Source organism: Adiantum capillus-veneris, chromosome 18 (assembly GCF_014529385.1).
Source record: "Adiantum capillus-veneris isolate H3 chromosome 18, ASM1452938v2, whole genome shotgun sequence".
NCBI classification, from domain to species: Eukaryota; Viridiplantae; Streptophyta; class Polypodiopsida; order Polypodiales; family Pteridaceae; genus Adiantum; species Adiantum capillus-veneris.
In genome coordinates, this window is record NC_140948.1 from 153,281,882 (window position 1) to 153,426,060 (window position 144,179).

Sequence of the window (144,179 nt, forward strand, 5' to 3'; positions counted from 1 at the left end):
TTTTGCGATCAGCCCTGTTATCCCCACCTTCTCTAGAGTTTTCTATAGATCATTCCATACATATGGTCTGATTTTTAACAGCTCTCCCAAAGTAAGACTACATTGGATGGGTGTAGACATGATTGAATGAATGTTGTCTACTTCTAGGGTCTGTTCCACTCTCTTTACTTGAGTGGTCTTACACACTATGGATTCATCTTCGTTATCTCCCAAGTAAGAGGGTAATGTTTTCAAGGTCAATGGTTTAGAAATTCTTGAAGCTTCAAATCCGCAATCCCCATACAAGGATTTTATATCCATGTCCATATCAGGCGGTGGATTGTCTAACCAAACTTCCTCTATAGGAGCTGACTTTAGAGTTAGGCTCCCATCATTGATCTCTCTAAATTTTTTCCATAAGTTTCCTGGCCAGTCTTCTTCTACGAATGGAATTCCGTCTAAGGCATCTTTGTTGTCCGACACTAAAAGTTCTGTCTCTTTTGTTTCAAGGTGGGGGTTCTACCACCACTTCTATTTTTTCTTGATTGTCTCTTACCACAAGCTCCTCAAGTTTTGTCATACTTTCGAGCTTGGGTTTTTGTTTTTCTAGCATTTCTTGCATGATTCTTACCAAATTTTGATAAGCTTCTAGCTTAGCTGCTTCCATGTCTGGAGAAGGATAGTTTTTCCATTTGTTTTCCATGTTTTGGCGTGCTTTAAGTCCTGCTTGGTAGGCTTCCAAGGCTGCATTAATAGGCTCAAAAATTTAATCAACCAAAATTGATCCTCCAGATTTCACTGTGGTTTCATTGATTTCGCTTCCAGTTTCTTTCACCTTTTCTTGGAATAGTTTTTTTTCTTTCTCCTCGATTTCAGCCTGTTGTTTCTATTTTCTCATCTCATACCTCTTGCTTCTGCTTCTTTTGGTCTTTTGAGAGGCAATTTTTGTATTTTCCAAATCATCAGAGGAGTTATGTTTCTTTTTCTTAGCTTGGTCTCTGGTGATTACCTTGATTGGAACAATCGGTTCACTCTCAAATAAGCTACTAGGTATCACTTGGACTACATTGACTACTATTTTACCCTTGTTTAAAGGATTTTTAGGACAATCTTCTTGGAAGTGTCCTCCCTTTTTGCAACATTGTATGCAATAAGCTTCAACTAGCTTGAGGTTCTTGTCAGGCTCTGGGCATTCATTTTCCCAATGATCATCTGCACGACAGTTATGATAGTTTCCCGTTCTTGACTTAATCATGGGTCTTACCATAGGACGTCTAACACCTTGATTAGCCACATAATACATTGGTGCAAGCTCTGGTGGAGCATACGCCACAGGTTCTTCCATTGGTGGTGGATGTGAATTATACCAATCTCCTTCTACCATTATTGTAGATGGACTAGGCTCAACATAGGGTGTAACAGGCACTAGTGCTTGTTCATCTATGACTCCCTCTGGATGCATGTACTTTATAGGCACTACATTATGTCCTAGATACGGAGGTTTTTGACCCAACACAGGTTGAGGTCTTTCCATACCCATCGGTGGTCTTTGAGCTGGTGCCATGTTAGGTTGATATCTGTACATGGGTTGTCCTTGTGGCCTCATGGGCACGTATTGAACATTCCCATCATACTTGGTCGGTAGTAGCACTCATTGGTCTCATGGTTGGTCCATTTACCCTCGATTGCACACCATTTTGGTGGTCTAATTGACTGTCCATGTTGAGGTATCCCTTGACTTGGTCCCCTCATAGGTGCTTTTTGCATGTTATTCATCATGTCATTCATCCTTTTGAGCATGTCCTCTATGGCTAAAAGTGGTGCTGTAGTAGACGTTCTCCCTTGTGATGGTTTAGTGGATGTTGTTTTCTCACTTGGGTTATCCTTAGGGACATCTTCTTTGTTGAAAATATCACAATTGTCTCCTAAGTCAATAGCATCTGACACACACTCTTCTAGGGTTGTATGCTTCTTGCTATATAGTATAGCATGAAGTTCTTGTTTAGAAGTCCCTCTAGAAACAATGATACTAGTCATTCTTCTACAGGTATCTCTAGCCTTGGGCATCTGGCAATGTATTGTTTCTTTTCAGTTGCACAATCCCTAACAGACTCACCTTGTTTCTGCTTAAAGGTGTACATTTGAGCTATCATATTGTGTTTGATTCCTGTTTTGGAACAAGCAGCTACAAATCCTTGAGCTAATGTCTTCACGTCCATGATTGACCTTGGTGAAATGTTTTGGAACCACGTTAATGCTTTTCCTTCTAATGTCATTCCAAACCTCTCGAATTGAGTATGGAAATCGAATATACGTTCATATCTTAGAACTTGCTTAAAGCTTGCTAAGTGGTCATATGGACCCCCTGATCCATCGTATTTTCTGACCCATTTTTGAAAATCAGCTGGTCTGACACATCTAATTGGTTCAACTCCCGGTCTCTTGGCAGTTGGTCCTGTTCCGAGTCCTTCAAACCAGTCTGTTGGAAATAGCGACTCATGTAGCCTTGGACTGGCCTTAGTGTCACCCGGTTTTCTACGTGATGAGGTGGTTTGTGGTTTCTTAACATTACTCTCAGATGATCTCTCACAGTGTTCATCTCTTGGAATTGTTTCCGGTCCTTGTCCCAATATCCAATCCCTTATGGAATACCCTTGGTATTTGGTTTGTTCTACCTCCTCAGGAGTTATCATAACAAAGTTCTTATAACAATCCCTAAACAGGTAGGTTGGTAGGTTTGTTGATTCCTTATCTTTGATCTTAATGATATAGATTATCTTCATGGCCATTAGTTTTCCTGATTTGGCATGCAAAGTCCACAGAAGACCTTTTACATTTCTATCCTTCCAACAATAGACTCCGATCCTAGGATTATCAGTACTAAGCCGTTTCAAAGGTTTCAAACCTACTTGATCGTATCCCTCGAATTCTAAGGTTGGTGGTACTTCATTTGCTGAAATATCTAGGATTATGGTGTTTACTTCTAACCCCCATTTGTCTATCATGTCAAGGTTTTCAGCTTGTAAATACTGAGTTTCGTTTCTGTCCATGTGCATTTTTCCTTGTTTGTTTGCCCTGATTTCTTCTTCGAACTCAATACCATGGTCATCAATGCGAATAGCATACTCTTCGTTAGGATCCACGTAAACCTGAGCTCCATGGTGATTAGTCTTATAAAATGAGAGTGTATGCTTATAGTGCACTGTCGTTCCAATCTCTGAGTGAGTCGAATAGGAAGACATTTAGACGTCGAATCAAAAAAAGTGTCTGAAACTTCTTCAGGGATAGTGTGCAAGGAATTGCTTTGATTCACGCTGGATACTCTACTGAAGGTTTCTCAAATATACCATAATTTCCTAGTACACAACCAAATCTAAGGTTCATAAAACTTGTGAAGCCTTGGATAGAGTACTTACCTTTGGATTGACTTGTTGTCAATTTCTTCCACTTGACTTGACTTGATTGCACCTTCTGTCAAGCTACCAATTCCTTGTCTGCAACCTGATTCTTGTATCACTTTTGATAAGTTAGCTATTCTTTCGCAAAGGTTGTATAGTTTTTGCTAGCTTAATCTCCAACCTTGAAACTAAGTGAACATGTACCAATTTGGATCTGATTGAGCCCAAAATTGCCTGATGGATTTGTATTATGTTGGTCTAACACTGTACAAGTTCAAAAGTAAAAAATGGTATCTCTCTGTAGCAGTAGTAAATAATCACGATTACTTACTTTTATCAGCTTTTTGCACTTTTGGGCTTGGTTTGCCAAATATACACTCTATTAAGGTTCTTGGACAAGTTTGGACAAAATCTGTTCAAGTTTATCAACTGTTTCGTGTCCGCAGACTCTGATTTCAAGAATCTGGCTTAAGTCTCACTTTTGTGATCCAAATTTCATCAAAATTGATTTGTGTGGTCTACTTGATATGCTTGACCTTGTGGTATGCTCAAATATGTAACATTGCCAATTTTTGAAGCAGATGTAAATAATCACGATTATTTACTTCTTGCAAGTTTTTGTCCCAATCTTGACACAGATCTGTTAAGCACCTCAACTTAAGGTCTCTAGCCAAGTTTCATCAAGTTTGGACAATCTTTTGTCAAATGGTCATCAGTTTTTTGTTTGCATAGTGACTTTGCAAATTTGGTCACAATTTTCAATCCAATGATCCAAATCTCACCAACTTTGGTTTGTGAGCTTATTACAGCATGGTTAAACTAGTGGTATGCTAACTCGGTCAAAAAAGTTGAAAAATGGGGCAGATGTAAATAATCATGATTATTTACTTCTAGCAAATTTTTGGATCTTTTTGGTCAATTGAGCATGTGCACATGTCTATCACATCAATATAAGCCTATGAATCAATTTTCATCAAGTTTGGACTATTTTTTTGTTGGAATTAGGGTTGCAGAGAAACACACACAGCTTGGAGAAGACGAGGAAGCTCAAGGGACACAATAGAGAGTGTACTTAATGTGAAATGGAAAGATTGATAGCCATAGAGTGATGGGCGTATATACAATGCTCGGGGGGAAAAACCTCCTAAAGAGGGAAAAAATGCCCCGGCAGTCCTAATGTGTTCACACACATCACTACCACATGTATATGGTAACAAATCCCCCCTGGAGTGATGCAGTGAACGAGAGCTGGCACATGAGTAAAAGGGAAGTGCCATGCCCTGAGGACATGATTACTCCACAAAGGGTAGTAATCCCAAAGCTTTGCGGAAAGCTTCAAGCTTCTCACGAGACAATGCCTTTGTGAAAATATCTGCAGGTTGTCCTGTCTTGGCACATAAGCCAAGCTGGTCTCTCCTGTTGAGAGCCTCTCCCTGACATAGTGGTAATGCACCTCAATGTGCTTTGTGCGAGCATGAAAAACTGGGTTCCTCACAACTGCCAATGTGCTCTGAATGCCAGTGTAGATAGTGTTGGCAGTGTTCTGTCCAACACCCAAATGAGTCATAAGGCGTCTGAGCCATACACACTCAACCATAGCTGTGAAGACTGCCATGTACTCAGTCTCACAACTCAAAGTGGCCACAGTAGGTTGCTTCTTGCTCAACCATGATATACATGAACTTCAAGCATGAAAAAAAAAACCACTTGTGGACACTCGTGTCAAAACAACCAGCCCAATCTGAGTCCGAAAAAGCATGTAAGTCTGGCGGCAATGATCCCCTCTTGGGATAAAACAAGCCAAGATGTAAAGTGCCACTAAGGTAGCGGAAAATCCTCTTGACATCCTGCCAATGCTTAGACCCTGGGCTATGCATAAATGTGCTAACCTGTGAGATTGCAAACTGAATATCCGGCCTCGTGTTGCATACATAAATGTGGCAACCAACAACAGTTTGATAAAGAGTAACTCATCAGGATCGCCAGCATCATGTAAACTCGACTTCAAACTTATTTCCATGGGAGTGGCAATAGGTTTGCAATCCTCAAGTCCAAACTTACAAAGCAATGTCTCTATGTAACTTTCCTGATACAAGGCAATACCACCATCACACTGTTTAAACTGTATACCCAAGTAATGATGCAACAGCCCCAAATCTTTCATCTTGAAAGTAGCATTCAAATCAGCTTTAAATTCAGAAATATGTCTCTCATTTGGTCCAGTTATCAACAAATCATCAACATAAAGAACCACAATGAGAAGTACATCACCTTCACGCTTTACATACAATGTGCTTTCTGTTGGACTATTTACGAAAGCCTCATTTGACCAAATGAGTGTCAGCTTTCTCATACCAAGAACGAGGAGATTGCTTCAACCTATACAAATCCTTCTTACATCTGCACACTTTGTCCTCTTGTCCTTTTATGAAAAAACCGCGAGGCTTCGTTACATAAACTTCCTCAAAAATGTCACCATTCAAGAAAGCATTAACAATGTCTGATTGATGTACATCCCAACAAAAATGAGCTACCAATGCACATAGAAAACTCACAGTAGTCATACGACAAGTGGGAGAAAAAGTCTCTTCATAATCGATGCCTTTTTGTTGTGCATAACCCTTTGCAACAAGTCGAGCCTTATGGCGATCGATCTCACCATTCGGCTTGCATTTCAACTTGTAAACCCACTTCGTACCAATGGCCTTTTTACCAGGAGGCAAATCACATAAAGTCCATGTGTCATTTTCTATAAGTGCATCATGTTCTAATTGCATGGCAGCCATCCAATTTTCTGAATTCTGTGCTTCATCAAAAGACAGAGGCTCCCTCAACATCATGTAAGCTAGACACAGCCAAAGCATAACAATCTGATGCATAAGATGCATGGTGAGAGCCTGGACAAGTACGACTAGACAAAGGTACATCCAGTTTACTGTCACGCAAAGTGTGCACCAGCCATTTTGGCATACCTATAGCCTTCTCACTTTGAGCCCTTTTCTCATCAAGTACATCATGTACATCTGCATCAGTAATAGGCTGATCTCTAACATTTTCAGAAACCCCCATAGGCTGTACATTTTCCTTATTGGAACTTACATTCGTATTTCCACCACCAAAAAGAGGCAACAAAGTGTCATAAATGTCCTGTGAGCTTACATTACTATCTCTAGTACATGACAACAAGGGCTGAACAGAATCTTCCACAAACACTACATCTCGTGAAACCAGAACACGTTTTGTTTGTGGATGATACAACCTGTAACCTTTGCTTTCAACACTATAACAACAAAATTACATTTGACAACTTTATCATCCAATTTTCTGCGCTGTGTTTGTGGCACCAAAGCATATGCCAAACAGTCAAAAACACGCATGTGCTCAATAGAAGGCTTTCTATCATGCCATGCTTCATATGGAGTAATAGACTGCAAAGCTTTCGTAGGACACATTTTTAGTACTTAAGTGGCACACATGATGGCCTCAAGCCAAAAAGAATGCGGCAAAGCTTGACTTTTAACCATACATCATGCCATTTTCGTAAGTGACCTGTTTTTCCTCTCAGCAACACCATTTTACTGAGGTGTAGAAGGCACTGTACGTTGGTGTTTTATCACACGACTATCCAGAAATGCATTGAATTCAAGAGACATATACTCCCCCCCTCGATCGGAACGGAGGGTGCCCATAGTACATTTTGAGACATTTTTAGCCATAGACAGAAATTGTTTGAAGCACATAAAAACTTCGGAACTCGCTTTAAGCGGAAGTACCCATGCATGCCTGGAGTAATCATCAATGAAAGTCACTAAGTACAGGTAATTATCCAAGGACGCAGTTTGCATGGGCCCACAAACATCACTATGCACAAGCTGCAACCTACATGTGGCCCTAACTGAACCATCCTTTGGAAACTTAGAACGCTGCATTTTACCCAGAATACAGCCTTCACAAACATGTTTGACAGGTGCTTCAAGAGGCGGCAAAGAAGCAACCATATCAGATTTTTGCAAACGCAGCAAACTGGTAAAATTCAGATGACCAAAACGTGCATGCCAAAGTTTTGCATCTGACATAGCCCTTGAATCTGCAAAACTGAATTTGCAAAATTTTGTCCATATTTGACATACAAAGTGATTTTATATAGCCCACGACACAAAAGGCCAGATGCAACAATTTCATCACCAAAACTGAGATCATGAACTGTACATCTGTCATCCACAAATTTGACTACAAGTCCAAGTCTAGTAAGTGCGGATACAAACAAAAGATTCTTCTTGATCCCAGGTACATAAAGTGCATCAACAAGTGTGAAAGAACTGTCATTAGCAGCAGTAAGCATAATCTTTCCAACTCCCTGAACCGGATAAGAGGCATTGTTGGCACAAGTGATTGAATTCCCATGAGGGAGAGACTCGAGAGAGGTGAACAATTCACGATGTGAGGTAATGTGCTTTGTAGCACCTTTGTCGAAATACGACACATGTGAATCTGCAGGCAGCTGACAAGCATACATCATGGACAGTAGGATTGTAAGTGCACTCTGCGCTAAAAGACCATTCTGCATCAACATCAGCATTACAGTCTCCTTTTACAGAAGACTCAACAATGGCTGCATTTGTAGTGGAACCAGCATTTGCAGTGAAACCATCCTCTTTCTTCTTAGCCTCTTTGGCCTTCAACTTAGGATCTTTGGCCTTCAACTTAGGACACGACTTGATCAAGTGATCATTAGCTTTACAATAATGGCAACGCATCTTCTTTTTTCCCTTATCACCAGAATTTCCAGACGAATTGCTGCCACCAGCAGAACCATTAGGAACATAAGTTTTACCACTCGCAGCAGAACCATAAGAAGTGGCTGCATTGTTGTTACCAGCAATAAAATCATGTTCAACTGCACACTGCCTAGTCCTGTTTTTTCTGGAAAGTGACTCTTGCAATAGCAATGTGCATAATGCATCAAACTTAACAACTTTAGGATTTCCTTGGGTCATCACTCTCCAAGTACTAGCAAAAGTCTGGTAGGAATCTGGTAAGGCATCAAGAACAGTCTGCACAAGGGAACTGTCTGAAATGACTTTATCTGCAGAAATAAGTTTCTCATTGATATCCTTAACACCAGCAAGGAAAGTGTCCATATTATCTTCCTCATGCATAATCTTCGACTCCAGCTCTTTACACAGCAAAGCAATTTTAGCCTCATTGTGACTTGCATAAAGACCAACCAATATATCCCAAGCCTGTTTTGCAGATTTTGCTGAATGGATGTGAGGAACAATGGTGCGCTTCACAGACAATGCAATCAATGCATGAGCCTTCACATCCTTTACATCCCAACGAGCTTGTTTTGTCGTAGGCAAAACAACTCTAATAGCAGCAATCCTTGCAACAAGACCTGCAACATCCTCAACATCGCCTACATCCTCAGAACCAAGACATACATCAATGCCCTACACAATATTCCAAACGCCTTTTGACACAAGAACGTGTTGCATCATATAGGACCACATAGGGTAATTGTCCCCATCCAACCTGTCCTCAGCAGCAAACATCTTGAAGACATTTGTGTTGTTGTCAGCCCTGGTAAATGCTACACCTGATGTGAAAACTGCTCAAAAATAGGAGAAACGGAGCGGTAACCACATGTGCTATATAGCACAAACCATGAAGACTGTAAGGCACCTGTTATGCGAAAAACGGCACTGACAGAAACTCTACACAAAATGATGAAATACTCTGTGCAGCACTACCTATAGTGGAAACGGAGGCCGAAATGAGCCTGAATCAAAAATCTGAGTAGACCGAGTTCTACGAGCTTACACAAAATATTTGTCGATCTGCGAACGCTCGCCAAACCTCACTGTAATCGGAGAAAGTGAGCAGGCGTGTGCTGGAGCAGCTGGCGACTAAGCCCGGGAGGACGTGACCTGCTTTGATACCAATTGTTGGAATTAGGGTTGTAGAGAAACACACACAGCTTGGAGAAGACGAAGGAAGCTCAAGGCACACAATAGAGAGTGCGTTACTTAGTGTGCAATGGAAAGATTGATAGCCCTAGAGTGATGGGTGTATATACAATGCTCGAGGGAAAAAACCTCCTAAAGAGGGAAAAAATGCCCTGGCAGTCCTAATGTGTTCACACACATCACTACCACATGTATATGGTAACATTTTTCCCCAATTTACGCTCAAGTTCTCGAAAGTCAGTACAAACTTTAGTTTTTTGCCAGTTTGGTGATCCAAATTCAATGTCCCTTTACAAAAGTTGTTTGTACACATGCAATGAGTCACTGGTATCAACCTTGGTCAATTTGAGCTGAAAGCAAATAATCGCGATTATTTACTTTATGCCCAAAATGAACAATTTTTTGCACTTTTTCAATGGATAGTTTTTTCCTGAGTTATTTTAAGCGTACGAATTAAGTCAAAACTTAATTTGGCTTAAAATGTCAAAAAAAGTAAATAATCTGAGTTTTTACAAACTCTTGAAATTTTTACCTCAAAGTGTCCTTGAGCTTACCCACTAGTTTATACAACTTTTAAGCATACTCTCCAGTTGGCTTGAGTGGTTTGAAGTCTTTTTGTGCTATTTCTAGCCATAGACCTGAAATTGTGCAACTTCAAATAACAACTTACAATGATTCTTTCGAAGAGAGAAATGTTCTGAAATCCACCTCGGATCCTACTTACCCTACTCCTAGGTTCTCATGCAATGGGATTGTGGAAAGTGTCCACAAACACTCGTTTTCTTGTTTTTTATGGTTTTTTGAGCATTGATTTTAAATTTGTTTCGTCTATCAATCACTCTCCAAATCCTAATCTAGTTCTACAATCCTAAAGGCACTCGACAAGTACGATTACTTCCAAGCTACCTCCACACAGCAAAAGACGACAATCTTAAGCTATACGATTTCTAAAAAGAAAGTTTTTACTCTAGGAGATCATAGAGGAAGTTAAAAGATAACTTCACAAAACGCTCGTGTTTTTTCCTAGTTTAGGTCTCTTCGATCTCTGGCAACGGTGCCAAATGTGGGACGGGTGTCTAGCCTCACTCCTATCTTATTGCAGATTTAGCGAGAACCATGATTAAATTGTCAATCCATGGGACGAAGCTGACTTCACTAGTGCATAGTGTCAGGACAAGGGTCCTACGGGGCAAGGCCCAACCTAAGGGGTCAGGGACCTAGGCCAAGGGCCTTGACTGGATTAGTGTAGACTGGGGATCCGCTTAGGGCAAGAGCTAGGAGCTAGGCCTATATAAGGGGAGGTAGGGAGGAGGATCCTACGTCTTAGTCTCCTAGGTCTTACATTGGTATCAGAGCAAGGCATGGTCAAGGCAAGGCATGGTCCTTGAAGGGAGGCCGAGGTCGACATGAACGCAGAGAAGTCGTGGGCATGGCCCCTTGAAGGCACAAAGCCGATAAGGTTGAGGCCGCGGGAAGCGCCCCTTAACTGCAGAAGGGAGGAGCTCGACCTTCATGGTTTGAAGCGCAACCAATTCCAAACAGGTTCGCCTCGCCATGCTAACCAAGGTTCGTTTCTACCACGAGGGTCGAAACGCGGTGCAGGGCATGCTGTAAATTTGTCTTCTCTGGCTGCGCTGTCTACAATAAACGCCATTGGTTTGAGTTTTTTTTTCCTCATATGACCCTAGTTTAGGGTAATTTTACACGAATAGTTTAGGGATGGTGTCCATGGGAAACTCTCCAAAGTTCAATTCCATCCTCGGGCTATCAGGTCCACCATCCACCAACAAGCACCCGGCATGGCATTGACATAGGTAGATCATCCTGGCAGGCATTTACAGAATTGAACTCGGGATCTCTTGCACCCTCAACATTAATCCTACCACCTGATAAAATTCCCTACGAAAACGCAAGGACCTAGGCATGGCAAACCTCGCAAGGACAATCAAGGAAAATCATGCAAGGCATGTGTGGCTGTAAGCCAACGTCAAGGACGTGGATTAGGATACAATCAATGCAAAACAAGGCTTTACGACAAGTATAGCATGGATAGCATGCTTTGCATGGCAGCAAAGACTCGGTAAAGCATAGTCAAGACAAGGGTCAGCAGGTGGAGAAAATTGGAGCAAGTTGAGCATGGCTTGAGTTTTGGCAAGCAATCTACTGGCACGGCAATATTCTACGACATGACACGATTGTTGTCAGTCGCAAACTCAAGTTGAAGGTATGTTTTGTTTATTGAATTCAGATGATTAGTGTTTGTTGAAATTTTATGTTTTTCATATGGTTTGCTACTCGACACGGTCGGGGAATGACAATCTCAAACGGACACACCGTAGTGTATGGTGTATCATCCATACCAGGACCATAAGATCGAAGCACGGCTCCATATGTGGCTACTCATGAAGACGACGGAATACGACTCCATATAAAACTATCCACAAGCACGGCTTGTGTTGCTAAAGCGGCTAGAACAAGGTCAAGAATACTTTGATTCCTATATCGGCTAATTTACTCTGGAATTCATTTTGCAGAAGATAGCATGGCTATATCTATAAGCCGTTGCTGACATTTCCATGTTTGAGAATGTACCTTTTGTTTAGTTTGAATACATGCATGGCATGTCCTTATATCTAGCTTAAGGATCAAGGCTCAATATAGGGATACTTGAGAACCTGCATCCTCCTCAATTAGCAAGTACAGGCAAGACTTGTCCCTTGTAAGTAAAGGTATTCGGTAGGGTCCACTAGTGATGCAAATTCCAAAATCTGGCAGACATCTCTATTGAGATTTAAATTTTGGCTAGGACATGGCTCCTCGGTAACATGTTTTTGCACCTAAGTGCTCAAGACAATAGTTCTTGGTGTTGCATAGATTCTACATTTACAAAACATTTGCATCAGCCAAATATACCAAAAGGGATACGAGTCTTCTATCAAGGATGATGGAAATTCACACAAGTTGGCACTTTCGAGTCTATTGCCTAGATGCTTCCCCAGTTTGTTAGTTGCATACGGACTTTGGGAAACTAGGCAACGGGTTTACATGTTTTTTCAGTGGAGATCGGAATATATCTAGCCAAGAGGACATGCAGGGGGACATCTGACAGCTCTATATTTAACAGCATATATGGCTAGGAGCCACATTCACGGATGATCACTCGTCTCAGAGGTGTGATAAGGTTAGTTATGTTTGCTTTTACTGTTTTTAACTTTTTATTTTGTACAAGATTTCTCGGCTGTGCAAAGCAAAGTGCTTTGGCAGAATCTATGAGAAACACACTATGACAAGCAAAGTGCTTTGATAGAATTTATGTGAAGCAAGGCTTCTATTATGTGCAAAGGTACTGTCCATTGACTCAGACTCAAGAAGAATGCTACACAAGTTTGATAATTACAAGATATAAGCGCACAATTGAGTCTAGCAACAATGCATTGTGATGTATCCATACCAATGTAATCGGGCAACGCACATATCACAGTAGCTCACAAGGTTGAGACGGTTATTGAAGCCACGGACTTCCCAATCCATTTTTCTAATATGCATGCATGGCATTCAAATATAATAGCACCACGTCAACTCCATCATTGTATACACTTTCGCAATAACATTAGCTACTCTATCCAAGATGATTTGAGACTGGTGGCTGGGCTTAAGATCGTTGTATATGTATATAGCGGTGAGCATTTTCCATTATTGGCTCTATGCACAAGGTGCGGCCTATCCCACTAATCATTTTTATGGGTAGCAAAGGCATGTCCTCGCTATCCAGCAATTGATTCATGAAAAGACATGAATACATTAAGAGAGCCTCTACACAAGTAGCCTCTTCGGTAAACACATGAGACAATCTAGTCTGATTTTTTTTCTTCGGGGGTATTTTGATATCTTTCTCCTCGGTTCAAAGGAGGAGAAGATTTTGTCACCACTTAGTTTGACTTAGTTGTGAATAAGATTCCAGCTGAAGAAGATTTGCTGCTCAGTTGTAGCATTGATTATGTATCTAGGAGTGCTCTTTTTAGGGTATGACCCAACTAATACACAGACTCTCCATAGGTTTTGAAAGTCATGATCTGACCTCATCACAATTGTACTTTCAAGGAAAAAAGTTTGCAAACTACCAAGGGGTAGTAGAAAAGTTCATGTTTCAAGGTTGATTTTCATTACTATTAGACACAATAGACTAGGTTGGTCATCGTTGGCTACAGTTTGAGCAATTTTTCATGGAGCGTCCAACCAAGGAGTTTGGATTGCGAAGGCAACACCCAAAGTTATACCCAAGGGGTTTGGATTGCAAAGGCAACCCCCATGGTTACATGTGCAATATTATTGCATTTCGCTAATTTTCAATTAGTATTCCTAGGCCTTTGTAGGCGGGAAAGCTAGGCAGGTGCCTTTCACTATGCATACGTGGACAACATCTTCAACCTCCAGGTACGCATTTGCTTTGGTTTTGTTTCTATGTTTTTGTTTCCTTTTCCAAGTAGGATACATAAACGTCTATGTTTTCCTCCATGTTTGCTCTTCAGCGAGATGACAAGGGCATGTAAGAGCCAAGAAATTTGGGTTGTAGTGTCCAAAATAAGTTTTTACATTACACAGTTATGGACCTACTTGTAGGGTTTGATTTGGCACATGTTGTCACATGGGATACACCATGGTCTAGGAACTCAAGGAGTTCGGTTTAGCCAGTGTGGAGCACCAATAATGAGGGTCCCTCTCACTCACGTCGTAGAGTGTTTGTAGTTACCTCCACACACAAGTACATCTTGTACTTGAAGGATGTTCTTTTTTCAGACATCCTTAGTTGAGACATATTCCACATGTGGCGAATATGAGTCTCTGGGACTGACACTGGCGTCCCCTATTTCAAATATGTGTCACAACAAAGTCCCTATGTGCTAGTCAAATCTGTTTTTTAGACCATTTTTAGCACGACGTATCAGGAGCAATTTCAGTGGTTAGAAATTTTCGGGTACTTAGAATGACTTGTTCAGCTACAAGTATTGCTAAACAACATTACAGATATTTGTTTATACATATAGAAAGGCTATAAGTTGTTAATGAAAAAGTTTCATTGTCTGTACCAAGAAGTGATCAATGTTTCACCTTCTATTGTGATTTAGACATTTCAGCAAGGCTTGCAAGAGATTGCAACTGAAAGTATTTACTTTTTAATGTGTGCTAGGCGCATCACATTTGCCATAAGTATTGGCAAGGATCACCATGGATATACAGGTTCGGATCTGTTTTTTGCTAAATGCATGCACACTAGGTGTTATGGGCCCTAGTGTTTAGCAAAGGATGATTTGGAACAGCATGCATATTCCTCACCTTTTTGCTTATGAAGCATTTTGCACTCTATGTGCACTATCTCTATGAGATTCCTTTTGGGTCTACTAATCACCAAAAGAGGTCATGGCTCGGTTTGGGTGATTGTGGATTTTTCAAGTTAACCACGATGGTTATTCTGGACATTGTTGATTCCTCAACAACGTTATACGCTATTGTGATTCCTCGTTTACCAGTCTTCTGGGAAGACTGTCTGTAAACAGTGGGGGAAATACACCTCAGTACTATCAGTTATCCAAGGGGATAGGAGGCAGATTACAAAGTGTGAGGGAACACACCTCAGTACTATCAGTTATCCAAGGGGATAGACAGATTATAAAGTGTAATCTGGTGTTGAAGGATATGCAAAGTGCGTACGTTAGCACCAAGCGATTCAATCAGTAAGCATTTATTGCTCTACTTAGAGTTTGCTTACTATAAGTTAAACCATGTTTGCGACTAGGTGTAGTCTCTTCATGCATAACTCAGGTTCTCAACCTTGCACACTCGTTAGGGTGGGGTTGTTTACTGATGATGAAAATTGGGAACAAGTCAAGGACTTAAACTTAGCTGATGAGTTATGTCAGCAAGTTACTTTCATGGAAAGTGGCAAGAGGTACTCTTTTTGGTACACCTTTGTGGTGATAAACTCATTTACCATACTGATGAGCGTTCTAAATAGAGTCTACACACTATATTTGCATAGGAACCGGTACCATCAGATGGTTACAAATAGACAACAATGTAGAAAATCAAGATGTTACTCTTGATTTCATTGAGCCTCCTACTGAACCGAGTTCCGCTCAAATGAACCGTTGGATCCATGAGGGATGTTTCGATAGAAAAAATTAGTGTTCTTATGAAGATACCATCACTTGTGTTTTCGCAAACGAAAACGCTTCTCCAAGGGGGGAGTAATGTCAAGACAAGGGTCCTATGGGGCAAGGCCCAACCTAGGGGTTCAGGGACCTAGGCCAAGGGCCTGGACTGGACCAGTGTGGACTGGGGCCTATATAAGGGGCGGTAGGAAGGAGGATCCTACATCTTAGTATCCTAGGTCTTACACATAGAGGCTACAAGAGGCTGTCAATCTCTCGGAAAACAACAAACAACTCACATCTAACTCAAGCTACACTCAAGTGACTGAAATCACCAAAAGCGAATTGCTCATCAGCAAACAAATCACATCCGTTATAGCATCAAATGACATCCAAACATAATGAAACTTCTAGGACATGTTTATAAAACCTAAGCACACATGCTTATGGTCTCAAATCCCACTTTAGGTCAAGTGCCAAAGTCACGATTATTAACAGGAGTGGATTTTTTACCTAGTCGTTTTCGACCCAGAATGCACCTAAATGCTTAGCAATGATGCCCCAATACCCTGCCTATGCTTAGTTTTTGATTTTGAAGTGTAAATTTCTACTTATGATGAAATTAGGCCACTGGTCGGTGACACCAAAAGCTAAGAAATTTTGTTAAGTGTTTACGTCAATCTGTAGAGCTCTTACCTGCGGTTGCAATGCACAAACGTGACTGCAATGTGACAACCGGGGATGGAGTAGGAAGCGCGAGAAGAGAGAAGTGAGTGCTGTTAGCTCAGGCTGTGTATTTCATTATCCAAAACTTAATATTAACTTACAAAAATTGGCTTTTATACCTTAGCCAAGGTTTTTGGTGGTCAAAACTAATAATTTGGGAGCTCTAACTAAATATAAGTAATGAAAAGTTGATACAATCTGGAAGCTTGTAGCCCCGGCTCATCAATTACAAGGTTAACCCAAAAATAAGAGTTACAATATTCCCGATTTATCAAAAATATTAAGTGTTTTTACAATGAGAGCTCCGAAAAATGGTATCAGAGTTAGCTTGCTACTAACAATCTACATTTTCCTCTACTAGTTTCAGTGCCCTCTCTAGTTTCAGTATTCTCTGTGAGTTGTCAGGTTTTCAGTGTTTGTCTCATCGGGACAGTGAGTGGTCTTGTGGCGGGAAACTTGTAGCAGGGCTACAGTGTCATGGGTGCAGGATAGACAGTTAGTTTAGTGGTTGTAGTTGGGCTTGAGTTCACACTGGGTAGACTCTCGCATGGGCAGTGACACGTGGCAAGTGTTATGATGGTGGTCATCGTGGCCAGATCACCACCACCTCAGTTGGAGATAGTCTTAGCTGGATTGGGATATTTGACAGCTATTGGTGACTCGTAGGAGATACATATGAGTAGTTGGTTCCAGTCGTCGTCGGGACGGATCATCGGCTACTTTTGTGTGGTCGATTATCTAGAGTCTCTCATTCTCTTATCTATAGTTGTACACAGCACGTATGCACCATCCCTACACAATTGAGCCTCGACACCCCTACTGTACTTATGAGATCTGGGTTGGAGCTAAGTGTGCTGCCATGCCAGAGTCTGTATCAGTTTCTTTAAGTTTGTCGATGTTCATGCTATTCATGTTCAAGTTCTACTGAGTCGTACTGTTATTGCTCTGTTTTTCTTTGTCTTCTATGGAGTGAGATATCACGCACATTGCACTGAGGAGCACCCACTGCAGAGGGCACGACACATTATCTCTGCTACAGGTGCTCTCATTTTTGGCACGCTCGGTGGGACCTCAATTGAAGTTTCAGTCCACAATGCTACAAGTCTAGGAGCTAGCTCGTCTAAGCTCTCGCATGTGTTGGTGTGGACTAGAGTAGTCGAGCTTGGTCTGTACAGCTCGATATTAGACCAATTAGTCAAGTCTCTCGTCCTGGTCTAGTAATCTCTAGGCTGGGTCTGGTCCACGTCTAGCCACAAGTGGGCTAGGTCTAGTCCTCTCTCGTCCAAGTCTAGCCAAGGATCTAGTCACTCACCCTGGTCTAGTGGAGTCTGGACCAGTGCGAGGTAAAGGTCTCGTTTCAATGCTCAAATCTTGGGTGGGTTTCTGGTGACTAAATGACACATACAAGGCAGTCAAAAGAGCGACAAAGCCCACTACTAAGTCCCTTGTAGTACTACCACAGGAAGCGTCAACCCTTCGTGCCAAGCAGAAGTCCGCAAGCCCCTTTACCCATACCTTCTCCCTCAACCAATTCTACACCTCCCCAGTCACCCCCATCAATAAACTTCTCACCCATTGTGTTACAGCAAGCTTCGGTGCAACAAGCTCCTACAGAGACAGCCATGGAAGAGCTCACAAGTGTTCTAGCTAAGGTGAATATTGAGTTTCTGACTTTCAAGGATCTCTCCACAGAGGATGCTGACGACCATGCCCGGAGGTTTTTTCTCTCTGCAGAGGTCGTGGCCTCAACCAAGAAGATGCCTACTTAGTACTATTCCCATCTACCTTGGATGGATTAGCAGACAAGTGGTACAGTCAGTTTGCCGAGAACCACTTTACTACTTGGGCTACATTAAGACAACAATTTTGTGAAGCTTTCAGACCAGGTGATTTCCAAGAAAATTTTCTGGATGAGTTGGCCAATCAGAAGTTGCATGAATGTGATATGCGCCGTTTGAAAGCCGGGAAGAGAGCATACTATGTATTTGAGAACATGTGTAATGCGAGAAACATCAAGTGTTTGTTTCTCAAGAAGTACCTTTTTGACACATTGGTGACACTGGTTCTTTGTTATGGAGTTGAAATGTGGGGCAAGAGCATCTCAAAGTCTACTTGGAAAAGAGTTTGAGAATGTCCAAAAGTGTTTGCTTACAAATTTTCTCCAAGTTAAGACACAAACACCATATATGCTCCTACTCCTTGAGTCGGGATCTCTTCTACATGATAAAGATGCCTCAAAACCCCTCACACTGACTTTGTACAATTGCATGAGAAGTAAGCAAAAACGTTAAAAAGACGCATAAAAGCAAGATCTTGAGCATGAGATGGATGCAAGGTATAAAGAAGTGGTTTGGAAGATGGGATGCATCACAATTGCTACATGATGCCTCAATAGACTCCCAAGTGAATGAAGCTTTTCTACAACGCCAATGTATTACGTCTTGGGAGAATTCCGGTGGGTCATGCTTCCTACATTACACCACCCATGTTGTCCCAACTACAAAACCATGTTATTTACTGAACGAGGAAATCGTACTCACCCTTACATGCTTGAGCTTATCCCCTTGTCAGAGATACGCACTATTGTAGCCATTAGACTTAGCTCCCACTCCTTTTGATGCGAGACAGGGCTTTTGGGCAATGGAGAAAAGTCAAATCGAGTGTGCACATTTGCTCATTGCGAGTCTGAGTACCATACACTACTAGAGTGCTCAACTTTTGGTCACATAAAAACTTGTTTCCCTCACATTTTTAGCCATGACTTAGAACTACACACTTTCCTCTCCTAGCCACAATGTGGGCTCTCCATTGTGACTCTCATTACCACAATTTTGGATCATCGAGAATCACTCATCAGGCACACACATATTACTTGCAATTTTCAATAGCTCAAATGTTCTTATTTATTTAAAAAAATGCTCTTTATAAACACTGAGAGACAGAGAGAGAGAGGAGGGAGAAAAAGAAAAAAAAAAGCTTGCTCCAAGAGCTAGCCATTTTGTTAAATATGAGATTTAAGAAAAAAGAGAAAAAAAACTCTCTCCAAAGCTTGCTCCAAAAGCTCGTTCCGTTCCAATCCCCTAGACTTTAGATAAACCCCTACCCAAATTTCAATAAAATCTTAAGAATGTGTTGGCCTTCATCCCACCAATAGAAGCTTTCCTAGGAACATTATTTCCTTTAGACAACCTCTTGCTGTTTGACTCAATCACCACATTCCCTCCGTGAACTTCAATATCAAACAATACTCTTTTCATGACAGTTTCTCTGGCTAAGAATGTTGTAGTTTCCATGCAAACCCTATGTACATGTGCACAATCTTCTTAATGATTCTACACATTGCATGCAATGTGCAAATGTGGACATTTGAAAGGGGAATATCTTAAACAGCTTGAAAGTTTGGATCTTTAGTGTCTATCTGGGGGCTTCGTTCCAATTAGCAAAATTCACCCCCTTTGTTACATCCATGCAGTAAATACAGGATTTTGGTACTGACACCCTTTGGTACATTATATATACACTTTAGTGTCTTTAGGTCTCTCCCCATGTGCCATTTCACCTTGTACCTACCAAACCCTCAACATCTAGCTCCTCCCCAACCTGTTGAGTTTTGATAGTTGCAGGGATACTAGTGTGGTGGAACACCCAGTTTAACACATTAAAATCCTCACTATCAACCCCAAAAGCACCCAATCACCAAATGTATTTCTTTGACTGCACACTAAAATTTCTAGGGTTTTTTCCCCCTATGTGATATCAAGAGCTCTATTCATGAGAGTTATTGATGCTCTCTCAAGTTTTGTACCCTTCAAAATTTCACTTGCATATAATTTGATCACAAAAAGAGCTTTTCCATTCACCTCAGTATGTTGAAGATCATAGAATTTTATCATTGCACTCTGCAAAGTTCTCAAGTCAAAGAACAAATTGTTGACAGAGTTAAACTTGAGGTCTTTCTTCTTACTAGGATATATGTCAGGAAAGGCTCTCTAAGCATCTCCATAACCCTCTAAAATTAATTCTGATCCTGGCCTGTTGAAAAACTGAAGGCTTTTGGTAGCAAGGAGCCCTTCACTCTTGGTTGCTTCAAGATATTATTGATGATCTTAAAGAGCTTTCAATAACTTGCCCTTATGATTCCATCTCTTTCCATAGTGCCTTGAACTTCATCCTTGTCCAAGGTAGAACTCTGCAAAAATCCATTGATGCATTTTTGCTTAGCAACCCTAAATCTTCTTTCATCCAATATGTTGATAATAACAACAGGTGGAATCACTTCACAGAATGATTGTGATGGACATCTTATGTTTCCTTGTGGATAGTCTAGCTGAACTAAGAACCTGAGGTAAACACAAACAAAGACTATAGCACCCAAAGATACCAACTTGCAAGAGAAACATATCAATTTTAAAAATAAATCATTTTTATCTCACTGCTTTGATTCTTTTTTTGTAGCCTCCACCTCTTCGCTTGAGACTCTCAATATTCTTCAACGTCCTTTGTTTTTGTCTAAGCCCAATTGTGCCCTCTTTCTTCAGACTGTATTCAACAATTAGTGTGGAGGTTCTTTACCTTCTTCTTGCTTTCTTGAAGTTGATGATTAAGAGAATCCTTGAACTGTAGTAGCAAATGGTTTTCTAGCTTAAGAATGTCTCTCTCTATTGCAAAATAGTCTAATAGCCCTTTCATACCATCTCCTACAAATCTCATCAATGAAGAGCTGTTAAAAGATGGTGGGGTGCATTTGGTGATGGGATCTATGGGACACAATCTAGCATCCGTCCATAGGTCAGTGTGCTTCTTTCCCTCTGAACTCAATGCTTGAATGGAAGGAGGAGTAAAAATAGAACCTTTCATTTTAGAATCTACCATATCAAGAACTATACTCATCAAGTTGATCTTCGTAAGATTGTGATTGATGCTTTGAAGAAATCAACTTAAGAAATCAACTTTATAAGCTCAAGAAAATTGAAGCGACCTTGTAGAAAATTTCATGTGACTTTCACAATTGTGCTATAGATAATTGAAAGTTTCATGTGCCAAAAAATTTACTTTATACAAAATAATGGAAAATTCTACGTGTTTGATATGGCCATTTCAAGCATATCGTTGTATACAAAGAAAAATGTTTTTGATGTATTTGTGAGTTTTCAAAAGTGATACATTGCTTACCCTTTCCATTGAGGACTCATGGTGGCAAGTAGAAAGGCTTGTTTTAAATATTCAAAACTACATGGCAGAAAACTTTGATTTTTTCATTCTTGAAACATAAGCATTCAAAACCTCAAATAATATCAAACTTTTCACGTAGATCAACTAAATGTATCAAAAAAAGTATGTGGTGCATACACAATTGGGACACCTAAAACCTTGGTTTCGATGTTATTATAGAGAACTCAAGATTTACGAGAGTTTTTGCACAATAAAAAATTCAAGATGGAGTTCAAGCAACAAGATTAGGCTGAGTTAAGGAGCCAAAAAAATATGTAGTTTCTTGCTTTCAACATATAAATCATTTGTAGTTATCAAACTACACGAGAATAGTCCCAATTCCATGAGGGAACCTTTGGAAGATCAAAATTATTCTCTTATTTAGCACGTGTTCAAGTATGAAATTATGTCTATAACTTGCGTGTGACTTAGAAACTAGTCTTTGAAGGCATTCATTGTTTGTAACACTAAGTACTAACATCTGCTCTATCTCTACAAAAAGATAAAAGAATTTTATGATATTTTTGGTAAAACAACTTGAAATTTTACTTAAATGTATGACTTAGAGCTTACCATAATTCTCTCCATACGGATTGTATTTTGACATGGAGAAAAATTTAGTATTTTCTTTCCCTTATAACCAACCTATGGTAGAAAGAAGGTGTAAAAAACTTCTTTATAGCTTAACAAATAAATTACCAAAACTTGGTAGGAAAACAATACACTTTAGTGTCTCAACACACTTGGTGTCCAATTACAGAACTAGTATTAATATTGTATAATCCATGTTCAATGTTAATAAAGAGCATGCATACTTGAAACTGTATGTGCGAAGCGGTCCTTTTAGTGAAAATTTCAAATGGAGATGTAGGACTTACTACAACCATACAATGCATTAAATATGCTCAAGCTCCCTTTCAAAAAAAAAAAAAAAAGAATCGAAAGTATCTTTGTTTAAGTTGTTGATTGCACTGCCAAGATGGTGCTTTAAGACACAACTACAAAGTGCATATAGATGTGTGCAATGTTGATCATAACACTATCTGAATTGTGAAGCAACTTGAGTTGAGGAGTTCGGCCTCTAGGTGCAAATACTGGCTTCCATGCTCTGCATCCAGTTCTCATCCGTATATTGAATGTGGCATAGGGCATCCATCAATTCTTCCCTCATTCAAAGTTGTCATAGAAGAGAGATTAGAAATGATTCCTTTGTAGACACATGTCAACAAGTATTCTATTTGACTTTGCCTCAACAATTGGTAGTGTGCATTCTCTTTCTTCCACAAATTCATTCCAATGGCAAGCATTAAGCATCCTTATAGTTGTATGCTTTGCCACTGTTCCTCGGCATATATTGCGAGCACAATGCAAAGACCACCTTGCATGGAGTTCACCCATAATAGGATTGGTGGTCTTTCCTTTGGTGTTAAGGGCCTTTGAAAAGAAAGTGTTGTGGCAATGCTTTGCCTGACATGCAAGTATGGTGCCCTTTTGAAAGCAAGAATGCAGTCTTACGAAGCATCCTAGTCTATGTAGTGCCTTGGAATGCAATATTAATAGATAATCCCCACAAGACCTAGGGGAGGAATGTGTGTTTCCAATGGATGCAACCCAGCATCTTTGCAAATGCCCCAAAAAAAAAAAAAAAAAAAAAAGGCATTGCTTTGACCAATGTGTATGCCCGAGTGTGCTCACCTCAACAAATGTCCAAAATGTCATCTCTTGAAGTGCATTGTTTGCAATCTTGATCATATTCCATGTCCCTAAAGGCATTCTTAATCAAAGCATTATTTGCAATGGCGTGCGATATACAAGCTAACTTGCAAGAACAAAACAACAACAAAAAATCAAACTCCCCACAAACTTGTAGGCACAAATACGGATGCTACTCAAGTTCAACACAAGTGCACTTCAGTTGAATTAAAAAAACTTGACCATTGCACAACAAAAAGAGACTGGCCAAAACCCAACACTTTGAAAATGATAACATTTATCTCAACGTCATGTCCATGTTTCTCTAGCTTGCTATTGGTCTTGTGCATGGAGAATTTCAATTGCAGACTGCAGTTGATTATGGCATGAGATGTAAGACATGAACTCTCATTGCACAAGCTCTCTCAATTCTCCATAAATAAGCCAAGAAGAGAATGCACGAACATGTGAAGAAGGGCACTTGGTTTCTTCCTTTGAATGCAATGCCACAGAACAGACATTTTGAAAGACTGCAGTGAGTAAGCAGTGAGCAAAACCATGAAAAAAGCTCATTTCATAAATGGTTTCGAGGAAAATAACTTCCAAGGCTTGATTGCTAATGCTATCACTTTCATTATCTGATGTCGAAATCACAGGGTTCAAGTTTACAAAGTGGCACCAGTAACCATTGCTCAACATCCCGGCATGGGTTCCCCTCCCCTTTCTGTCCGTCAGCCCTCATCTTCACATAAGGTGATCTGAACTGCACCACAAACGAACGCTCCAAGTGGCATTAATCCTCATGTAATTGATTCATTGACACAAGGTGAGTGAGCACATCTATTCTAAGCCCTCCTCTCAGGATCATCCACTCCTCACCCACCTCCAGTTCTTACAACGTTCCGATCACCACTTCCTCTCCATGTTGCATGAATCCTGGTCCAACTCAACTCTTACAACGTTGCATGAATCCTGGTCCAACTCAACTCTTACAACGTTCCGATCACCACTTCCTCTCCATATTCCATGAATCCTGGTCTGATATCCCTTTCAGATAAAAGCTAACTCGCAAGCTAAAGGTAGATGATCACTTCCCCATACCTGATAAAACATGACCAAACTTGATGCTGCCCTCCTGAATTGATTAACACCTTTACATGCATCAAAGTAACAAACCATTATTGGAAGACCTTTATCCCCAGAAAGCGATGTTACTGGCAAGGTATCGAGTACTCTCAAAGTTTTGAGTCCATCATTGCGCCTGCTCCCAAACAAAACAAATAAGCAATCTTACTTTACTAGTCCATAATCTTAATGGAGTCATGCCAGACATATCATCATCATAAAATTGGCACTCTTCGATAGCCACGATAGCACATCCATTCTAACAGCCTAGTCATAACAACAGTCTGTCCTCCATAACAGTAGGTTTTTCTGCCTTTGCTGCTTGATAAAGGTTAGGTCAAACTTCTAAATCTGAACACAAGCACAATGTTTCTTATAATTAGAGCACCTTACCAGATATAGTCCACGGTCCCTAGAAACTTCTTGTGACATGTTGTTAGGAGGGGCTCACCGAGGGCATCCCGAGTACCAGGAAATCCCTGTCAGTGCTGAATTTCTCATAAGGACATCACTGCAGCATTCATTATCCCTACTGCTAGAAGCAATTTATACCTGTATGTCAGAGTAAGTACTGTAGAGAGTCAGGTCATGCCGCACCCGCGTACAATTGTCTTTTCCAGTTGCTAAACGCAACCCCTCCACATCCCAACCATATCTATCCTTGAAAACATTGCTGTTTCCCATGGTAGTTAACCTTGGATCTGAGCTATCAGCAAACACCGCTTCTGTAAATTCCAAATTTGAGACAGGGACACCTGTGGAGTCATTATCACATCTTTCCTCTAATCTTAAAGCCACATGCTGACTAGAAGTATCTAGGTTGTCCAGAATCTCCTGTGCAGAGTTATCATATCATTAAAAACTTCACTAGATGGTTGCCAGCCTCCTCATGAGACAACAGCCCATTATCTTTCACAAAAATAAGATTTCTCACACAAGAATATGTGATACATAAGCAAGCAACTCATGATAGAGTCTACCATTAGAACTAAATATACCTCTTGTAAGGCTCCCTTATCTACTGCATTCCATAATGAGGGATTTCTATGTGCTGACCATTCTTTCCTGCACAAAGACATGACAATCTTGTGAAATTACACACAACAGAACAAGAGCTACATCATGGCACAAATGAAGCTCCCTGATCTCACCCTGATTTGTTTTCATTCCTATCCAACTCCTCAGGAACCAACCCTGAAACGAGTGTTCGATCCAGATTTGAAAGTTCTAACTGCAATGCATGTACAGGCAACTCCTAGTTAAAAGTGAGATTAAAAAAATAAAAAGAGTTTTCATTGATGTGATGTGATATACCTCTGATGTAGCAAGGTATTTGTACACTGCACTCTGCATGAAAAAAGAGAATTATCTTGAATGTTTCTGAAAGTCTCCCCAGAATTTAAAATTCACAAATTGTATTCATGGCTAGGATCAACACTGCTTTTGGAAAGATCCACATGCTTTTCTTAAGCGTCATCTAACTTAAAGGAAAATCTTACTGACGGAGTGCTGTTGAAATCACCACCGATGACTACAGGAGCTCCATGCCAAATCGTGGACATATTATGTACTTGCTCAAGGAAAGCTCGACACTGGACAGAAGTCATTCGTTACTACTGCTAAGCATACATGACAGCATGAATATTGTTTGAGGTCCAATAAAACAAAGGCTAACAATAGACCAGAGTGCACAACCACCTGACCAAGCTTAATATCACCGCGCTTTGGGTTGTAAAGAACATGAATGTTGCCCACTACCAAGCAAAGGCTTTGAATCTGATCATTGCATCTAGCAGTGAAAAAATTCAAGCTACAAAAAATCAGACTTGCAAATCTAACAGGTCGAAACATAGATGCACATCTGCATGTTGATCAACGGCAACCTTGACAAAGTAGGACTTCTTTCTGCATCTGGCACAGTCAGCTGAAAAAAACACAATAAATTGTTACGCCTCTTGTGCAAGGAACAAAACAATTTTGCTGGCCACAATTTTCAAAACCTAGAGCTTACTTGCAGGACACATAGCTGTGCAACATTGTTTCGCATATCAAGCATAGAAAACTCAAAGCTTCGTTCTTGCAACAATCGAAATCTGATAATCAAGAAACGACAGTATTGAATATATTATCATTGCCAACATTTCTACTCACAACTAGTATTCATACATGCCATAGTCATTTTCTAGGTAGCATTCCATTCCTTCTGCACGATATTTCAGAATTCATATTTTCCCCGTACATGTATAGATGCCCAGCTAGGACCACATCATCTTCTGTATTTGGCACTCTTTCAAAAAAAGCATTATTTTCTACTTTGTGCATGGACACCCATTTCATCCTCTTGAAATGAAAGTGGAGCCAAAGTGACAACCAGAAGGAAGAAGGGGGGGGGGGGGGGGGGGGGGGGGGGGGGGGGGGGGGGGGAGGGGAATGAAAATGAAATGAAATGTAATATTAACGTCTTCAAAAGGCCAAAATGACCTATGAGACCAAAAGGTTACATGTAGTGAATCTAACACCAGATGAGTGCTCCGAACTGTGCTCAAGGTTTCCTTTTACTTAAGGAAGGGAGAGCCTTCCGTTCCTTTAGTGAGAGAGTGCAAAAGACACAAACAAAGTGGTGAACATTGTGAATGAAGGTGCTGAGACTGACAGATAGAGAGAGAAGAATACGACACCAGAATGTTGTCAAACCCTCCTCCGAACGCCCCACTCTCAATGGCGAGAGCGGTCTACTTATGATTGCACAAATCTCTACAATGCTTTGGACTTGCTGACGATGTCGACGACGATGAGGACGACGACGAGACGGGCTGAAATCTGAAAATGCTAAGGGCTGAAATCTGCAAATCTTTATCTGCTGAATTCTAACTCTATGTCGGTGACGATGTCGATGACGACGATACGACGACGACACGCTAAAAACGCGGATGCTGAAATCTGTGTTTTCCGGGCTGAAACTACAAACTACGCTGGATCTGACCGTGCGACGAGGATCTGTTGCGGGAAGGTGAGATCTACGAGGTTCGGGACTTGTTCTGCGATGTCTAAGTGCTGAAAACTGAAAACGCTAGTGCTTGTGTTGGTTCCATCGCGGTAGATCTGCAAAACACTGAAATGCCTGGCAGATGCAAAAACGCTAGGGCTGAAAATCTGACTTGCGGTGGAAATATACTTAAGCTAGGGCTGATCTGCTGCTGTCGTCAAGTGGATCTGCTATGTCTGCTAATGCCGAAGCTGCTCTGAAATGCAAAAACGCCAAGGCTGATCTGTCTTGCAAAAAACGCTAGCTTGATGCTATTGCAAAAACGCTAGGCCATGCTGTTCTGGTCCCGCTGAGAAGTTGCCTATTGAGCAAGGTGCTCCTGCTGCCTCTTCTGCCCGAGAGTGCTAGCGCTAGGTTTGCTTATATACAAACTTAGCAAAATTGCCCTACCTACTTTCCAACAAAATTCACTTAAAAATAATAAGTGAAAAATGTCAAAAATAGGGAAAATAGGTCTATGCAATATAAAAATGCTACTGATGGGATCTAACTGGAATCTAATGGTCATGTTGTGTGCAACCAGAGGATATGCATCTAATCTAAGTGTCTAGACATGCACGGTCTGCAAACAGACTCACAAAAGTGCCAGATCACTTCCTATTCTAGACTGACTTGATTGAACTGAACCCTGGTCATGTTGTAGCTTGTCCACAGACACATAGGGTTGGATGTGTCACGTGACACCAGGTCTGGGTACAAAAAGTACAAAGAACTGAAAAGAAAATGGTGGGTAGAGGTGGGGTGAAAGCTGATACAAAGGGAATAGGATATACAAAGGGTGAGCTGATACAATGGAGCTCTCTGACAGTCGAGACAGAGAGAGAGAGAGAGAAATGAAATGATATATTAACGTCTTCAAAAGGCCAGAGTGACCTATGAGACAAAAGAGTTTACAACTCGTAAACTTGATACAATGTCTGTGTAAAAGACTAAAAAACTGAAACTGAATTGAGCTAAAGTGAAATGGAGCGAAATGAAATAGGACGAAAATGAAATGAAATGAGAGGCTGAGATATTGGAAACAAGATTCTATCCTATGATATCCAGCATCGGTCTTTGGCAGAGCTCATCAATGTCCTTTGCAGTGAGTACTTTGATTGGGCATCTCCCATGTCGTGCTAGAATAGTCCGGACCCTCTGATGCAGCTTCCACCAATGTCTTGATGACCCTCGCGATTGTGGGTGTCTGGACTTCCCAAGCTTAGTGGCCCTGTCAGCCAGTGTACCCCAGGTACGAGTGGACTCTGAAGTCTTCAAAAGGCCTAAGTGACCTATGAGAACAGAAAGTAACAATGTGGTGGATCTGATACAAATTCGGAGTAACAAAAATAAAAATACTATAGAGTCCTAAGTTGCTAGATGTGAGCTAAGCAACTAGTTGGGCTTGTGTGAGATATGAGTAGGGGTTAGGGGGTGAAGTGAATGGAGGGGCTAAGACAACACAATTGTTGGGAATTGTGGGCTTTGTCCTTGGTTGGTGTGTATCTCCTCTATCCTACTGGGATGCATGTGTGGCACAGAACCATGTGTTAGCATGTGGAAAAGGTACTCAAGGGGTGTAGGTACCCATGGGGGTCATTACTAGAGGGTGTGGACTCACCTAGACTTAGTTAATGGACTCCTAAAGTGGCTTGAGAGGTCACCCACGTGTTTGCAACTTACATGGGCTGATTTGGACCCTTTGTATGATGTTATCAGTGGTGCCAGATGAGATGCCTTAGCCAGCTCTAAATATTGAGCCCTGTGTACACACTTTCATGTTGAATAAATCTCAACGTAGGAGTGAAGACTAGTACATCTGATGGCACGTCAAAAATAACATCAAAATGTCGAGACTCAACGACATTGAGCTCCTCTATCTTCACACTGCTTTTAGGGGGTGCAGAACTTACGACAATATCTTTACCCTTCTCACTTTGCAATGAACGGAAATCCACTTGAAGAGTGCGCAGTGCGTACGGAGTGAGAGGGAGAAGAAGAGCAAACACAGAGTGTTGGTGGAGCTTAGCCTGAGGGTTAGAATACCTCACTACTCCTTATTGTTCTATATGATCAAAAGAATAGATAAGGTTAGCAAGGTCAGTGTGATGGGTGTCTGGCTGAACCCCAACAATAATCGTTTTGCCAGATCTCGAGAAGTCATTTGTGGTCCAGTGTGACGCCTGTAGCAATAGTATTGGTGCAATATTAATGCAAGATGGTCAGGTAGTAGCTAATGAAACCAGAATCTTGCAAGATCTCAAGAAGTCTGTGGCAATAGTATTGGTGCAATACTAAAGCAAGATGGTCGGGTAGTAGCTAATGAAAACAGAATCTTGCAAGGGCCAGAAAAGACTATGCAATTCTATGAGAAAGAGCTACTAGCTGTGATTCATGCACTTGCAGGCTCAAAACACTGCTTGCTAGGTGCTGATTTTGTTGTCCAAACAAATCAGCAAACCTTGCAATACTTCTTGACACAAACAAAGTTATCTCAAAAGCATATGCAATAGACAAAAATTCCGTCTATGTTCCACTTTCAGATTCTGATGCATTGTCAAGAAATCCACAAATTTCAGTTGTGTAAATTCTTTCTCATCATGAGATTGATGACATGAAGGAACAGTATGCTAATGATGAAGATTTTGCAAGGATCTCTTTTTTTCCAAGAAAAAGATCCTTGAAAACTACCCATAGGGCTATAATCACCTCTACGAGAGAGGGCTACATCTACCATAGGGGACTCTCCCAATGAAGATAACAACATATGTACAATGAGGGTTAAATCAAGAGATGGGAGGAGGGAAGAGCCAGAGAGGTGGACGATAGTGCCATCTGGGCTCACCCCGGACCATGGTGAAGAAAGGCATAGGACGCCATAGTCGTCGGAACGCCTCTCTGCGCTCTCGCATGAGGTCGGAGCTGCCCTGAAGTCTCTCGAACCGTCCCCTGAGAGTATGGATCAACTCCAACCAAAAGTCACTAACAGTCTCCACCGGTGGGACAGGGCGAGCCTCAAAGATGCGGAAGCAACGGGGTGCCAAATGAACCAGAGTGTCAGGCCACAAACGAGCTCCCAACACACCTCTCTCACTGCACCACTCATTTGGGGTAAGCTCTGTAGCAGGCTGGAGTGTAGGTCGACCCCCCTGGATCACTATCATCCTGCCGGTGGAAGATAGCTCAAACTGTAGAGCAAGGCCCGTGAGGGTGGACCAAGCAACTGCCCCCCAAGTGTATTGTCGCGATGTGGAAAGAGTTGGCATCAATTGAAGGACCCAAAGCCAAACCTGTTGTGCCATAGGGCAGTCCCACAAACAGTGACACTTACTCTCCAAAGGATGGTCACAAGCTGCACATGCTGCCGAAAGGACACTATGTACTAGCCAACTCCCCACTGATGTAGTTGTGTGCAACTAGCAACTGCAACAAAGTGACTCGCCACGGTTGTCTAGAGTCCCACCTCGCCCAAAAGTTTGACGAGAACTCAACTCTGAGACCCTCCTCCTATCAATGAAGTGCTGCAGCAAGACGAGCCTCTCTCCGTGCTGCTAGTATGTGACGCCCGAGTCGAACACTGTACTAAAAGAAAGGGACCCCTGGGTGGTCGGCTGGAGAGAAAGGGTCCCTCCAAAACCACTCTCCAGGATCCCACTGGACTCGTGCCAGAGGGCAGCTCTCCCAAGCCCAAAGCCTCCAATGGTCTGTCTCAAGAGCTGCTGGGTTAGGATCTATGACACAAGTCCTTCCACAGATGCCCACTACTCGTATCCTCTGAAAACAACACTTTGCAACTTGTGGAGCCTCTACTGAGACTCTGTGTAGTCGACCCTCGCCCTGAATCTCAAAGAACATGGAGGGTACAGTCTCTGAGCAAGTGCAAACTGGAATGAGGACCTTCAGTCACCTGAAGGCCCCCATCCATCTGGGAGCTCCTGCTCTCTAGAGGAGTGAGCCACCCATTGGGTAAAGCCTCTGTGATGTCCTGGCACATGCTCTGCACCCCTCTCATGCCCTACAGTTGGATGCTCTGTATCTCCTCTGGCAAAACTGACACACACACACATGTTGACATAAACATGTACGTAAATAAACAAACTTGCACATTGAACAACATAAACACACTATATACGATACACACGCACATTTTTTAATTCAAACAAAAGAAAAATTAAAAGAAAATATAGCTTTTTTTATAAATAATATTAATTAAAAATCATCATTAACAAAAAATATAATGGTATTTGATCATTAAAAGAAAGAGTTATTTTTATTTATGTCATGGGTGTGTACTAATGTCGAACCCTAATATAGTAAGCATTGACCAATAAAGACGAGATTATTATCCGATGGTCCTGATCTCCATACACCTCTGGATCGAGGTGTGCAAGGATTGGGTATGGCTAGAGAATGTGAGGTTGTTAGAGCTAACAACGAATGGTAAAAAACCGCAAACGAACTTCACAAACGACTTTTGAAGCCACTCGCCTAGAGTGCATGCTAGACCCTCTGCCATGGGACCCCAAGAAACATGAGGCCTACTACCAACCAAGTGGCCTCTCTGAGTGCTAACCATGGGGTTCCAAACAAGGGGTTGTCTCAAGCGCTCCTCCGTGCAAGTCGGCTAGTGTTGCTCCAGGCCACTCCGCAGTTGTTCCAAGAGCAAAGTAGGCTCACAACAAAACGATCCTCCAGTCTCCTGCTCACACCAACTCTGCGCATCTATGTGAAGATCCATATGATGGAAGGTCTCCAAGGGCCTCTTGCATGAGGCACTCAAGCTCTAAGCCGTTGAAGCAAAAACCATAGTTACAGGGGACGGGGGGGACGGGCCCTAGGGCCGGGGGACGGCCGTTTTTTACCGTGTGCAACGGCTCTGTGCAGCACCAACTGCCATATTTTTTAAGCCTTGGCCCTTGGGAGGCTATAAAAGGCTCCCTTGGGTCTCTTAATACTCATAGTCTCAATGCTCAATGCTCATTCCATTTCCCTCAAGCTCAAGGCTCAAGCTCATTCCATTTCCCTCAAGCTCAAGGCTCAAGTTTGAACTTTGAAGCTCTCCTCTCCCTCTTCTACCCACTTTGAAGCTCTCCTTTACTCTCTCCACACAAGCTCTCCTCTAACCCTTCTAACTTCTAAGCTCTACTCTCTCGAGTCTCTCCACCATCATGTCATCTCAAGCCAACTCCACTTCTCAAGCCGCTTCTTCTCGAAGGAGGCCCGCCGTGCAAACGTGGTCGTGGTGGGATGATGTCGACTTTAGCTCGCTTGGCTGTTCGTGTCCTTAGCCAAGCATGTACCACTAGTTGCTTGGAGCAACTATGGAGTGTGTATAGCCACATTGCCTCTAAGCAGAGGAATCGCCTTGGGGTTCAGAGGGCCAATGATTTGGTGTTTGTGAGCGCTAACTTGCGCATGCTTGCCAAGAGCGTCACACACAAGGCAGATCCTTTCACTGAGTGGGAGATGGCACAAGAGAATCCATCTATGGCCGATACTCTTTTGGAGGAGCTAGAGGAGGATTTCGAGCCTCAATGCGAGCCTCCCGAGCCGGAGCCCTCATACGCCGCTGACGACCTCGACTACGACGACGATGTGGAGATTCAACAAGCGAGCACTTCTTGAGTTTGATGATCATTGATCACTCGACTCTCGAGTCTAGACTCTTGAGTCTACGACTCTACCTACTACATAGCCCTTTGTACTTTTTGTTATCCTTGAGGCCTCAGGCTTGTCCTAAGTCCTTTAGGCTTTTTGACTCTTGAGCCCTTGTGGCATGCACTTCTCATTTTGTATCCATCGATCATCGATGTTTCATTAGCACATTTCAGCCTATATGACTCGTGTTCTTTGGTCTATTTAGTGTAAATTTATGGTCAAAGTGATGCTCTATGTGTGTGGCATGTGTGTAGGTCAAAAAATGCCAAAAAAACTCTCTTTTTTTTTGTCGTTCCGACCTCGTCCCCGTTTCCTGACTTTTGCCGTCCCGTCCCCGTTCCCGACCCCGTTCCCAACCCCGACCCGCCGTCCCATGTAACTATGGCAAAAACTCCTTCCAAGACTCCTGCCCTGGAAGCAATCCTCTAAGAACAAACTTCCCAAGAAGGGCTCTGCTCTGCTATGTTGGGTCTATGATTCCCAACCCCCCTCAGAACATGGTAGAGTGATGACCTATCTGGCTACTTTGGCCCGGGCTAGCTAGGTGTCGCGCCATGTCCAAAGAAAGTTTCTGATCAACCTCTCTAACTAACTGTGTAGGAGCTCGAAAAGATCCAACAAGATGTAATGTACCACATAGTAGCCAACATCACCTAGTTGGTCACTACAACTCTACCTGCCAAAAAGAGTCGTGCCGAACTCCAATGTAGCAACTTCCTCCTAATGGATAGGAGGAGGGGAGAGATCTGTTGCTAGGGAGACAAGTCCAAGCTAACCTGGCAGCCCAAGTAGTGAACTGCAGTCCCTAGGGGATTCCATCTAAAACCCTCACTTGACAACCAAACAGGCGTAGGAGCATTGCCAACCCAGAAAGCCACTGTCCTCCTCCAGTTGATCACTGCGCCAGCAAAACATCTCTAGAGCATGCTCACAACTGTGCAGGTTGGCCTCCTGGCCCTCCAAGTACAGAGCTGAGTCGTTAGCAAACTTAGCATCCGGTAGCTCATTGCCCCGAATACGGAGCGCTACGCCACACAAACCAACCTGCTATGAAACCAAGAATCTGCTCATCGCCTTAGCATAGAACAAAAAGAGGAAGGGGGCTAGAGGGCAACCCTGTCTGACCGAACGCGTGAGCTTGAACCGGTCCCCTCTACCTCCTGCCAAAAAGCACCAGACTGTGTGCACGTCTGTAGAGAGCTTAGACACCAGAAGTCCCAGTCAACTCTGTCGTAAGCCTTCTCAAAATCGAGAAGAAGTATCACCAAATCCTAACCTCGAAGGCGCGCAAGGACAGACGCCTCTCTAAAAGTGAAGATGTTGTCAAGGATATTGCGCTCCTTGACAAAACCTGTCTAGGTCCCATGTATAATGCTCTCTAGAAGTGGCTAAATCCTCAAGCTCAGAGCCTTGGCTAGAATTTGGTAGGCTGAGTTGAGGATGGTAATGGGCCACCATTGTCGAATCTCATCCAAGGAACCTCCCTCCTTGGGAATGAGGTAGATCAAGTTCTCACTCATGCTGTCAGGCATCTCTCCTGTGTGCAAGGTAAACTAAAAAGCGCTGCAAAGATCTGAGCCAAGCAAGTCCCAATACTCCAAGAAAAAACTGGGAGTCAAACCATCCTCACCAGGACAACTACCTCGAGAAAGTGCTCTGAGGGCCTCATGGAGCTCCTCTAGCTGTAGAGGCGGCTCAAGCCTCTAGCGCATCTCCTTAGTCACAAGACAAGGCAGTTGTGCCCAAACCTGCTCTCTGCATGCATCTTAACGCTTTGACTGAGGCTCTGCTGATAGCAGGTCGCAGTAAAAGTCAGTAGCAACTGCACACATATCCTCTGGCTCTGAAGCAACTGACCCGTCAGGTCTCCTCAAATGGCTGACACTGGTGTGCGCATGACGAGGTCCCACTGTCGCAAAGAACGCCCCAGTCACCCACTTTGTAGACTCTTGGAGGGAAAAGCGACTAAGCTTAGCAAGTCCAAGAGCCACTCTGTCAGCAGCAAGGGAGTCCAGCGTGTCCAAGCCCTTCGTCCAAAGAGCCACCACTCGCTCTCTGAGCTCGGAGTCCAACAAGATCCTCTCAGGGATGCGTAGCATCATGCTCTCCCTCCTCTGTTTGTCTCTCACAGTGAGGATCACTGGTGCATGGTCCGAAAAAGATGTCCCAGATAAAATGCAAACAAATCCACCCATGTCACAGATGTGGTCATTGGCGTAGAAGCAATGCCCCCTCAAGGTAGTTTCCTAGGAGAGGATAACTACCTTAGGAGAGAATGGTTTGACTCCCAGCTTTTTCTTGGAGTATTGGGAGGTGCTTAGAGAGGACCTATGTAGTGCATACCAACACATTTTGCGCATTGGGGAGATGCTTGATAGCATGAGCGAGGGTTTGATCTACCTCATCCACAAGAAGGCCAGACCTCCAAATGAGATTCAGCAGTGGCAGCCCATCATCGTTCTCAACTTGGCCTACAAAATTCTTGCAAAGGCTCTGAGTTTGAGAATTCAGCCACTCCTTGAGAGCATCATACATGAGACTCAGACGGGCTTTGTCAAGGAGCGCAATATCCTTGATAACATCTTCACCTTTTGGGAGGCGATTGCCCTCGCCCGCATAGGGGTGGTGCTCCTTGTCAACTTTGAGAAGGCCTACGACAAAGTTCATTGGGATTTCCTTGAGGGCACAATGCGTAGGATGGGTTTTTCACATGCATGGATCAAAGGGGTGTGTACTCTCTATAGGTGTGCTCACAGTCAGGTGTTGCTAGGAGGAGGCCGAGGGAAACATTTCATGCTTACATGCTCATTACGAGAGAGCTGCCCTCTTGACCCCTTCCTATTTCTTTTCTACGCAGAGGCGATGAGCAGATTTCTGGCCTCACAGGAGGTTGGTTTGCGTGGCCTACAATTACCCATTTGGGAAGAAAAGCTTTTGGACGCTGAGTTTGTTGATGACTCAAGCATGTTTTTGGAGGGTTGTGAGACCAATTTGCACAGGTGTGAGCAGGCCTCGGAGGTGTTTTGTTGTGCATCAGGAGCATTGATCAACTGGCGAAAGAAAGTGGCTTTCAAGGTTGGTGATGCTCCCACGCCTGATTGGATGCCTGGTGAGGGTTGTCAATGGATCCCTCCAAGGACACCCGTTCGCTAATGGGGCTGCCAAGTTGGCTTCTACTTGTCACCAGAGAAGCAGACTGCTCCCCTCCTCCTAGCCATCGGGAAGAAGCTGTCGCATTGGAATTCGGCGAGGCTATCTCTTGCTGGCAGGGTTGTTGTGGCCATCCAGGTGCTCTTGGCCACCATGTGGTATATCACCATAGTTACCCGGAACGCGGAACGGGAACGGCGATGGGATCCCCGCGGAACGGGGGAACGGCTAGGGGTCCGGAACGAGAGGTATAAAAAACACCCAAATAGTACATTTTTTAGTTCCTTGTGTTTAAATACAAGGAGTATTAGAGTGTTTTGACTCTAATACTCACAAAAAACTCGTTTTGAAGACCATTCAACCTTGCTATGACTAGATGATGTGTGTGTGAGAGAGAGAGAGAGAGAGAGAGAGAGACTCGAGAGAGTGAGAGGGAGAGGGAGAGATTTGAGAGAGTGGGAGGGAGAGGAAGAGAGCTTGAAGGCTTGAAGCCTTGAGCCTTGAGAGAGTGAGTCTTGAGAGGAAGAGATCTTGAGAGTGAGAGGGAGAGAGCTTGAGCCTTGAGGATTAGCTTGTGGAGAGAAAGGGGGAGGGGGGTGCATTTTATGAGTCCTTGAGGTCTTGCACACTTCAAAAAGAAGCCCAAACATACTTCAATTTTTTCAATTTTTGCCAAATTTGTTTGTAGCCGTTGGCCGTTCCAGGGGCATTTCGGAACGTTCCGGGGGCGTTTCGGAACGTTCCGGAACGGCCGTTCCGGTTTGCACTGGCCACCCGGAACGTCAGACGTTCCGGGACGTTTTGGAACGTTCGGGAAGGGAACTGCCCCCCGGAACGCCGGAACGGGGGCTAGGGGGCGTTCCCCGGTAACTCTGTATAATATCACATCTTGCTAGATTTTCTCGAGTTCTTGCATCAGTCAGCTTAAGAGGCTGATCAGGAACTTTCTATGGATAGGGAGAGACATGCAGTTGGATCGGGCCAAAGTCTCTTCGCAAGTCATCACCCTACCTTGCTCTCAGGGGGGGGACTAGATATCATCGATCCAACATGGCAAAGTGAAGTCCTCCTTGGGAAGCTCATTGTCAAAGGTCTTCTTCCAATGGAGGAGCCTTGGAAGGAGTTCTTGCTACACCGGATTAGAAGCCGAGTTCCACAAGCGGGTGGCCCTCCATATGGAGCCCCTCCACTCCATGGATTTTCATAGAGATACACAAAGTGGGCCTGAGCAAGAAAAGAGACGACCATTTCATGCTGAGCTTACTTCCGTCTTAAGAGCAGTTGAGGGGAGGGACTTGTGCAGCATCAGCCCACCAACAAAGTGGCACACGTCCCTCCAGCCAGCGGCTCCCCCAGCTGCATGGGGCCCTTCACTCACCTTGAGGTTCTCATGTTGTGTGCTTGATCGTGAGACTGGACATTGGAGGTTTTGGGCTTGGGAGAGTCGCCCTTTGGCACGAATGCAGTGGGACCCTGGGGAGTGGTTTTGGTGGGACCCTTATGCTTCAGCTAATCACCAAGGGAACCCTTTCCTTCAATACACAACACGATTGCGGCATCACATTCTGGTTGCTCGGAGAGAGGCTTGCTGTAGCAGGGAAAGTGTATCCTGCTCTCTACAGTGGGTGCTCCTCAGTGCAATATGCATGAAATTTCACTCCAAGAGAAAGAAAACACAGCATAACAATGAGCCAACAAATCAAAAGACATAGCAAATAGACTCACAACACCATGGAACTCGACTAGCTCATAGAACCATACAAAACTCTGGTTGGCAGCACACTCAACTCCAAGCCCCAGACTCACAAGTATAATGGGGGTGTTGACGCTCCAATGTGCCAGGAGGGTGCAGATGTGTGGTGTTGGACTCTTAAGACGTCAAGACTCAAGACGCTAGACCCATAGAAAGTGGATGATGATCCCTCCGACTCAACCAACCACACGTGTACCATCATAAGAGCCACCAACGGCTAGCAAAATATATCTGTCCAGCTAAGTCTATCTCCAAACTGCCACACACATGCTAGCAAGGTGGCCATCGCCATTGATAGTACCAGTAGACAGAAGAAGCTCAGCTTAGCCTTGAACCAAGTGATAAAACAACCAATTGATAAAAGGGAAAGAAGGAGAAAAATCAGTTCAAAATATTTAACTCCAAGCTATGGCTAATTCTGAAGGTGGTCCATGCTAGAGGTGAGGATCTGAGAATTACAAGGTGAGATTACAGCTTCAATTGAGCAAGTGTCACAAATGGACGAAGGTATAAGGAGCCTGGAAATTGAATTGGCTCATGTTCATCAACAAAAGGAGGTGGGAGTGGATAGAGCGGAGGTGGGGTAGGGCGAGGGGAGAGAGGCTGGGGGGAGGGGGTTGGGGCGAGAGGGGCTAGGGTGGTGGTTAGAGGCGAGGGAGGGGTCAGGGGGTGGGTAGGGGCGAGGATAGGGACCGCGCGGGGGGGGGGGGGGGGGGGGGGGGGGGGGGGGGGGGGGGGGGGGGGGTGGGGGGTTAGGGGCGAGAGATGGAGAGGGGGTGGGTAGAGGCGAGGGGGAGAGGATAGGGGCAAGGGATGGAGAGAGGGTGGGTAGGGACCAGAGCTAGGGGGTGGGTAGGGGAGAGGGGGAAAGGATAGGGACGAGCGGAGTGGTGTAGGGAGTGGGTAGGGGCGAGAGGTGGAGAGGGGATGCGAGGGAGGGGTGAGGGGGTGGATAGGGGCGAGAGATGGAGAGGGGGTGGGTAGGGGCGAGGGAGGGGTGGGTAGGGGCGAGGAGGAGAGGGGGTAAGGGGTCAGAGGGAGTGGGTAGGCGGGTCATGTTGGAAATACATGCCCACATCCCTCTGACCCCCTACCCCCTCTCCTCCTTACCCCTAGCCCACACCCTCGTCCCTACCCACCCCTCCCTCGCCCCTACCCACACCCCTCACCCCTCCCTCACATACCCTCTCCACCTCTCGCCCCTATCCACCCCCTCACCCCTCCCTCGCATCCCCTCTCCACCTCTCGCCCCTACCCACCCCCTACACCACTCTCCTCGTCCCTATCCTTTCCCCCTCTCCCCTACCCACCCCCTCTCCATCCCTCTCCATCATCATGTGACATACTGAAGAGACCCAAAAGTTGCACCAATAGAGAACCATCCTGTGGTACTAGTGCAGCTACACCAACAAGAGGACTCAGATTGAGTGACAGAATGCTCTTGTCCATAGCAATAGTCTTCCTCTGACCACATCCAAAGCTCGGCACCAACAACCATTGATCCATAATACAATGAACTTCTTGATTGATGAAAAGTACCTCCAAAGCTCGGTCCACTTTAACAGAAAAAAAGTTATGTGAATACGTGTAAGGTGCAGTGGAAGTGAATGTTGAACTTTGCTCAAGATGAGTGCTTCGAGCTGTGCTCAAGGTTCCTTTTGCTTACGGAAGGGAGAGCCTTCCGTTCCTTTAGTGAGATAGTGCAATGGACACAAACAAAGTGAATAGACACTGTGAATGAAGGTGCATGAGACTGAGAGATAGAGAGAGAAGAGAATACGACACCACGGAGTTGTCAAACCCTCCTCCGAAGGCCCCATTCTCTATGGCAAAAGCCCCATTCTCTATGGCGAAAGCGGTCTACTTATGATTGCACAAATCTCTACAATGCTTGCACTTGCCGGCGATGTCGACGACGAGACGACTGAAATCTGAAAAAGCTAAGGCTGAAATCTGCAGATCTTTATCTGCTGAAGTCGATGGGTCGTTTACTGAATTCTGCTGCTGCTAACACGCTGAGTTCTGCTGCTGCAAATCGCTGCCTTGCTGGTTCAAAAACGCTGACCTTGCTGGTTTTGAAAACGCTATCCTTTCCGGTTATGAAAACGCTGAATGGCTGGTCCCTAAAATGCTAAAAAGCTGGGCTGAAATCGCCACCATGCAGGTTAAAAAGCGCAGGTTCATAGGGGCTGAAAAACGCTGTTATGCTTGCCTGAAAACACTGGCCTGGCCGAGTCTGCAGGTGCTGAAGTGAGGGGCTGAAATCGCTGGCACTCCAATGTTGAAAACGCTAAGGGTCAAGGACTGAAAACTCCAGGTCCTTCGGGGGTTCTTGCTTGAGAAGCGGTCTAGAGGGCCTGCTGCAACCGGTGCCTGTGCTCTCCTTGTTCTACTTCTGCCAGATAAGCTAGCGCTAGGTTTGCTTATATACTTCACTACTCAATTTTCCCTACCCAGTTTCCCAACAAAAGTCACTTAATAAATAAGTGAAAAATGTCAAAAATAGGGAAAATAGGTTTAATGCACTGGAAACTGCTCTTGATGGATTATGATGGTAATGCTGATGATCATGTTGTGTGCAACCAGAGGATATGCATCTAATCTAAGTGTCTGGACATGCACGGTCTGCGAACAGACTCACAAAAGTGCCAGATCACTTCCTATTCTACACTGACTTGACTAAATTGAACCTTGGTCATGCTGTAGCTTGTCCACAGACACATAGGGTTGGATGTGACACGTGACAATTCGGAACTTAGATTTCCCAATTTGATAAATGAACCTGGTATAGCAACACCGAGTGATCCCACAGCCATGTAGCCAAAAGAATGGGTTGGGGTTTGTCAGCTTCTTCGAGGTTGACTTCTTTGGCTAGGTCTGGAGAGGGCACGACTAAAGAAGATGTTTTTGTAGGTGTAGAGGTTGCCGCTTTTCGGGAATATAGACATCCCGAGCTACTTCTTGTGGCCATCTTTGGGGAAGCTCGGTAAATGATAGTGCATTAGACACAGAGTAGGTTGAGGATTGGGCTAATTCCTGTAAAGGAGATTTGTTTCCTCCTCTACGGTTTATAGCCTCACGAAGTCCAAAGGCTTCCACCAAGGGAGAAACTGAGTTATCAGTCTTTGTGACCTCCATACTTGCTGCTAGCAGAGGTGGCGACCTAGGCTTAGCTACTATATAAACATCGGAGATGGGAGTATCCACAGGCAAAGATTGAATAGAGACCCCATAACAATCCAACAGGTCTTTTTCTGACCCGTTAGATGGAGTAGGCTCTTCCTATTCAGGGTTGAATTCCATTAACAAGGAACTATGTTGCACTATTGGATCCATGCCGCCTTCAAGTCAAATGGGTTTCATTGGGGAGCCAGGAGTATGTATCCACATTGCGTCGTTTCCCCAGTCATGTAGTGCTTAGTGTGTCGTAGCCATGGTCTACTGATGAGCAAAGGAAATCCTCCCTCAACCTGGGGAAGACGAAACTCAACAAAATCCAAGCTAAAGGTGAAGTCTTGTACCTGCAGAGGCACCTTGTTCACTATGCCCAATGGGTAGACTGTCCTCTGGTCGGCCAATGTAATTGTAAAGGGAGTAGGTCAGGTAGGCTGCAGACCTAAAGCCAGCATAGTGAACTGAGGCGTCAGGTTGATGCCAGATCCACCATCCACTATCACTCTTGAGAATTCCCACCCCAAGATGGACACAGTGAGACGAGGGCTTCTATTATCGATAAGGGGAGCAGCGGGATAGGATATCATATAAGACTCTGAAGGTTGCACTGGGAGGTATCCGCCATTGGGACCTGTGTCGAGGTAAATTGATTGAATAACGGCAAGGGTGTCACTTTGAAAACTTGCATCTACCCGAAGCATATCATAGAGCGACACTTGTTGGAAGGTGTTCTTCAAGATAATCCTTGTTGTAAGCTTTTCTTTTCTACTAGTGTTTTCTCTGGTACCTTGATCTGTGTAGGTTAGTTATTGCTTCCAAGAAAGCCCCATCAATATTTGAGAGCAGAGATGAAGATACTTTCTTGGAAGTTGGTGTAAAGTGTGAGCTTTGTCCTAGAGTACTAGAGTACGAGTCAAGGAGGGAAAGGTGGAATTATCCCACATGTATTGGTGCAAGGCTGTAGAGCTACTTAAAGCTCATTTCATGAATAAACAAACCCATTCCATTTTGCATTACATCTCTCTTGTTTATGGTGAGCTTGTGATCGCTTAGCAACTACTCAAGATCATGTTTATGAGTCCAAGTTAATCTATCTTGGAACCTAATTTGCTTGAGTGATAATCTAGCCTACACACTCACTTGTGTGCACCATGTTTGTCTTTCATTCACCCTAGCTAGCACGATCCCATTCCCATCAGTTGGCACTAGGAGATGGCTTGTCAAACTCTGGAAAAGGGGTATTCACTCGTGGGATAGTGAGTGGAAGAGTGGAACTTGTTGGAAGGCCAAGACCCAGGGATGACCTCTCGGCCCGAATGACGACACCACTGGGTTCCTCTACCTGCTGGAACTTGTTGTTAGGGGCCACCACATGAGTAGAAGGTTTTAGGTGACAGTTGAGGGATGGTGCTAACTGCTATCAAATTAATTTTGGGAAAGGTGAAGTCAGGTTGGCTTTCACTTGGGCTCGAAGATGTAGATGCGCGTTGTTTTGGACAATCCTTACTATAGTGATCTTGAGCCTCAAGGCAATGTCTGCAAGAAGGACACCCTTCTGGCAGAGGACATTTGCTTTGGTAGTGCCCATATTCACCACATCTATGGCACAAAATGGGCCGATTGAATGGGCAAGGCAGAGGACAAGGCGGTCTTTGCTCATGTTGTTAGGTGCAGCAGAAGTGAATGTTGAACTTTGCTCAAGATGAGTGCTCCGAACTGTGCTCAAGGGTTCCTTTTACTTACGGAAGGGAGAGCCTTCCATTCCATTAGTGAGAGAGTGCAATGGACACAAACAAAGTGGTGAACACTGTGAATGAAAGTGCTGAGGCTGAGAGATAGAGAGAGAAGAATACGACACCAGAATGTTGTCAAACCCTCCTCCGAAGGCCCCACTCTCTATGGCGAGAGCGGTCTACTTATGATTGCAAAAATCTCTACAATGCTTTGGACTTGCTGACGATGTCGACAACAATGAGGACGACAACGAGACGGGCTTAAATCTGAAAACACTAATGGCTGAAATTTGCAAATCTTTGTCTGCTGAATTCTGACTCTATGTCGATGACGACAGCGATGCCGACAATGCAACGATGACACGCTAAAAACACAGATGCTGACATCTGCGTTTTCCGGGCTGAAACTGTAAACCTTGATGAATCTCACCGTGCGGCAAGGATCTGCTGCTACGGGAAGGTGAGATCTGCGAGGTTCGGGGGTTCTACTGCGGATACTGACTGCAGAAAACTGAAAACGCTGAGTCTAGGGCTGATTCCGTCGCGAAGATCTGCAAAAACGCTGAGGCTGATCTACAAACCAAAAATGCTAGGGCTGAAAATGGGTCCTGCTACAAACACGCTGTGGATCTGCTGGTGCAAACCACTAACGCTAGTGCTGATTTGTCCTTTGCTATCGCCAGGCTAATGCATATGCAAAAACGCTGGCTGATCTGGGTTCTTGTCCAAAACGCTTGCTCATCTGCAGTGATACAAAAATGCTAGAGAATCTTGGGGTCCTGTTGAGAAGTTGCCTGTGAGTAAGCGCTCCTGCTGCCTCTTCTGCCAGAAAGTGCTAGCGCTAGGTTTCTATATATATAAACTTAGCAAAATTGCCCTACCTAGTTTCCAACAAAAGTCACTAAAAAATAATAAGTGAAAATTGGCTAAAATGGGGAAAATATACACTGTAAAAATGCTTCTAATGGGTTCTGATGGAAATCGCATGATCATGTTGTATGCAACCAGAGGATATGCATTTAAATTAAGTGTCTGGACATGCACAGTCTGCGAACAGACTCACAAAAGTGCCATATCATTTCCTATTCTAGACTGACTTGATTGAACTGAACCCTGGTCATGTTGTAGCTTGTCCACGGACACATAGGGTTGAATGTGTCACGTGACATTTCCTCCTTTTCAAAGTGAGGTACTGGTACCGAACTGTATGGCGTCGAGGGAGATCGCCAACAACATCGGGAATCCTGGAAAGGACTCTTCGTCGGCCCACTCTGATGTGTGGGTCGTGCGATACTTGAACTTCATAAAGGTCTGTAATGCTTTCTTCTCTGGGCCGCGCCGAAAGCGACACAAAGTCATCTGTAGCTCCTCAATGCGTCAACTTCGTCTATAGTCATGCGTCTACCTTCTTCAAGAATCTCCTTGGATGAAAATTCCCGAAACCACTTCCAACACAAAAACATGAGCATACCCATTCCATATAAAGTGACTAGAAAAGCTCTTGTCTTCTCTAAAGATTGGGCATGCAATGTAGATGAACATAGAGACGGAGTGCCAAACCGTTCATCAAACACACACAAACAATGGGGTCAAATCTTGACTTTCTGATCTAAATCTATCAACTGTGGCAAATCATACGGGAAATGCAGATGCTTGATGCTCAATCTTTCTTGTACTCTTTCTACGACTGTGTCCCGCCAAGGAAGAGACATGGAATGTGAATTCCTTGGGTGCATACTTTTTAGCTTTTCATGAGAAATCCGCATACATCCGTGCTCATTCATGAGTGAATCGTGCGCTCAACGTACAATATGGCATGCCTAGGAAAAGGGATCACATAAAGACGCTGACTAAAATGCAGGAAATGATCACAAATGAAACACTCGAACAATGCGTGCTGACTAAACATGCGAACACATAGTACTTCTTAAGAGGGTTCTTTGGACCTCGACTCGAGAGACAAGATCGGTTCTTCGTGATCGATCGAATCTTCTTGTGGGGGTTCTGTGGACCTCGACTCGAAAGCCAAGATCGGTTCTTCGTGATTCATTGAATCTGCAATGAGGTTAGCTTCACTACAAAAAGTATCAACTAAACCATCATCCTTGTGAACAATCACATCGTGATCCTGCAATTCATCATGCTAGTGAAAAATCACATCTTGATCATGCAAATCATCATGCTTGTCATTGTTGTCATTCAAATCATCATGCTCATCATTATCATTCAAGTCATCATGCTCATAATCATGCAAATCATGTGTGTCATGCTCTGGAGAAGAAGAGACTCAAAGAGTCTCCTTTTCCTCATTCTGTGCAAACTGCACCTACACAATAGAAAAAAGTTGCCACAACTCTTTCATGTGTTGGTCGCCCTTCTCTTGTCTTGCTTTGTTCTCACAATCAAATGCTGCTTGTCTTTCATTGTTCTCGCGATCAAATTTTGCTTCTCTTTTGTCGTGCTCACGCGCTATGGCTACCATTCTGTCTTGGTACTTACGCTCTATGGTTGCCATTATTTCATCGCTTTCTAACTTCCTGTCCATCATCATATTGTCGAAAGCCTCCATAGGAGTTAGTGCAATCCTTGTCGTAGATGGGGAAGAGAGAGGTCAGAAAAACCTCCTTGGTGGTGAGATTCTTCTTCGCTATTGTCATGCCCATCACCTTCATGCGAAGTATCCATTCCGCTTCAAGTGATGACCATCCACTGAAGTCTTGGGTTCTTAAGTTTACGAGGAACTTTGGTTCTTGTGGGTCTCCCTTCTTGAGGTTCTTGAGGTTCTGGAGTCTTGAGGTTCTTGAGGGTCTTGAGTTCTTGAGGTTCTTCTTTAGCTTGAAATCTGTGTTAGAGAAGGATCTTCTCTTCACCCGAGTTCTACTCTTTTCCGCGGGCGGACCCCTTGGCGGCCTTGCGCTCACACCAAGGTTGCTTTTTCCCACCTCACGTCAATTGGCCGGCCGCTAAGTGCACCGTCCGCTCTCAATGAGTGAAAAGAGGCACAGGGGGGGCTAGACAAGCCCTTTTTTCTTGGGTTTCCTGTCACTCTTCAAAAACACAATTAGGAATCGACACGCCCAAGAGGACTTGGGTTACGTGCGACCGCAACAAGCAAAAAAAATTATGTGGTTCTTTCCTTGAGTGATACAGAACACTGTCAAAGCTCTGATACCAATGTTAGGTGCAACGGAAGTGAATGTTGAACTTTGCTCAAGATGAGTGCTCCGAACTGTGCTCAAGGGTTTCTTTTACTTAAGGAAGGGAGAGCCTTCCGTTCCTTTAGTGAGAGAGTGCAATGGACATAAACAAAGTGGTGAACGTTGTGAATGAAGGTGCTGAGGCTGAGAGATAGAGAGAGAAGAATACGACACCAGAATGTTGTCAAACCCTCCTCCGAAGGCCCCACTCTCTATGGCGAGAGCGGTCTACTTATGATTGCACAAATCTCTACAATGCTTTGGACTTGCCAATGATGTCGACGACAATGAGGACGACGACGAGACGGGCTGAAATCTGAAAACGCTAATGGCAGAAATCTGCAAATCCTTATCTGCTGAATTCTGACTCTATGTCGATGACGACAGCGATGACAACGATGCAACGACGACACGCTGAAAACGCAGATGCTGAAATCTGCGTTTTCCGGGCTGAAACTGTAAACCTTGATGAATCTCACCGTGCGGCGAGGAACTGTTGCGGGAAGGTGAGATCTGCGAGGTTCGGGGGTTCTACTCGGAAACTGACTACTGAAAACTGAAAACGCTGAGGCTGATCTACAAACCAAAAACGCTAGGGCTGAAAATGGGTCCTGCTGCAAACACACTGTGCATCTGCTGGTGCAAACCACTAACGCTAATGCTGATTTGTCCTTTGCTGTCGCCAAGCTGATGCAGATGCAAAAACGCTGGCTGATCTGGGTTCTTGTCCAATAATGCTAGAGAATCTTGGGGTCTTGCTGAGAAGTTGCCTGGGAGCAAGCGCTCATCTGCAATGATGCAAAAACACTAGAGAATCTTGGGGTCTTGCTGAGAAGTTGCATGTGACCAAGCGCTCCTGCTGCCTCTTCTACCAGAAAGCGCTAGCGCTAGGTTTTTATATATACAGACTTAGCAAAATTGCCCTACCTAGTTTCCAACAAAAGTCACTAGAAAATAATAAGTGAAAATTGGCTAAATGGGAAAAATAGGTCTATGCACTGTAAAAATGCTCCTGATGCGTTCTTATGGAAATCTGATGATCATGCTGTGTGCAACCAGAGGATATGCATCTAATCTAAGTGTCTGGACATGCACGGTCTGCGAACAGACTCACAAGTTGACAAGATCACTTCCTATTCTAGACTGACTTGACTAAACTGAATTCTGGTCATTTGTCCACTGACACATAGGGTTGGATGTGTCACGTGACACATGTTGCATGCAGGTGGAGATTGAGGTGTAGAAGCTCTAAGGGACCCAGGGAGCATTAGCATGATAAAAGTTCGGAGATGGAAAGTTACTCTACGTACCTTGCATGGAGGGTGTTCAACAAGGGTGGCATGTAGTTTGGATGGCCATAGGGGGAAACCATGTCAGATGCATGTGCTAAACCTTGTTGAAGAGTAGGGGCAAGGCTCTACTATAGTTGCCACAATCCCTTTAGGTAATAACAATCCTTGTCTTCGTGTCGAGCCTTTTCACAGAAGTGGCAATAAGCGCGAAGGGGGCATTCATGTGGAGGATGCCCTAGAGAGCGACATAAGCTACACCAGACCATAGCCTTAAGACTCCTGCTGAGCTTTGAGCTCTTCTAGCTCGCACTTTATTTGGTCCAAAGCCTCTTGATGTGGAGGCTTCTCTTGTGGAAGAGAGAAGGATCATTCCTCTTGAAGAGCTTGTTGTAACTTCAATGCTTCCAGTTCTCTGCATATAGAATTCAAGGGGTCAGATGGACTATCCAAGAGAATTGAGGCAAGCACTAACTGAGAAGAGTCGTTGAATAGCTTCCTTGCCCCTTCTATCCTAGTAGCAGCACAAACAAACTCCTCCGGAGTAGCTTCAGGTCGGAGACTCTCTTGGAGTTTTTGTTGAGAAGTCTTGAGGAGAGCCTTCTCCACCCACTTCTTGACCATGAATTCTCCTCGTTGCTGAGGAAGCTTGGCGACTAGAGACTTAGTTCTTGCCATGAGTTTTGCAAAAGTCTCATTTGGCTAGAGCACTAGGTTTGCCGACTCGTCCAAACCCTTCTCTTGGAAGTCACTTGGTGTGAAAGCTTCACAGAACTGTTGCCTTAGTGGTGCCCGAGTAGTGAAGTGGTTCTGAGTGTACCATTTATTTGCTAAGCCATCCAAGGTTGACGGAAAGAGCACGATGTAGGCGTCTTCTTGGTTGAGGCCACACCCCTATAGAGGGAGATAAATCTCCTAGCATGGTCGTTTGTATCCTCTGTGGAGAGTCCTCTGAAAGTCGGAAACATTATGTTCACCTTAGCCAGAACGGCTATCAGCTCCTCCATGGCTGCTTGCTCCAGCCTCCAGAGCGTGTTGCTCAAGAGCTTGCTAGAACACAGTGGGTCAGAACGGTGCTGGGGGAGGTGACCTTGGAAGTGAAGAATTGATTGAGGGAGTGGAGATAAGACGCTTGGAGGGTAGGGGTAACGGGCTAGTGAACTTCTACTCGGCACGAAAGGTTGACGCTTTCTATGGTAGTTCTTCAGAGGGCTCAGTAGTGGGCTTTGTAAATCTTTAGACTCCCTTGTATGTGTCATGCAGTAACAACAAGCCCACCCAAGCTCTAGGCGCCAAGATCCTTAAACTTGCTAGATGGTCTAGACTCACTAGTCCAATGCCGACACTCCTGCTAGATAGGGGCGAGTGACTGGACCACTAGCTAGACCAGGACGAGTGACTAGACCAGCTGGTCGAGGCAAAGCTGGATTGCGGACCAGACCTAGACCAACAGATTGGCACACGCGAAAGTTTAAACTAGTTAGCTCCTCGACCTCGTGTCACGTGACACATCCAACCCTATGTGTCCGTGGACAAGCTACAACATGACCAGGGTTCAGTTCAGCCAAGTCAGTCTAGAATGGGAAGTGATCTGGCACTTTTGTGAGTCTGTTCGCAGACCGTGCATGTCCAGACACTTAGATTAGATGCATATCCTTTGGTTGCACACAGCATGACCAACAGATTCCGATCAGATTCCATCGGTAGCATTTTTACAGTGCATAGACCTATTTTCCCTATTTTTGACATTTTTCACTTATTATTTTTAAGTGACTTTTGTTGGAAAGTAGGTAGGGCAATTTTGCTAAGTATGTATATAAGCAAACCTAGCGCTAGCACTTTCTGGCAGAAGAGCCAGCAGGAGCACCTTGCTCAACGGGTAACTTCTCAGCAGAACCCCACAGAGGCCTAGCGTTTTGCAAGAGACTGCAACACCTAGCGTTTTTCATCAAGAGCAACCTGGCGACAGCAAGACCAAGCAAGATATCTAGCGTTTTGCATCAGCACAGCAAGACACCTGGAGTTTTTGCAGATTGACCCCAAATCAGCCTAGTTTTGGAAGCAGCATATCCATCTAGCGTTTTGCAATTCCTCCATAGCAGATCAATAAAGAGGACCAGCGTTTTCAGTTTTCGGCAGTCAGAACCCGCAGTACGACCCCCAAACCTCGTAGATCTCACCTTCTTGCAACAGTTCCACGCCGCACGGTCAGATCCCGCAAAGTTTACAGTTTCAGCCCGGAAAACGCAGATTTCAGCATCTGCGTTTTCAGCGCGTCGTCGTTGCATCGCCGCCATCGACATCGTCACCGACATAAAGTCAGAATTCAACAGACAAAGATTTGCAGATTTCAGCCCGTCTCATCGTCGTCGACATCGTCGGCAAGTCCAAGCATTGTAGAGATTTGTGCAATCATAAGTAGACCGCTCTCGCCATAGAGAGTGGGGCCTTCCGAGGAGGGTTTGACAACTTTCTGGTGTCATACTCTCTTCTCTATCTCTCAGTCTCATGCACCTTCACAAACAAAGTCTATTCACTTTGTTTGTGATCACTTGCACTCTCTCATTAAGAACGGAAGGCTCTCCCTTCCCTAAGTAAAAGGAACCTTGAGCACAGTTCGGAGCACTCATCTTGAGCAAAGTTCAACATTCACTTCCGCTGCACCTTACACCTCGTACGCTCAACAGATGAGACTTCAGTTGAGGTCCCACCGGGCATGCCTTAAATGAGAGCACTTGTAGCAGGGAAAGTGTGTCGTGCTCTCTACAGTTGGTGCTCTTCAGTGCAATATGCATGAAATCTCACTACAACAGAAAGAAAACACACGACAGCAATGAACCAGCAACTCAAAAGACATAGCAGATAGACTCGGATCATCATGGAACTCGACTAGCTCATAGAACCATACAAGACTCTAGCTGGCATCACACTCAGCTCCAAGCCCAAGACTCACAGGTACAATGGGGGTGCCGAGGGTCCAATGTGCAGGGAGGGTGCAGATGTGCGGTGCTAGACTCAAGACGTCAAGACTCAAGACGCTAGACAATAGAAAGTGGATGATAATATCCTCCAACTCCAACTAACCACACATGTACCGTCATAAGAGCCACCAACGGTGAGCAAAGTATCCCAGTCCAGCTAAGTCTATCTCCAAACTGTGGTGCTGGTGAGTGATCTGGCCACGGTGTCGACTAAACCACCACCAGTATCCCTGCCACGTTTCATTGAACCGACAAGACACTGTCAAATGTGAACTCCAGCCCAACTGTAACTAACTACTTGTCCTATGCCAGTGACATTGTAGCCCTGCTACACTCGCCCTGTTACAGCAGGTCATTAGCAGGAGAAGGGTCTCCCAGCTGAGTTCCTGACAAACTTTTGGGAGCGCTTGTGGGAAACAGCAAACAGCCGAGAAGAGTCACCATGTTCCAATGGCTAGTTGCCCATCGAGCTACCGCAGTTGGGAGTTGGTTGGTCTACAGTGGCCACCCAGCGGGCTGCGCCGCTTGTCACCACCCACTTGAGTCACAGAGGCACTGTCTATGGGACTGCCCCATGGCGCAGCAGGTTTGGCTTCAGATTTTACAGCTGATGCTAACCCTGTCGTTAGGCAGGCAGTACACTTGAGGTGCCACTACTTGGTCCACCCTCACGGGCCCAGCACTCCGTTTTGAGCTTTCCTCAGCTAACAGGATGATTGTGATAGAGGAGGGCAGGCGTACACTCAAGCCTGCCACAAGAGTGGAGCAGTGATAAGAGAGCTTTGCTGGGAGCTTATCTGCAGCCTGACTCTCTGCTTCATATGGAGAGCTCGTTGCTTTTGCATCTTCGAGGCCTGCCCCATCCCACCTTTGGAGACTATATGAGATATATGGCTAGAGCTGATCCATACACTTCGAGGTCGGTTCAAGAGGCTGCAAGGCAGCGCTGACCGTACGCGACAGCGACGCGAGGCATTCCTACGACTTTGACGTCCAGGTCCTTTCTACACATGGTCCATGGGGTTCCTAGATGGCACTACCATCCACCTGTGTGTTTGTTTCCTCCTCCCATATCCTGATTTAGCCGGCATTGTACATATCTCACTTCTTCATTGGGAGAGTCTCCCTTCCTGTTCATGTAGCCCCCTCTTGTAGGGGCAGTTTCTATTAACTAATAGAAGGATCTTTTCTTGGAAAAAAAGAGGTGTACTTTTCTTGGCTAGGCTGAGCAGTAAGCCATACTAGGGTTGAGCGCAAATATATCTCCCTCTGATTTTTTTAATTGGGAAAAGGAAGGGAGGTTTTTTTTTTCCTTTTTTTTTTTTTTTTGGGGGGGGGGGGGGGGGGGGGGGGGGGGGGGGGGGGGGCGGTTGGGGTGATGTTGAGTGTTGAACATTAAATGAGCACACTACATTGTTCTGGGGACTTCGACACCCCACTCCACTCTGGGTCTTACATGTCACACATGCTGGTTACTCACCCTTCACTCATATACAGTCTCTTAAGCCAGGCTTCTTAGTAGACGTAGAGACATTTGCCCTCACTAGTAGAACTTGCTTGAAAAAGAACATGTGATGATGCATTATGTGATTATGGTGTGCAAAGACATTCTGGTTGTGGTAATCATCACATCGACAATCCAACGGAAATGAAACAAGAATAAATACAAGATTGACAAGATTTAGAAAAAGAGCACACATATTCTATACTTGCTGAAAAGAATTACCCCAACATACAATTCCTGGCTCTGTAAACACATAATGAGCCTTTTTTCGTAGGATTCAAACCAGGCTTAGCCATGAATGATTCCCGCAAGAACAACAAATAAATGGTATGATGCTCTGTTTGTTGGACTAAATTACGTACCTGGTTTTCTTCCAAAAAATTGCACAGCCATCTGGTGTTTCTCCCGTGCGTCTCTTCATCAATCAACGAAAAATTGTAGCAACTTCAGAACATATAGCCTCTTATTATAAGAAAATCGCAGATATAAACAAAACTAAAGTAAACATACCTTCCGCCGGGTAGAAAACTACTCATTTTAATAGGATGGGTTTCACTAATTTCAAGTGTAATACTCAATTTACTGGTAATACAATTGAATTATAAACTATGGCATCCAATCCAATGTTAGCACAGCACTAGTCAATCTAAGCATTCTTGTGCATAGTTCTAAAAACATATTCATATACATCCGATGGTCTATCAGATTCTAGTAAATTAATTATGTAATTAGTTTTGTAGTATACCAGTTTAAGGCAAGGACTAACCTGATTCTTAAGTCTTTAATTGAAACATATGCACAAAGAAACCAAAAGATGGTAGATAATGGATACTGATGGGCCATGGAGAAAGGGCATTGGGCCCACACAATGGCGAATGAAAGAGAGAAAGCAAAAAAGAAAGGATGACTCTCTTCCCTCCTACGCCGACATGATACCTCCATGTTGTTTGTCACCCTAAGGTGGTTTATTTGATTTTTGATTCTACAAAAGAGGTAGTACCGTAGTTGATGCCTGAGCCAAAGATGCCAAAAGTGCTAAATGTATTGAAGAAGGCAGTGGATGCCTGAGCCTTTGATGCATATTGTGAGCTATAGGCCTCTTGTAAAATGGGGTTCAGATAAGTCCTTGAGGCACCAAGAATTAAAAACAATATTTGTGTAATATGGGAATATATGACAAGATGGCTAGCAAAGGCTAGTTAATGAGCTACAAGCAAGTATGTATGCATGGAGTGCAATTGAGCTTGTAAATGATCAAGGGGAAGAGTTTAGAAATGATCCTGTCACAATTTTGTAGACAAATAAGAGATCAAACAAAGTTATGCTTCTCCATACCATCCACAATGCAGTAAATTGGAAGATGCAATTAATGGAATCTTCAAAAATCTTGTTCCAGGTTGTGAAAGAGCATCCAACGGATTGGGGAGTGTACTTGAAAAGAGCATTGTGGCCATGGAGAGTGACTCAAAAATCAGCAATTGGCTTACTGCCTTTCATTTGGTTTATGGAAAAAATGTGTGATGCCTATTAACATGATTTCAAGTGTTCCAAACTTTCATGTGCATGCTCTTGCTCTATCGGACCATCACACTATTGTAATTACATAAGGATTAAGCCTCATTCTATTGACTCTTGCCTTATGCGATTTCCCATCCAAATCTTTAAGCTAATTGCTTCCATTGTCAAATACATCATGACTAACATATAGGCCCTCCCAATTTGCCTTGAACTTTGTTTGTAAGATACTGCCAGAGCACTATTGTACATCAATCCTTATGCAACTCCTTGTTTTTTATCTTCTCATTAAATACATTTGTTGTCACAAACTGCTGACGTGTCAAGCCACTGAAGAACGGAGCCAACCTGCATATCCCGGTCGAGAAGCCTAAATCCTAAAAGCAGCAAAAGCAATTTCGCCAACTTGCAAAGTTTGGCCGAGTGGCCTATTTTTAAAGAAGAGTTGCCACCAACTTATGGGACCCTGTCCGATGGGGCCTAAGAGACCTAAAGCCCTTAAAATAAAACGGACCACACGCGCACACTCAATCTCTTGCGAAAAAGGTGAGATGAACTCTCATCCCCTCATGTTCCACTTCCCCACCACGAATTGCGATGGCAGGTGCTGTACGAAATTCCATGTTTTGTGCCGACAGCTTTTGGGGAAGATGTTTTTGGACCAAATGCTTTTGAGTTTGAAGCTTTTCATGTAACTGCTTTTCATAGGCCAAGGGCCTTTAAATATGTGCCATGTGGCACGCTCCTGCGTGGAGGTGTAGAGTCTGGAGTATCGGCATTGTACTGAGTTCAAGCAATATAAAGAAATACCGAAAGGGGCGCCAAGGTTTGGGGCTAGTGCTTTCTTGGGGTAAAATTATGCCACTCTCCGTCTCGTGTGTCGTGCATCTCTTTCAGTTCAGTTGTTATTGAAGTGCTAAAAGTCTATTCAGTTTGTTCTTCTCCGTTGGCACGTGGTGCCTGTCTCGTGACATTTGCCCTTATTTTGGCGAAGTCTTCATAGTACTTAATAATACTTCCCCTATCGAGCAAGAGGCCACGCACAATGCCAATCTAGCTTTGAATTTTTCCTCCTTGGACCTCAATAAAACAAGGCTTCAAGATAGACTCTAAATGATGGAAACATTGTTCCCTGCTTGCCGGCGGGCTGATGATAATGTGAGCCACCTCAAAAGTGCTTGGTGAAGTATGTGATGTTTTTGGGGTGACACAAGTACATAACCCATGCTTGTACAAGTGTACATAAGCGATGTGTGAAATGTGTCTCTTTGCACACATGATAGCTGCCCAGGTTAGCTTTTTTTTTTTAAGTAGAAGTGTGGGCTCTACATATTGACTCCTCTTCATCATTGTTTTGACCTAGGAGGCTATGTTGTGAAGAGTTCTCCATTGCACATGTTTGAGTCTAGGGTTTGGTAATTCAAGCCTATGTTGTGCATATGAATGGAAAATGGTTTACCCATGTCATCCATTAATTTTCCTAATTTTTTTCCCTCAACTTTGTGTGGTTTTGTGTAGTGTTTAGTTGAAATTGGTTTTGATAAAATTATGTCCATATTTGAGAGCAATGTGGTGTTAGAGTTCCACATACGTGTCGGGTAATGCTCCAATATCTCCCAAGAGCATATTAGGGAGTGAGGGCTGCATTGTGGCTGTGCTTAGCCGTATCTAAGGTAGACGTACCTTTTCTCGGCAATGCACTCCACAGTGTTGCCCACCCAACGACTTAGAGGAGGTGGTGTATGTGGAGCAACCTCCAAGGTTCCAGGATCCACATTTCAGAGACATGGTTTGTAGGTTGCTAAAGGCTCCCTATGGACTGAAGCAAGCCCCTCGAGCGTGGTACCAAAAGGTAGACTCTTTCTTCCTACGACACTCCTTTCAACATTCTTTTGCAAACCTAGATTTGTAAATTTACAGTCAGGGAGAATTGGTGACTCTTGTTATCCTCTATGTAAACGATCTTGTGATTACAGCTAGCCATCCGCAGTACTATAGAGGCCTTGGCTAAGGAGTTTGAGATGAAAGATCTCAACTTGCTTCACTACTTTCTTGGATTGGAGATATGGTAGACAGAGGGGGACATGTTGTTGGAAGCATTTGGTACAACTGAGTGCAAACCTATCTCAACCCCTATGGATCCTGAAACTGGCCTATAGCCCTACTAAAGGACGGTAGACATTGGCTTTCACCCAATCTATACGTCTAGCTTTCCCAATACTTTAAGACACAAACTAGCTTCACAAACAAACCTGTAACTAGGATTCACCACTTCAAAACAATTCACAACTCGGTAGATAGAGTAGACATCGACACCTTGTTGGCCCAAAGGTAGGCGCCCCTTTCGGTATTTCTTTATTCTTATTCCACTTGAGAAAAACCTATAAGCTATCCCACTTTTATCGAGCTCAAAATTCCCCTACTCTCACCCAATTTTGGTAGCAAAACCGCAGTAAAAGTCCACGGACAGTAAATGGTGATTTCCCACGCACTTTAGAGCACTTTACAAAACCTGGTGAGAAATTACAGCACACTGAATCCTCTATTTTTGGCCTCCAATTTGCACCAAAGCATCTGTTCGGTAATTCCCTAGCTTCCCCAAACCTCCTTGGATCTGTACGCATCAAAACTAGCCAAAACCCTAAACCTGCAAAAAATTACAGAAAGCTGTAATTCTCTGTTTTGCGCTTCGATTCACGTGTTGATCGCATCTGTGGGTAGCCCTCGAGCTTCCGCACCTATAGGGTTACTTGCCCTTTGATTTAGACGAGATTTCTCGCGAGAAATCTCTATATATCGTCCTATATAAGCACCGAAGGCTTTCTCGAGGCTTCCCTAGCGTTACCTTGCAGTTTAGGTGTGAAAACCCCTAAACCTGCAAATAAACACAGCTCCCTACCCTATTGGGGTGCATAAGAGACCTAGGCTTTCGCCTCAACCCGCTCTACTGGTTGAGTAAGTTGCGTTGCCTGCTGTGACATTGGTGGACCTTACACAAACTCCATAAACCTGGGGTTCTACACCAATCAAGTAAACACATTCACAACAGCAACCAACTCTTTCCTGAACGCATCCTCATCTAGTTGCCCAGTCATTAACCCTTGAAGTCGTGGTGCATCACATCAATAAAAGATACAAATAGTGGTGGCCGTGAAATCTCAAACACTGGAGGAATAGCATGTCTCTAGTGTCATTCGTTCCATCACCCATAGTGGAATTCCAAATATATGTGCTTTGTGTCTTCGCCCAAAAGAGACCAAGGCTCACTTCTTGAGGAAAAAGTAATGTTGTCCCGGCAACAAAACATGAAACCAGCATGTAGCCTTACTAAAGAGCGCTAAACATTGGCTCTCACTCGATCTATACGTCTAGCTTTCCCTGTACCTTAAGACACGGAGTAATTACACAAATAAACCTATAACAAGAATTCACCACTTCAAAACAATTCACGGCTTGGTAGCTAGAGCACTCCCTATTAGCCCCAAAGGTTGGCACCCCTTCGGTATTTCTTTATTTTTATTGCTCTTGAGAAAAACTTGTAAACTTCTACAAGCTGTCCCATTTTTTATTGGGCTGAAATTCCCCTACTCTCGCCCAATTTTGGTAGCACAACAACAGTAGAAGTCTCCACGGACAAAATCCCAAATAAACGGTGATTTCCCTTGCACTTCAGAGCACTTAACAAAACCTGGCAAGAAATTACAGCATGCTGAATTCTCTGTTTTTGGCCTCCAATTTGCATCAAAACACATGTTCGGTGATTTCTTAGCTTACCCAAACCTCATGGGACCTCCACGCATCAAAACGGGCTAAAACCCTAAACCTGCAAAAAATTTATAGCAAGCTGTAATTCTCTGTTTTGCGCTCCGATTCATGTGCCTATCACTTCTGTGGGTAGCCCTCGAGCTCCCGCTTGCCCTTTGATTAGACGAGATTTCTTGCGAGAAATCTCTCTATATCGTATTGTATAAGCACCCAAGGCTTTTCCAAGGTTCCCTTGGCGTTACCTTGCAGTTTAGGTGTGAAACCCTAAACCTGCAAATAAACACAGTCGGCACAAATAAACAAAACAGGCTGTAATTCTCTGTTTTGCATCATTTTGAGGGGAGCAAACACATCTATGCGTCATAGTTACATGGGACGGCGAGTCAAGGTCGGAAACGGGGACGGGGGACGGGGACGGGGTGGTAAAAGTCAGGAAACGGGGACGGGGATTGGAACGGCAAAAAGAAAACAGAGTTTTTTTTGGCATTTTTTGACCTACACACATGCCACACACATAGAGCATCACTTTGATCACAAATTTACACTAAATAGACCAAAGAGCACGAGTCATATAGGCGCAAATGTGCTAATAAAACATCGATGGATACAAAATGAAAAGTGCATGCCACAAGGGCTCAAAAAGGACTTAGCACAAGCCTCAAGGATAACAAAAAGTACAAAGGGCTAGGTAGACTCTAGAGGAGTAGACTCTAGACTCGAGAGATACTCGAGAGCAAAACTTCACCTCATGACCAGGTTCATGAAGAAGATGGGCTCGCACTTTGTTTGCACCACCCGTTCTCCTGTACGGACATAGCTTGCACGTCCATGGTCTTGCACCGCCACCTTTACCACGCGCGGTAGAGTCGACTTCATCCCACCACGACCATGTTTGCACGGCGGGCCTCCTTCGAGAAGAGCTAGCTTGAGAAGTGGAGTTAGCTTGAGATGACATGATGGTGGAGAGAGAGTAGAGCTAAGAGGAGAGCTTGTGTGGAGAGAGAGTAGAGGAGAGCTTCAAAGTTGAGAGGGTAGAAGAGGGAGAGAGTGGGTAGAGAGACTCAAGGGTAGAGCATTTAGCGCCCGTAGGTAGACAGTAGACTGCGTAGTCTAGATAGTAGATGGTAGAGAGGAGAGGCTTGTCACTTGAGCCTTCATTGAACTTGAGAAAAGATGAGGCCCAAGGATGCTTTTATAGGCTCCCAAGGGCCAAATGTCACCAGGAGGTGTATTTTTCCTGTTGCCTTCCGTAAATAAGTATTAGATATATTTATTTTATTTTTACTTGTTTGTCCCGGAACCCTTGAAAGGTGCAAGTGGACATTGCATGGCCAGTGTGAAACGACTGCAGCCAAATGGGTTTCTCACATCGGGGATCTAGGTCGGTCAGACAGGGACTGCCCGGGCCAGTTAGCACTGAATTTTGATGAGTATGGAAGCTCGTGTGCGCCAAACTGGAATTTGGGCCACTCGTCAAGTCACTGCAACTTTATAAGTTGAAAGGGGCCAGTAAATTAACCCACATTGTAGATGTTGGTCAAATGGTAGTCTTCAATGATGGTCAGGAGACCGATAGGGACGCCATGGAAGCATCTCCTAAAATTTAGGGAACTGCTATTTTTGACCAGAAAACGTGTTCGCGTCATTAGCTCTGGAATGACAAGAGGAACATTTTATTGCTCTGCTGCCAAGTCAACTGACGCACCAGTTGAGATATTTTTAGCAAGGAAAGCCCAAACTCGGAAACTGGGCGACGTGTCAGCCTGTGAGCGATTCTGCCACTCTGGGAGGCAAAAACAAGTTGCACATCAACAAAGGGGACGCCATTTTCAGCCTCAGGTGGATTGTAGCAGGTACAGAAGCTATGGAATGCTTACCTTGCCCTCTATGCACAGTATGGTGACGGGAGTGATGCCCCGCACGCTACATACTGCTCTCTCTCTCCCCTACGTACAATATGTTATGCCCCACTAGTGGGCTTCTCATTTGACCTATGTACAGTTCTGGGGGTTTATGCACGTTTGCCAAGGCAAGAGCCTTCTGAACAGGAACCGGATTAGCTAATTGCTAATCCCCCACAGGTACGCACAGTTCCATCACGAAAGATTGAGAGTTTGGAGAGTTTTCTCGCGTGAAAACTCGTCCAATTCACAGGGGAACTGTCCCATTGCGTGCGGAGCCCTTGGGACACGCGTAGGCGTGTTCGCTCCCCTAAAAACGATCCGAAACAGGGAATTACAGCCTGCTGTGTTTTTTCTGCAGGTTTAGGGTTTCGCACCTAAACTGCAAGGGAACATTGGGGGAGCCTCATGAGAGCCTTGGGATGCGTGTACAGGCTTTTGGGCTCCCGGCAGTGAAAAACAGAGAATTACAGCCCGCTGAATTTCTGTGACAGCTCACCAGAAAGCTTCCAGATATCGAGGGAATCCGTCCTAGACAAGTGTTTTTGACCTACAGGGGTTTTTGGGCCGCTATGTTGTTGAAATACGGTCAAAAACCTGCGTTTTCAGCCCTCGCCAGGTTTGGACAGCTTTGTGAAAGCTTGTGCTAAGTGGTCGGATCTTCTACCTTAATTTGAATAAAGAAATACCGAAAGGGGCGCCAGTCTTTGGGGCCTACAGGGTGTCGGTCTCGTGTGCGCAGTGACATTCTAGTCGCTGGACGCAACTGTGTCCTCTTCCCTTCTCAGTGCTCTGTGTAAAGTTAACAGGTAATTGAAATAGTACCGCCCTCTACGTTGTATAGGCCGGTTATACCAAAGCCCCCCCAAAAAAGTAGACGTTGGCTGCCTCTGTCCATTAAAAACGGTCACTTTTTCAATTTTTAAAAAATTGCCCATTCTCGGCCGTCCCGATCCGTCCCCAGTATGGCTCGGTCCGTCCCCGTCCGTCCCCGATACAGTAGGTTGCGTTCCCGCCGGTAGGATGAAAAGCTGGCCATTCCCAGCCGTTCCCCTCCGTCCCCTGCTCGGTTATAGCCATTTTGCGTCCCTAAGCCCCGTCCCCTCCGTCCGCTGTAACTATGCTATGCGTGTCTCAAAAGCTCCTGCATGCAACGGGACAGTTCTCCTTTGGTTTGGACAAGTTTTCACGTGAGAAAACTCTCTGTTTTCGCAATTCTTCGCGATGGAACTATGCGTACCTGTGGGGGATTAGCAATTAGCTAATCCGGTTCCTATACAAAAGGTTCTTGCCTTGGCAAACACGCATAAAACCCCCAGAATTATACTCATCTGAGAAGCCCAACTAGTGGGGCATTACTATATGTGCAAAGGGGAAAAGAGATGCACGAGAGCAAATCATCGCGCTACATGAGACAAGGGAGAAGGCAAGCCTTTCATTAGAGCTATGATCACCTCCACCCACTACTCACAGACACATTGTGTTCACTTATGAATAAAAATCAGCCTCCTCTCTCAGTTGTGGGTGCCCCCTCTTGGAATGGGCTCTTCTGGAAGTTGAGTTGGCCTGTAGGTTGCTCTCCTACTGCCACGTGTCTAGTTTGCTCCTTTTGGTTTAATGTCTAGTATCCACCAACTTATGAAGTTTTATCGAAGGGCCTAAATGACTTTAATTGAGCCTAGCCACTTCTTTACTAGTTGGATTCCGGTGCAGATCGGCCCAACCATCTTGTGGTTGCCTAGGCTTGACTCCTGCGGGTGAAACTCTCGGCTACCGACCATTTCACCACTAGCCGTCCAATGTCTGGCATTGTGATTCCAAAAAGCGGGTCCCAAAAATTATATAAAGATCAAGGGAAAGAAACCAACAAATATAGATAGTCTCTCAAAGTCTCATGACAGATCCTAATCAGGAGTTGTCACAGTATGACCCCTCAAACGTAGCAGATGCTACAAAGTATAGAAAACTGATCGGTTCTCTTTGAATTCTCAACGCTCCATTGGGAGGAACCCGTTTTTTCATGCCCGGACCAAGCATATAGAGATACAGTATCATTTTGTTCGTGAGAAGACCAAGGATGGCTCTATTCGACTAGAGTATGTTTCGACGTCAAATAAGTTAATAACCCTGTTGATATCTACACCAAACCTCTTCCACAGGCAACATTATTCTCTCATGCCGGACTTGTTTCCCATCCATGAGCTGAGAGGGGGGGAGGGGGAGGGGGGCGTGTTAAGAGTTGAGATTCTTGTTTGGTGGTGGCTCTAATATCTCCCAGGAGGATTAGGGAGTGAGTTGTTATGCGGCAGTTGTGCCCGGCCATCTCTAAGGTAGACGTACCTTTTCTCAACAATGCACTCCACGATGACCCACCCGGTAGGCTAGCATGAGGCAGGACCCGTATCCCTAGGGTTTCCTGGGGGTTAGTCTCAACTGTTCTGGAGTTCTGCTACATGTCGAAACTGCAGTAGAAAAGAGTGCATCAGGTGATGATCTCGTCTGCAAACTCGAGTAAACCTACTGTCAGGAACGGGCAACCAATGGATCTCTGATCTATTGTCAAAGATCTCCTCGTAGACGAACTCCTATCGAGTAACGCCCACCGAACGGGCACGGGTAGCAATCTACAAGTGTACATGTGCACGTAGGAACTCAAAGCGAAGGAGAAGTGGAGCGCTACACATACAGAGAGAGATCGCTACCAAAAACATTGATCGCTACCAAAAACATTGAGAGAGAGAGAGTGTGTGTGTTGCTAAATTGGCTTTATCTGACAGAAAAATAATTCTAAATGAATTGTTGGATTTATAAGTGAGAGGGTTTTCTCGCTTGGGATACCAAGAAAAATAATTATAAATGAATTATTGGAATTTTAAGTAAGAGGGTTTTTGTCACTGGGGACATCCGAGTACAGAGTATTCCTAGTGCGTTGTTCGGAGTAATGACGGCACTGTGAACGGGAATATTTGTAGGGCCACCAGGTACTTCTGATGTGTCACATCGGATGGGTGACAAGGAGCATTGAGAAGAAGTATATGACCATCCAGGAACGGACATCTCTGATGCGTCATAGGATGGGTGACATAGAGCATAGCGAAGGAGATTGTACCGTAAGTTCGGTAGGAAAGGACTAGGTGATGGGTATTCTTGATGCGTCACAAGGTGGGTGACTAGTGCATCGGAAAGGGAATATCCATAGTCAGGAGGAATTTCCGAACTGTGTAGAAATTGTGCACAAGGAAAAGCAAGCACTTCAATGAAGATGGGTTCATAGAAAACTTTGAACAAAAACAGATGCTTTCTAAGGAAGCGGAATTGCTTTTCAAGAAAGCAGATGCTTTCCCACGAGGAAGTCTCTATCTACATTGCAACTGTGCATGTGATTGCATCCAGGGACGCCTGTGAAGTGCTCTGAAAGCATTGCTTTGACTTATAAGATTTTATTGAGTTTTAGGACAGATTCAGACCATTTTTAGAGGTGACCGGCCGCCCACTTAATAACTGGGCAGCCTATGATTAAATAAAGCAATATAAACCAGCCAGCCTTTTTTCTCTCTCTTTTTCTAGCAGAACAACGCCCAAAGAAAAAAAAAACCCGGCCGCGATCTCTACGCGAGCAACTTGCGCTCAGCTATTCGTGTCGTGGCCACGAGCTATAAAAGCATCACATGCCCTCACTCAGAGGAGGAGATCAGTTCTTGCAAGAAGAAGATGCTGCTGCAGATTTCATCTGCAAAGAAGACATTGCCGGTGATGCCCATGGCTGCCCCAAGTGTACCAAATGTCGCCCAGACCCAGTGCGAGAGTTCCCTCGCGAAGAAGTGCCTATGGAGCGTGTTTCCATCGCAACAAGTTGCTGTTTTTCTCTGTTTTCAGCCCATAAACGTCGTAGACGGGGCTGATTTACGAGAAGGAACTGAGAACACACCTCTTTTGTGTGTAGGATTGGAAGAGAGGATTTTCTATGTAGAGATCTCTTCGGGGGAATTGCTTTTCGAGAACCGAGTTGCGTTTCGAGCGTTGAGACTTTGAAGGTAACAATTTTTATATTATGATCTCTAAGTATTTGTTTGCAGATGTACTTCCTCTTAGTGAGGGAGTAGGAGCAGAGGAAGGCATGAGCCTCTGCAGGAGAAAGCACTCTGAGGAACTAGAGCCAAATTAGCCCAAGGGTTTTGGTACCCAAGTTTGGGAAGCAGATCTACGGATCGAAGAGAGGTAGACTCTTGAGATGTGATCCGGAAGTTGAATTCCCAAAGGAAAGACTTCGTGTCCAAGAAAGCGGAGTTATTCTGCAGGAAGAGGACTCTGGAAACAGAGTCGAAAAAGAGTTGCAGGGATGCCATGCCGTGAGTCTGGAAGGTGAGATCCAAAGGCGAGAACCTTGATTCTCGAGGATTTGGAATAAGGAACGGAAGTTCCTTGGAATAGGGTTTTGCCCTAGGAATAGGAAGCCAAGGCTTCCGGGAACCATCAAGTCTCATTCTAGAACAAACGTGGTAATACATTCGCTTCAAGTGCTTGTATAGACTTCTCCTCGGTAAGAAAGATACTATTATTGGGGGGCCGCGGGGGAGGGGGGGGGGGGGGGGGGGGGGGGGGGGGACCAGCCCATCCTCTGGTCCCCAGTACTAAGTCGATCCTCGCACTCTCTATCTCTCTCTCTCTATCTATTTCTCTCTATATCCTCTGGCTTTAGTATTAAGTGATAAATTCTATTTATCCGAGTATATTCTATATTGCTATGCGCTCCAGTTTGTGACAATGGTATCAGAGCATGGTCTCCTCTCTTTCTCTGTAAGGGAGGACGACTCTGGGAAGATACGGGAAGAAGCCATAACAAGCCAAGAGAGAAGTAAGCAGGCGAAACCCTAAGTCCTGCAAGGAAAAGCTCGCAGAGTTAGAAAAAAAAAATCTCTACAAGAAGTCGACACAAGACTTGGGATTCTCTGAGAAGGCAACAAGAGCATGATGCTCAAGATCCTTCAAAACCCAGAAGATATCCATGAACATCAATCCAGAACCATAGCTAAGAAATCCAGTCATTTCGGGAAGGATATGAAGAAGGTCTCTAGACCTAGGAACACTCCAGTCAAGTTTGATACTTTTGACGGAAGGGAAGATGTCCTGAAAGCTACTGCTTTCATTCGACAATTTGAAGTTGCCTTTGCAAACGGAAATTTATGAGAAGTGTCGCACAAGTGAGGAATGTGACCAAACACCTCAAGGGGATTGCAAGTACTTGGTGGTATACCAAAGCTCTGCAAGGAACTTACAACAAAGATTTGGATTCAGTTCAAGGCTGAATTTTCCAACAACATTTTTTTCCTCTACGCAAGTGAGAGGGCAGGTATGATCAAAGTTACTTCTTTGAGGAAGCTACAAAGTGCATTTTCTTTTTCGCACAAAGAATGCATGTCTAACCAGAACTGATCGCTCTTGAGTGTTTATGAGAGTGGGGTTGAGTCAGAACATTGTTTTATACGATGAGTTGCTTTGCTTAACCATCCAGAAGGTCCATGATTTATATGGTATCTGTCACAAGACAGGCACTACGTGCCAATAGAAAAGAATACACTTTTAGCACTTTAATAACAACTCAACTGAGAGAGAGAGAGAGACGACACACGACACGGAGTGGCGGAATTCCACTCCAAAGAGTATTGGTGTCACAAGTGATGACGTGGCGGACAGCAAAAACCCGAAAATTCCTGCAAACCCTAATTTCTGCCAGAAACCCTAATTTTCAAAAATCGCGGAGACTAAAAAAAAAATGATGAGCGACGCGAATTTTGCTTTTTTTTTTATAAAAAAGAGAAAAGACTCTCTAAGAGAGAGAGAGAACTGATGCTTTTTATTTTAAAAGCTTTTGGGGCTCTGCTTTTGGGCATCCCTTGTATCTTTAAATAAGTGGTGAGGGCTTCACTTCTCAGGGGCATCTGGACGCAGAGTCTGAGAGTGAAACCCTAACCACTCTCTTGTACTTTGATCTGATTAATATAAAAAGAAATACAGAAAGGGGCGCCAGTCTTTCGGGCCAATATCTCTAGGCACGGAGCTCCGTCGGGAAAGTGTACATCTATTGTGATCTGTGACTTGTTTTGAAGTGGTTATTTGGTGCTGTCGCGGTTGATTCCTGACTTGGAGTGTCCAAGTCTGTTACACTGGTATCAGAGCACGGCCCATTTCTCTTCTACGGGAAATCGGATCCCCAATTTTTTTCCCGCGGCACCTATGCCTTCACACAAGGATCAGTCGACTCCCTCTGCATCTGAAGATGCGGGCTGGGATCACAACAAAGATTCAGACAGAGAGTATGGCCTGCCTCGGCCTACTCAGGCAGAGCAGCGAGAGATGGAGCGTCAACAAAGATGATGCTCAATTTTGCCAGGGTGTCACCAGCGTGTGATCCTTTTTGTTGATTTCTTTCTTATTATCTATTTACTTTCACTTTTTGGAAACACCCCTCGGGAAATCTAACTGCCCTGCATTGCATAGCTAGTGTGGAACTGTCCAGAGGGAGTCCAGGCCTGAGGGCAAGAGAGCACTAAGGTTGGACAAGGACTATGGTTAGCCAAAGTGGGGTCATTGACTACAGAGGCTACATTTCAGTTTTGGATGTGGCTGCAGTGTACAAAGGGGATCGGATGACCTAGAAAGATACAATGGCAGCATCTCCTAAATTTTAGGGAACTGCTATTTTGGGACCTGAAAATGTCTTCGCGTCATTACGTGCAGTTTGACATGGGGATCATTTTGTTACTCTGTGGCCAAGTCAATAGAGGCTGCAGGTGAGATATTTTTAGACCCGAGGGTCTAAAGCGGGAAAATGCACAAATGAGTGACACTTGGCACTCTGAGGCCAGTTTGCTACTTATAGAGAAGGCAAAAACGTGATTTTCAGCTGTGAGCTCATTTTCAAGTGTCCTGTCACACAGGTTAAGAGCTATGGAGTGCATGCTTTCCCTCCTATGTACAATGCGGTGCCAGGAGTGATGCCCTGTACGCTACGCACTGCCCCTATGGCAGTATGTTATGCCCCTCTAGTGGGCTTTTCATTTGACCAATGTACAGTTGTGTGGGTTCATGCGTGATTGCTGAGGCAAGAGCCTCTTGCACAAGTACTGGATTAGCTAGCAGCTAATCCCCCGCAGGTACAGGTGAATTCGGAGAGGTTTCACACCAGAAATCTCGTCCGATTCAAAGGGCAAGTAGCCCTACACGTGCGGGAGCTCGAGGACTTGCTATGGATGCGACCGGCATGCAAAACGGAGCCCGAAACAGTAAATTACAGCCTGCTGTGTATTTTTGCAGGTTTAGGGTTTTGGCCCTAAACGATCCCTAATACCCCCGAGAGGTTCGGGGACGTGAGGGGACCGCTATACAGGTGATCAGGCGCATTTTCGGGGCTTAAAACAGAGAATTCAGCGTGCTGCAGATTCTCGCCAGGTTTTGCAAAGTGCCCGTATGCATTGGGAAAATCATTCAATGCGTGGGAATATTGACTGTGAAGGATCCTAGTACAGTTATGCTGCCAAAATCGGGCCGGAACAGTTGGAATTCAGCCAAGTTTGTGCGGGGCAGCTTGTAGGGAACCACAGCGTTTATTCCCTCTTTTAAACAATAAAGAAATACTGAAAGGGGCGCCTAAGTTAGGGGCCAAGGTCTTCTCATACAGGTGCATTCTAGCAGCCTGTATCCCTTTCCCCCGTGTTGTGTCTTGAAAGTACAGGTAGAATAGACGACTAATAATGGGTGAAAGCTAAATCAAGGTTTGAAGTAAAGTCTACCGCCCTTTTTGGATTGAACAGGCCGGTTTCGTGGTTCCATCGTCGGGATTAAATCACTTTTTCCCATAGAAGTGAGCCTTGGTCAGGTTGGACTTTAAGACACAGGGGATCATAGACCAGACACGGGGAATTGCAATTATGGCTGACAGACCAGATGATGTGACTGAAGAGGTTTCCTCTTCACAGGGTCAACAGACACATGAAGTGGGTGAGTCTTCAAGACCACCACAGACGGATGATGATATATTCAGGACCCAGTTGGCTACTGCTGTGGCTATGTTCACACAAGTAATGCATAACCCGAGGTTTTTAGCCTTTCTGCAACCTTCTCTTCCGTCTCAGCAAGTTGGGTCACTAGATCATATTCAAAAGCCTGTTAAGGCTCGAGCACAGGTGATACACACTGCAGAGTCAATGGAAACACCTGTACACTTGACGGAGAACATGCAGTCTCCACAACCTGTGCCTAAGGTGCAAGAACAGGTGGCTGAGATGCCAGTCTTTCAAGCTGTACCAATTCAGCCAGCCACTTTTCAACAGCCTATAGCTGGTTCTAATGGGCACGGAAGCAACCTACAGGCTATGCAACAAGTCTTCCCACCACCTTCAGTACACCCTGGCTATTTTGGAGGTGGATCGGTATTCCAGAGCATGGTTGGTCATGCACCTGGAAATCAGTTTTACACGCCAGGAACAGTGTTCGAGGGTGCTCAAACGATGATGCCTAACCCCATGTATGGTGTCACGGGCATGCTACCAGGGTTTCAAAGCACTCAAGGCCAATTTGGGATGCCACAGGCAAATTTTGGTATGGCTGGAATTACAAATCAGCAGCCAAATATGGCATCTCTAGGTCGACTTAATTGCGGTCAGGGAACACAAATGAACCCTAACAGTGTTCCCATGTTTCAGTCACTTCCATATGACAACTTAACGCCGCTGGAGAGGCCAACTCCGTACAAAGAAGGTGGCAAAGGTGTGACATTCACGACCTTTACAAGGTTTGATGACAGGAAGAAGGCTCTCTCATTCCTCCAGCAGTTTGACAAGGTCTATGCAAGGGGAAACTTTACAGAGGCTTCAAAGGTCCGCAAGGCAGCCACTTTCTTGACAGGGAATGCGGGACAATGGTGGACAACTTTATTGCTTCAAGGGAAAGCTCCGTCCACATGGATTTACTTCAAGCAGATTTTTGCAGCAGCATGGTTATCTGATGACTTTGAAGCAGATGTCATGACAGAATGGCACCAGCTTAATGCTGCCACTTGCAAGAATCTAGATGACTACAATCGGAAGTTTTGGAAAGCTCTACTTCCAGTAACTTCCTATAGGTTTGTGCCATTGACAGAACAGATTGAAAAATACTGTTGTGGCCTACCCAAAGGATTGAGAAAGTACTATACGAAGACCAAAGTCGCTACTTTGACGCAGCTCATCGAGGTAGCAAACACTGGCAATGGTTTGCTCAAGGGAGAAGATTGTGAATTCAATACTGGCGTCAAGGAAGGATCAACCAAGAAAAATTCAGCGAAGAAGTATGTTCCCAAGGAGGCTCTGAAAGGGACTCAGGAGCCAGCCAATGCAGGGAAAGGCAAAGCTACGGCTGAATCAGAAAAGGGACCAGCGAAGAAATGGAAAAGACGTTTTCCTCGCAAGTCGGAAGAGCAAAAGAAGGTCCTGAGGTCAGAGAACAAATGCTTTATCTGTGAGCAGCCTGGCCACATTTCTTACAACTGTCCTACAAAGAAAAGGCCAGCTGATTCTGAAGACAAGGAGGACAGGAAAGGAAAGAAGCCCATGGCTGGTCTAGTGCCACATATGGTGGGCGACAAGCCAAATTCAGATGCAAGTGAGCTTTGCAGAGCATGGGGAAAGGTCAGGGATCAAACAGTGCTTATCTTCTTTGATCCAGGTGCCAAAGCCAACTTCATTTCCCCAAAATTGGCTTCAAAGTTGGGAATCAGACCTGAAGAGATGGGGTATACAGCAGAGGCAGGTTTGGCATGTCCTTGCCATGTAAGGATTCTAGTCGTTAATCCTTAATTAAGTACTTAAACTCATGATTAAGACTTAAGAAACTGAAACTAAACTTAGAACAAGACTTAGAAGACTCTGTGTTTGATTGATTGAATGTGTGATACAAGGGCTCCTTATATAGGAGACGAATAGACACAAATGAAAAGACACGTCTCTTGGTGAAGAGACATGACTTTAGACGTAAAGACACATCCTTTCGGCAAAGAGCTGCAACCATTGGGCGAAGAGTCGCACCCGTAGAGTGAAGGGGTGTGACCAGTCGTCGAAGAAATGTGGCTTTTGGCAAAGAGACACGTCTTTTGGGCGAAGGGGTGTGACCATCCAAGCGCAGGGGTCCTCCTTGGCATGGCACTTCGCATATCCGCAACTAGGAGTAGATGTATTGCTGTTAACATAGTCACAATCGTGATATTCCCTCCCTCTTTAAATAAAACCCAAGGTAGTTGAAGAAATTCCGAGAAGAAGGAAATGTATTTTTGTAGTGCTTCTGCATCCAAAGCTCTTTTTGTTAAGTCCCACGTCATGGCACTGTTATTGACCATGACTATTTTGCCAAACTGTGAAATGATCATATCTGCAACTTGTCTCATCTTTGTCAAAAGTATGAGTATCACATTTGCAACTTGATTATTGCCTTTGTCAAAGTCATTTGTAACTTCGAGCTTTGTCCAATAAAAGATTGAGTCTGTATCTGCTTCGAGTGAAATTATTGGTAAACTGACTTGAGTTTTCTTTTGAGTAAAGACCACTGGTTGGAAATCTGTAAGGTATTCCATTGGTTTGTCTAGAACCGTAAAATCCTTTTGAAGGGATGTCGTAGACTGAGACAGATTAGTGTTTGGAGGTATATCCATCTGTAAAGGTTTATTTGTGAAACAAGTTGTGTCCAAATATTCAATTGCAGCGACTGAAGTCGTGCTGCAAGATTTTGTATCCGTTTTATCCTTTGTATCATTGAAGGTAAGTATTGGTATCTTCAAGTTTGAAGAATTATCATTCACCACAGCATCAGTTATCTCATCAGAAACAAAGACTTCGTTCTGCAAGGGCGGTGACGAGTGCTTTCCCTCCTATGTACAATGCGGTGCCAGGAGTGATGCCCTGTACGCTACGCACTGCCCCTATGGCAGTATGTTATGCCCCTCTAGTGGGCTTTTCATTTGACCAATGTACAGTTGTGTGGGTTCATGCGTGATTGCCGAGGCAAGAGCCTCTTGCACAAGTACTGGATTAGCTAGCAGCTAATCCCCCGCAGGTACAGGTGAATTCGGAGAGGTTTCACGCCAGAAATCTCGTCCGATTCAAAGGGCAAGTAGCCCTACAGGTGCGGGAGCTCGATGACTTGCTACGGATGCGACCGGCACGCGAAACGGAGCCCGAAACAGTAAATTACATCCTGCTGTGTATTTTTGCAGCTTTAGGGTTTTGGCCCTAAACGATCCCTAATACCCCCAGGAGGTTCGGGGACACGAGGGGACCACTGTACAGGTGATCTAGCGTATTTTCGGGGCTGAAAACAGAGAATTCAGCGTGTTGCAGATTCTCGCCAGGTTTTGCAAAGTGCCCGTATGCATCGGGAAAATCATTCAATGCGCGGGAATATTGACTGTGAAGGATCCTAGTACAGTTATGCTGCCGAAATCGGGCCGGAACAGTTGGAATTCAGCCAAGTTTGTGCGGGGCAGCTTGTAGGGAACCACAGCGTTTATTCCCTCTTTTAAACAATAAAGAAATACCGAAAGGGGCGCCTAAGTTAGGGGCCAATCTGGCGTCGATCTTCTCATACACATGCATTCTAGCAGGCTGTATCCCTTTCCCCCGTGTTGTGTCTTGAAAGTACAGGTAAAATAGACAACTAATAATGGGTGAAAGCTAAATCAAGGTTTGAAGTAAAGTCTACCGCCCTTTTTGGATTGAACAGGCCGGTTTCACAGGGACCCGAGAATGGCAAAATATATGAACCAGACCTCTTTGGAAGAGGTACAAACGGAGTGGCAGAGAACCACAATACCACTCCCGAAACCCGCTCTCAAGAAACTTTCTGCCTCCAAGAAATATACGGAGAAGGAACTAGAGAACGAGGTTGATGCACGGATTGCTCAGCTTTTCGACGTGCAAAAGAAAGACAAAAAGCACGGCAAAAAGCAGAAGAAAGGCACTGACTTCCCGGGATATTTCGGTCGTCGGTCGACATTTGACAAGGCAAAGAAATTGAAGAAGCGCGTCAAGTCTGAAGACCTACCCAGCTCTTCTTCTTCTTCTTCTTCTGACAGTTCTTCTAGCTCTTCAGACTCGAGCGAAGAAGATAGGAAAAGGTACAAAAGCGAAGCAAGAAACAAAGCTTCGGAAAGGGCAAGAAAAAGGCAAAGAAGGCTACATCTCGCCACGAGACTGACAGTTCTACTGAGGACTCGTCTACTACAGACAGCTCAGATTCCGATGACGGAAACTTTTATGCGAACAAGAAGAATTTTTACAAAGCCAACCAGTATGACTTTCTCGAAGATAAAAGCAAGAAAGTCCGAGAGTTTAAGGAAGGTGGCCACTCGATCAAGTTTGATACTTTTTCAGGATACTCAGATGCTTCGAAGGCTTTGTCTTTTATACAGCAGTTTGACATCACTTTCGCGGGAGGACGCTATTCAAAGCACTCCAAGATTCGGAGAGCTGCCTCTTATTTTAAGGGGAATGCTCGAACTTGGTGGTCCCCGCTTCTATTAAGCAAGACTGCGCCAGTTACATGGTTGAAATTCAAGAAGCTTTTTATTTCTTCTTGTTTGACGCACAAATATGGACGAGATGTACGAGTTGCTTGGAACCATCTTCGGATGACCAAGAAAGATACAATCAATGCTTATTCTGAAAGATTCTGGAGCTCTTTTCTACCCGCCTCTGCATTCAAGAAGATCTCGTTCAGAGAACAGATTGAGCGGTTTACCTTGGGTCTACCTACAGAGATCCGAGATCACTGCTTGGAATAGAAGTCGGCTTCTATTTAGGAGTTGAGTCATGGGAAGCGGGGCTTTGCCATTTACTCTGGCAGTTTGACCAACCCCACAGATAAGGCCATGACACAACGAGCCGAAAAGACTTCCGGGAATGAAAGTAGAAAGAAAAAGAGCAACCCAGAGAAAAAGGATGCACGACCCAAGCTTACTTCTGAGGAGAGAGCTCGCTTCATCAGAGAGGGGAAGTGCTTTGGATGCGGGGAACATGGACATATCTCCGCGAAGTGCCCTAAAAAGGCACAAAAAGAACAGAATGATAAAGACGACGACAGGCCTGAGAGTTCGAGAGCAGCTGAGGAATGTGGCAGAAAAGGCAGAACTGGTACCACATGGCATGGGACCTGCACCGAATCTAATGAATGAAAGTACAAACTTTGCCGCTTTTGGGGCAAAGTGAAGGATCAGGAAGCTCTTTTGAAGGAGCCAAGGCCAACTTCTTTTCACTTGGAATTGGCGGCTCGATTTGGAATTACGCCCGACAGACTAAGCCACAGGCGGAGGTAGTTCGACTCGCACCCGAATGGGATGTTGCCATTACACCGAGCATTGGCAAACTTCGTTTGCAATGACAGGGGTGTTCAGGGCACGCGAGTGACGTTCTACTCAGGATCCCTTGGTACCACAAGAACTACGCCGTGGTTAACTACCGGGCCGAGAAAGCGACTTTGATAAATGAAGGGCTTAGAGATTGTACTTGATGAACTTCAGTTTCTTACTCATTCTTTTGGGAGAGAACTGAACGATGAATAAAGGTTGAATATGTTTTGACCTAATCAAAAGAACGCCAAGATTTTTCTCCACACTCATGCCGATTGCTTTTCAGAGGGCCTGAAGATCAAACCATTGATCTGATACCTGGAAGCACGCCACCGAATCGGCCACCTTACCGTGTGAGCCGACTACAGAATGAAAAGATTATGAACCCAATGAAAGACCTCTTGGAAAAGGGTCTTGTCCAGCCTAGTACTTCACCGTATTGCTCTCCAGTGATGTTGGTTTTGAAGAAAGACGGATCTTGGAGAATGTGCATCAATTATAGCGCTCTCAACAAAATCACCATCAAGAACAGATTTCCAATTCCTAGGATCGATGATATACTCGACAGGTTACAGGGATCCGCGTGCTTTAGCAGGATTGACTTGAAGAGTGGATATCATCAGATCAGGATAGTGCCAGGAGATGTCTACAAGACAGCTTTTTGGACGACTTTTGGGTTATTTGAGTTTTTGGTGATGCCTTTTGGCTTAACCAATGCTCCTGCGACATTTAACCGGATGATGGACATGATTTTTTCGAGAGTACAAGCTATTTGTTGGCACTTTCTTTGACAACATCATTGTTTTCTCCAAGAATGAGGCAGAACACAGAGATCATTTGCTTCAAGTCTTTCAGGCATTACGAGATCACACGTTAGTGATTAATGCAAAGAAAAGTGAATTTTTCCTACCAGAGATACACTTTTTGGACACATTGTGTCAGCAGCAGCAGGAGTGCAAATGGACCCGGCCAAGATAGAGACTATCCATGATTGGCCCGATTTGAGGAATGTCCATGAAGTTAGAAGCTTCTTGGGACTGTGTTCGTACTAAAGGCCGTTCATACGAAAGTTTGCAGAGGTTGCTTCCCCTTTGCATACCTTGACACAGAAAGGAGTACCTTTTTCATGGGGACCCACAGAGGTGACTACCTTTCGAACATTGAAAGAGAAATTGACTACAGGACCTATTTTGACTTTGCCGGACTTGCAGAAGTCATTTGAAGTATATTGTGATGCTTGTGGTCGTAGTCTGGGTACGGTCTTGATGCAAGAAGACCATGTCATAGCTTACGAGAGCCGTTTGTTCTCTAGGCCGGAGATGACAACACAGATTTATGAGAAAGAGCTTTTGGCGGTTATCCATGCTCTTACTCAGTGGCGGCATTACCTACTCGGAGCGGATTTTACTATCTTTACAGACCATCAGAGTTTGCGCTACTTCTTGTCACACAAGCAGCTTTCGGAAAACCAGATGCGGAGGCGAACATCTTGTCACAGTTCCACTTCCAGATTGTCCATGTGCAGGGACAGAAGAATGTGGTGGCAGATGCTTTGTCTCGGAAACCGTTGGTTCTGGCTATTTCCGCGATACATCATAGGAGCTTCGAGGATATGGTCGATCAGTATGCCATAGATACAGATTTTGCAGATATTTTCACACGGATACGGGATGGGGAGACAGTAGCTGGATACTCCCTTCGGGAAGGCTACTTGATGAAAAAGACTATGTTGTGCGCTACACAGCTGTTGAGGGAAAAGGTTATGACTGAATGCCACTGTCCACCTTTTACGGGTCACCGCGACATTGCTACCACCATGAAAAGGGTAGAGAGATACTTGTTTTGGCCGTGACTCAAAAAGGACGTGGAAGAGTTGTGCGCAGTATGCCAGAAAGTCAAGTTTGACAGGCATAAGACATGGGGATTGTTACACCCTTTTACCCATACCCACCCGCCCCTGGGAAAGTATTGAAATGGATTTCATTTTTGATCTCCCGATTACACAGAATGATCACGATGATTTTCCGATTACATGGCACGTCTGAGACAAGTGTCTCCGACAGAGACCCCAGATTTATGAGTTTGTTTTGGAAGGCAATTTGGGAGAACATTGGCACGCGGTTGCAGTTCTCGTCATCGTTCCACTTGCAAACTGACGGGCAATCTGAGATTGCCGATTCAATGGTTTTAGATTTATTGAAGTCTTGTATCTCGGATCAGAAGACTCAATGGGAAAAGAACTTACCTTTGGTGGAATTTGCCTACAGTAACACGATACACTCTTCGATGGGGAAGACGCCATGCGAGATTGTTGGAAGTGCTGCGAAGATTCCATCCTTCCTGAGCACGAAAGATTAGATATTTGAAGCGGATGAATATTCGCGAGATTTGGATACGGCTATTGCCAAGGTTCGCGAGACTTTGTAGGAGTCTCAAGAACGACAGAAAAAGGCAACGGATCACCATCGTCGCGACTTGAAATTGAAGGAGGATGATTGGGTGCTCTTACGTTTTGAGTAGGCACGCCTACGAAAGAAAAAGGGAAAGGAGAGGCTTTTTCCAAAGCTTAGTATGCGATACTACGGACCTTTCCAGATCACTGAAAAGATAAATGATGTCTCCTTCCGATTGAAACTGCCAAATACTTGGAGGATTCACAATGCATTGCATGTGAGTCTCTTAAAACCTATTAAGGGTGATGTGCCTGATGATGGGGAGCCTGATGAGCAACCCGAAATGGAAGAAAAGGAGGAGATCCTTGTTCCTGAATAGATTTTGGCACATAACGATACGAAGAAAGGTAAAGTCCGAAGGCGATTCTTGGTTAAGTTCAATAACTTTCCTACATTTGATGTGAAGTGGATGGAGGAGGAGGACCTAGCAGATACTCCTCGGATTGTGAAACTTTACCTCAATGTTTTGGTTTAGCATAGTCTACTCCAAACGGAACCCAGAAATTCAGCTTGGCCGAAGATCTGATGCAGTGGGATGCACAAGAGAGGAGTTACTCCGCTCCTTTGTCAACAGATGCCTTGATTTTGATACTAAAGTCACTGATGTCTCTTTGAGCTTTAGGGATACTGAGAGCTGACAGTATTCTGCTGGATGACTTTATGAAATGGAATTCCTAATTATGATACTGATTTGTTCTTGACTTCTTGTGAGTGCAGGAATTGATAGACGAAATGACAGCAGCATTTTGGTCTACTTGATCTCGAATAGACATGGTTGCAATAGGGGTTAGTCAATCGGACATCGATGAGGTCCCAATTGGACCTAGATGTGATTGCTAACTACATTGCCGATAAATCATGGTCCAAGATCCGAATGAATGTTGAATGTCATGTGATGTCCTGTGATGTCTGGTGATGTCCTATGATGTCGTGTGATGTGACTGTCGATTTTGTACATGTGCTAGATGTGTGTTCCTAGTACGTAGGTACTAACAGTCAGTGTCTACTAAGACGGTTTATGGCTTTTGTCGGTTTTGCAGGTGTAATCGCGGTCGATTACAATGCTTTCAAGAGGGGGGTATGTCACAAAGTGATGACGTAGCGAACAACAGAAACCCTAATTTCTGCCAAAAACCCTAAAATTCTTGCAAACCCTAATTTTTGCCAGAAACCCTAATTTCCGGAAATCGCGGAGGCTGAAAATAAATAAATAAATGATGAGCCACGCGAATTTTGCTTTTTTTTTATAAAAAAAGAAAAAAGACTCTCTAAGAGAGAGAGAGAGAGAATTAATGCTTTTTATTTTAAAAGCTTTTGGGGCTCTGCTTTTGGGCATCCCTTGTATCTTTAAATAAGGGCTACACTTCTGAAGGGCATTTGGACGCAGAGTCTGAGAGTGAAACCCTAACCACTCTCTTGTACTTTGATCTGATTAATATAAAAAGAAATACTGAAAGGGGCGCCAGTCTTTGGGGGCAATATCTCTAGGCACGGAACTCCGTCAGGCGAGTGTACATCTATTGTGATCTGTGACTTGTTTTGAAGTGGTTATTTGGTGTTATCGCGGTTGATTCTTGACTTGGAGTGTCCAAGTCTGATACAATTGGCCCCAAACCTTGGCGCCCCTTTCGGTATTTCTTTATATTGCATCAACATAGTACAAGCCGGTACTCCAGACTCTGCACCTTCTCCGGGAAGCATGCCAAAGAATGAGTCCTAACCTCATATTTAAAGGCCCTTGGCCTAAAAAGCAGTTACAGTGAAAAGCCTTCAAAACTCAAAAGCTTTTGGTCCCAAAAACAATGCCAAAAGCTGCCAGCGTAATGGGAAAATCCGTGCAGCCTACCACGTCATCATGTCAGTGCAATTTTCGGAAACTGCCACGTCATCAATTGCGAGTCCTGCTTTATTTTAATCTTTATGTCACTTGGTGCCCCATCGGACGGGGTCCCCATAAGTTGGTAGGATTTCTTCTTCTGTTACTTGTTCTTCTTAGGGTTTAGGCCCCTCGGCCGGCATCTGCAAGTTGACTCCATTCTTCAGGGCTTTGACACGTCAGCTGTTTGTTACATCTCCCCTTCTTGAAAGAGAGTAATCGTCCACGATTACAGCATATCTGCAAAACAACTCAAGTTAGCTCAAAAATTTCCAAGGGACATTCCGAGGAACAATCAGTTTGCTCTTTTTGTTAAGGAGTTAGCTTCTCCTTTCGGCTCTTTTGATCAAGGAGTTAGCTTCTCCTTCGTCCAGATCGGAACTCTTGATATTCCGGCGTAGTAAAATTAGCCATCACACCCAAACTGTACTGATCTTCCACAGTTGTCTTGATGCACTAAAATTACATACCCAAGCAATCTCATCCAATTAGGAATATTCAGTAATTGGCACATCACAATGCAACACAAATGCTTACATATGCATGTTACAAGACACAACAAACAGCGCCGCTGAGTACTCCCTCGAGACAAACGGTCAGTGGTATGAAGCTACTCAACGACTACCTCGTCACTCCCCCCGCAAATAACCTAAAAAAGTCGGGGCCATGAGCTCCGAGGACTGTACAACCAAACGCTCCCCACACCACAATCTGCGTCGCTTGGAGGTTCAAGCATACAACCAAACGCTCCCCAGGTATTGGCCTGCGTCGTTCGGAGGTTTTCTAGCATACAACCAAACCCTCCCCAAGTATCGGCCTACGTCGTTCCGAGGTTCAAACAATACCAAAACAGTATTTCTCACTTCTCCACCCGGGAGTAAAATCACCAATCAATGAAACCAATATTAAAACCAGAGGCAAACATTTCACATCGACACCAAGGCAGGTTCAAAACAGATATAATCCATTTCAAAAACATTTCAAACGGGATCACCAAGTAAGTTCAAACAAAACTCAAACTTTAAAAAAAAATCGACATCAATCGAGTTCAAAAAGTCGCCTGACTTTCCATCCTGAAACCTACACCAAAATATTAGGGTTAGGTTCATTCCATAGGGTCGTGGCCGAGCATAGCAGGATCCATCAGCTCTTGAACAAACAGTGTTTCTTTGGCGGCGACGGTCGTCCCAAGATAGCAATCGCACTCGACCTCCAAGGTCATCTACTCGTGAAGAGACATCTATTGGGAGATGTCGAGAAACTTCAAGTTATAATCTGCTAGGGTTTTCCATGGCAAGCATTTCAGGATACCCCACTCTACCAGAAGTTGCACTCCAAAGAAAGATGTCAGAAACCATGTAACTTCGGGCAAAATTTTTTCTTGAAAGCTTGCCAAGTCCTTGGAAGTGTGCGGCTTGGTAGCTATAGACATCTGAATGGTATTGTCTCTGAGAAAAACAACACCTCCAAACAAATCTTGGATCCTTCTCTTGCAAGTGATCTTAATGGCTTATGCCCTGTAAGACATGAGCGGTGAAGACGGGAGCGCGCCCGATGCGCGATGAAGTAAGGGTGGGAGTGGCTAAAAAGTCCGGGGTCGGAGCACAAAGCTAACTCAAATAAAAATTCCAATAGCTCTGTCTGCTCTTTTGTAGGACCGGTATGCTTTGAAAAAAGCACAACCCTGATGCTCTGATACCACTGTCACAAGACGAGCACCACGTGCCAATAGAATAGAACAGACTGAACAGACTTTTAGCACTTCAATAACAACTGAACTAAGAGAGAGAGAGAGAGAGAGAGAGAGAGAGAGTGTAAGGTGCAGTGGAATGATTGTTGCGCTTTGCTCAAGATGAGTGCTCCGAACTGTGCTCAAGGTTCCTTTTAGTTCTTATGGAAGGGAGAGCCTTCCGTTCTTGATGGAAAGTGCTATGATCACAAACAAAGTGAATGGACATTGTGCGTGCAAGTGTATGAGACTGAGAGATAGAGAAAGAAGAGAGATACCACACCGAAGACATTGTAAAACCCTCCTCCGAAGGCCCCACTCTCGTCGGCGAGAGTGGTCTACTTATGATTGCACAATCTAGTACAATGGTGATGCATAAGACTGATGCAAGTCTAGGCTATGTTGACGACTACAACGGGGATGACGAGGCCGACGCTAGGGCTGAAATCTGCAATCTTTCTACTGCTGTCCAAAAACGCTATGGGCTAAAATTTGCAAATCTTCTATCTGCTGAATTCTGACTCTATGTCGATGGCGACGATGCGACGACGACGCGCTGAAAACGCAGATGCTGAAATCTGCGTTTTCCAGGCTGAAACTGTAAACCTTGCAGAAACTGACCATGCGGTGAGGAACTGCTGCGGGAAGGTGAGATCTGCGAGGTTTGGGACTTGATCTGCGATGTCTGACTGCTGAAAACTGAAAACGCTGATCCTAGGGCTGATTCTGTCGCGATAGATCTGCAAAACGCTGAGGATGCTGGCAGATGCAAAAACGCTAGGACTGAAAATCTGTGTTTTGTCGCCGGGATTCTGCAGATGCAAAAACGCTAGGCTGATCTGTTGTGGTCTTGTTGTCGTGGCTCTGCAGATGCAAAACGCTGGCTGATCTGTGGTGTCTTGTCCAAAAATGCTAGCCAAGTTGCTGTGGAGCAAAAACGCTAGAAGCCTTTGGGGTCCTGCTGAGAAGGTGCCTGTTGAGCGGTGCTTCTGCTGCCTCTTCTGCCAGAAAGTGCTAACTTGGGTTTGCTTATATATTAACTTAGCAAAATTGCCCTACCTACTTTTGTTGGAAAGTCACTTTAAAATAATAAGTGAAAATACCAAAATTAGGGAAAATAGGCTAAATGCATTGGAAAATTCCCCTGACTGAATCTGATGGATTCTGAAGGGAATACTGATGATCATGTTGTGTGCAACCGGAGGATATGCATCTATGCTAAGTGACTGGGCATGCACGGTCTACGAATAGACTCACAAAAGTGCCAGATCACTTCTAAATCTAAACTGACTAGACTGATTGAACCCTGATAATGCTGTAGCTTGTCCACAGACACATAGGGCTGGATGTGTCACGTGACATCCCCTCCTTTTCAAAGTGAGGTATTGGTACCGAACTGTATGGCGTCAAGGGCGATCGCCAATAGCATCCGGAATCCTAGAAGGGACTCTTCGCCGGCCCACTCTGATGTGTGGGTCGTGCGGTACTTGAACTTCATAAAGGTCAGCAACGCTTGCTTCTTTGGGCCGCGCCGAAAGCGACAAAGTCTTCTGTAGCTCCTTCGATGCTTCAACTTTGTCGAGAGTCATGCTTCTTTCCTCTTCAAGAATCTCCATGGCTGAAAATTCCTGAAACCGTTTCCAACACAAAACCATGAACATACCCATTCCATGTGTGACTGAAAAAAATCGTGTCTTCCTCAAAGACTGTGCATGCAATGTAGATGAACCAATAGACATAGTGCTAAACCGTTCACCACATACACGCAAACAATGAGATCGAATCTTTCTCTTCTGATCTAGAGCAATCAACTGTGGCAATTCACAACGGAAATGCCCATGCTTAGTGCTCATACTTTCATGTGCTCTTTCGGGTACTGTGTCATGCCAAGGAAGAGACATGGAGTGTGACTTCCTTACATGCATACTTTTCAGCTTTTCATGAACAATCTGCATACGTTCGTGCTCATTCATGAGTGAAATGTGCTCAACATACAATATGTTATGCCTAGGAAAAGGGATCACATAAAGATGCTGACTAAAATACAAGAAACGATCACGAATGAAACACTCGAACAATGCGTGCGTATCAATCATGCCAATACATAATACTTCCTGTGAGGGTTCTTTGGACCTAGGCTCGAGAGCCAAGATCGGTTCTTCCTGAATGATCGAATCGTCCTGTGGGGGTTCTTTGGACCTCGACTCGAAAGCCAAGATCGATTCTTCGTGATTGATCGAATCTGTAACGATGTTAGCTTCGCTAGAAAAAGCATCCACTAACACATCATCCTTGTGAACAATCACATCATCTTCATGCAACTCATCATGCTTGTGAGAAATCACATCTTGATAATGCAAATCATCATGCTCGTGAGAAATCACATCTTGATCATGAAAATCATCATGCTTGTCATTGGCATGCAAATCATCATGCTCGTCATTATCATCCAAATCATTATGCAAATCATGTGTGTCTTGCTGTGGAGAAGAAGAGACTGAAAGAGTCTCCTTTTCCTGATTCTTTTGCATCTGTGCCTGAACTTGAGAAAAGAGTCGCAAGAACTCTTGCATTCTTGCTTTGTTCTCGCGATCAAATCTTGCTAGTCTTTCTTTGTTCTCGCGATCAAATTTTGCTTCTCTTGCTTTGGCTTCCAAGCGTGTTTGCTCGCTCTCACGCGCTATGGCTGCCATTCTTTCTTGGTATTTGCGCTCTATAGCTGCTACTCTTTCTTCGCTTTCTAACTTCCTATCCATCATCCTCTTGTCGAAAGCCTCCATAGGAGTTAGTGCAATCCTTGTCGTAGATGGTGAAGGGGGAGGGTCGGAAAAACCTCTTGGTGAGAAAAATTCTTCTTCGCCTCTCTCATGCTCATCACCTCCAAGCGAAGTATCCATTCCGCTTGGAGTGATGACCATTCTGAAGTCGTGGGTTGTTGTGGGTTCGTGTGGGTCTTGGGTTCTTAAGTTCACGAGGAACTTGGGTTCTTGGGTGTCTTGGTTCTTGAGGTTCTTGAGGTTTTCTTTCGCTTGCAATCTGTGTTTGAGAAAGATCTTCTCTTCACCTGAGTTCTACTCCTTTCCACGGGCGCACCCCTTGGCGGCCTTGTGCTCACACCAAGGTTGCTTTTTCCCACCTCACGTCCTGGCCGGCCGCTAAGTGCACAGTCCGCTCTCAATGAGTGAAAGAGGCACAAGGGGAGGCTGGACAAGCCCTTCTTTCCTGGGATTCCTGTCACTCTTCAAAACCACGATTAAGAACCGACACGCCCAAGTGAACTTGGGTTCGTGAGACCTCAACAAGCAAAAAAAAACTTGTGGTTCTTTCCTTGAGTGATACAGAACACTGCCAAAGCTCTGATACCAATGTTAGGTGCAAAGGAATGATTGTTTGCGCTTTGCTCAAGATGAGTGCTCGGAACTGTGCTCAAGGTTCCTTTTAGTTCTTATGGAAGGGAAAGCCTTCCGTTTTTTATGGAAAGTGCTATGATCACAAACAAAGTGAATGGACACTGTGTGTGCAAGTGTATGAGACTGAGAGATAGAGAGAGAAGAGAGATACGTCACCATAGACGTTGTAAAACCCTCCTCCGAATGCCCCTCTCTCGTCTACTTATGATTGCACAATCTGGTACAATGATGATGCGTAAGACTGATGCAAGTCTAGGCTTTGTTGACGACTACAACGGGGATGACGAGGCCGACGCTAGGGCTGAAATCTGCAATCTTTCTACTGCTGTCCAAAAACGCTATGGGCTAAAATCTGCAAATCTTTTATCTGCTGAATTCTGACTCTATGTCGATGACGATGTCGATGGCGACGATGCGACGACGACGCGCTGAAAACGCAGATGCTGAAATCTGCGTTTTCCGGGCTGAAACTGTAAACCTTGCAGAAACTGACCATGCGGCGAGGAATTGCTGCGGGAAGGTGAGATCTGCGAGGTTTGGGACTTGATCTGCGATGTCTGACTACTGAAAACTGAAAACGCTGATCCTAGGGCTGATTCTGTCGCGATAGATCTGCAAAATGCTGAGAATGCTGGCAGATGCAAAAACGCTAGGACTGAAAATCTGTGTTTTGTCGCTGGGATTCTGCAGATGCAAAAACGCTAGGCTGATCTGCTGTGGTCTTGTCGTCGTGGATCTGCAGATGCAAAACGCTGGATGATCTGTGGTGTCTTGTCCAAAAACGCTAGCCAAGTTGCTGTGGAGCAAAAACGCTAGAAGCCTTTGGGGTCTTGCTGAGAAGGTGCCTGTTGAGCGGTGCTCCTGCTGCCTCTTCTGCCAGAAAGTGCTAACTTGGGTTTGCTTATATATTAACTTAGCAAAATTGCCCTACCTACTTTTGTTGGAAAGTCACTTAAAAATAATAAGTGAAAATACCAAAATTAGGGAAAATAGGCTAAATGCACTGGAAAATTCCCCTGACTGAATCTGATGGATTCTGAAGGGAATACTGATGATCATGCTGTGTGCAACCGGAGGATATGCATCTATGCTAAGTGACTGAGCATGCACGGTCTACGAATAGACTCACAAAAGTGCCAGATCACTTCTAAATCTAAACTGACTAGACTGACTGAACCCTGATAATGTTGTAGCTTGTCCACGGACACTTAGGGCTGGATGTGTCACGTACAGAGAGAGAGAGAGAGACAACACGCGACACAAAATGACGGAATTCCACCCCAGAGAGTATTGGCCCAAACCTTGGCGCCCCTTTCGGTATTTCTTTATATTGCATCAACACAGTACAGGCCGGTACTCCAGACTCTGCACCTTCTCTAGGAAGCATGCCAGAGAATGAGTCCTAACCTCATATTTAAAGGCCCTTGGCCTAAAAAGCAGTTATAGTGAAAAGCCTTCAAAACTCAAAAGCTTCTGGTCCTAAAAACAATGCCAAAAGCTGCCAATGTAATTTACGAAAATCCGTACAACCTGCCATGTCATCATGTCAGCGCAATTTTCGAAAACTGCAACGTCATCAGTTGCGGGTCTTGCTTTATTTTAATCTTTATGTCACTTGGTGTCCCCATCGGACAGGGTCCCCATAAGTTGGTAGGACTTCTTATTCTGTTACTTGTTCTTCTTAGGGTTTAGGCCCCTCGGCCGGCATCTGCAAGTCGACTCCATTCTTCAGGGCTTTGACACGTCAACTGTTTGTTACAGTATCCGGTAATTCTCGAACAGATTACCTGCTACTGCGGGTAGGAAATTATGAAGGAACCATTCTGAGCTTTCAAGCAAAGAAAAACTTTCATTAAGCTTGAGTACTCTTTAAGCCCACACCCCCTACCCGGTAAGGGAAGATATGGTCGTGCTTTTCGCACAAGTGAAGGAATAATGAGGGAAGAGGCAAGAGACGGCCTTGGCCTATGCTCGTAGAATTCCACATTTGAAATCCAAGTTTATTTGATGAGCAGGTTTTGCTCTAAGATCGAGCCAAGGGATCGTCAAGTTGAGCGTCTTCGCTCTAAGGATCTTAGGAAGGGAAGGTTTCCCAGGTTCACCGAAACTCTAACACAACTTAAGAATTATGTAAACCTTTGGGTACATGGATAACACACGAAGATGTAGACCTATGCCAAGGTGGATCATCTACCAGTCGATTTTGTTTTCTGCTGAACGGAATGAGATGAACCAACTCCATTTCAAGAACCGAACGGGAGTTTGTTATACTCTCGTGAGTGCCTTTTTGCACACAAGGATATTCCGACTCGAGAATCTCTATTTGACATGTGTTCGGTAGAAGAAATTCGAGTTTCTCTATGGAAAAGAGACTTTCTGATGGTCGTTGATCATTGAGTACGCTATGTGCTTTTACCATTACAGTAGCAACTTTTGATTGCGGTATATGTTTCTCCATGAGCAGGTCAAGTAGCATTTACACGCTGCTGGAATAAATTCGAACTATTATGTTCGTAAGAGTATAACTCGCCAACTGCTTTAAAATGGTAAGAATTACCTTAACCCCATATGGGAGAACATCATTGAGATCTACAACAGGTTCGCCCTTAAGTGGGCCGAGTTTGAACTTATGTTCATAGAATGGTATGGCTAGAATTTTATCTGCCTAAGATTTTGCAAGTCGTCATTGATGCTTGCAAGGTGAATCTATTTTTTATGATTTTGCAAGGGAGAGACGCTAATGCGCGTCGGGAAAACACTGCCGGTGGTAATAACTCGCAAGAGGACAAGATTGGAAAGAAGTGCCGCCATGTACAAGGAATCTTCATATTGGACCCGTCCGCCTACGTTGAGCGACGGCCCGGAACAAGAACCTTCTTTAATGTGATCACAAGCTCTGTTTGTGAAAGAAAGACATCGACCTTAATGCTCTATGACTTGGGCATTCCCTATGTGGGAGGACACAACAGGTTTAATACTCTCAAGACTAACAGCGTAGGATTATGGGCAAGGACAAAGACCTATATTGATTTCTAGGATGATTATTCTTCTCAGGATTGAGAAGGCGAAAGTGAGTTAACAGATTCTCGGATGAGGAAACTTCTGATCTGTTGGAAAAAACGCGACTAACAAGTGCTTACATGGCTCGTAAGTTTGATGATTGGTGAAGAGGTATTAGAGGACGGACATGAACCGGTAAGGTAAGTATTGAATTATTGAATTTTTTGAATTTTTGTTTAATTCACATTCTAAGTTCTTTTTTGAGAAAGGACTAGCTCAACTCACCAATAAGCAAGATTTGAAATTTTTCCCGTTTCTCCCCAACAGTTCAATTGGACCTCTACAGTTGAGGACAACTGTTTATAAGTGAGAGGGATGTTGCTAAATTAGCTTTATTTGACAGAAAAATAATTCTAAATGAATTGTTGGATTTATAAGTGAGAGGGTTTTCTCGCTTAGGACACCAAGAAAAATAATTCTAAATAAATTATTGGAATTTTAAGTGAGAGGGTTTTTCTCACAGGGGACATTCGAGTACAAAGTATTCCTAGTGCGTCGTTCGGAGTAATGGCGGGAGCACTGTGAACGGGAATATCTGTAAGGCCACCAGGAACGGATACTTCTGATGTGTCACATCGGATGGGTGACAAGGAGCATCGAAAAGAAGTATCTGACCATCCGAGAACGGACATCTTTGATGCGTCATAGGATGGGTGACATAGAGCATCGCGAAGGAGATTGTACCGTAAGTTCGGTAGGAAAGGACTAGGTGATGGGTATTCTTGATGCATCACAAGGTGGGTGACGGGTGCATCCGAAAGGAAATATCCATAGTCAGGAGGAAATTCCGAACTGTGTTGGATTGTGCACAAGGAAAAGCAAGCACTTCAATGAAGATGGGTTCAAAGGAAACTTTGAGGAAAAACAGATGCTTTGTAAGGAAGCGGAATTGCTTTTCGGGAAAGCAAATGCTTTCCCGAGAGGAAGTCTCTATCTGCATTGCAACTGTGCATGTGATTGCTTTCAGGGACGCCTAGGAAGTGTTGTGAAAGCATTGTTTTGACTTATAAGGTTTTATTACGTTTTTGGACAGATTCAGACCATTTTTAAAGGTGACCGACTGTCCACTTAATAAGTAAAGCAGTATAAACCAGCCAGCGATTTTTCCTCTCACTCTCTATCTCTCTCTCTCTCTATCTATTTCTCTCTATATCCTCTGGCTTCAGTATTATGTGATAAATTCTATTCATCCGAGTATATTCTATATTGCTATGCGCTCCCGTTTGAGAGAGAGAGAGAGAGAGAGAGAGAGAGAGAGAGAGAGAGAGATGGTGCATAGCAAAAACGCTAGACAAAGAGAGGCCGCACACACAAACACTAGAGAGAGAAAAAGCTAGAGAGAGGGTGTGCCCAAACGTTGGAAGCTCTACTTATTGATACAACGTGCCAAAAGTACAAACGAGGGGACCTGCATATATAGGGCAAAGAGGCCCTACCCAGTTTAAAGACCCCACGATCTTGAAAATGGCCAATAAGTTCTAATAAATATGTAAACTCACTATAAGTGAGTTGGGACACATATTAGTGGAACCTTTTCAAGAATGTGCAAGGGTGAGTGAGGTATTGTGAAGCAATATGCTCGGGAGGACCACATTAAGGTTCAGTACAACGTCCTTCTTCACTAGATCATAGAGTTGATATCCCTCGCAAAGACTAATGTAGCCAACAAGGCACATTTTGTTGGACTTTGGGTCAAACTTCCCCCTTGGCTTCTTTGATGCATGGACATATGCATTTTATCTCAAATATCCAAAAATGAGAGACATTGGGCTTTTTACCAAAGTAAGCCTCAAAAGGAGTCTTCGAGTGAGCTTCTCCATCACAAGCTTTGAAACAACCTACCATCTTTTTTGGGGGCTATATTATTCATGGTTTCCATTTGGGGACTAGAGGGCATTGTACCTGTTCGTTTATCCCCTAAATCCATCACAATATGTACGCCAAAAATGGGTACTCCCTCTCACTAAATGGTGTCATTAAATGAGCATGGAACCGGAAATAGCAGCTATTTCCAGCACGTATATGCTTGAAACAACCATTCCATGTCACAAATGGTCATTCCTTGTAATTATGATTTAACGATTATTATTTAACAGTACATAAACCATCTCCAAGAATCAAGAAACAACAAAATATCAAGCCAAACCTTGTATAAGCCAATGTAGCCCCTTGATGCCAAGGTTTCTTCAAGATCTGCAAATTTATCAACCTCCTAACAAATAAAAGCATAAACAAAACATCTTCATGAGAATGATGACTTCTATTCGTGAAACATAAATTACAAGTAAGACACAGAGATACCTGAAGACAAATAATATCAGAAGAGGATATATCTAATCCTTGAAGTATTTTTGCTTTTCTTCTATTCCAATGAAGATGAAATGGCTGCACTGATGAATACAAGAATCTGTGTTTCTGAACGAGCTCCGACGCAAGAATATTGAATGATGTGATAGTAAACCTTTCTGCAAGCGAAAGACTTATAAGAAATGTTGCCACTTATGATTCAAACCTATTCTACAAATTGTTGCAAAAGGTAACGACCATGTGCAAGTCAATTAAACATAGAATGTGATCACTCATCCTAGTATAAAAGGTAAAAATCAAAGCTGCAAACACGTCAAAAGCAAGCCTTTCATAGGCAGCAATGCAATATTTTTTCGTCATCTTTCAACCGGAGAACTTCAAGGTATCAAGCTAGAAATGATTAAATGGACGGGACTTTTTACACATGAGTGGATGTGTGATATCTTCAACCTTGCACTTCAACGTGGTGTGCCTTGTGATTGGAGCACTAATTGGGTCAAGCCTTTGCATAAAGGAGGGGATGTAAAGAATGTAAATAACTAACGGACTATAATGATTGGGTCTCTTATGGCAAAGTTGTTTGGGTGCATAATGGAGATAAAATTGAGTGATTGGGCTGAAGAGAATGGCAAGCATGCAAAAGGACAAGCAGGTTTTTGTCCGACGCCATAGCACCATTGATCATCTTGTCACTCTTCGTGTTCTCATGGAGGAATGTCGGTTGATAGACAAGCGATTGTATTGTTGCTTTGTGGGCTTTCAGAAAGCCTTTAATATGAATCCACATAACAATTTGTGGAGAAGGATGGAAGAACTCCAAGTGCCAAGAGAGTTTATGCTTGCGTTTTCTCAAATCTATGAAAAGGTGATGTGTCAATTACGTATAGAAAAAGGAATTTCAAAAATTTTTCCAAGCACTATTGGGGTTAAACAAGGATGTCCGTTGTCACCAACTCTCTTTGGTCTATGCATCAATCAATTGGAGCAAATGCTACTTGACTTTATGCAAGAAGAAGTCATTGAAGAGGTCACTATTTGCAATGCAGTAATCATGCTTTTTCTGTATGCGGATGTAGCGGTTCTAGCACACACTTCAGAGGATGCACAAACGCATCGTCGTCGCCATCGCCGTCCTCGCCGACATGGAGTCAGAATTCTGCAATTAGCAGATTTTCAGATTTCAGCCCGTCTTGTCGTCGTCATCATTGTCGTCGACATCGTTGGCAAGTCCATTGCATCTAGACCATTGTACCGATTTGTGCAATCAATAGCATAGACCTCTCTCGCCGTAGAGAGTGGGGCCCTTGGAGGAGGCTTTGACAACATTCTGGTGTCGTATTCTTCTCTCTCTCTCTCTCTCTCTCTCTCTCTCTCTCTCTCTCTCTCTCTCTCTCTCTCAGCACCTTCATTCACAGTGTCATTCACTTTGTTTATGAGCATTTTCACTCTCTCACTAAAGGAATGGAAGGCTCTCCCTTCCGTAAGTAAAAGGAGCCCTTGAGCACAGTTCAGAGCACTCATTGTGAGCAAGGTTCAACGTTCACATCCCTTGCACCTTACACTGGTATCAGAGCTTTGGCAGTGTTCTGTGTCACTCAAGGAAAGAACCACAGAAAATTTTTTTGCTTCTTGTGGTCGCACGTAATCCACATCCACTTGGGCGTGTTGATTCCTAATCGTGTTTTTAAAGAGTGACAGGTAACCCAAGAAAGAAGGGCTTGTCCGGCCTCCCCTCGTTCCTCTTTTCACTCATTGAGAGCGGACCGTACACTTAGCGGCCGGCCAATCGACGTGAGATGGGAAAAAGAAACCTTGGTGTGAGCGCAAGGCCGCCAAGGGGTGAGCCCGCAGGGAAAAGTCGAGCTCGGGTAAGAGAAAAGCCTTCTCTAACACAGATTGCAACCTAAAGAAAAAACCTCAAGAACCTCAAGGACTCAAGAACCTCAAGAACCACAAGAACCCAAGTTAAACCTCAAGAACCCAAGTTCCTCATGGACTTAAGATCTTAGTGTACGGTCATCACCCGAAGCGGAATGGATACTTTGCGTGAAGGTGATGAGCATGGAGGTGGGGAAGAAGAATTTTCCCCACCAGGAGGTTTTTCCGACCCTCCCCCTTCCCCATCTACGCCACGGTTTGCACCAAATCGTATGGAGGCTTTGGTCAAGTCGATGATGGACATGATGCTACAACACGAGGCGCAACGCGCCACCTTTGATCGCGAGTGCAAGCAAGCGCGCTTGGCAGCTGAAGAAAGAAAGGCAACCTTGGATCGCAAGCGTGAGCAAGCGCACTTGGCGGCCAAGGAAAGAAAGGCAGCATGCAAGAGTTGGTCCTACAGCTACTTACCTCGAAGCCCGAGCCGGTCAAAGATGTTGGGTAGTTCATCAAGTAACACAAGCAGAGATTCGGACTCCAACAACCCCGTCATAGAGAAGTTGACATTCAGACAGTATGACGGTAAGATAGATGCTAGTGTTATTCATTATTGGTTGCATCAATTTAATGCTTATTTTGCGACAACTAAGAAGACAGGGCATAGTTACCGGGGAACGCCCCCTAGCCCCCGTTCCGACGTTCCGAGGGGCAATTCTTTTCCCGAACGTTCCAGAACGTCCCGGAATGTCTGACGTTCCGGGTGGCCAATGCAAACCGGAACGGCCGTTCCGGAACGTTCCGAAACGCCCCCGGACCGTTCCGGAATACCCCTGGAACGGCCAACGGCTACAAACAAATTTGGCAAAATTTGAAAAAATTGAAGTAAATGTTTGGGCTTCTTTTGAAAGTGTGCAAGGCCTCAAGGACTCATAAAATGCACCCCCCTCCCCCTTTCTCTTCACAAGCTAATCCTCAAGGCTCAAGCTCTCTCCCTCTCACTCTCAAGATCTCTCCCTCTCAAGACTCACTCTCTCAAGGCTAAAGACTTCAAGCCTTCAAGCTCTCTTCCTCTCCCTCCCACTCTCTCAAATCTCTCTCTCTCTCTCTCTCTCTCTCTCTCTCTCTCTCTCTCTCTCTCTCTCTCTCTCTCTCTCATCATCTAGTCATAGCAAGGTTGAATGGTCTTCAAAACGAGTTTTTTTGTGAGTATTAGAGTCAAAGCACTCTAATACTCCTTGTATTTAAACACAAGGAGCTAAAAATTGCACTATTTGGGTGTTTTTTATACCTCCCGTTCCGCGACGTTCCCGTTCCGGACCCCTAGCCGCTCCCCGGTTCCGCGGGGATCCCGTTGCCGTTCCCGTTCCGCGTTCCGGGTAACTATGAGACAGGGAATAGCAAGGTTTTGACGGCAGCCATATACCTTGTCAGTGATGCCATTAATTTGTATCACGCATGGCAAGAGGCACAGTTGACCGCGCACCTAAAGGAAGTTGAAGAAGGCATGCCCCTTTCCTTCAATTGGGCCGACTTCCAAGACAAGCTCAAGGCGTGGTTTATGCCTCCTCAGTACCTAGCGCGGTTGAAAGAAGATTGGCGCAATCTCAAGCAAAATGGTATGCCAGTCATGTCTTTTTCTAACCGTGTTTTACAGCTCGCCACCCAATTATGCAAATCGGATGATGAACGCAGAGAGGCGTTCCTTTTTGGGTTGGATGAATATATCAAGTTTGATGTAGAAGTCTTCGACCCCGTGGATCTCAGCAAGGCGGTAGCAATTGCTCTCTCCCAAGAGATGAAGCACAACAAGGGAAAGCCTAAGGAGAACAAGTCTTCTCAAAGTACCTCTCAGACTCCTCAGAACCCTCAGAACAGTAAGAACAATAAGAATGGTAAGAACGGTAAACTCTTCTAGCCAATCTTCCTCTAATCCTTCGGAAAAGAACTCACAAAATGAAATTAAGGGTAAAGCTAAAACTTCTGCTAAATTCACAAGCACTTTAATGAACCAATCTGAATCTTCACATGTTTTTGACACACACATTGATGAGTCTCTCTTTAAGTGTTATGGTCATGTGAAGGGTCAGCGTTTTGTCATATTGTTTGATTCAGGTAGTATGCATGATGTGATTAGTGCCGCTCGTAGAGAGAGCCCGCCTAGAGGTTAGTCAGACATCTCCTCTCGAGGTATCCGGCTTCGCTCCCGGTATGGACTCTCTCATCACGCAAGAGTGCCTTGATGTGTTGTTTACAATTCAACAAGCTGCCTTCCGTAGGAAATTTGTCGTGTCTCCTCTCTCAGGATGTGATATGCTTTTGGGCATTAGATGGTTTTGTGAGCATAACCCTCTCATTGATTGGGCGGACAATACTCTCACTTTAAATGGCAATTATATTACATAGAATCTTTACAGATTCCTTCGCTTTCCTTTCTCCTCAACATGGCATAGAGCGAGCAAAAGTCCTCTTGGAGGAAGAGATTTGAACACTGACGCTCATGAGCCGCAGTTTGAAGCTTAAGTGCTAACCAACCGCACCAGCTCGTCATGGCGCCAGAGAGGGTCGCCTGTTTAATATATATAAATAACTTCACGTGGTCTTTACCCCCCATCCAGCTGCATGGCGGCGTGGCTTCCCTCTCTAGACGCAGACAGTGCTCCCTCAGTCCCTACTTGCTGCAATGCAGTTCCGACATCCGTGCTCCTTCTGCCACTCGATGCTGTGCTCCTTCCGCCGCTAATATCATAGATCGCATCTGCTGAGATTCGTGTAACGAAATGAATTTCTTAGGATCGTATGGACATACTCTCACTTTAAATGCCAAAAATGACTCTCCCATGATCATTCGTGGTGAGGAGGGTCTGCATTATTTGCCTCTTATTTCTCATGTACAGGCGAAGCGTGAATTACGACGAGGAGCACAAGCGGCATCGGCATCTCCAGTTACCCAGAGCATTCAAGCTCCAGACAAGAAATCAACTTTGTTTACCAAGTTTAAGCATCTCTTTTTACAAGATGATCTTCCACCCCGTCACTTACCCGAGCAACCAGAGGACCATCGCATCGAGCTCACGGAGGGGGCACAGCATGTCAGTAAAGCTCCCTACTGTTTGAACAAGACTTAAAAAGAAGAGTTAGAGCGGCAACTCACGGAGTTGGTGACCAAAGGATTCATACATCCTAGTGTAAGTCCTTTTGCCGCTCCTATTTTGTTTGTCCGCAAAAAGGATGGTTCGTTTCGTTTATGTGTTCATTACAGGGCATTGAACAAGATGACCGCCAAGAACAAGTTTCCGTTGCCTCGCATTGAGTATATCCTCGATAGGCTCAATGGAGCAAAGGTTTTCAGTAAGGTTGATTTCAAAAGTGGATACCATCAGGTAAGGGTATTCAAAGGCGACATCTACAAGATCGCTTTTCGCACAAAGCGAGGGCAATGGGAGTATGTAGTTATGCCTTTTGAATTGACAGTGCCGGGTACATTTAACCGGCCGTTTTGGTAATATCGTTGGTGTATGTGTGTTCATCTTTCTTAATGATATTCTCATTTTTTCTGCATCATGGGAACAACATGAAAAGGATGTAGAAAGGGTATTAACCCATTTGGATGAGTGTCAATTGTACATTGCAGCTAAGAAATCTGAGTTTTTTCTCACTGAAGTTATTTATCTAGGTTATATTATTACTACAGAATGCGTCAAGCTAGATCTCGCAAGGTGGAATAGGTACGTAATTGGGATTTGCCCAAAACTGCATATGATGTGCGTTCTTTTCTTGGTTTATGTCAAGCATATAGTTCGCACAAAGAGAATTTTGCACGCATTGCCACACCCATGACAGATGTTTTGAAAGGGGTAAAAACTTGCTGACAGCGCGTGGATTTGCCCGAGGCAGCCATGGAGGCTTTCGCAGCTCTCAAGGTTGCGGTGACAGAAGCATTGTGTCTTATCCTTGAATCCTGGGATAACCCCTTTGAGGTATGGACGGAAGCGAACAATGTCACCATAGGCGTTGCGCTTTAGCAGCATGGCCGTCTAGTTGCATTCCTTAGTCGGAAGCTCAATAGTGCAGAAAAGAACTATTCAGTTTATGATAAAGAACTTTTGTCTATCATTCACTCTCTTAAGCATTGGAAGCATTTTTTGTATGGTAGAGAGTTCACAGTTCGCACAGAACGCCAAGCCCTCAAGTGGCTCCAATCTATGCATAGTGCACATTGGAGTGATCGCCAAGCACGGTGGTCACAATTTTTTGAGCAATTTGGAGGTTTGATTGAGTATGTGCCTTGAAAAGCTAGCCCTGTTGCAGATGCGTTAAGTCGCAAAGGACAGATCCTGGCTCTTGAGTCAAGATCCACAGTTTCTCTTCAGGGTGTGTCTTTCGACAACATGAAGAACCAGTACGCAGATTCCGAGTTTGGTAAGCAATGGTTGCAAGCTCTTGCTTCCCAAGGGCCTAGCAATTATCTCAATCATGATGGTTTGTTGTATTTTTGTCACCGTCTATGTGCTCTCTCAGGACAACAGTATTGCATGATACACATGACTCTCACAAGTGGGCACAAGGGAATGAACACCACTCTGGAAAAAATACAAAGATTCTTTTATTGGTCTAAAATGCGAAAGGATGTGTTTCGTTATGTCACCCAGTGCACTATTTGTCAATAGGTAAAAGCTCCTCAGGGTAAACAGTAAGGCCTCTTGCTTCCGCTGCCTTTTCCCGATGGACCTTTTCAGGATATTTCCATGGATTTTGTAACTAACCTTCCACCTAATTTGCATTCAAGGAACACTCAATGTTGACAATTGTTGATCGTTTCAACAAGTTTGCATGTTGATTTCTTGTAAGGCCACAGTCACAGCACAAGATGTAGCACGGTTGTTCATAAAGCATTGGTACTCCCTCTGTGGTTTGCCAAAATCAATTGTTTCAGATAGGGATGTTAAGTTCACGTCCAATTTTTGGCACTAAGTTGAATTTTCATCGGCTTTTCATCCACAGTCTGATGGTCAGACAGAGATTTACAATCAGTTTGTTTTTTATGTTTTAAAGTCATATGTGCATGATCAGCAGTCTCATTGGAAGCTCTATCTCCCATTGGTTCAAGCTATTTTGAATGACTCTTATTCCTCTGCCATTGGTCGAACTCCATATGAGGCCCAGCTTTTGGCCGTCCGTTCCAATCACTTTTGACTCGCTCGGTCAGTCAAATGCCGGATGCCAATGCTGAAAGTCAGTCTTTGGATGAGATTTCTGAGAGTGTGAAACTTCGGCTAAGCAAGGCTCGGGAGTCTTACTCACGACAGGCAAACAAGCATTGACAGGATGTTTCGATCAAGAAAGGGGATTGGGTTTATTTAAGAATCATGAAGCAACGTGTTAAGCAAGTTGGAAAGAAATGTCCTAAGTTATCTTTTAGAATGTATGACTCCATTTCCTGCCATTGAAAAGATAAATGAGGTTTCAATGAAATTGCAATTGCCTAACTCATGGTCAATGCACAACGTTTTCCATGTTTCTTGGTTGAAAGTGTTTCAGGGAACACCTCCGAAGGACATTTTCGAAGAAAAACAACTGGAGATCATCGATGAAGCTGAAGTCATGGAGTCGGAGCAAGTGTTGTTGCATCGGTTTCGCCATGGTTCAAAGAAGCAAGTCGGGCATTATTTTTTGAAGTTCAAGGATTGAGGAACCCACAAGGCAGTGTGGATCGATGAAGAGTTTTTCAAAGATTACCTCGAGTTGTTGGCAGCCTACAAGGAAGCCATGCAGATCAGTACCAGTACCTCACTTCAAAAAGGAGGGGATATCACGTGCACATCTAACCCTATGTGCGTGTGGACAAGCTACTTCAGGTCCAGGGTTCAGGTCAGCTTAGAAAGTGTCCTGGCACCTTTGTGAGCCTGTGCGCAGGCTGTGTATGTCCAGGCACTTAGAGTAGTTATATATCCTCTGGTTGCACACAGCATGATCATCAACATTACAGTAAATAGCCATCATGAGCATTTTACAGTACATAGAATCCATTTTTTCTATTTTAGCCATTTTTCACTTATTATTATTAAGTGACTTTGTTGGGAAACAAGGTAGGGCATTTTTGGTAAGTTGATATATAAGAAAAGCTAGCGTTAGCACTTTCTGGTAGAAGAGGCACCAGAGATCTAGCATCTGGCAGTGCACCTTCTCAGCAAGACCGGCGGAACTCCCTAGCGTTTTCAGCCATCAAGACTTCCAGCATTTTCTGCAACAGATCTGCCTTGACGTTTTTGCTACGTTGCACCTGGCGTTTTCAGCAGCACCACATCAGCCTGGCGTTTTTGCAAGTTGCTAGCGTTTTGCAGTTTCTCTGCGTCAGATCAGCCATTGCATCAGCATTTCCTATTTTCAGCACTTAGACTCCACAGTAGCAACCCCAAACCTCGCAAATCTCACCTTCTTGCAACAGATCCTCGCCGCACGGCTAGATCAACCAATGTTTGCAGTTTCAGCCCACTTTTCGTAGATTGAAAATGCATCGTCGTCGCGTCGTCGCCATCATCATCCTCGCCAACATAGAGTCAGAATTCAGCAGTTAGTAGATTTTCAGATTTCAGCCCGTCTAGTCGTCGTCGTCATTGTCGGCAAGTCCATTGTATCTAGACCATTGTACCCGATTTATGCAATCAATAGCATAGACCTCTCTCGCCATAGAGAGTGGGGCCCTTGGAGGAGGGTTTGACAACATTCTGGCGTCGTATTCTTCTCTCTCTCTCTCTCTCTCTCTCTCTCTCTCTCTCTCTCTCTCTCTCTCTCTCTCTCTCTCTCTCTCTCTCTCTCTCTCTCTCGCAGCACCTTCATTCACATTGTCATTCACTTTGTTTATGAGCATTTGCACTCTCACTAAAGGAACAGAAGGCTCTCCCTTCCATAAGTAAAAGGAACCCTTGAGCACAGTTCGGAGCACTCATCTTGAGCAAAATTCAACATTCACATCCGCAGCACCTTACATTTTTTCTGGATTTTCTCCAGTTTGGGTTAGATTTGGTATGTGGAGGCTATGGATCCTTGTCTACAACTTCCCCATCCTTACCCTTGTTTACCCCGACCTCTCCTCATCGAGGGAAACCTGATGGAGTTTGCAGGATGTGTAGCAGGGATTGCTTTGGTCTTCCTAGATGGAGTCATGTTGACCATGCCTTCCCGCAAGGAGAGCAAGCATGCGGTTGTTGAATCCATAGTATTCATTTCCAGCTTCTTCTTTAGAGAGAAGTGTTTGAACAGCAGTAGGATCCTCTTCAACACTTCTCGAGCAAGTTTCTACGGCTGTGTTTTCTTCGAGGAGATGAATTGGCAGATTTGTTGTGCCTTTAGCAAATGCACATCTTTCTTGGTATGGTCGATGGAGCTACCTATTCGATGGGTAGCAGGTTGATGATTCGGTTGCACTTTTGTACCAGATTGTGGATTATGCATGACAAAGGGGGATCTCTATCCTTCCAAAAGCAGAGGATGTTCAATGGCAGTTTGCCGGCTTCAGTATTGTCTCTTGTCCGGTATGCACTAGTTCAAGTGCATTTCTCAGTGCATGTGTTGGAGTTGGCTTTTTTGACCGGCAGAGGGGGATACCTCTATCTAAGCACCACTTCTTGTTTTATCATCCTCCTTGGATGAGGTTTAGAGGTGGAAATGGTGATGCCAGATACTTATCCGATAATGACAACAATTCGAGGAGGTTTCATTGGAGTGTGGACTACTCCTATCTCCATGTTCTCTCTTCACCGATGGTAGTGTGGCCCTCCAGATTTGGTCATTCTTGTAGCCCTTTTGTGAGCTTATCAATACCAGTTGTGGGACGGGTTTGGACTCTCTACTGGGGCAATAGTATTGATATTCAACAACACATTTGTCAAGATCCTTAGGATGACAGGTTTGCATATAGTGTCGCCAGTTAGTGGATGAGGTTTAGAGGTGGAAATGGTGGTGCCAGATACTTATTTGATAATTCGAGGAGGTTTCGTTGGAGTGTCGACTACTCCTATCTCCATGTTCTCTCTTCACTGATGGTAGTGTGGCCCTCCAGATTTGGTCATTCTCGTAGCCCTTTTGTGAGCTTATCAATACCAGTTGTGGGACGGGTTTGCACTCTCTACTGGGGCAATAGTATTGATATTCAACAACACATTTGTCAAGATCCTTTGAATGACAGGTTTGCATATAGTGTCGCCAGTTAGTGGAGACATCTAGTTCCTATTCTCGCAGTCACCAAAATTTGGAAATTTCTCTTGAGCTTCCTTTGGAGAGCTCCAGCCTTGGAATTCCGATCTTCCTTGGCATGTTACAGTTCCCCTAGGCGATTCCTTTACTTTTCCTCTGGAGTATTGGTGTCATGTTGTGTATTCGATAGTGATTGCACAGTTGAATGGTGGGTATATTCTTTTCAGCACAAGTGGAAAGGATAGTTTGATGAAGATTTTAAGGAAGCAAGTTATATGGAGTTTGGTATATTATATTGGATTTTTCCTACAGGGTTGATCTTCGCAGATACAGACGAGTGGTGCACATTTGGTTTGATCTCAGGGAGTTTGCTTGAGTAGCTAGGTCTTGTTGGACCCCGACTGCTTTTTTGGCAAACATGATCCTTAGGTGACGACCTATCAGGCCTTCCTATTCTTAGCAGTCTGAGTTTACCGATGGTGTAATCCTCTTTGAGTCTCGAGTTCTCTGAGGTTCATGTCTTGCTATTCAATTACAAAGGAAGCAATTTTCCTCCAGGTTGTCTTAGATTTCTTCCTCGTGGTTGTCTTAGATTTCTTTAGCCATTTCGGTGGTTGCTTCGTCTTTTGGATTTGTGGTGTGACGTATCACGTGACACATCCAACCCTATGTGTCCGTGTACAAGCTACAGCATGACCAAGGTTCAATTCAATATAGTCAATCTAGAATAGAAAGTGATCTGGCACTTTTGTGAGTCTGTTCGCAGACCGTGCATGACCAGTCACTTAGATTAGATGCATATCCTCCGATTGCACACAGCATGATCATTAGCATTCCCATCAAAATCCATCATGAGAATTTTCCAGTGCATTAAACCTATTTTCCCTATTTTTGACATTTTTCACTTATAAGTGACTTTTGTTCGAAACTAGGTAGGGCAATTTTGCTAAGATAATATATAAGCAACCTAGCACTAGCACTATCTGGCAGAAGAAACCAAGAGAGCACAAGGCAATCTTGCAGCAGCATGCCCTCAAGGTGGCTCCTCAACAAAAACCCCCAATAGATTCCCAGCGTTTTCTTCAACCAAAACGCCAACACATCAGTAGCGTTTTCAGCTTCAGTAGACCAGTGTTTTCAGCTTCAGAAAACTAGCGTTTCCAGCCTCAGCATACTAGCGTTTCAGCAACCCATAATCAACGTTTTCAGCAACCCTTAGCCAGCGTTTCTAGCCCCATTTGGACAGCGATTTCAGCCATCGATAGCCGTCCGAAACAGCCAGCAGATCCATCGACTTTCAGCCATCAGATTCAATTTTCAGCCATAGTCTCGTCCTCGTCGTCCACCCCGTCAGCATCGACATAGTCATTAGACTTGCATCAGCATCATTGTATCAGATTGTGCAATCAATAGTAGACCACTCTCGCCATCGAGAGTGGGGCCCTTGGAGGAGGTTTTACAATGTCTCTGGTGTCGTATTCTCTTCTCTATCTCTCAGTCTCATGCACTTCCATTCACAGTGTCCATTCACTTTGTTTGTGTCCATTGCACTCTCTCACTAAAGGAACGGAAAGCTCTCCCTTCCGTAAGTAAAAGGAACCTTGAGCACAGTTTGGAGAACTCATCTTGTGCAAAGTTCAACATTCATTCCGCTGCACCTTACATTGATATTAGAGCTTTGGCAGTGTTCTGTATCACTCAAGGAAAGAACCACAGGATTTTTTTTGCTTGTTGCGGTCGCATGTAACCCAAGTCCTCTTGGACGTGTTGATTCCTAATCGTGTTTTTGAAGAGTGACAAGAAACCCAAGAAAGAAGGGCTTGTCCAGCCTCCCCTTGTTTCTCTTTTCACTCATTGAGAGCGAACCGTGCACTTACCGGCCAGCCAATCGACGTGAGGTGGGAAAAAGCAACCTTGGTGTGAGCGCAAGGCCGCCAAGGGGTGCGCCCGAGGAAAAGAGAAGAACTCAGGTGAAGAGAAGATCCTTCTCTAACACAGATTGCAAGCGAAAGAAGAATCTCAAGAACCTCAAGACCCTCAAGAACCCCAAGAACTCAAGACCCTCAAGACCCCCAAGAACCCAAGACCCACAAGAACCCAAATTCTTGTGAACTTAAGTATCAAAGCTCACAGTGCATGGTCATCACCCGAAGCGGAATGGATACTTTGCATGGAGGTGATGGGCATGAAAGTAGATGAAGAAGAATTCCCTCACCATGGAGGTTTTCCTGACCCTCCCCCTTCACCATCTACGCCAGGGATTGCACCAAATCCTATGGAGGCCTTGGTAAAATCAATGATGGACATGATGGCACAACAAGAAGCGACTCACATTGACAGGGAACGCGAGCGCGATGAACGCAAAGAAAGAAAAGCAGACAGAAAAGCTGCTATTGAGCGTGAGCGTGAGCAAATACGCTTGGAAGCCGAAGCAAGACGAGCGGCCTTCGAGGCCGATCGAGAGGTTCAAAGGACCTCCGCACTCAAGAATTGGTTCGACAGGTTCTTGCCTCAAAGTCCGAACTAGCCAAAGATGTTCGTAGTTCCTCAAGTGGCACAAGCCGAGATTCGGACTCCAACAACCCAGTCACAGAGAAGTTGACTTTCAGTAAGTACTATGGTAAGATGGATGCTACGGTTATTCATTCTTGGCTGCATCAATTTAATGCTTATTTTGCGACAACTAAGAAGACAGGAAATAGCAAGGTTTTGACGGCAGCTATGTACCTTGCCGGTGATGCCATCAATTGGTACCACGCATGGCAAGAGGCACAGTTAGCCGCGCACCTAGAGGAAGCCGACGAATTCACGCCCCTTTCCTTGGGCTGATTTCCAAGACAAGCTCAAGGCGCGGTTTATGCCACCTCAGTACCTCGCACAATTGAAGGACGATTGGCGCGCGCTCAAGAAAAATGGTATGCCACTTATGTCTTTCTCTAATCGTGTTTTGCAACTAGGTACCCAATTACGCAAGTCGGATGATGAACGCAAAGAGACATTCCTTTATGGATTGGACGAGTATATTAAGTATGATGTCGAGGTGCTCCATCCAACCGATCTCAACAAGGCAGTAGCGATTGCTCTCGCACAGGAGATGAAGCACAACAAGGGAAAGCCCAAGGAAAACAAGACTTCCACAAGTACCTCTCAGAACCCTCGGAATGGTAAGAACGGTAACTCTTCTAACCACTCTTCCAATAGTCTCTCAGAAAAGAACTTTCAAAATGAACCTAAGGGTAAAGCTACCACAATTGCTAAACCTAAGCTCACTCCAAATGAAAAGGTAGCACAAGGAATTTTAGGAGGATACATCACGTCGGAAGAGCAAAGCACTTATTCTAAGGAAGGTCGTTGTTTTCATTGTCACATTAAGGGTTACATTAAAAAAACATGTCCTAAGCTTGAATCGAATGAATCTAAAGAATCCACAAAACCCCCTTCCTCTGTCAATGCAATAAACGACAACACGAGTGTACCCCAAGTTTCTCATGACCTCCCATTGATGAGTCTCTCATTAAATATTATGGTCATATAACGGGGCAGCGTTTTGTCACATTGTTTGACCCATGCAGTATGCATGATGTGATTAGTCCCTCTCTTGTTGAGAAAGCCCGCATAGAGGTTGGTCAAAAATCTCCTCTAGAGATCTCTGGATTCGCTCCCGGTATGGACTCTCTCATCACGAAAGAGTGCCTTGATGTGTTGTTTACGGTTCAACAAGCTGCGTTTCGTAGAAAAATTTTTGTCTCTCCTCTCTCAGGATGTGATATGATTTTGGACATTCAATGGTTTCGTGAGCATAACCCTCTCATTGATTGGGTGGAAAATACGTTCACTTTCAATGCCAAAAGTAACTCTCCCATTGTCATTAGTGGAGAGCAAGTTGTTCATTCTCCCTCTCATTTCTAATGTGCAGGCGAAGATTGAACAGAATCAGGAGAAGGAGACTCTCTCCGTCTCTTCTTCTCCAAAGCATGTCACGCAGGATTTGCATGATGATTTGAATGATAATGACAAGCATGAAGAATTGCATGACAATGACAAGCATGATGATTTGGATGATCAAGATGTGATTTCTCACGAGCATGATGATTTGTATGACCACGATGTGATTGTTCACAAGAATGATGGGTTAGTTGATATTGTTTCTAGTGAAGCTAACCTCATTGCAAATTCAATCAATCACCAAGAACCGATCTTGGCTTTCGAGTCAAGGTCCAAAGAACCCCCACATCAAGATTCGATAGGTCTCGAAGAACCGATCTTGGCTCTCGAGTCACGGTCCAAAGAACCCCCATAGGAAGTACTATGTTGTCACGTGACACATCCAACCCTATGTGTCCGTGGACAAGCTACAGCATGATCAGGGTTCAGTTCAGTCAAGTCAGTCTAGATTAGAAGTGATCTGGCACTTTTGTGAGTCTATTCGTAGACCGTGCATGCCCAGTCACTTAGTATAGATGCATATCCTCTGGTTGCACACAGCATGATCATCAGTCTTTCCATCAGAATCCATCAGGGGAAGTTTCCAATGCATTTATTTTCCCTATTTTTGACATTTTTCACTTGTTAATTTAAGTGACTTTCCAACAAAAGTAGGTAGGGCAATTTTGCTAAGAAAATATATAAGCAAACCAAAGTTAGCACTAAATGGCAGAAGAGGCAACAAGAGCCAAGCTCAGCAGGCAACTTCTCACAAGACCCTTGGCAGTACTCCTTCCAAGCAGCAGACCCCCATTGCCTAGCGTTTCCATTGCCTAGCGTTTCCAACCAGGATCGCCAGCAGAAGACCCAAGCCATCCCAACGTTTTGCATCAGCATCAGCATCAACGTTTTTGCATCAGCCCTCATCGCCAGCAGATGATCTCAGCCATAGCGTTAATGAAACCCAGCAGCTAGCGTTTTTGAAACCATCTTCCTAGCGTTTTTGGTTCCATTTCAGCCTTGCAGATCCAGCCTAAGCAGCGATTTGCAGCAGTAGAAGGACCGCAAGATCAGCCCCAGAAGACCTCAGTTTTCAGCCTTGAAGATCATCAGTTTTCAGCCCTAAACCTGCAGATTTTCAGCGTCAAAGACCCACTGAAAACAGCCCCAAAATCAGCATTTTTGGCTCAGTCGCAGATTTCAGCCCATAGCATTTTTGGACAGCAATAGAAAGATTGCAAATTTCAGCCCTTAGGTCGACTTCGTCATCATCGTCGTCATCGCCGACATAGCCTACACTTGCATCAGTCCCATGCATTCCATTTGTACCAGATTGTGCAATCATAAGTAGACCACTCTCGTCGACGAGAGTGGGGCCTTCGGAGGAGGGTTTTACAACGTCTTTGGTGTCGTATCTCTCAGTCTCATACACTTGCACGCACAGTGTCCATTCACTTTGTTTGTGATCATAGCATTCTCTCATTAAGAACGGAAGGCTCTACCTTCCATAAGAACAAAAGGAACCTTGAGCACAGTTCGGAGCACTCATCTCGAGCAAAGCGCAAACATTCATTCCGCTGCACCTTACATTGGTATCAGAGCTTTGGCAATGTTCTGTATCACTCGAGGAAAGAACCACAAGAATCACAAGAATTTTTTTGCTTGTTGCGGTCGCACGAACCCAAGTTCGCTTGGATGTGTCGATTCCTAATCGTGTTTTTTTGAAGAGTGACAGGAATCCCAAGAAAGAAGGGCTTGTCCAGCCTCCGCTTGCATCTCTTTTCACTCATTGAGAGCGGACCGTGCACTTAGCGGCTAGCCAATCGACGTGAGGTGGGAAAAAGCAACCTTGGTGTGAGCGCAAGGCCGCCAAGGGGTGCGCCCGCGAAAAAGAGTAGAACTCGGGTGAAGAGAAGATCCTTCTCACACACAGATTGCAAGCGAAAGAAAACCTCAAGAATCTCAAGAACCTCAAGACCTCAAGAACCCAAGAACCCAAGTTCCTCGTGAACTTAAGAACCCAAGAACCGCAAGAACCCAAGTTCCTCGTGAACTTAAGAACCCAAGACCACAAGAACCCACAAGAACCACGACTTCAGAATGGTCATCACTCGAAGCAAAATGGATACTTCGCTTGGAGGTGATGAGCATGAGAGAGGCGAAGAAGAATTTTCCCCACCACGAGGTTTTTCCGACCCTCCCCCTTCCCCATCTACGTCGAGGATTGTACTAACTCCTATGGAGAAGTTGAAGCAGTTGTTTAAGGAAAGACAGTTAGAACGCGAAGAAAGAAAAGCAGAAAGAAAGGCCTACGAAGAACGAAGGGCAGCCATAGATCGTGAATACGAAGAAGGAATGGCAGCCATAGAGCGTCAGTACGACTTGGAAGAAAAAGAAAGTCAAGCCAAATTTGATCGCGAGAACAAAGCAAGACAAACAGAATTTGATCGCGAGAACAAAGCAAGAATGCAAGAGATGTTGCGACTCTTTTCTTAAGTGCAGGCACAGATACAAGAGAGTCGGAAGAAGGAGACTCTCTCGGTCTCTTCTTCTCCAAAGCATGATACACAGGATTTGCATGCTGATAAGCATGATGATTTGAATGATAATTATAAGCATGATGATTTGAATGATAATGCAGAGCATGATGTTTTGGATGATTATGAGAAGCATGATGATGATTTGGATGCCAATGACAAGCATGATGATTTGCATGATCAAGATGTGATTTCTCACGAGCATAATCATTTGCATGATCAAGATGTGATTTCTCACAAGCATGATGAGTTGAATGAAGATGATGTGATTGTTCACAAGGATGATGTATTAGTGGATGCTTTTTCTAGCGAAACTAACCTCGTCGTAGATTCGATCAATCACAAAGAACCGATCTTGGCTTTCGAGTCGAGGTCCAAAGAACCCCCACAAGACGATTCGATCATTCAGGAAGAACAGATCTTGGCTCTCGGGCCTAGGTCTCAAGAACCCTCACAGGAAGTATTATGTGTTCGCATGATTGATACGCATGCATTGTTCGAATGTTTCATTCGTGACCGTTTCTTGTATTTTAGTCAGCATCTTTATGTGATCCCTTTTGCTAGGCATGAAATATTGTATGTTGAGCACGTTTCTCTTATGAATGAGCACGAACGTATGCGGATTTATCATGAAAAGTTGAAAAGTATGTATGTACGGAAGTCATATTCCATATCTCTTCCTTGGCATGACACAGTTTCCGAACGAGCACATGAAAGTATGAGCACCAAGCGTGGGCATTTCCATTGTGTTTTGCCACAGTGACACATCCAACCCTATGTGTCCGTGGACAAGCTACAGCATGATAAGGGTTGGGTTCAGTCAAGTCAATCTAGATTAGAAGTGATCTGGCACTTTTGTGAGTCTATTCGTAGACCGTGCATACCCAATCACTTAGTATAGATGCATATCCTCTGGTTGCACACAACATGATCATCAGTCTTCCCATTAGAATCCATCAGATTCCATCAGGGGAATTTTCCGATGCATTTAGCCTATTTTCCCTATTTTTGACATTTTTCACTTATTAATTTAAGTGACTTTCCAACAAAAGTAGGTAGGGCAATTTTGCTAAGAAAATATATAAGCAAACCAAAGTTAGCACTAAATGGTAGAAGAGGCAACAGGAGCCAAGCTCAGCAGGCAACTTCTCACAAGACCCTTGGCGGTACTCCCTCCAAGCAGCAGACCCCCATTGCTTAGCGTTTCCAACCAGGATCGCCAGCAGAAGACCCAAGCCATCCCAACGTTTTTGCATCAGCCCTCATCGCCAGCAGATAATCTCAACCTTAGCGTTAATGAAACCCAGTAGCTAGCGTTTTTGAAACCATCTTCCTAGCGTTTTTGGAACACAGAAGCCCAGCATTTTTGGTTCTATTTCAGCCTTACAGATCCAGCCTAAGCAACGATTTGCATCAGTAGAAGGACCGCAAGATCAGCCGCAGAAGACCTCAGTTTTCAGCCTTGAAGATCATCAGTTTTCAGCCCTAAACCTGCAGATTTTCAGCATCAAAGACCCACTGAAAACAGCCCCAAAATCAGCGTTTTTGGCTCAGTCGCAGATTTCAGCCCATAACATTTTTGGACAGCAGTAAAAAGATTGCAGATTTCAACCTTTAGGTCGACTTCGTCATCGCCAACATAGCCTACACTTGCATCAGTCCCATGCATTCCATTTGTACCAGATTGTGCAATCATAAGTAGACCACTCTCGCCGACGAGAGTGGGGCCTTCGGAGGAGGGTTTTACGTCTCTGGTGTCGTATCTCTCTTCTCTCTATCTCTCAGTCTCATACACTTGCACGCACAGAGTCCATTCACTTTGTTTGTGATCATAGCATTCTCTCATTAAGAACGGAAGGCTCTACCTTCCATAAGAACAAAAGGAACCTTGAGCACAGTTCGGAGCACTCATCTTGAGCAAAGTGCAAACATTCATTCCGCTGCACCTTACATATGTGTTCGCATGATTAGTCAGCACGTGTTGCTAAATTGGCTTTATCTTACAGAAAAATAATTCTAAATGAATTATTGGATTTATAAGTGAGGGTTTTCTCTCTTGGAACACAAAGGAAAAATAATTCTAAATGAATTATTGGAACTTTAAGTGAGAGGGTTTTTATCACTGGGGACATCCGAGTACAGAGTATTCCTAGTGCGTCGTTCGGAGTAATGGCGGGAGCACTGTGAACAGGAATATCTATAAAGGCCACCATGAACGGATACTTCTGATGTCACATTGGATGGGTGACAAGGAGCATCGGAAAGAAGTATCCGACCATCCGGGAACGGACATCTCTGATGCGTCATAGGATGGGTGACATAGAGCATCGTGAAGGAGATTGTACCGTAAGTTCGGTAGGAAAGAACTAGGTGATGGGTATTCTTGATGCGTCACAAGGTGGGTGACGGGTGCATCGGAAAGGGAATATCCATAGTCAGGAGGAAATTCTGAACTGTGTTAGAATTGTGCACAAGGAAAAGCAAGCACTTGAATAAAGATGGGTTCAGAGGAAACTTTGAGGAAAAAACAGATGCTTTTTGAGAAAGCGGGATTGCTTTTCGGGAAAGCAGATGCTTTCTCGCGAGGAAGTCTATGTCTGCATTGCAATTGTGCATGTGATTGCTTTCAGGGACGCCTGGGAAGTGCTGTGAAAGCATTGTTTTCAACTAATAAGATTTTATTGAGTTTTTGGGCAGATTCAGATTATTTTTAAAATACGTCGGCCGCCCACTTGATAAGTGGGCAGCCATCTGATAAATAAGGCACAGATCAGCCAACGTTTTCTCTCTCTTTTTTTGGCAGAACAACGCACTAAACCACCCAAAAAAAAAAAAAACGGCCACGATCTCTACGCGAGCAGCTATTCTTGCCCGTGGCCAGGAGCTATTAAAGCATCATGCACTCACTCAAAGGGGAGGATCAGTTTTTGCAAGAAGGAGATGCTGCTGCAGAGTTCACCCGCAAAGAAGACGTTTGCCGGTGATGCCCATGGCTGCCCCAAGTGTACCCGATGTCGCCAAGACCCAGTGGCCTACAGAGCGTGTTTCCATCGCGACAAGCTGCTGTTTTTCTCTGTTTTCAGTCCATAAATGTCGTAGACAGGGCTGATTTAAGAGAAGGGACCCGAGAACACACCTCTTTTGTGTGTAGGATTGGAAAAGAGGATTTTCTATGTAGAGATCTCTTCCGAGGAATTGCTTTTCGAGAACGGAGTTGCATTTCGAGCGTCGAAACTTTGAAGGTAACAATTTTCATGTTATGATCTCTGAGTATTTAATTGCAGGTGTACTTCCTCTTCGTGAGGGAGTAGGAGCAGAGGAAGGCACGAGCCTCTGCAGGAGAAAAGGGCTCTGAGGAACTAGAGCTAGATCAGCCCAAGGGTTTCGTACCCGAGTTTGGGAAGTAGATCCACGGATCGGAGAGAGGTAGTCTCTCAAGTTGTGATCCGGAAGTTGGGATTCCCAAGTAAGGACTTCGTGTCCGGGAAAGCAGAGTTGTTCTGCGAGAAGAGGACTCTGGAAACAGAGTTGGAAAAGAGAGTTGCAAGGATGTCATGCCCTAAGTCTGGAAGGTGAGATCCAGAGTCGAGAACCTTGGTTCTCAAGGATTTGGAATAAGGAACGGAAGTTCCTTGAAATAGGGTTTTGCCCTAGGAATCGGAAGCTGAGGCTTCTGGAAACCATCAAGTCTTATTCTAGAACGAACGTGGTAATACGTTCGGTTCAATTGCTTGTATAGACTTCTCCTCAGTAATAAAGATACTATTACGGGGGGGGGACCAGCCCATCTTCTGGTCCCCAGTACTGTGTCGATCTTCACTCTCTCTCTCTCTATCTATTTCTCTCTATATCCTCTCACTTCAGTAATAAGTGATAGATCCTATTTATCCGAATGTATTTTACATTGTTTTGCGCTCCCGTTTGTGACAGCACGCATTGTTCGAGTGTTTCATTCGTGATCGTTTTCTGTATTTTGGTCAGTGTCTTTATGTGATTCCTTTTCCTAGGCTTGACATATTGTACGTTGAGCACGTTTCACTCATGAATGAGCGCGGATGTATGCTGATTATTTATGAAAAGCTGAAATGGCATCTCTCTCCCCGGACTCGGAGTCTATCCTAAGAGTATCCTGGGAATATATGTGATCTAAGAGTCTATGCTGGGGTTTTTGCACGTTCTAGACGCGATGGTTATATCAAAATTTTGAAATTCTGAGCGCTTAATTTTCTGCAGCAGCTTGTAGCAACCTCGACATATCGAAGCTTGGCAGTTTGATTCCTACATTGCAAAGCATTGTGAGGTTTGCAGCTACGGCTATGTATGGCACATTGTGGTGCTATTTGAGAGGGAATTCACCTTGATCTTGTGTATACAAGTGATGCTTTGGGATATGACTTTCGGATTGTTACACATTCGGATGCATCTTTTTTTTAACTATGTGGGGCGTTCCAAAGAGTGGTTTTAGCACGATTTTTTGTGCAATTTATGCTATGTATGCATTTGCGGATACAGCTTGAGCTAGGTATAGCTCATAGGTACCAGGTTCACAAGTTTACAGGTGTTTCGGACAAGTGGAGTTGTCCATAGAGCTACTGGTGCAGGAGTGAGCTCGGTTGTCATGCTTATGGTACATGTATGCCATATGTGGATTTGTGACTAAAACAGATTGGTCTCGAAAAAGTTTATGCACTTTTTATTTACGGTCTAGAGGTTTTGTGTTGCTTCTCTCCGTCGTGGTTGGAGAACGTTTAGTCACTTTTGACTTGGTGTATGACATCTATGAATGAGAGACCGAGTCTCACTTTTGCGCAATACCAAAACGGCTTCATTGATGCATTTTACGCATTGTTTGTGTTGCCAATTGTTTATGGCTCAGATGTTTGAGTTTTTACTCAGTTTACAAGGGAAACTCTGTTGGATTTCTCCCCAGATCCTCGCCATGTTTTATGCATATCTGCAATTTTGCTCTCTAATGGATTAGTGGTCTTCTCACTCAAAGATACCAACACAACACTCACTATTGTGGCCTTTTGTGCTGACATATGTTTCTCAGTAGTCAACGTTGTGGCCTTGATACTGACACAAGTGTTCTTGCAGAGTCAGTGCATAGCTTACCACCACTCTCCGGGACAGAGTGGTTTTGTGAAAGGCAACCTAGTAGTAGGGCTACATTGTCACTTGCATTAGACATGCAGTTGCAATTGGTCTTGGGTTCACACTTGAACTCTTGGCTAGGCAAGTGTTTTGGTGCATTTTAGAGGCAAAAAACAGAGAATTCAGCGTGCTGTAATTTCTCGCCAGGTTTATAGAAGTGCTCTAAAGTGCGAAAAATCACAGCTAACTTTGGCTTTTGGCCGTGGAGACTTCTACTACCGTTATGCTGCCGAAATTGGGCTAGAGAAGGGGAATTTCAGCTTAATAATAGTGGGACAGCTTGTAGAAGTTTACAAGTATTCCCAAGTGCAATAGGAATCAAGAAATACAGAAAGGGGCGCCAACCTTTGGGGCCAGCAGGGTGTCTTTGGCTACTTGGAAGCACTCTAGCTACCAAGACGTGAACTGTTTTGAAGTGGTAAATTCTAGTTACACGTTTATTTGTGACCTTAGTTTGTATCGTATAGTACAAGGAAGACGGTTTATCTATAGGTGAAAGCTAAAGCTTACCGCCCTTTAGTAAGGCTACAAGCCGGTTTCAGGTCCTACAAACAGGCTCACAAAATTGCCAGTACTAATCCTCTTGCATGTCCACATGACATACAGAGCCCAAGTCGTGGGATATTAGACTGTAAGTAGGGGAGATTGGGGAGTCCCTATATAGGGACCCCACCCCCTTTCAATTCAGTATGTGCCACTAGCAGATTAAGGCAGCGTTTTGGGTATCACCTCTCTCTAGTGTTTGTAATTGCACCTGCAACTCCCCTCCCCTTTCAGCAGGTGTTGCTTGCAAGTGTTGCACCCCAAGCCCGTGCGGTAGGCAATCGCCACACGGAGGACATTGCGGAGGAGGTCTACCGCAGTAGATTCCAGATCTAGTGGTTGCCCAGTCCCGACAGGAGATTTGCTCGCAATATCAAGCTTGACCATCATCTAATTCACCTTTTCCGTTGCACCTTTGACAAAAAATGGGGCGCCTTCGGAAAAGGCCACAAGGGACAAACACCAGAAAAAATCTAGTAAATCCCCACATGCCTAGAATCTAGAAAAACATCACAAGCCACAAAGAAGCCCTCACACAATAGATCTAGATGGAGAAACCAAGGAAATGACCTCCGAAACTCTAACACATTGTACCAAAGATGTATGACAACTGTACATGGAATTGTCTTCATTGAGTGTGAATGCACGGGCAATTTGGTCAATTACTAGTGCAATGTGAAAGAGATACCAAACACAATGGTCCTACTCTGTCACTTTTTTACCCACAAGCTATGGTCATGTGGTGTCCAACTCTCCAAAATGCTAAATTCATGTCGCATTTCTGGGATGCAAACTTTAGTCATAGCAACTTGTAAGGAAATGTTCGTTATGTAGGGCCAGGCCTCAGAGAATGAGTGAATGCGAGTGTCATGCTTGACTGCAAGTTTTAAAAAAGGCCAGAAAACTTAAGGAGGCATCCATTACCTTGAGGGAAGGTGTGTGATGTACAAGGAGCTCTCTTCCAAACACGACGAAGAGAAGTAAAGGCTCTCTTCTGGGGTTCCTCGGTTCTAGAGTAGCGCTCAAAGTGCCTTGATGGAGCTTGAGTTGCCTCCAAGTTGGAATGATCGTCTAGCTCGAGTTCAAGCTCTTTGCTTTTCTGCCGATTAGCAGCTGCCACTCCGCCCTGCTGCCTCCAAAACACGGCTATCTGCGCACGAATAATGAACAAGAAATGAAAGATGGTGTGTGTGTGTGTGTGTGTGTGTGTGTGAGAGAGAGAGAGAGAGAGAGGACGTCTACCGCACTTCGAGCCCGACATTCTTTGATGAGGGAGATGCATTTACCAAGCTGCATGATGAACTGCAGTAACGAATTCCCTTTAGGCCTACCCCGCTCAGCTAAAACCTCCCTTAAACCCTTTCGTCCATATGATGTATGATGATGTATAAAGAACACGACTAAAAAGAACCCTCAAGTATAAATGCAAATGAAAATTTTTCATGTAATGCAAGCACTAAATTGAAATCATGACACACATAGCCTATGGCCACCTTGCAAGCACAATGGAATCCGCAAATGTGAATTTGCTTACTTTGATCAGTAGCTTTAGTGATGCAAAGCGAGAAAAGAGAGGCAATGTTGATTATAAAACAAATTTTGGCATATTTGAACTCTATTCAGAACAGACAAGTCAACCCGCTCTTGGTGGTCCCGAAGTACTGCAATTTGCACTCAAAAGACAAAGCTTTTGATACAATTTCAACATTTCATAAAGCCTAAACCATTTTGAGCTGAAAATAATGCAAAATTCTTGTTTTCTCTCTTTTTTTCTTTTTTTCTTTCTCTCCCCAACCATTTTAAATTTCAATGGGCACAAGATTAAGTTTTTATCATCATTTCCTCTAAAAGCTCAGAGGGGCCCCCTAACAAAGCTAAGACACATTTTTTAGCTCAAATTGGGAAGAGGTGGGAGCCTCCCCTTATGATTTAAAACGAAAAGAATTTTTTTATCTCTTTTTTTTAATAAAATGGCAATCGACTATGTAGTGTGGTGGGAGAACGATAGAGGGTGACATTGGTGGAGTGGGTGGGTAAGTGCTTGAGAAGCACGAATACCCAACATGAGATACGGGACTCAGGGGATGTGTGTGGGTTGGGCTCTATAGGTAGGCAAAGATATGTCGTGCATTTATGGCCAACAAGGGCTTACATAGGAAGCTGAAGATGTGATGAGCCATCAACTGGGTGCAAGCAAGTAGCAACATGCAGTTTATAAGGATGTGTGATGACAAAGGCCTGTGGTAGTGGCACTGCATAGTGGGTTAGGCCAACTCATCCCCACCAAGGACATAGGGGGCAAGTTCATGGCAACGTCTAGGTTGACCAAAAGCTGGAGTGTGGAGTAATTCCTTAGATTATGGATCCACACCATCGATGGGCAGCAGGGAATAGGTTATGGGGAAAGCGGAGACAATTGATGTTGGAAGTCACAATAGCGAGATAAAATTGGGGGGGGGGGGGGGGGGGGTGTGTGACGTGAGCCAGGCAACTGACAAGTAGGAGGACAAATCACGAGCTTGATTGCAAAGCCAAGGTGAGCTAGCTTTTCCAATTGAGGTGGGTCATGGAGAGATTGAGAGGTATCATCTTTGCAATGATTTAGTGTGTTAGGGAGTACTGGTGGGATATTTAGGGCACGTTTAGCATGCAAAACAAAAGTGTGTGGGTACATGTTTGAATGTGCCAAGTACGAGCCACGATAGTGTGTATAATTAAAACCGATGCATTGACGTGTATATGGACGTTTGTTTTGAAAACCCATCTTGGGTCTGATTCCTCCAAACAAAGGGCATGTAAGGCCACAAAGAGAGAAAGTATGTGTCACATTGGGGCCAAAATTTGATGAGCTATAAGTCATTATTGATGTGATGAAAATGATGTTAGCAAACCATGTTGGATAAACCATCATTTATTTTGCATCCATTCACATTTTTGTATTTTCCAAAATGATTTTCAAAATTGAGAAGGTTTCCATCATTACCTTGGTAAAACAATTTTGCAAAAATTCATGAATTTTCATACATAAAAACTATCATTATGACCCAAAATTACCCAATCATTCTTTAATTATACCACAAGATAGAGCTTTCATGACCATTCAAGCACTGATTTTAAAGTAATTGACCATGCAACTTTAAAAGTTGGTGATTAATTCCATCTTACCAATTCCATACAATTTTAGCATGCCGATGCATAGTGCATGAACACGTCAATTTGGACATACGTGCCTCCAATCAAATCATAATGCAAGCTCAAAAATGAAATTGACCTCAAAGGTAATGTGGATCAAGCATTGCATATACATACTGTGTGTTCAACCTTTCCCTTTTGAAAAACCAAATCCAACTATCAATCATTGCAATTCCAATTACTCATATCCCACATCTAAAAATCATCCAAATCCAATTGGATTTGCCATTTTGGTTTGTGAGGCTATACACATTCACTATGGCATTTCAAAATGCACAAATCATATAAATTCTTACCATATCCAATCAAATTGGTAAACATGACAACGGTCATACTTATCAAATCATTTTCAATCGAGTACCAATTGAATCATCACGAGTCACTTAATCATTTTCAATTGAGTACCAATCGAATCATCCCAAGTCACTCAATCATACACACATCAATCTTTAGGTCTTGCAATCATCATGATTAGTGATGGACACCAACCAATCATTCTCTTATTGGATAGATAATGCCATGGAATAGGCAAACACGCAAAATTAGACCAAAAATTTATGCAATTAATCCATCAATTTCCATTGCATTGCTTCAATTGCATACTTGATCAAGCATATGTGAATGCATGCATGCTCAATTTCTCAAAAATAACCCTAATTTGACATAATCAAGCAATGCACACACTCCATAATGCACAAAATTTCCAATTTGGATCAATTTGAAATGAGATTAGGCCTATCCCTAATGCTAACACAAACATTTGATGAACAATCAAAAAGCATTTATGTGTCCCAGTTGACCATCAATCTTTAAATCAAGTAATCTTCAATTGGGCGCGCGTGCACACACACACACACACACACACACACACACACCTTTTTTAACCTATGTGAGATTAAGCATATGGGAACATCTTATTAAACTAATCATTAAATGGGCATGTTTTTTTTGGCAAATCTATGTTGGGGTACTTGGTGATGCAAGCCCTTGCAAGTAGTAGAACTGAGCGTACCCGTTCACACGAACCCACTACTCCACTCCTTACATGGCGGGAGATAATAGGGATGCTTCTTGCAAGCCCACCACCCTCTTACCTCTACCACTTCCTCAACTCCCCACTTTGTGTAGCAACCGCCATCTTCCCGCCTACTCTCTCTCACATGGATAACCTTCAAATCTATATAAAGGTCGTGGTGTTTGATACAAAGGCTAGCTATTTCCAGGACTCTCTCCTTGGGCCATACTCTACATGTCACCTCTACATGGATCTCCCTACTCGGGTTTTGGCAAACCAACAACAATAGTCTTTTTTTTTGTGTGATTAGCATGTAGTTGACATTGATGAAAAGTGCCCCATATACTATACACGTGTAGTCTATGAGTTGAAAACTAACTTGGTTTTTTTTGCAGAATGGATGCATGTAAGATATATGGAGCTTGCTATATTCTACTCACAGGATTCCATACAATATTTTGTTGTAATTTCCAAAATTAATGGAAGTATCCCTTAATTCTCTGAGGAATTTATTGATTGATTATTTTGGTACATTGCCTTGATGCTTTTATTCTTGCTTTTTATATTGAATACTACCCACACATACGCCCGCGCACACACATAATTTTTGCCCTAATCTTTGGCAATTAGGCATATCCATCAATTGGAATTGCTTAACATAAACATCACTTACACGATTGCACACTCACATTTCATCAAGTCCCTCAATTTGTATGCCTTCACACACTCAAGATTATGTGCACACACACTTGAATTTATGGAAGTTTTCTCTCTTTTTCTACATTGCACACACATTGATATTTACACACATGAATTCTTGTTTTGAAATCAAACTTAATCTTTATACAAACATGATTCATTAGTCAAAATTGACTATCAATGTCACTCCAATTCAATCAAATCAAGCGGAAAGTGTAGGTTACTTGATTTACAATTAGCACACATTGGAGCCACATTATAATTTAATTGGGCAAGTTAGAGCACTTACATTGACAACACATTCAAAGCCACTCCTTGCTCCATGGGAAGACGCATCATTGCTCACATGTGTGTGCACCGCCAAATTGACTATGAAACTAACCAATGTAGGTGAAAATTCAATCACTCAAATCATAAGGTTAGGCATGGATTAGCAAAAAAATTTGATTAAGTGATGACATTATCCTCTAATTAGGAAATTACACATACATTACACTTCAAACAAGGTTAGCGGTTAGGTTAGTGTAATTAGTCAAGAGTTAGTAGAAATTAGCATGAAGTTAGTAAAAATTAGCATGGAAATCCGAACCTTCCTCGATCCTCTTTGACTATATAAAGCACGCTTTGCTCAATTCTGCTTCACTTAGTGTACCAAAGCCATGGTTGACCCAACAACATCTCATAATCTCCTTTCATTCCTTGCAAATCCAACACTACGAAGGAAACCGCAAAGGACATTCCTCCAATATCAAAAGTAACATCCCGTAATATACCTCAAGGTCGCACCCTTTGTTGATTCATCATTTAGACTTGGTTCTAGTTCATGCCATCCATATTTCTTAAATGTCTCCATGTGTAATAATATTGACTCTAGATCCTCCATCCACCACGATCACAGTTTTGATGTTACTACCTCGATGCCGCATTGTGATCAATAAGGCCTAGTCATCTTCCAACGGATAAACTCCTCAGGTGCTACTTTATTCATTCATGGTCCTTCCTATTGTGGCATTAGCTTTTCTTTGAAATTCGGAATCAATCTTAGCATATCTGCCAACTTCATTTTGATTGGTAACTACACCATTGCTTCCCAAATATCCATATGCAATAACCCATTCACGAGCTCCTTCTCTAAAACTTCATCTGGATCGATAATTGCACCATTCCTTCTTAAATATCGAAATGAAATAATCCATTCACAAGCTCCTTCTCTTCATCTGGCACCTTGTGGGTTGCTTTGGTATCCCTCTTTTCCTTTCTTAATTGCAATGAACATTTCATCACTAGTTTGTGATGCTTTAATTGTACCTCTTCTTTTGTAGACACTTCTATTTTGGTATTCCGTATAGTATCTTCAATAGTTTCTTTGAGCAATTATGGTTGGTCTGAGACTACCTATGATCTTGCAGAAGAAGAACTTGTGGCATCAATATCGGTTACTTCTCTACCCATCTCATTCCTTCCTTCAGAAAAATTATCTCATCTGCATCAAACAGTTCCAAAACCGCCTGCTGACTTGGGTGAACTTCCTTCCTTCAATGGGTAATTTCTTGTACATGTGGATTAAAGGTTCTACCGTCTTCATGTGTTCTTCTTCCTTTGCTGGAATTATCTCAATGGACACCATGTTTGTACTAGGTCCTTTCAAATTTTCAGCTTTCTTTCAATCATACTCCGTAGCCTCCTTACACTCACTTTACCATGATCATCATCCAAGCAAAAGGAGCAATGCTTTGGTTTGGATGGGGAGAAATTAGATCAGTCCACACCTTGATTGTATCCTCCTCGGTCGCCAAATTGGGCTCCTTGATTTGAAGAACTACCATAGTAGGACTTCACTTTGCGGAAGATCAAACTATGCGACGGATCTTGAGAGCTGGAGTATTTTGGCCAACTATGAGGAGAGATGTTCATTATTTTGTGAAAGATTGTCCTCAATGTCAAAAACAAACATCCATACCTCATGTAACATTGTTCCAAATGTCACCCATTCCTAAGTGGGGTAACTATCTAGTTACTTATTTTATCGAGCCGAACATTTCCTGAGGATATGAGTAAACACCGTCAAAGAGAAATTAAAACAGAAGCAAGAGACTATGCTCTTATTGGAAACCAATTGTTTCGGAGAGGTAAAGATCAACATTTGCATCTTTGTGCAAAAGAAGACAAATATATTTCCATTATAGAACAAGCACATGCTGGATTAGCTGGAGGTCACTTTTCTAGTGGGACCACCGCAAGAATAATCTTAATGGCAAGCATATGGTAGCCAACACTTTTTGCGGATGCCAAGGAATATGTTTGAAGGTGTGATGCATATCAACGAGCGAAAATGCCAACCCGTGTAGATAGCATGCCCTTGAAACCAATGATGGGGGACTAGAGCTTTCATAAAATGGGGCATAGATTTTGTTGGGCCAATACAGCCACCTGCTTATAAAACCCAAGCTCAATATATCATTGTATCTACAAACTATTTGACCAAGTGGGTCAAGGTTAAAGCAACCCAAAAATATGATGCCAGAACCACCGCCGCATTCTTATATGAGTATGTGTTCACAAGATATGGACTACCAATAGAAATAGTCAGTGATAGGGGAACTCATTTCCTCAATGAGGTAATTGAGTATCTGCTTAATGAATTTATGGTAATCCATAACAAATTAGCTCCCTATCACCCACAAGCAAACGGACAAAATGAGCATACGAATAAAATTCTTAGCTCGGTATTGACTAAAATGGTAGTTCAAAAGGAAATGAATCTCCATGCAGCTATATGGACTTATCAAGTTTCATTCAAAACAGCTTTAAATGCTACGCCCTTTAACCTTGTTTATGGTCTTAATGCCATACTGCCGATAGAATTTCTATTGCCGACACTAAGGGTAGCTAAGGATCTTGAGTGGACTGTACATATTGTCAGAGAGACTTGAAGATTTAGAAAAGCTAGATGAGCAAAGGCTATCTGTTGTAGCTCATATCTATGCACAAAAGCGGAAACAAAAACAATTTTTCGATTCCCATCTAATTACAAAAATCTTCAAAAAAGGGGACTTAGTTTTAGTCTATTCCCTTAAACAACACATTCCCAAGTTTAAGAGAAAGGGAAACGGACCGTTTTTCATTGAAGATATATCTCCAAGTGGAGCTGTTAAGTTATCCACCCTAGTTGGTGAACCAATGGCTAATTGGATTAGTGGATGTCGTTTAAAGAAGTACAAATTTGCCACTAACCAATGAATTGCTAGAAAGGATGCATGTAGCTAAGCAAAGAAAAATAAAACGACAACATGTTGTTGATGAAGCCCAAAAGGAATCTCGGCTTTGAGTACTCAAAAGGAAAGCTGCTCTTAAGAATCAACAAATACCTATTCCCATCAACACTATGGAACTAGATGACCGACAATGGAAATTGCATAAAGATGCCGGGTCAACAGATGATGAATGGTTAGATGGAATGGACCTTCACATCGAAGTACATCTAAACAATCATAGCACAAATGTATTAGTTGACACAGGAGCTTGAGTAGATGCAATCAGTTATTCCACATACAAAAAAGCAACAAGTTAGTCTTTGATAGCAGGAATAACAACTATCAAAGGATGCAACAAGAACCCAACACCAACATTAGGAGTAGTCAACTTAAATGTGATAGTGCATGGATGTTCATATCCTCATCAATTTGTATGCTTACCGGATGAACACACGAATGAGACAATGGTTCTTGGAATCCCATGGATGCGGACATACAAGGCAGTACCAGATTGGGATACCAATCAGCTAAGCTATCACCTAAAGGTGGACAACTCATTGTTCCAATTGGACCAAGCAAAGAGGAATGGAAAAGAGGTTACCAGCAAATCAAACCACGAAGAAATCAATCTGCTCCATCCTATTGACAAGAAAATGCTACAAGTAGCATGCAAGGAGTCAGGCAAATTTGGGTACCAAAAGCATAGCTTAAGGACAAGCCGATTCAAATCTCGACTAAAACATCATCTAATGTATCGGAGATGGTTCCAAGGTTCAAAACATAGAGAGGAGCATCTCCGAGCAAGCAACCTAACACAAAATGGATTTGGAAGAAAAAGAAGCACTTATCTTCTTTGCAACCTGTAAAACCGATCAAGCAATGGAGGGTTAAGTCTCAGAAGACTCAACCACGCCATTCTGACCAAGACAAACCAAGATATCAATGGCGGATAAAAGCTTGACAATAGTCACTAGTGATACCAATAGCTCAGGAAATCAGCATGCCAAAGCATCCTGACAGTACAATCAAGGAAAGAGCACACAAGCTATAAGATTTGCTCTTTGGAAGAAAGCATCAAAAAACCTCGACATCAGAAACCCTTGAGTTAATTACTCAAGATCCAACTCTTGCACAACATAATGGTTTGAACTGCATTGATCTTCAAATCATGGTAGATCTAACCAAGGCTATGCATAGACACGATTGTTCAACCAATACACACAATCGTCCTGGAGTATGCCATCTAGGAGGGGTGGAAGGGAACTAAGTAATTAAGGGCAATGTTTGAAGAGAGAGGAAAAAGTTTGATGTTAATGTGTGATTTTTTGCAAAATTATCTAATAATGCCCTTATAAATCATCAACAGGGAAAATTTAACTGATAATATCTCCCCAATGAGTGTAAATAGTGTATATACTATCAAAAAATCATCAAAAATGGGTCCTTTTTGGTCATTTTTCACTATTTTTTTAATACCGGGACTTTAAAAAATGGAGAAATCCAACAAAAAACATTAAATCTGTGTTTTTCAATGGATTTTCTTAATTATTGGATTTTCCTTTTGCTTTTTTAGTGCATGTTGTTATTTTCTTTGATTTTTCAATAAACAGGTTAAAAATTAATAATAAATAGCAAATGAGCTCACATGGAAAAACTGAAGACACACTGATGATCAGAAGGACAAGGTGGATAGACACAAAAGATTTCAATCAAATCGGCAGATGGAAGCGGGAAGCCTAAATTAGGCGGCCATACCTACTTTTGCAAAATTCTTACGGAATGAGTTACAGGAAACCGATTGGGGAAATTTTTGACTCTAACATAGATTTCATGGCCTAATAGGACCAACAGGGGAGTTCGGGGAAAAATGGTTCGGGATGTCTGAGTATAGATACTCAAGGTAGGCTAAAATCACCTCATTTCCACTTGTCGCCTTTGGAGAGAGGGCTTTTCGACCTTCTTCGCATTTTCTGGAGTCCACATTCGCTTGTTTACAGCGCCATCTCACACAAGACATGAGGGGTAAGTTCTATACTTATCAATGATCCATTCTGTACGGCCGTTAGCTAGTCTAAACCCCATGAAAAAATCCTAGAATCCAAGCAGTGCACGAAGACCTACGACCAAAAATTGATCATAGCGGACTGTCAGCTCAACCAAATTAGACGAGACTTGAACTGTAACATGCCCCTAGATGATAGAACACTTCTATATAACCAGTTGACCATTCGGCAAGGGTCGAGGGGGGTCCCAAGTAGAAAAGCTAGGTTTTGCTAATGGTCAAGCAGAGAGTACCAACAAAGGCTTGTGCATAGTTTTAACCAAAATTGTAAATGATAATAGGTCAGATTGGGATCAAAAGTTGCACTCTATTATTTGGGCCTATAGAGTTGCATACAACAATGCCACCGAAAAAGTATGTAAGTCTGGCGGCAATGATCCCCCCTTGGGATAAAATAAGCCAAGATGTAAAGTGCCACTAAGGTAGCAAAAAATCCTCGTGACAACCTGCCAATGCTTAGACCTTGGGCTATGCATAAATCTGCTGACCTATGAGACTGCAAACTGAATATCCGGCCTCGTGTTGCATACATAAATGAGGCATCCAATAGAAGTTTGGTAAAGAGTGACATCTGCAGGATCACCAACATCATGAAGACTTAATTTCAAACCTGTTTCCATGGGAGTTGCAATAGGTTTGCAATCCTCAAGATCAAACTTACATAGCAATGTCTCTATGTAACTTTTTTGACACAAGGAAATACCACCATCACACCACTTAAACTGGATACCCAAGTAATGATGCAACAGTACCAAATCTTTCATCTTGAAAGTAGCATTCAAATTAGCCTTGAATTCATCAATATGTCTCTCATTTGGTCCAATGATCAACAAATCATCTACATAAAGAACCACATGAGAAGTACATCACCCTCACGCTTTACATACAATGTGCTTTCTTTTGGCCTGTTTATGAAAGCTTTGTTTGGCCAAATGAGTGTCAGCTTTCTCATACCAAGCACGAGGAGATTGCTTCAATTTATACAAAGCCTTCTTACATCTTCACACTTTGTCCTCTTGTCCTTTCTTGACAAAACCACTAGGCTGTGTTACATAAACTTCCTCAAATATGTCACCATTCAAGAAAGCAATAACAATGTTTGATTGATGTACATCCCAACCAAATGAGCTGCCAATGCACATAGAAAATACATAGTAGTCGTACGACAAGTGGTAGCAAAAGTCTCTTCATAATCTATGCCTTCTGGCTATGCATAACCCTTTGCAACAAGTCGAGCCTTATGGCGATAGATCTCACCATCCGGCTTGCGTTTCAACTTGTAAACCCACTTCGTACCAATGGCCTTTTTACCAGGAGGCAAATCTAATAAAGTCCATGTGTCATTTTTTATAAGTGCATCATATTCTAATTGCATGGCAGCCATCCAATTTTTTCAGTTCTGTGCTTCATCAAAAGAGAGAGGTTCCTCAACATCATGTAAGCAAGACACAACCAAAGCATAACAATCTGATGCATAAGATACATGGCGAGAGCCTAAACGAGTACGACTAGACAAAGGTGCACCCAATTTACTGTCACACAATGTATGCACCAGCCATTTTGGCATACCTCTACCCTTTTCATTTTCAATCCTTTTCGCATCAAGTACATCTTGTACATCTACATTAGTAATAGGCTGATCTGTAACATTTTTGATAGGCTGTACATTTACCTCATTGGAATTTACATTCGTATTTCCACCATGAAAAGAGAAAACAAAGTGTAATAAATGTCCTGTGAGCTTACATTACTGTCTCTAGTACATGACAGCAAGGGTTGAACAGAATCTTCGACAAACACTACATCCCGTGAAACCAGAATACGCTTTGTTTGAGGATGATACAACATGTAACCATTGCTTTCAGCACTATAACCAACAAAAATACACTTGACAGCCTTATCATCCAATTTTCTACGCTGTGTTTGTGGCACCAAAGCATATCCAAAAACACGCATGTGCTCAATAGAAGGCATTCTATCATGCCATGCTTCATATGGAGTAATAGACTGCAAAGCTTTCGTAGGACACCTGTTTAGTACATAAGTGGCACACCTAATGGCCTCAAGCCAAAAAGAATGCGGCAAAGCTTGACTTTTGACCATACATCATGCCATTTTTGTAAGTGACCTATTTTTCCTCTCTGCAACACCATTTTACTGAGGTGTATAAGGCACTATACATTGGTGTTTTATCCCACGACTAGCCAAAAATGCATTAAATTCAAGAGACATATACTCCCCCCCTCGATCGAAACGGAGGGTGCCCATAGTAAATTTTGAGACATTTTCAGCCATAGCCAAAAATTGTTTGAAGCACATAAAAACTTCGGACTCCGCTTTAAGCGGAAATACTCATGCATGCCTGGAGTAATCATCAATGAAAGTCATGAAGTAAAGGTAATTTCCCAAGGACGGAGTTTGCATGGGCCCACAAACATCACTATGCACAAGCTGCAACCTACCTGTGGCCCTAACTGAACCATCCTTTGCAAACTTCGAACGCTGCATCTTACCCAAAATACAACCTTCACAAAGATGTTTGACAGGTGCTTCAAGAGGCGGCAAAGAAGCAACCATATCAAATTTTTGCGAACGCAGCAAACTGGCAAAATTGAGATGACCAAAACGTGCATGCCAAAGTTTTGCATTTGAAATAGCCCTTGAATGTGCAACTGCATTTGCAAAAGTTTGTCCACACTTGTCATACAAAGTGAGCTTATACAACCCACAACACAAAAGGCCAGATGCAACAATTTCATCACCAAAACTGAGATGATGCACTGTAGATCTGTCATCCAGAAATTTGACTACAAATCTAAGTCTAGCAAGTGCGGATACAGACAAGAGATTCTTCTTGATCCCAGGTACATAAAGTGCATCAACAAGTGTGAAGGAACTGCCATTTGTAGCAGTAAGCACAATCTTTCCAACTCCTTGAACTGGATAAGAGGCATTGGTGGCACAAGTGGCTGAATTCCCATGAGGGGCAGACTCAAGAGAGGTGAACAATTCATGATGTGAGGTAATGTGCTTTGTAGCACCATTGTTGACATACCACACATGTGAATCTACATCAACTGACATGCATGCATCATGGACATGAGGATTGTAAGTGCACTCTGCACTAAAAGCCCATTCTGCATCAACAACAACATCACAGTCTCCTTTTTCACAGATGACTCAACAATGGCTGCATTTGTAGTGGAACCAGCATTTGCATTGGAAACACCCTCTTTCTTCTTAGCCTCTTTGGCCTTCAACTTAGGACACTGCTTGATCAAGTGATCATTAGTTTTACAATAATAGCAACGCATCTTCTTTTTGCCCTTATCACCAGAATTTCCAGACGAATTGCTGCCAGCAGAAGCATTAGGAACAGATATTTTGCCACTCGCAGTAGAACCATAAGAAGTGGTTGCATTGCTGTTACCACCCTTTCTTTGAGAAGCAATAAAAGCCTGTTCAACTACACACTACCTAGTCTTGTTTTTTCTGGAAAGTGACTCTTGCAACAGCAATGTGCATAATGCATCAAACTTAAAAACTTCTAGATTTCCTTGGGTCATAAGTCTCCAAGTACTAGCAAAAGTTTGGTAGGAATCTGGTAAGGCATCAAGAACAGTCTGCACAAGGGAACTGTTTGAAATGACTTCAACTGCAGAAATAAGTTGCTCATTGATATCCTTGACACTAGCAAGAAAAGTATCCATATCATCTTCCTCATGCATAATCTTCGACTCCAACTCTTTACACAGCAAAGCAATTTTAGCCTCATTGCGACTTGCATAAAGACCAGCCAAAATATCCCAAGCCTGTTTTACAGATTTTGCTGAACGGATGTGAGGAACAATGGTGCGCTTCACAGAAAACGCAATCAATGCATGAGCCTACGCATCCTTTACATCCCAACGAGATTGTTCCACCGCAGGCAAAACAACTCTAATAGCAGCAATCCTTGCAGCAAGACCTGCAACATCCTCAACATCGCTTGCATCCTCAGAACCAAGACGTACATCAATGCCCTGCACAATATTCTAGACTCCCTTTGACACAAGAACATGTTGCATCATATAAGCCCACATAGGGTAATTGTCCCCATCCAACCTTTCCTCAGCAGCAAACATCTTGAACACATTTGTGTTGTTGTCAGCCATAATAAATGATGCACCTGATGTGAAAACTGTCCAAAAAGAGGAGAAACAAAGCGAGAACAAAACGTGCTATATAGCACAAACCGTAGAAAATTGTAAGGCACCTGTTATGCAGAAAGCGGCACTGACAAAAATTCTGCACAAAATGACAAAAATTACCTGTGAAGACCTGGCTGCAGTGGAAACGGAGGTCGAAATGAGCCCGAATCAGAAATCTAAGAGACTGAGTGCTACAAACATTCCCAAAAATTTTATCAACCTAAGAACGCTTGCCAAAGCTCACAGAAATTGGAGAAAGTGAGCAGGCGTATGCTGAAGCTACTAGAGACTAAGCCTGAGAGGACGCAACCTACTCTGATACCAATTGTTGGAATTAGGGTTGCAGAGAAACACACATAGCTTGGAAAAGATGAAGGAAGCTCAAGGCACACAACTGAGAGTGTGTTAGTGTGCAATGGAAAGATAGATAGCCCTAGAGTGATGGGTGTATATACAATGCATAAGGGGAAAAACCTCCTAAAGAGGGGAAAAATGCCCCAGCGGTCCTAGTGTTTTCACACACATCACTACCACATGTATATGGTAACACCCGCCTCTGCTATCTGTAAGTGACACGGGAGGAGATTGGAGGGATCGATGACAGGGGCGCAGGATCGGCGTCACGTGGCTTTTAGGCCGTGTATCTCCATAGCAGGGGGGGGGGGGGGGGGGAGCATGCTTTTTGTAGTCATGGATTCGCATTCCCTGTGGTGGTGCGCAATAGGTGGGTTGGATAAGGGTGTGGAGTGCGGACGAGGAGGTCTGGGGTTCAAGGCGCGACAATTGACTGGGAATCCTATTTCTTTATGCTCGTTGAAAGTCAATGAATGGTGGATTAAACGGGGGCCGTTGATCCCTTCACTCGACCCCATGGCCTTTATAGATGAGCCCCCCCCCTCCCTCCAAAAAAAAAAAACTTTCTTATGTAATGTGCACTTAGACTGGTAGAATTACCTTAGTCAATAGAGCTCTAGAATGACTAGACAGATATTGACTACCTGCCCATGAATCCAGTTTTGAGTGGAAAGCATGGCGGTGTCCACGAATAGGCATCACCTTAAACCGCACACCAATGGCCTCGTCGGATTGGTTTTTCCCCCTGAACAAGTACTACAGCAAGCAATGGCCGGAGTCAAGATGGGTGACAATTACAAAGAACATCTGGTGCCCACAATGGCTGCTTAAGATAAAGTTTTTTCTATGATAGGTCCTTTCGGGAGCTTTACCTATTGGTGTGAAGGTCCTAGCCAAGAAAATTAGTCCATATAGATGTTCGCAATGGAAAATGGCTAGTGAGGACCTCCCTCACTTATTTAAGGAGTGGTCTACCTCAATTTACATCTTTTGGCCCAAGTTTACTTTGAGCGTCATGCCACCTAAAGCCACATTGTTGCTCTATTGTATCATGAAAACATGCATGGAGAATGATTTTTGAAAGTGTGTCCTGTCTTTAGAGCCAAAGCATCGAGTTTGAATCCCATCGGAGTGTTTGGACAGTGGACTTAAGTTGACTCAACCTGGGTTCATACTACAAACCATTACCAACAAGGCTTAAAATTGATAGCTACTTTGCCTATCAACATGAAAGGCCATGTGCATATTTGTCTATCATTTGACATGTTTTCATTTATTATTTGTTTGTCAATTTTTCACACACACACACACACATGTGTGTGTATGTATATATATATATATATATATAAATAGTGTATAATATGCATGTAAATATATGTGTGTGTGTAATTTTCATGGACCATAGCGATGCACCAGTATAAATGATTATTTATGCACAAAAACGTAAAAGATTAATGTTCACCATATCACACTTGTTGGTATTTTCCACGGACCTTTTCCACACTTGAAGAAGTGTCTCCAACACTGTTCTAGATAATTCATTTTTTTGCAGCCAGACACAATTCCTCTTTATAGATTTACAACTCCTCTTTATGGATTTTCCAAGAGAAAGTTTTAAAATTTGAGCAATTTTTAATTAGTTCCATAGTGTTTTCCTAAAAATCTAGGCGGGATTTTTCCTTTTTCTCTTCCTCTTAACCAACACCTTTGAATTTAAAAGCAACTCAATTGTAAGTTAAAATACAAACATTGCCGTATGCAAAGTTTTGGAAAAAAAACGACTGGATGCCAACTTCCAAGTTCCAACACTCAAGTGAGGGTATCGATTTTAGAAATTGTTTTTGAGTAGAATCAAACAATATTCGTTTTGGAAAAAGAAGAAGAAGAAGAAGAATAAGAAGAAGTCTACCTGCTTGCTTGCTAGAATTAGAAGGGAGACTATTTTTGCATGGCAATATATCACTCTAGATATTTTGAGCCTCTCTCTCTCTCTCTCTCTCTCTCTCTCTCTCTCTCTCTCTCTCTCTTAAGTTCCCATCTAAAAAAGATGCACTTTTTGTCATTACTTAGAAATTTGGCATTGATAATGTAAAACCAGCTCCATGTGATAAGAATCTGCACATGTTTTGCTCACGTTGGGGAAGATTCAAATCCCCAAAGTGAGCAATAGTTTGGACATCAACTATTGCTCACTTTGGTTAAAGTTGGTTCTTCTACCAACTTTAACCTCCACTTGAGATGTCAAGCTCAATATGAGTTGTCAATCACAACATTGTCAAGCCATTGCTAGCAAGTACCACATGCCTTTTGGAGGTTGGAATCCCACAACCATGCTAGGCTTAGTTTGAGTTTATTGATAGTTGAAGATGAAGATGAACAAGAACAAGGAGTTTCTCTCACTCACCTTTGGTGTTCCCATTTTTTATTTTCTTTTCCCATAGTCATCATTGTGAGTGAAAAAATTATATTATCTCATAAATGAATGTACAAGAAGCCTAGAGCACATCCCATGCCTTGAGGGGCCAAAAGATACCACATGCCTAAGCCTTTATATAAAAATGTACACAAATAAAATTCAAAGTGTGTTTTGACTCATAGCTAAAAGTCCATAGCTAGCATATTTGAGTGTCTAAGGTCGAGGAGTGTTTGCTTCTGCTGCTCGTAATCCTTGTTTTTTCCAGTAGAGAAAATCCATCCTTTGCTTTCCTATATTATGTATTCAAACTTGGCTATCACAGGGTGTCTTTTGAAAACTCGAAGGTTTTGTCATCCTTGAAGAAGCAGAAGTGGACAATATTTCGAACTTGGCTATCACAAGGTTTCTTTTGAAAACTCAAATGTTTCTTGACTTCTAGGTTTGCGTGAGATAGCAGAAGCGAACAATTTGAGTGCAAACTAGAGTAGTTTGATTTTTGTGCACCTTTCCTCTTACAACCATGTCATTCTTGAAGAAGCAAATATTCCAAGTCTTTTGCACCCAGTATGTCCCCACAATTTTGGAAGCATGTCGACACAGCGCAAATCTGGGGAGATCCGTTGGGAGTTAAGAGCCGGGTTGCACCCGTAACAGTGGGGGGAGTGGGGGGAGGGGGATGCACAGGGTCGCACCCAGTTTTGTTTCAGCGCAGAGAAGACCATCAGAGAAAAGCTGATTGCACACGCCTTGTTCTCATTGGCTGCTGCAACCCTGTTGGGATTCAAGCCAACTGGCCGGACATCCCACTTACTACTAACCCATCTACTAACTTAACCTATATACACTTATTCTTTAATATACAAGAGAATAAGGAGCTCCAACAGGATAATGCTGCTCTGTGCGTTCCACCCAAAGCAAGTCTCTCTCACTCTCTGCTCTCACACGTGCACTTGCACATGCTTCCCGTGGCACCTTCAACTGGTATTAGAGCAAGGTTTGCGCTTGTTGTTTTTGCGTCTGTGCGCGCGCACTTTCAAAAGTGCAAACAGGGTTTTGATTTCGGCATTGGCAAATTCAGCGTTCTGAGAGCGTTTTCATCAGATGTCCTGGAGTTTTATCCCTCTTTCAAAGTTGTTCGTGTAGTCGTAAGCTTCATCCGAGCTACGCTTCAGGAGTTGTATTTTTCAACTCCACTTGTGCTACAACTACAAATACTGGTACAGGACACATGTGCAGGTTGTTCAAAGACTATTTTGGGATAGTATATAGCCGTTTTATGGCTATTATGTGCTATTAAGATGGTGTTTATGGGTTGATTAGGAGCACTTTTCGGTATCGACATTGTCTCGGGTTTTTTAGGCATCCGTCTCCTCATAGGTTCTTGCATACATACAGGACATCCAGGTTTCTTACAGGTTGCAGTGTTTAGCATCAACACAGATTTTAGTGGGAGTACTTGATGCACATATGCATTGTTTTGGCACTTTAGATAGTGCTTGAGGTCTTTTAAGAGAGGTTTTCCTCCCCACCGTAGGGATTTGTTTACTGCTTGCACATTTTGTTTGGCGTCTGTTTGAGCGCGTAGACTGCACCTTGCAGTATTTTTGACAGTGGATGTACGTTGAGTTGCAAAAACTGCCATATGTACCTTTTGTGGAGTTGATTTGGCTTGTTTCTGGCAGTCCCTACCATTTCTGAGACTTGGTTCGGAGGCACTTTTTGAGACTAGGCTGGTTTCTTGTCTGCATAAACTTTTGTGAGGGTCAATAGCATGAGGTTTTCTTGAGCTGGGGGATTCTTGAATGTTGAGATCCTTTTGGTGATACAGGTTGTTGAAGTACCCCTTTTTCGTGGCCCCGCCATAGGACATGTATAGAGAGGGCTAGGTGCATTTGACGCCGTGTTGGTAGTCTTGGGTCAACTTTTGACTTTTTATGCACAGTTAGTGGCTGATGTCCCTGTCTTATGCTTTGAGAGCATTACTTTTGATGCGTCACTGATGTCTTGTGAGTTTTGGATTGAGATTCTATCCGTTTTTTGGGAAAACTCTGCCGAATGTTTCCCAGAATTACCTGTGTTTATTACCATATTATCTTTAGCTTGCAACCATGTCATCTAGTGGTGAAAAGGATATTTACAATATTCGGAAATTTGATGGGATGAATTTTGCTATATGGAAAGAGCAGATTCAAGATGTTCTCATACAAAAAGGCCAGTTGGATCCTATCATGGAGCGCCCAAAGGGCGAGTATACAGATGTTGAGTGAGGCCAAATCTACCCTCCGTTTGCATTTGGCCGAATATGTGTACTTTACTATAGTTGGAGAAAGGACTGCTAGAGATGTATGGGATAAGTTGTGTTCCAGTTATGAGAACAAAAGTGCCACTAATAAGGTTTTCTTGATGAAGAAGTTGTTTGACCTTCGTATGAAGGAAGAGGGCACTATTTATACTCACATTAATGAGTTCAATATCATTTTCACTCAGTTGACCACTCAGGGTTTAGTCTTAGATGAGGAAATCAAATGTATCTTCTTGCTATGTAGTTTACCCTCGTCTTGGGATACGTTCTGTACTGCGATTAGCAACTCAGCACTTGGTACTGGTCTAGTGTACAATGACATCCTTGGGAGTCTGTTTACTGAGGAGATTCACAAGAAATCTCTCAAAGGCAAGAAGGATGGTGATGCGTATGCTGCTAGTGATAGACAGAGGGGTCGCACTCAAAGTCGTGCCAAAAGCAAGGAACATGGGGGCTCACGCAGTAAGTCTCGGGCTTCTATGCATAATGTCGAGTGCTATCACTACCATAAAAAAGGGCATGTGAAGAAGGATTGTAGGAAATGGCAACAAAGCAAGAAGGATAAACAATCTGGTGACACTTCTAAGTCTGATGATTCATATAAGGGCAAAGCAAAGTTAGAGGAGATCAATGTGCTAGAGTCTTCAAATGCTCCTATTGTAGAGACTCTTCCAGTGGTTGTTATGCCACTTACCTCTGACCTATTGGTCTTCACAATAGATCTACCTATCAAGGCTCTTGCTATAGAAGATGCATAGTATGCACAGAATTGGATAGTAGATTCTGGTGCGAGTTTCCATGTGACACCACATAGAGAGTGGTTCTCTACTTATTCTCACTCTTGTGGCAAAGTGAGACTTTGTGATGCTTATGAACTAGACATTGAGGGTGTCGGAATGTCAAATTGCATCTAAGGAATGGCACGCACTTTACTTTATGTAATGTCAGACATGTGCCCAAGTTGACTAAGGGCTTGTTTTCTGTTGGCCAGCTTGATGATTTGGGCAATAGGTAGTCTCATGTATGCTATTGTGGCCACAAGACCAAACATTGCTTTTGTAGTGGGAGTGGTGAGCCGATATATGGCAAATCTTGGCAGCAAGCATTGCGAAGCAGTGAAACACATTCTTAGGTACCTCAAAGGTACGGTTCGTAGGTGTTTATGCTTTGAGAACAGTAATGCATCCATCATGGGTTATGCGAATGTAGACTATGTGGGTTGTGTTGACAATAGGAGATCGACATCTGGCTATGTCTTCATATTTGCTAGAGCAGCAGTATCTTGGAGGTCATGTATTCAAGATTGTACGTTGTCTTCCACTACAAAAGCAGAGTACATTGCATTGTTGTGTTGTGTTGACAATAGGAGATCGACATCTGGCTATGTCTTCATATTTGCTAGAGTAGCAGTATCTTGGAGGTCATGTCTTCAAGATTGTACGTTGTCTTCCACTACAAAAGCAAAGTACATTGCATTGTCGGATGCACGTAAAGAGGCTGTATGGTTATCTCGCTTGGTCAGAAATCTTGGCATTGATGAGACTCCAGTGATATATTGTGATAGTCAGAGTGCTCTTGCATTGGCAAGGAATCTCGTGTTTCACTACAAATCGAAACACATTGAAGTCAGGTATCATCTCGTGAGAGATTTCTTGGCCAAAAAGCTCATTGATTTGGTCAAGGTACACATTGAAGACAACCCAATAGATGCTTTGACGAAAGGCTTAGCTTTGGAGCGGTTTACACATTGCAGTGAGTTGATGGGTATAAGTTGAAGCCACTAGATTGCTTCACGGTTGTATCAGGTCACTTGGGCTGCATTGGCCTTTAAGTGGGAGTTTGTTGTGATTCAGGCCAACTGGCCGGACATCCCACTTACTACTAAACCATCTACTAACTTAACCTATATACACTTATCCTTTAATATACAAGAGAATAAGGAGCTGCAACAGGATAACACTGCTCTCTATGCTCCACCCAAAGCAGGTCTCTCTCTCTCTTTGCTCTCACACTGGCATTGGCACACGTTTTCCACGGCACCTTCAAACCCTACGATTAAGGAGAAAGCAAATCTCCCATAACCTTCGCTTAGCACCCCCCTTTTTCAAAGTGGTAGTAGGGTTAGTGGAAGCTTTTGGGTTTTGTACAAATATTTTTGGATTTCATTTAAATGGTAAACATCCCCCCCCCCACTCCCCCTGAGCGCGACCTAGCTCTAAGAAAAAATAAGGAGGAAAGGATGGAGAACGAGTCGCGACAGGGGTGTGCCACGGTAGGGCCCGACACCTGGTGTGCTGACAGCGTGCGGTTCTCTTTATTTTATGGAGTGGATGGTCCTCATTTTTTGTGTGTGGTGGTCGTGAGCGAACTGTAGCAGCCCTTCTTGTAAGCTACGCTTCTCTTTCTGTTTTCTTCTGTGAGTCTTTGGCTATCTATTTTTTTACGTGTCTGTTGAGGTTTTGTCCATTGGCATTGTTTGTCACAGGCTTTTTCTCATAGTTTCTGGTCATCGTTAGTTTTGTACTGCCTGTTGATGTGTGCATGCGATGGGTTGGCTGAAGAGTGAAGCTCGACATAGAGTAGAGGTAGACGAATGCAATGCTTCAAAGAAACCAAAGCGTAGTAAAGTAGAGCGAGAGAAGGGGAAACAATTAAAACTAGCTAGCAGGGTCATGGTGGTTAGTGTTACTATTTTGATAGGTGGTGGGGACATAGATGTAGGCTTCTTGCAGCAGATGGAATCTTTTCTTCAAAATGAAAGTCTAGTTGGGCTATGTGCAGTGAAAAGAGGAGGATCTCTTTTTCATTTGCACCTACAGATCGTAGTGCGGTTGTGGGCAACATCGCTTATTGGTGTGAACAAAAAAGTCAAAGTATATCTAGGATGGGATAAGTCAACGCCTATGAGTGGGATGGTACTATGTCGAGGTCTGAAACAACGAAAGATGCACACTTTTGAAGGCATGATAGAGTATTTTTGGAAGGAGACTAGCGAGTTGCACTTCCAAAAAGTGATGCACAATATTAGTGTTGAAGAGGTGAATAGGATGGAATTATGTAGAATGACGGCATTGTGGAGGTGCATGATTCATCCAACATCTACTAACTACCAAGACATTGTTAATATCTTTGTGAACAATGACACATATGGCAGCATGCACGCATCCACGATTAAATTGGTTTTTGTCGCGTTGGCAAGATAGACAAAGGTAAGAAACTGACTTTTTATAGAGAATAATTAGTGGCCAGACATGTTTTTGATAATGATTATCTGTGATAGCCCAACAAATTCTGTTGGTAATGATTGCAATATGGATGTATATGTCGAAGATGCACAGATTGGGGATGACTATATCCCATTAGTCCATGAAGTTGGTGTGTCAACGGCTGCTTAGTACAATTATTCTGCTTGCGAGATTGTACGGAGATACTCTGGTTCTTTGAATTCTTTGTTTTGTTTATTTTTGTTTGTTGATGGAAGTAATCATAGCATATTGATTGGTCTACGTAAGCAATGGAAGACCAAAATGACAACCGGGACTTGGCATTGGAGGACACACAGCCAGATGAATCATTCACACATCTAGAAGACACACAAATTGACAAGATTGAGGACGTCTTGGTCGCTATTTTGAAGGAATTCCTTGGTGATGAATCAAGAAGCCGGCGTTCACTTCGTTCAGAACTTGTTGAAGCGGTGCATAGCATCAAAGATAGTATCGACAATTACAATGTCAACATATCTGACATCCAGGTTGCAAAGCTAGAGGAACGAATTTTGATGCTGCAAAAATTGCAACATTTAAAGCGGAGTTGAATCGGCTGAATGCTATAGTATGCAAGTTATCAAATGTGCTTGGTAGAATGAATATTTGAGATATGTGTTCTGGGTCGGCAGTTATACAAAGGTTTTTGTAAGCAAGTTTCCAATCTAACAATGAACATCAACTCAAGATACTTTTGACTGGAGTTGTCCTGCTATCATTGACTTATGTGTTTTGTATTGGTCAACTCCACTGATGTATAACCTTTATTCAAATGTAACTATATAGCTCTATCACTTTTTTCTCTTATTGCTAGAAATACATGTTTGAATGAATAGTTTCATGTCTGTTTGTGGGTATTGTGAAACAACAACTCTTTGCACTCAAATTTGCATATAAAATAGGAGCTACATTTGTGTGTTCACATCTTTCAAACTGTCTTCCTTTGGAGCTACGACAATGAGATGTTTGAAAGTGTGTGCGTCTGCACATGAAACATGATCTACGTCTATGTGTTCAGATTTGCATGTTCGCTTTGCAGCTACGGCGATGAGATCTTTGAAATTGTGTGGCTCTACAACTGTTTGTGTGTCACAATGAGGTCCGTGACCTGCACTCACAGTGGGAAGTAATCTCGGGGAGCAGCAAAAATGCATCATAGCGTGACAACCGGTAGACCCAGTATAGCCAGATGATTTGCATACTTTACTCACCATAACTCTCATGAAGTTTAAAGTTTCAACTATCTTGAGTTAAGTCTTTTCCTATTTGTGCTTAATTTGGGGGAGCTATCATAAGGAGATTGGGGGTGGGGCAAGGAGAGGCTCTAGTTATAGAGGTGCTACTGGGGGAGGGAGCCCTGGTTGGACTACCCCGACTCTCATTGCCGGTCTCCCTCGAGGATACTTTTTTGGAAGCAAGGTGCCCAGGGAGTCTCTCTTGAGTTCGTGAAGAACTTCTCCTCATTGTTGGTAGTGATGCACGTGCAGAGCTTTAAATGAATCTCACTTCGAGGGTTGCTACTAAAAGGTAGGGAGTAGGAACTGCCTACAAAGTTCTTGAGCTACTTTTTTTGGAAGGCCCTTGCTATCAAGACATCTACAAACCAATCATGCAAGATTTGTAATATCTTTTTTGTTCAAGAAAAGAGATCCATTTATCAGTTAATGATAAATGCTAGAAGGCTACAAACCACCTCTATGAGAGAGGGCTACAACACAAACCTGGGAGAATTTCCCAATGGGGTCTATTATATCTTGAAGAAGGGCTGTTGTGCTTCTGCAAATGGATCTGATAGGTGGCTGAGTGGTTTCCTCCAATATAATGGGATAGTTGTGGTATGTCCTGATGGTGCTTCTTGGTCCGTTCTTGGGTGTTTGTTGGGCGTTGGTCTTTGATGGCTTGTGAGTCTCTTGGCTCCTCATCAAATGGGAGTGTTTTATTTTCTTGCCTCTTGGCTCCCTTCAACGGTGCAGTGGACGTAGGGGGTGGAGGTGGCGACTTCCCTTGTATGGTGGCTTCCCTGCTACCGATCTTTGCTCAACTTAATTAGGTGATGGAGCTAGACTACACCCTTTTGTGAACTTATGATATGTTTGATGGCACTAGATGGCTCCCACTCTAGCCGTGGCTCTTGTATGGCTTTTTTCAGGTGACTCTCATTCATAGCCGATGTAAGGTTTTAGGATCTGGTCTTGGTTATGTTTCCGCGTAAAAGGCAATAAACATAGTGTATTTTTTTCCCCAGGTGTTGAATTGAGCATGGTGCTATTGTAGAATTTTTCTATATAGATTCACTCACATAAAGTGATATTTTCAAAAAAGAAAAAAGTTTACAAACTAGAAGAAATCTAGAATCACACTCTCCACTTTGAGGTTATGCGGGATGCCAACCCAGAAAACCTCAAGGTAATTGAAGAGAAAGGGAAAGGCCCCATGGAGGAAGACAACACAAAAGAGGGCACGGAAGAGAAGTTCCTTGAGGTGGAGGAGTTTCATATCCCTCTTTCAATAGTGGAAGAGTTTTTTCTACAATCTTGGAACATGAAGGGGCTTAAAACTCAAAAGAAGAGCTCACTCTTTTGGGAAGAAGTCAAAAAAGGCAAGGATACCAACTTTTGGGCAATCCAAGATCCTCACCTTGATGGTACAAGTAAAAGAAAGCAAGCAGTAGGGAAGAAGCTAACCTTCTACGGAGAGGGCACTGATGGATTCAATGGCATCCTCTCTATTGTGGGATAGGGATTTAGAGCCCAAGGTGGTCTTCAATCATCCTTTTTGGAGAGCTCTACGAGTTAAGATAAAGTCGGTGGATCAACATATTACTATCTTCAACATCTATGGACCCTACTCGGCAAAGGAAAGGGCCAGACTATGGGAGCACCTGTAAGATATTCGAACGGCTACTGGTGGGAAACTTCAATATGGTGGAGAAGAGAAAACATAGAATTGGATCCTCAAACAAGTTAGTTGGTTCCAAAAGGGCCAAATGGTTGAGCCTATGTGAGAAGTAGGTGCTAACGGACTTGTAGGAGGTGGGCCTTTGGAACAGTATGCCAAGATTCATGTACACGAGCCTACAATATGCCAGAACTACCTCTTGGCTAGATTGTTTCTATTGTTCTCATCAAGCTAATTGGATGCCTTTATGGCTAGAAATGAAGGTAGTAACTTTTTAAAACTACCTTTAAGCATGAAATTTAAACAAAACAAAGGATACGGTCATTGTCCCCAAGAGTCTAAGAAGCTTCTCTCAATAGGGGTTAATCACTTTAAAGACCCTCTTTTCAAAATCCTGGCCTTGAAATCTATAAGCAAGCTTCTTAAAGATGTGGATTTGGCAAGTTCTAGGGTTTGGGATTTCTTCATAAGAATATTCAAGAAGCTATCAAAATTGTAGGCCCTAGAAGGAAGAAACACCATGAGGAGCATCTGAAGTAGCTTGTTGTCGAAGTGGAGCGATTAATAGCTAAAAAACTTGAAGGGTTGGCTTGTGAAGTTGAGCATAAAAAGTGGCCTCAAGCTAAGTGTGAACTAGCCAAACAACATCTTGAGGAGGTGAGGAAGGCCAGAACTCTATCAAGAGAAACCTTCCTCGTACTGGAGGAGACTAATCAGGCTCACTTCTTTATGGCCCTTAAAGTCAAGAGAAATCGGGGCCTTGTCCTATCGCTCATCGATAGGGGAGGAGATTATATTAATGATGCAAACAAGAATGGCCCAATTAATGCTTGATCACCTATGACAAATCATAGGCCAATGTGAGTCCCACTCACTGGAGGTAGATGAAGCCATATCTACTCTTCTTAGAAGTGCTAAAAAAAACAGTTTCGCTCTCAGACACCAACCTTTTGAAGAGGGGTTCATAGAGGAGGAATGCTCTCTTGCGCTACAAGCTTTGTAAAGAGAAGTCCCTAGGGTGGGATGGTTTGACTTCAAAGTTTTTCAAATAATTTTGGGACAATCTTAAGTCCTAGATAACGAGATTGGTTAACCAAGCCCTGACCGAGGGAGTCCTTGACTCAAGCATTAAAAGGGGCCTCATCAAACCTATCCCCAAACAATTCTATTATTCCCATATGAAACATTGGTGCTTCATTATCATGATGTTAATGCACTATACAATTATTGCAAAATCCATGGACCTAAGGTTTTCTTCCCTCCTAGACAAAGTTATCACTCCCCATCAACATGGATTTATTAAAGTAAAGGTCAATTTATAATAACATTTTGGCTACCATGGTTAGCATAGAGTATGCAACATTTACTAAACAAGAGTGTATTTTGTTATATTTGGATCTAGAGAAAGCTTATAATAGAATGACAGTCATTAATAGAAGATGTAATGAAAATGGTGGGCTTTGGGCTATGGTTGTGTTGTTTGGTTAGCATCCTTGGTGCTGGGATCCATTCTTAGCTCTTGTTCAATAAAAGAGTTGTGGGTGCATTCAAGGTCAAAAGATCAGTCAAGCAAGGCTATCCTCGCTACTATTTACCATTAGGTCTCATCCTTTGGTAATGTTTCTTGAAGATAGTGCTTTTAGAGGGGAGATTTTGAGGGTTGTCTCTTCCAAATATTGATTAAATTCTTGTGATTCTATTTATATATGATTCGCTTCTATTCCTTAAAACGTGCCATCAAGTGGTTAGGAAAGCACTAGGGATTGTGCAAACATACGTCGTTGAATCTAGATCAAAACACAAATCTAGATGAATCTTGATCTCAGAGAATGATTTGATCCATCAGACAATGTGGACTGGGGAGATAGTGTCTAAAAGGAAGGTGTTTTGGCATTTGGGGGCCCCGTTGGTGGACATTACCCACCACAAGAAAAGATTTTGTTGGGTCTTGGATAAGGTTAGGCGTAGATGTAAGTAGGTGTTTCTTAGGTTTCCAATCCGGGTGAAGGTGATCAATTTCATTCATGCTCCCTTACACAGCCTTCAACCGTCCTCTGCTTAAGCTGACCAAATGCAACTGGAAATAGTTATTGAAAATAGTGGAAAGATTCCTATGGAAACATGATTCTAAAGACTCAACGCCTTGGTAGCGGGTAGGATCAGATTCCATTGTAAGACCTGTTGAGAAAGGCAGAATCAGGATCCTTAACCCTTGTATTCATGCAGAGGCCCAATGTGTCAAGTTTATGGTAGAAATTGCAAAGCATGACCACACATGCGCTATCATGATTAAGGCCATGATGGACAATGCCAAACTATATTTTCAAAGTGGAAAGCGGAAAGGGCTAGAGGTGTATGACAAGTTGCTTGCCCCTCGGTGGGCTTTTTGAAAGTACAACGGGCGAACTAGTTTGCAAATGTAGCAACGTTACAAAGGCCTTGGAATGGAGAGAATTACCAAGGTACCTTGTCAACTCAATTATTCACTATCCCCTTGGATATCTAAGGAAGGAAGCATGATGTTGAATCCATTCTAGAGGGAAATTGCTAGAAAGATCAATAACAAAGTACTTCAAAGTCTGGAAAGTTTTGGGATAGCATCAACATTAGTTTGAGACAAACAAATCAATTGGCCTCCTAGATCCACCTTAGTGGGACTAAAATATTGCTGGTCAGTAGAGCCTTTGAACGACTATACAGAGGTGGGCTGCCCTCTTGTGAATCCAGGTTTGAGTGGAAGGCATGGCAATGCTCCAAGAATAGGCATTTCTTAAAAACACAAACAAGGAGGTGTCAACATCCTTATGGTCTTGATGGATTTTTTCTCTTCCTTTCAATAAGCAATAGGGCAAGAAATGGTAGGAATCAAGATGGGTGTTAATCACTAAGAACATTTGATGCGTACATTTTTTGCTTTGGATGAAGGTTTTTCTTTGGAAGGTACTATGGGGGCCTTACCTACGGGTGTGAAGGTTTCAATGCAAAATGGCTAGGGAGGATCTCTTGAACCTATTCAAGGAGTGCTTGAAAACAATGTGGATTGGTAGGAAAGATCTGCAAATGGGTGCAAAGGACCTGGAAGATTGAATTCTTCAATAACAACCTCTCTCTGGGTGGGATGGTTTTTAAGAGCCAGGTGCTACTTATTGGCACATAGATTGTCAGATTGTTTTGCTTCCAACATGTGTGGAAGGCTAGGAACTTTTGAGTTTTTGAGAACAACTTGGAAACAACTAGATTCTTATACAAGAAAGCAGGGAAGCAATTGTCAGCATAGGGAAACGAATGAGTGGAATTGGGATATTGATGCTGCAATGGCTATATAGATTTTTGGGTCCTTGATTACGTAAAAGTCCTTCTTCAAGGTGTTATAGGGTGGCTCCTTTGTCAACCAATGTACCTATGGTTGTTGGGAGACGTCATGGCTCTGCCCAAGCATGACTTGAATTTGTTATTTTTTGGTTATGCTAGTATAGTTCACTCACGATTTTGAGTTTTGACAAAAATAAATAAATGAGACATTGAGCCTTCTAGATAGAATAAATAAGTGAACACTCTACTACCTATAATAAGATTCACTTTGCTACACATGGAACTCGATAATTTTCTTCCTAGTAATTGATAGTCTGAGCTTTGTGATAACACACACTTATGAAGAAGATTTTGAATGGAAATTATGTCACTAGCCCAAGAATAGGAATCTTGCTGGGTGAAAGCATGATTAGGCGATACAAAAAGTAATGTCTTGGACAACACCTTGTGTAGGTGAAAAAAAGGCATTTATGCAATTGTTTCTTGGAAGTTGAAGTCACTTTATTGCATGTTAATTGGTTTTAAGTTGGCTGCAGTCCGTGCTTGATATCGGCCACCTTTGCAGTTCCCGCTTTTTCCTAGTTTTCATCATCGTCTTCTTAATTTTTCCTCTTTCTGTGGGCTACAATGCTTCTCCATTCATCACCTTGCTTCCATGCGGCTTCCCCTTCCCTTGATTCCTTCTTGTCTTCACATTTTTCTAATGCTTCAACCCTTCTTCCCCTTCCCCCTTCACTGCTTCTTCTTGCTTCAATCTAACATCTTCTTCTTCTTCTAAGTCTTCTTCTACTCGTACATCTTATTATTTTGAGTTTCTACATATGGAATGGAATCTGATGGTTGTAGCAATGACTGGAGCAGCACGAATGACACATGTTGTGAGATTCAACCAGTGCCTCCACCGATTTTCATTCAGTCAATGTCATTTGAGCCTCATGAACCCTTTGATAAGCTACAATAGAGTAACAAGGATATAGAATTAGTGGCCATTTCTAAGATCAGAGAGTATTGGGCTGAAAAAAAACGAGAAGAAAGAAGCAGGAAGAAGGGAGTTGAAATGTGTTGTGATAATCATGTTATTAAGAAGAAGGCTGCCAAGATAGTTATCAGCTGTTGGCAGCAGGTCACAAGAGAGGGATGGACATAGAAATGAAGAAGGACATTCAAACTAATCCTACAACACCCTAGTTTCATGAACATTCCCAGTTTTGCAACATCTACAATTGAGCGGTCTATTTTATCCAGCATCCAAAACACCATGCAACAGGTCAAGGTTCCACGATCTGCAGCAGAGTTGGCTCTTAAAATATTTGCATGCTTGATGATGCTCAATGGCAACGGTTCAACACGAGTCAATCACACCCAAACTGCAAATTTCTTAGGCTTGCATCGAAGAAATTTAGTTGCTACGACCGCTCGTCTACAAGTCTCAGAAGATGGGGAGTTACCCTTGGAGTTGTGCCAGAAGCAGTCTAAGGTAGGCCATGTCATATCTGATCAAATGAAGGACCTTGTGCTTGCCTTTTGGACGAGCCAGACACGCGTGTCTCCAAACAAAAAAGATGTCTGTAGAAAACGAGTTGAAGAGGATCTTTCATTGAGTATGTGATTCACCTATTGGATGAACCAGAGGTACATACCTTAGCACGTAGTAAATTTTTTGGTTGATTATAACCTAGATTTTACTCTTGTCTATCTATCCTTTTAGAAATGGTAATATTCACCTTACCTAATAGGTAATAATTTCACCTGGAACATGAAAAGGAGCTCCTATAGGGTAAAACTTTAATTAATAGGTATGTTGTTAGGTGATGATTTCATCGATTAAGTGAAACTTCTCCTAATAAATGAAAAGTATTCTTTTAATGTTTTCCTAATAGGTGAAAATTCCACCCGGAACTTAAAATGAGAACTTATAAGGTAAAACATCACTTCTAAAGTTTTTACTAATAATTTTACCTAGAACATGAAAGGAAGCACCTATAGGTTAAAGCATCACCTAATAGGTATGCTATTAGGTGGAATTTCACCTACTAAGTAAAACTTTTCCTAAGGTGAAAAGTTTTTCTTTAATACTATGTAATAGGTGATATTTTTGCCTAGAACCTAAATGTAGCAACTATTAGGTAAAACATCACCTATTAAGGTGAAGGTTTGTCCTTTAGATTTCTCCTAATAGGTGAAATTTTCACCTAGAACTTGAGGAGCACCTTATAGGAAAAACATCAACTTTTTAGGTGAAAAGATTTTCTTAATATTTATCCTAATAGGTGAAAATTAAACCTAGAACTTGAGATGGAGCACCTATTAGGTGAAACATCACCTATTAAGGTGAAAATTAGAGGTGAAAATTTCACCTAGAACTTGAGATGGAGCAGCTTTTAGGCAAAACCCCTCCATTAAAGTTTCCTTACCACCTAGACTCGATTGCCTAAATCCCATTCATGAATTTATAGGGTATAAGAATGTCTCTTAATCATCTAAACCCCTTTCAAGAACAGATAGACTAATTTTTAACTATGTAGACCCCTCTGATGAAGTCGTATATACCTTACCTTTTTCAGTGCGATACATACTATATTGTAATGAATACATATTGATCATACCTTCCCCCCCTCCTTTCATTCCCTTTGTTTTTGGGTCATCTACAAGTCTGTCCAGCACTCTGTAATTAATTTATAGAGGTTGATTCAGCCATCTACGTACACCTAGAAACATCCAAAATCAGCCCTCAGCCAAGGTCCTCTCCACAATAGTCAAAGCCTTCTTTTCAGCAAGTAAACTGTTTTATTTCAGTTATCATTGAAGGTGCACGCTTGCATAAGCATCAAGTATCTAGTTGTACAGTCATTGTTTATGCAATCTATATCTTGATGGTTGCTCTAATATCTATATACATTAGACTTTAGAACTAGAATCGTTTCTATGTAGAATTATGCAGAACTAGGATATGGTATAAGGTTGAACTTTTATATATATTGGGGTTTTTCCTACTATATGTTTTTTAACTGAATATCACGCACTTAAAAAATTCTAGTGCACAAATACACAAACAACACGTACTGAATACTTGCATACGGTACGTACTAAACCACCTTGGCGAATTCTCAATCACTAACCCATTTTTATCTTGTTTTGACAGGTTGAGCTGTATAAAATATTTTTGTAGCAATATCCAAACCTCAAGATTTCCTTGAGGTCCTTCGAAATGCTAAAGCCGTTCTTTGTTCGTAAATTGAAGGATAGATATACATGTTGCTGCATCAAACATGTTCAGATGCTTTTCTTCAAAGATGCATTCAATCAAGTGATGCAGAGTAAATCTGGCCTGCACCTATCTCGTATTGCAGATGTGGTATTTGTCTCCCTTCACCATGTCATGTGTTGGGTTCAAGGCCTTGTCGGTCAGCCCCTGGGCAAAGCGTCTTATAGGCATGCAATAGAAAGATCAGTTAAAGTCAAGTTTTGCATGGTTTTGGTGGCTTTATATACATTGTAAGCTATCAATCAAATAGCATGTGATTTGTTTTTACTACTTTGTCGAGTTTCTCTCTCTCCCACTTTCTCTCTCACTTCGGCTCCCGTACTGCAACACACCTGCTTGCTCGCCATGGCCTGTCCCAGGCTCCAACCACCATAGCCTCAATCCTCTTACAATTGGTATCCGAGCGCCTTGATGTCCTGCTACTATCGGTAGATTGAACAAGCAAGAGCTTCGTGTTGCCAACAGGGAGCACTGGGCAGAGCCACTGTGCCAACAACGCAGGTCCTTGCCAGAGCATGCCGTGATGATTCCGAGCCAGGTGGGCATGATCATGCTTGCGTTTGGAACAGGAGGGCGACTTTGAACTCCTCCTATGACTTTAAAGGGGGTGCACACACACTCTCTCGGGTCCAGCTCCTACAAAGGGAAGGTGCATGCAGAGGTGTGATTTTGTTTTTGACCTATATGAGCTTCTCATCTTAAAGCCGAGTTGCGAAATCTGCTCCTAAAGCCGAGCTTCTCAAATTCGATCTCCTGTGTAGTGCTATTTTATATTACAGAAACTTGATTTTGGTTTATTATTCCCCAAGTTTTTCATATTACCTTACACTTCAAGAGGTCATACACGCGATCTTAGAGCATCAATACTTATAATTGATTAGCAAGCACTCTTGGAAGCTGTTCAACAAGCAATCTTGGAAACTATTCTATGTTTTGAGCCCCACTTCCATTCCATACTTTTAATACTATTCATTTTTTTTGTTTGCTATCGATGGTGTGGACAATCCTATTGCATTCGACAGTGGTCGTCAACATCAAACTCTTTTGCCAATTTAACATGGCATCCAAAGTCGACAAGTTCAATGGATCCGGCTTCCACACTTGGCAGATCAAAGTTAAAGGCTATTTGATGCAGAAAAACTTATGGAACGTGGTCAAGCCTCTCGCAGCCAACGAATCTGGCACATCCGTTGCAGTTACAAGGGCATTATCAGCTGAGCTACAAAGGAAAGATGAACAAGCTTTTGGTATTATTTTAACCTCCTTAGAAGACGCTTTTATTCATTATTTGGACGATGGCAATTCTTCAAGTGTTGCCTGGATAGAGTTAGAGAAGCTTTTCGGTGCCAAAGCTACGTATTCAAAAATGAGTTTAAAAATGGAATTATATTCCATCTGCATGCGTGAAAACGAAAACATTGCAGCTTTAGCTAATAGACTGAAGAGTATTAAAACTCAACTTGTTTATGTCGAAGCTCCAGTACCAGAAAAAGATCTCATAGCCATTTTGTTAAAAAGTTTGACTGACAAATTTCATCAGATTGTTACTGTTTTAAAAGAGAAAGATCCGCTGCCCTCCTTGGATGGTATCATCAATACATTGCAGGAAGAAGAACGCAAGGTACCTAGTACAAATTCTACTATTTTTCCTAGTGCATGTACAGTCTCGAGTGCCGTATTCCCCACCAGTTCTTCTGATACTTCTAGTGCATATGCAGTCACTAAATGTGCTGCTACAGTAGCTTCATCTCGACCATTCAATGGAACCAGATCTTGTGCCATTTGTGGGCGCAACAATCATTAGACGAAAGACTATTTCAAGAAGAATCCTTGTGTTCACTGCGCTAAAACAAATCATCCGTCAAATAGATGCTTTCCAAAGGGTAAAAATCAAATTCATGTGGTTGAGGGAGACACTGAATCTCCAATATATTCTGTTGACGAGGAAGCTTTTTAGATCAACTATTTTCATGTTGTTTAGTCAAAATAAATTGTAAGGGCTATAGACACTGCCACACATGAGTGGTACGACCTCACAAATTATCAGTTTTTTGCTCAAGTCCTATTTTGTCCTATTTCTCATGAGGTTACTGGGTACACCTTAAACCCAAGGTTTGGCAGTGAACCAAAAACTCCATTTTTGGTAGCTAACTTTTTGACCTACACCCTATCTGTTCAAGGGGGGGTTTATCATAGCACCAGGTTATGGATACACCATAAATCCTTGGTTGTGAGAGAAACTAAAACTCACGGTTGACGAGTACACCAAAAACTCGAGGTATCATGAGAGGGTCTGTCTAGTTCGGGCTTGAGGGGGGAATTGTTGGGTTCAAGCCCTTGTCGGTCAGCCCGTGGGAAAAGCCTCTTATAGGAATGCAGTAGAAAGATCAGTTAAGGTCAAGTTTTGCATGGTTTTTGTGGCTTTATATACATTGTAAGCTATCAATCAAATAGCGTGTGATTTGTTTTTACTACTTTGTCAAGTTTCTCTCTCTCCCCCTTTCTCTCTCACGTACTGCAGCACACTTGCTTGCTCGCCATGGCCTGTCCCAGGCTCCAACCGCCATAGCCTTGATCCTCTTACACCATGCTCATTGTGTTGCTAGCCATGCTTCATATAGCAG

The 144,179-nt window shown here is 43.4% G+C and overlaps 1 protein-coding gene across 2 annotated transcripts; it reads right to left on the reverse strand.

Moving 5' to 3' along the window:
• Positions 1 to 23,671: 23,671 nt before the first annotated feature.
• On the reverse strand, positions 23,672 to 110,725 carry LOC147436662 (carbon catabolite repressor protein 4 homolog 5-like). Of its 2 annotated transcripts, none has more exons than XM_086489486.1 (16): positions 110,573 to 110,725; positions 110,255 to 110,480; positions 87,096 to 87,259; positions 86,941 to 87,006; positions 52,076 to 52,128; positions 26,261 to 26,342; positions 26,133 to 26,173; positions 25,948 to 26,038; positions 25,749 to 25,841; positions 25,564 to 25,596; positions 25,401 to 25,480; positions 25,248 to 25,314; positions 24,802 to 25,083; positions 24,643 to 24,728; positions 24,315 to 24,385; positions 23,672 to 24,225 (listed from the first exon to the last, which is right to left on the reverse strand). In XM_086489486.1, exons 1-16 carry the CDS (start codon positions 110,624 to 110,626, stop codon positions 24,212 to 24,214), a joined length of 1,503 nt encoding a protein of 500 aa, XP_086345612.1. In that variant the 5' UTR covers positions 110,627 to 110,725; the 3' UTR covers positions 23,672 to 24,211. The 2 variants fall into 2 exon arrangements, with proteins under 2 accessions (XP_086345612.1, XP_086345611.1); XM_086489485.1 differs by having other exon boundaries at positions 24,301 to 24,385.
• Positions 110,726 to 144,179: the final 33,454 nt, after the last annotated feature.

What these genes read in the sequence shown, in the direction of transcription:
- LOC147436662 (XM_086489485.1), bottom strand. Translation starts at nt 110,626, where the DNA reads ATGCAGCTTGGTAAATGCATCTCCCTCATCAAAGAATGTCGGGCTCGA. An exon ending in AATGTCGGGCTCGAAGTGCG is followed by an intron (nt 110,481 to 110,572) that starts GTAGACGTCCTC and finishes ATTCGTGCGCAG; the next exon opens with ATAGCCGTGTTTTGGAGGCA. An exon ending in GGGACCGTGGACTATATCTG is followed by an intron (nt 24,386 to 24,642) that starts GTAAGGTGCTCT and finishes GTTTGGGAGCAG; the next exon opens with GCGCAATGATGGACTCAAAA.